This window comes from Bolinopsis microptera, chromosome 2 (genome assembly GCF_026151205.1).
Source record: "Bolinopsis microptera isolate Bmic1 chromosome 2, MBARI_Bmic_1.0, whole genome shotgun sequence".
NCBI classification, from domain to species: Eukaryota; Metazoa; Ctenophora; class Tentaculata; order Lobata; family Bolinopsidae; genus Bolinopsis; species Bolinopsis microptera.
Genome location: NC_087073.1, coordinates 4754013 through 4897660, shown reverse-complemented (window position 1 = coordinate 4897660; position 143648 = coordinate 4754013). Strand labels below are relative to the sequence as shown.

General features: G+C 38.3%; 12 protein-coding genes, 1 long non-coding RNA gene and 4 other non-coding genes across 21 annotated transcripts; 13 read left to right on the top strand and 4 right to left on the bottom strand.

Moving 5' to 3' along the window:
• The first annotated feature begins 10467 nt into the window (after nt 1–10467).
• Nucleotides 10468–14254, top strand: LOC134811225 (uncharacterized). The gene is made up of 6 exons (XM_063817993.1): nt 10468–10614; nt 10792–10902; nt 11080–11186; nt 11315–11469; nt 11803–11917; nt 12090–14254. The coding sequence occupies exons 4-6, from the start codon at nt 11381–11383 to the stop codon at nt 12288–12290; spliced, it is 405 nt and encodes a 134-aa protein (XP_063674063.1). The 5' UTR covers nt 10468–10614; nt 10792–10902; nt 11080–11186; nt 11315–11380; the 3' UTR covers nt 12291–14254.
• On the top strand, nt 12884–14143 carry LOC134811224 (CDP-diacylglycerol--glycerol-3-phosphate 3-phosphatidyltransferase, mitochondrial-like). The gene has a single exon (XM_063817992.1). It carries the CDS (start codon nt 12884–12886, stop codon nt 14141–14143), a length of 1260 nt encoding a protein of 419 aa, XP_063674062.1.
• Nucleotides 14255–24943: 10689 nt separating the features above from the next.
• Nucleotides 24944–27143, top strand: LOC134826660 (uncharacterized). The gene has a single exon (XM_063839124.1). The coding sequence runs from the start codon at nt 24973–24975 to the stop codon at nt 26881–26883; it is 1911 nt and encodes a 636-aa protein (XP_063695194.1). The 5' UTR covers nt 24944–24972; the 3' UTR covers nt 26884–27143.
• A 176-nt stretch (nt 27144–27319) lies between these two features.
• Nucleotides 27320–31808, top strand: LOC134811055 (uncharacterized). Its single transcript, XM_063817766.1, has 5 exons — nt 27320–27719; nt 27976–28131; nt 28415–28593; nt 28711–28835; nt 29015–31808. The coding sequence occupies exons 1-5, from the start codon at nt 27337–27339 to the stop codon at nt 30521–30523; spliced, it is 2352 nt and encodes a 783-aa protein (XP_063673836.1). The 5' UTR covers nt 27320–27336; the 3' UTR covers nt 30524–31808.
• On the top strand, nt 30908–31498 carry LOC134811056 (dTTP/UTP pyrophosphatase-like). The gene has a single exon (XM_063817767.1). It carries the CDS (start codon nt 30908–30910, stop codon nt 31496–31498), a length of 591 nt encoding a protein of 196 aa, XP_063673837.1.
• A 158-nt stretch (nt 31809–31966) lies between the features above and the next one.
• Nucleotides 31967–33064, top strand: LOC134811668 (dTTP/UTP pyrophosphatase-like). The gene has a single exon (XM_063818694.1). The coding sequence runs from the start codon at nt 31989–31991 to the stop codon at nt 32577–32579; it is 591 nt and encodes a 196-aa protein (XP_063674764.1). The 5' UTR covers nt 31967–31988; the 3' UTR covers nt 32580–33064.
• Nucleotides 33065–46285: 13221 nt separating this feature from the next.
• LOC134811296 (cilia- and flagella-associated protein 410-like) lies at nt 46286–48977 on the top strand. The gene is made up of 5 exons (XM_063818071.1): nt 46286–46434; nt 46645–46865; nt 47052–47104; nt 47470–47521; nt 48233–48977. Exons 1-5 carry the CDS (start codon nt 46289–46291, stop codon nt 48394–48396), a joined length of 636 nt encoding a protein of 211 aa, XP_063674141.1. The 5' UTR covers nt 46286–46288; the 3' UTR covers nt 48397–48977.
• On the top strand, nt 47684–47756 carry Trnav-aac (transfer RNA valine (anticodon AAC)). Its single transcript has one exon. It is a non-coding gene; the product is annotated as a tRNA-Val (tRNA).
• Trnav-aac (transfer RNA valine (anticodon AAC)) lies at nt 47889–47961 on the bottom strand. The gene has a single exon. It is a non-coding gene; the product is annotated as a tRNA-Val (tRNA).
• Trnav-aac (transfer RNA valine (anticodon AAC)) lies at nt 48126–48198 on the top strand. The gene has a single exon. It is a non-coding gene; the product is annotated as a tRNA-Val (tRNA).
• Nucleotides 48978–49063: 86 nt separating the features above from the next.
• Nucleotides 49064–58459, top strand: LOC134811295 (uncharacterized). The gene is made up of 6 exons (XM_063818070.1): nt 49064–49647; nt 50524–50709; nt 50872–50964; nt 51149–51304; nt 53264–53390; nt 57802–58459. Exons 1-6 carry the CDS (start codon nt 49156–49158, stop codon nt 57810–57812), a joined length of 1065 nt encoding a protein of 354 aa, XP_063674140.1. The 5' UTR covers nt 49064–49155; the 3' UTR covers nt 57813–58459.
• Nucleotides 49990–50062, top strand: Trnav-aac (transfer RNA valine (anticodon AAC)). The gene has a single exon. It is a non-coding gene; the product is annotated as a tRNA-Val (tRNA).
• On the bottom strand, nt 53981–55960 carry LOC134811957 (uncharacterized). The gene is made up of 6 exons (XM_063819124.1): nt 55902–55960; nt 55516–55624; nt 55278–55377; nt 54921–55158; nt 54431–54670; nt 53981–54189 (listed from the first exon to the last, which is right to left on the bottom strand). Exons 1-6 carry the CDS (start codon nt 55957–55959, stop codon nt 53981–53983), a joined length of 954 nt encoding a protein of 317 aa, XP_063675194.1. The 5' UTR covers nt 55960.
• Nucleotides 58460–74975: 16516 nt separating the features above from the next.
• Nucleotides 74976–86060, top strand: LOC134812018 (dynein, cytoplasmic 1, intermediate chain 2a-like). Its single transcript, XM_063819193.1, has 13 exons — nt 74976–75071; nt 77021–77087; nt 77453–77564; nt 77927–78048; nt 80243–80353; nt 80616–80775; nt 82148–82373; nt 83181–83327; nt 83547–83729; nt 83893–84099; nt 84345–84485; nt 84655–84780; nt 84940–86060. The coding sequence occupies exons 1-13, from the start codon at nt 74976–74978 to the stop codon at nt 85033–85035; spliced, it is 1794 nt and encodes a 597-aa protein (XP_063675263.1). The 3' UTR covers nt 85036–86060.
• Nucleotides 86061–88762: 2702 nt separating this feature from the next.
• On the top strand, nt 88763–124194 carry LOC134811437 (uncharacterized). 5 transcript variants are annotated; one of them, XM_063818269.1, is made up of 30 exons: nt 88763–88915; nt 89341–89589; nt 92484–92609; nt 93142–93397; nt 93574–93680; nt 93891–94017; nt 94153–94310; nt 95423–95545; nt 95742–95990; nt 99186–99290; nt 103500–103622; nt 103823–104071; nt 106361–106459; nt 107926–108048; nt 108250–108498; nt 108616–108714; nt 109375–109537; nt 109743–110002; nt 113986–114198; nt 114326–114483; nt 114637–114802; nt 115033–115231; nt 115770–115982; nt 116117–116308; nt 116572–116940; nt 117134–117281; nt 118446–118710; nt 119171–119301; nt 122646–122795; nt 122939–124194. In XM_063818269.1, exons 1-30 carry the CDS (start codon nt 88808–88810, stop codon nt 123063–123065), a joined length of 5304 nt encoding a protein of 1767 aa, XP_063674339.1. In that variant the 5' UTR covers nt 88763–88807; the 3' UTR covers nt 123066–124194. The 5 variants fall into 5 exon arrangements, with proteins under 5 accessions (XP_063674339.1, XP_063674338.1, XP_063674336.1 ...); XM_063818268.1 differs by lacking the exons at nt 103823–104071; nt 106361–106459; nt 107926–108048 and adding exons at nt 96166–96264; nt 96906–97028; nt 98759–99007; XM_063818266.1 differs by having other exon boundaries at nt 93562–93680.
• On the bottom strand, nt 119409–121074 carry LOC134811439 (cholesterol 24-hydroxylase-like). The gene has a single exon (XM_063818271.1). The coding sequence runs from the start codon at nt 120974–120976 to the stop codon at nt 119486–119488; it is 1491 nt and encodes a 496-aa protein (XP_063674341.1). The 5' UTR covers nt 120977–121074; the 3' UTR covers nt 119409–119485.
• A 7181-nt stretch (nt 124195–131375) lies between the features above and the next one.
• Nucleotides 131376–138079, bottom strand: LOC134811842 (uncharacterized). Its single transcript, XR_010159857.1, has 3 exons — nt 138052–138079; nt 137630–137690; nt 131376–131522 (listed from the first exon to the last, which is right to left on the bottom strand). It is a non-coding gene; the product is annotated as an uncharacterized LOC134811842 (long non-coding RNA).
• Nucleotides 138080–143648: the final 5569 nt, after the last annotated feature.

Here is a 143648-nt window from a genome sequence, read left to right as displayed (position 1 = left end):
ATTGGGTATTTCGTCACAAGTCATGCGACTTGATACATACCCAGAAAAGCTTACCGGCTGGCCGTGGTACTAGAGGTGGTTGTTTTTCGATGGCACGTGTGTCAGCGCGCGTGACGTAACGTTCACTGCATCAGCATGATCGCTCGCGTGAATTGCAATCTGGAGTCATGACAACGACATTACTTCGCAAAGTTTAAAAGCTGCGATCTTTTATTTAGCCCAAAATCAAACTTTTCGCGATAATTCAAAATCTACATTGTTTTGAATTTGGCTCCTGGGGAGCCTACTTTAGTTTTACGAGACGGACATTTTGTTGAAAACCTTACGTTTCTATCTCTTTTACTTCCGAAGTTAGGCCCCTAACGGTAAGGTTTCCTGGGCCCAGTTGACACGTAGCAAGGTATTTTCGTTCAAGACTGTAAAGAATCACAAAAGTAGCCGTATAATTCCTCCAAACTTAGATGACTTAGATGAACTGTGAACTAAAGTAAGCCGTTAAAATACAGCTTACACTTTTTACCTTATGATTGGGTCGTTGTTCTAAACAAAATTTGTCAAGAAGTGTGGCCCTCACCGGTCACTTAATGTCACTTAAGAGCTCAATTAAAGCGACCATGGTCTGACGACTGGCTGCAACAGGTGCATATAATCTGTTACACGAGATATCCTTGTGTTTGGCTTGTACTAGCTGTAATTGGGTATTTCGTCACAAGTCATGCGACTTGATACATACCCAGAAAAGCTTACCGGCTGGCCGTGGTACTAGAGGTGGTTGTTTTTCGATGGCACGTGTGTCAGCGCGCGTGACGTAACGTTCACTGCATCAGCATGATCGCTCGCGTGAATTGCAATCTGGAGTCATGACAACGACATTACTTCGCAAAGTTTAAAAGCTGCGATCTTTTATTTAGCCCAAAATCAAACTTTTCGCGATAATTCAAAATCTACATTGTTTTGAATTTGGCTCCTGGGGAGCCTACTTTAGTTTTACGAGACGGACATTTTGTTGAAAACCTTACGTTTCTATCTCTTTTACTTCCGAAGTTAGGCCCCTAACGGTAAGGTTTCCTGGGTTTACCGTTTTAAAAACTTGATTTTTGACAAAGTAATCACTTTTAAAATCGATTTTACACCATTAATAATTAATTTTAATCAAAATTTGAGGGCTTAATGAAGTTAGATAATTGTTTAAGCATTCTGAAAATCTACCGGAAAGTTTTTCTACCTTGCTCCTTGACGGATGTTACTCGTCTAAATTTCTTCGAAGTAGCGCGCGCCGCTTTCTTCTCGAAATGTTATGGCCCGATGGCAAGTGCTACGAAGTAGCGCGCGCCGGGCCAGATCATTAACAATGGTCAACCTTGCTCCTTCATAAAGATATTCGTCATTGAAGTTTGTGCTTTTTTGAAGAATTTTTTTATAAAAACGTCAATTTTGCGATTTAGTATTCTCTGGTGTTGGGCCATGCCTTGGGTTGTGGAGCTCAGTTCTGCTTCCTATAGGTATAAATTGTGCATTAGGCTAGTTTTAAAGTTGAAAATCGAAAAGTTGCACACGTGGGGACACGCCCAAATTGATAGAAAATTGCTAAAATCACTGAAAATTTCTGTTTTCGTCATTTTCTGTCAACTATAGAGTGCCGTTGTGATTACAGTTCTTTTTAAAATACTTTGAAACTTTGCATGCTTATCAAACTATATATAAAACAATAACATGCAAAAATTTACGGCGATTCAATATTGGATGCGCACGCAACGTCCGCTCAAAGTTTGCACGTGCGAAAAGTGAGAATTTCGCTCATTCGTGATTTCCAACAAATTCTGCTTTGCCACGACAGTTTAATGTCATTATATATGAATTTAATGCAAACTTGAATGAGTATAAAGTGGCATATTCAGTCAGTGATCGACTGATATGCTTACCTAAACACAAGAAAATGTTTTTAAAGGAAAAATTTCGAAATTGTTGAAACTTCTTCCTTATTGATGAAGATATCAGTTTATATTTTGTATTTCAACTATATAAAATTAAAGTACCCTGACATTATAATCAAAAATAGATGATATTTGACCAAAACCCATAATCATGGGTAGAGTGGACCGCTGCCAGTGTCTCTCTTTCCCAAACAAAAGGAAATGATATTAATTTGATTGACCGTTCTCAAATGCAAAATGATACCGAGAATGAAATCGGTCGCTCGCTTTTCCCATTCATTTACAATTGTAATACATTAAAAAGAACTACCCGAAGGCAGCTGTACTCGGCAATAAATTTTCAATAAACTTCAGCTAATTCAATAAGTAATAACTACCACCCTTACCCCGAAATACTAGGTATCGACCCGAACGCAACCCAAAGAGATTTTTACAGCATCTGATTGATGTAATCAATCGAAACTTATTAGTATTACAATTCGTAAGCCGTGAATGAATGGGAAAAGCGAGCGACCGATTTCATTCTCGGTATCATTTTGCATTTGAGAACGGTCAATCAAATTAATATCATTTCCTTTTGTTTGGAAAAGAGAGACACTGGCAGCGGTCCACTCTACCCATGATTATGGGTTTTGGTCAAATATATATTCAGGGATAGACGCTTTGCCAGTCAATTGTAGCCTGTATTTAATTGTCCATAGATTCAAAAATATAAAAGATACAGCCATTTCCGACCACAGGTCTTGAAAATAATTGTTTACACTTTAGTTTACATTGTATAAACAAATTATTTGACGTCATGAACACCCCTTGACACTTGATGACGTCATCAAGTTAACCGTTTTTAAAACTTGATTTTTGACAAAGTAATCACTTTTAAAAATGATTTTACACCATTAAAAAGTAATTGTATTCAAAATCTGAGGAAATTTTCACCTTAGATAATTGTTCAAGCATTCTGAAAATCTACCGGAAAGTTTTTCTAGCTTGCTCCTTCATAAAGATATTCGTCATTGAAGTTTGTGCTTTTTTGAAGAATTATTTTATAAAAACGTCAATTTTGCGATTTAGTATTCTCTGGTGTTGGGCCATGCCTTGGGTTGTGGAGCTCAGTTCTGCTTCTTATAGGTATAAATTGTGCATTAGGCTAGTTTTAAAGTTGAAAATCGAAAATTTGCACACGTGGGGACACGCCCAAATTGATAGAAAATTGCTAAAATCACTGAAAATTGCTGTTTTCGTCATTTTCTGTCAACTTTAGAGTGCCGTTGTGATTACAGTTCTTCTTGAAATACTTTGAAACTTTGCATGCTTATTAAACTATATATAAAACAATTACATGCAAAAATTTAGGGCGATTCAATATTGGATGCGCACGCAACGTCCGCTCAAAGTTTGCACGTGCGAAAGGTGAGAATTTTGCTCATTCGTGATTTCCAACAAATTCTGCTTTGCCACGACAGTTTAATGTCATTATATATGAATTTAATGCCAACTTGAATGAGTATTAAGTGGCATATTCAGTCAGTGATCGACCGATATGCTTACCTAAACACAAGGAAATGTTTTTAAAGGACAAATTTCGAAATCGTTGAAACTTCCTCCTTATTAATGAAGATATCAGTTTATATTTCGACTTTATAAAGTACCCTGACATTATAATCAAAAAGAGATGATATTTTACCAAAACCCATAATCATGGGTAGAGTGGACCGCTGCCAGTGTCTCTCTTTCCCAAACAAAAGGAAATGATATTAATTTGATTGACCGTTCTCAAATGCAAAATGATACCGAGAATGAAATCGGTCGCTCGCTTTTCCCATTCATTTACAATTGTAACAGATTAAGAAGAACTACCCAAAGGCAGCTGTACTCGGCAATAAAGATTCAATAAACTTCAGCTAATTCAATAAGTAATAACTACCACCCTTACCCCGAAATACTAGGTATCGACCCGAACGCAACCCAAAGAGATTTTTACAGCATCTGATTGATGTAATCAATCGAAACTTATTACAATTCGTAAGCCGTGAATGAATGGGAAAAGCGAGCGACCGATTTCATTCTCGGTATCATTTTGCATTTGAGAACGGTCAATCAAATTAATATCATTTCCTTTTGTTTGGGAAAGAGAGACACTGGCAGCGGTCCACTCTACCCATGATTATGGGTTTTGGTAAAATGACCGTATAAGGAAGTAAGTCTAATTTCTCGTTAGCGCTATAGTAATGGCTAGGGTTTCAGCAAATGCTAGGGTTAAGGTTTCGAATAGTCGTTCAGGACCAGCTAGCTAGAGAACGAGTTGAAAAAGTCACGTGACAGTTGTGTGTTTATAACCTAGTCCTACCAGGACGCGCGCCGAGTTGGACTCGTCGACGGTCCTGAATATGAATATAATTTGAATTATAATATTTGAAACAAATATTTTACGAGTATCTGCACCCGTTAATGTGACAGTCGAGTGTAAAGTGATTAATCATCATTCCTCTAAAAACAGCTTCCAATTGATTGACGATGTTAACCCATCAAGATCCAAGATCGTTGCTTTGCGAAGCAGAGCAACGATCGAAGATGGAAAAAATAAATGAAGCAAGAATGCTAGTTCGCGCGGCGCGTCTAAGCGGCGAAGTCCTCCAAGCTTCCAATTACAGACTTCGTGGGTGTCTATTTGCTTTCCCTTGTTGACTGTTGAACATTGAGTTCAAAGTTGGGGGTTACCCAATTGCCAATTATAGTTAATTGACAGTTGGTGCTAAAATATTAAATATTGTACTTTGAGAGCTCACCTAACCATGTTTGGAGGACTTCGCCGCTTCGACGCGCCGCGCGAACTAGCATTCTTGCTTCGCATCGAAGCTCTGCTTCGCAGAGCAACGATCTCGACGGATTGACATCGTCAATCAACTAACCATGTGTTTTCGCACCACTGCGGGCACGCTTGTTTCACAAATAAAAATAAAGTTGAAAGTACTTTTTACCCAGCAAACCCTACCGCCCGGGGAATATCTCCAAAAGTAAAATAGATAGAACCTTCCGGTTTTCAACAAAATGTCCGTCTCGTAAATTTAAAGGAGGCTCCCCAGGAGCACAATTGGGGACAACTTAGATTCTGAATTAAACCGAAAAGTTTGATTTTTGGCTAAATTAAAGATCGCAGCTTTTAAACTTTGCAAAGTCATGTATGATGTCGTTGTCATGACTACTAAACTAAATGCAACGTGTGAAAGGTAAACTCGATGTGACACGCGACGCCAAACGTGCTGTTGAAAATCTATCACCTCTAGCAAGCCCAGCAGGCGGTAAGGTTTTCTGGGTACATTTTACCTGTTACCGCCGCGCGGGAGGCGCGGCGGGCACGCGCGCCACTGTAAGCGCAAGGGCTCTGGATAGAGTTATTTTGTGAATTAATGTTTTTGTTTGGCTTCTGAAGATTGTCATTTTATGTTTTAGTTAGAACGTACGTGCATCCAACATGGACATCGTCGCGCCGCGCTCATCGTCAATGTTATGCTACTGCTAATGAAATGTAATTGCTTGCTCGCTATTTAACAAAATTGATCCTCTGCCTCACAAAGCAACGATCTGAAAGCGCTGGCATAACGTCGTCAACATATTATTTAAGCTTTATAAATTTAGAATTTGAACTTACTTTTAGCAATTACATGTATATGTAACATGACCATGAGTTTTCGCGTACTTCGGTAGGCGCGCGCTATATACTTTAAGCGTGAGGGCTTTGTCATACGTTTAGTTGCATGACCCGCCGCGCACAAGTGCAATTTGCAGCTCATATAATATTTTACCTGGGGACCTCAGGCTATTATGTTCATAATAGAGATTTGGCGGAATGACAGGCTGAGCGCCGCCCAGTAAATAATATTTAAATTCTATTTTTGTTTTTTAAGTTAATGTCATATCCAGTTAATTGTTACTATGTACTATTATCAGATATTTATAATTCAATATGTATTGATTCTTCTGTGGAAAAATAAAAATTGTATTTTACTTAAAATTATATTTTACTTATTCACGGATTAATACTATACATGGCACGCCAATCGCAATTTACCTGGGGACCCCAGGTAAGGCTATTATGTTCATAAACATAATAATATATAAAGATTCGGCGGAATGACAGGCTGAGCGCCGCCCAGTAAGCTTCGAATTGAACTCGTCTTGTCATACGTTGTATGACCCGCCTGTATCATAAGCACGATATAGTGAAACGACAATTATTAATTAAATGGGGGTCACGATGTGATACAAACTTAGCTACGGTGTTGGAACAAATATTTTACTAATATCACTCCAGAGGGGAGCTGAAACCAGGTTTTCGAGCTGCCATTTGTATTGATTCACGATGTCAATCCTTCTGCCTTCGCATCTCGCCGATCTGCATACAATCTGTGGTTGCGAGAAGAATTATTTGATGCGCATTATTGTTATGCGCATTATAATTTTTACTGCGCATCAAATAATAGTCTTCTTAGCTTTGTTAACTGCCAATGATTCATGAACTTCATCAATCAAGAATAAACTTGAATTCTGACAGTTAAGTCTGAGTTTGAAGTTGACTGTTTTATTTTTAAATAAGTTCAGTTATTGAAATTGAGTGATCAATAATAAATTGGAATTATGTTATTACGACAGTTGTAATTATTTAATAAATATATATTGTTTTACCAGTGTATAGTACAAGATTTGTGGAATGAACTTTGAGGTAAATTGGAATGTTTTGCTGAATCAATATTATATCATGTACTGCTGTTTTCAGGACAACAGACCAGTAAATGGACCTGTTCCAAACTTCAAAGACTGATAATTACAACGAATAACAAACTAATCACTTTAATAGCATATTGCTTATCTCTTTAGTCGATATTTTGGCTGCTACCTGCTCTATAACCTTAATGCAGCCTGGTCCTACTGTAAGGTCATCTCTTCTGCAATTCGTCATGTAAGTGCCAACTTAGAGTGCAGTGGCGTAACAAAGGGCCCCGCTGTGCGGGGGGGGGGGGGGGGGGGGGGGGGGGGGGGCATCCTAGGAGTGCGCAAAATCGACGTTTGAATGTGGGGCAATTTTGAAAAACTTAACTGAGGTACTAGCAAAACTGCACGTTTTGCTCTAGAAACACACTTTTTAGAGATTTTAAAGGCGTATCCTCTAAAATCACCTCATTTGTTCACTTTTAGGGAGGGGCACCAAAAGGGGAGGGAGCGTCAACAGGGGAGTGCATTTTCGGCGGGTGGCGCCAACAGGCGACGTTACGCCACTGCTAGAATGCTGCTATATAAGGTTGTTCTACTATTAAGTTGTAGGTTGATAACCTACCAGGACCCGCGCCTAGTTGGACTTGTCGACGGTCCTGAAACAAATATTTTACAAGTATCACCCGTTAACTATAAAGTTGCCTTTGGGTAAAAAAATTGGGTAATCTTTTGGCTCCTCAAATGTATTTTTACCGATTGATTTTCTGGCAAATGATATGAATGTGTCAAAGAGTATATATACATTATACAATAAATTTAGTCAAGTGATGCAATTGGCAGAGCACAATACAGAGGTATCAGGTAACGGAAATTGTCCACTGCTACCAATGCAATATTATATATGAAACATCAGCAATCAGTCAATATTATATAATACACATCTAGTCCATCATAGGGGCAGGGATGAGGTTGTAAGAGACTTCTGACAAAGATGTCTCATATTTTTTGTCCATTTTTTTGCCTCTGTAACCTCGTAGAGTGATGAGTGTTGTCCTTAACATGGCAAATCTTATTCTAGTCCTCACATGCCTTACCACATCGCAATATCTCTCTTTCATTTTCCTGGCTATGAGGTCTGCTACTCTGTTTACAAACAGCTTACACTCCTTGGGCATGCGTGCCTCCAGTTATGAGAAATACAGCAGGGGTGGAGGTGGCCTTCTCCACGTCCATTGTCTGGCAAATTGATTGATGAACTCAATTCAATTGATATACAGATCTTTTCTTCTTATTATTGGTCACTGTCGACCGTAAGCCTGCCTGTACTGCTGCTTTCACAACGCGTTTCTAGCTTCTGCTGCAGGAGAGAAAAATACTCCCAAGTTGTATGCCATATTCATTTTAATCATAGATATTGGCAACAGACTCCTGGTGCAACCACATCGGTTTAGGACGGAGAGACGAGACTTCCAGGTGCTGTCATGGCCTAATATTTGGGTAGGGTATGACAATTTATTTTTTACTAAGACACGCTAATTAACCAAATGTGAAAAAAGAAATATAGAATAAATGTTTAGTATTCTTTAACTATATACCTTGTTTTGGGTTTACATTGTGGGTTATCTTTGCTAAATCATTGATCTCGAAATGTATTCAGGAAATGTCCCTTTAGCTAAATGATGTCAGATCCCGACATGAATCAGGCTAAAAATTATCCTACAAACGACTCAGGTATTAGTAGTTCAACAACTACACGTCAAGATAGCCCTCATTCCAGTCAATTACCCACAAAACAAATAACTATCCTAAAAAGGCCTGAAAATAGATCAGATCTTTCGAAAAAAGATGAAAATAAAGCTGAGAGTAACTGCAACGCAGCAGCAGCAACTCCTATCGATAAATCTTGCGAATTGCCAAGTCCCACTGTGGTTCCAGATGGAGCAAAGCTATCTCAAACTGAGTCAGAGTCGAGAAATAACCTTATTTTAGATAGTAATACTATGGCTGATTGTGATGCAAAACACAAATTTGTAACCACAGTAGATGAGCCAAATAAACTGGGCAAATCCACAAATGAGATATCTAGTTTTGCATCTGAAAATGCCAACACAGCCTCTTCAATGGAATCACCATCAACCCAGAAGGACCACTTCAACATAGGGACAACGACATCAACAAATCATCCCATTAATACAGTGAATGAAAAACCTGAGTATACTGACAAGGAGTCTTTAATAAAAGAATCAAAAATTACTGATAAAGCTCTCTCCTCTGAGTCAGACAGTTGTAAAAGCTCAACAGATCCCCCAAAGAGGAAATTACCAGATTTGCCTGCAGATTTAGGGCCACTGAAAGTAAGATGTACTTCCATGTCACAGGAAGTTTTACAATTGCTTAGTCAAAAGATCAAGGAAGATTTAGTGAAAACTAAAGATGCAAAGGATGTAGCCCGTTCTCAGCAGCTAAGAGAGTTATCATGGAAAGTAACTGATATGATTGCTCTGGGTTCATCAGCTGTGAAAGTATTTGAGACGAAATCTGCATATCAAATGCAGAGAGAGCGTGAATTAAAGAAATACAAGAAGAAAAATCGTAAACGGAATCAACCCCCAATTGAAGATAATGACAATGGCAACAGAAATATAAGTGATAAATTTCACCAAAATGATCAGTGGAGACAAAATAGAGGTGGCCAAAGAGGTCGTAGGGGTAATAAACATTACAATAATAGATCAAATTGTCACAGTGCCAGTGATAAAAGTTGGAGAATGCCCAAGTTCAACGCAAAAGCAGCAGAGAAATTTGCCAATTCTTTTGTTAAAAAGATAATAAGCCAAGCAGTGAATCAATTCATAGCTGAGAAGGAGAAACTTCAGATAGACAAGGAAGTTTCTATGGCTATTGGACTTGTTAATTCTATCATAGGAAAATCGATTCAATCCTTGGTCGTTGAATCTGCTATGGCCAAGAATAATTTATCTCTTACTGAGGCTGAGTTGCTTTGTGACATGTGCGAAGAGAACATTTCTGATGAAGACTCGTTTTTAATGAATGTTGAAGAAAGTATCTCAATTAAGCAAGAGCCTGGGTTTGGCTGTTAAACCATTTTCTGCTTCTTATAATGTGACTCATTAATCTAGCTGAGATCGAGATCTGATCAATTTAATCTATTTCAATCAATGTGTGTCCTATAATTGATTTTTTTTGGTTTCAGTAAAATATTGAATCTTACAATTATTCACAATATTATATGTCTTATTTTTGAATAAATTAATATTGAGGCTTGTGTTAACTATATAGTTCAATTACTTTTAGACACAGTGAAACCCTGACTTTTCCCAAAAACAGAAAATAGCAAAGCAAAATGTTGTGTACGGTAAATTGTTGCTTGATTGTTAAGTCCCAGCAAGATAAAAGTTTACAGTGACCTGGTGTTCAATCAAATTGTAAATATTCTAATAAAAAGCAGTGAATTATACAAGCCTGACAAACCTGCAAAGGATAAAGATATTTTTAAATAATTCAGGGTTTGACTGTAGTTATCGTTAGAAGAAAACGTGGTTTACGACATTCTTTATTAATTTTAACTTTAATTGAAATACGTTAATGTATATCATTTTTAATCAAAATCCATGTTTCATTTCTTGCATCTTCTTTCAATGTTGAAAAATTGTACATGAGCTGCAAACAAAATTTATCTCATTTGCAAATTTGTTTTTAAATGTTCATTCAAACTAATAAATTAGAATAAAAATCACTGTTTTCATATCAATTTGTTGTTTTTATAGTCTATTTCATTGCCCTAACTTTGATAACATCTATCAGGATGGCATTAGTAAAGGACAGATCTGAGCTTGAGAGTAAAATGTTAGAAATTCAGCAGTGGCTTGCCACTCTGCCTGGTGACCTCCAGAACGAATTTTATGAGATAGATGAGTTTACTGTGGAGTACCTCTACCAACTTTGTCAGGTTTTAAGAAGTTAGCCTATTTGTAGATATGCGGTGTGTTGGATACAGTGACCAAATCTATAGCTGTGTTGTTACTTTTAATAATGATTTGATCAAGATTTATTTGCTCAACATCAGAATTTTTATTATATCATTACATGGTCTCATCTCATTAACCTTTTCTACTTATAACTCTAGTCGAGTAAAAAGAAGGACGAACACTTGGAACTAATGACAAAGACAACTCAGAAAAGGCAGAAGAATACTCCACTGAAAATGATCGTATCACCAAAGAGCTCGCAACTAACGGTTAGTTGCGTGTTGGGATATTGTGTATATATTCCTATGTTACGGGAAATGTGATATTTTGATATATTTGTCGCTTAGAGCATTGACAGTTAGAACGATAAATTATACATGGCATGTCATTTTACCTCTAGATATATTTTTCACAAGACCAAAAAACCTGAAAACTGAAACTTACAGGTGTTTCGGAGATTGATTTGAGTGGCGAGTGTCTGGAAACGTTATCAGAACTCGCTGACGTTGGTAACATTCTAGGGTTGAGCCAGCCTACTTTAGAGAACTATTTGGTAAGTTATAACTAACGTCTTGATATCTATTGTATGAAATGTTCTTCAGTAACACATCCAAATATTGTTATGTTATATCATATGTATATGAGAATTGAGAGTAGCAATGCTGAAGATATTCATTACAGATCAATCTATCGGATCACACGACCGAAGAGTTGGAACTAAAAGACAAGTTAAAAAAGCAAGAAGTAATGATGAAAACCTTGTCGGAGAAGCTGGAAAGTCTTGATCTCACTATTTCTAAATTGAATGCTGAATGCGAGGATGCAGCAAATAATAGGTACGTAATGCGAGGATGCAGCAAATAATAGGTACGTGTTTGCCTTATTTATTCTAAGTCGGGAGAATCTAAGTCGGTTAGATAGTAGATACGTGCGGCTGGCAATATTTTATTATATTCTTAGTATTGAAGCCTGAAGGTATGTAATAGTTTAATTGTATTAACTAGATTAAAACTATTGACAGTGGATTACGTTAATTAATTTTGACACAGAACAGTGATTGACTGATAAAATCCGTAAATCGCTGTCATGTTTCAACAAATTGAGGTCACCAGCCGCAGTCAACTGTTACACAAGTAACTTAATGTATCGTAAATTATAAAATGCACCAGGAGCGATGATATCGACCTGCCTGTCGAGATAGAGACAGCAAAAGCTCAAGCGCAGCATTACGTAGAGAGCACTAAAGAATTCAAGAAGTTGCTCAGTGCCAGTGGTATTAAGAAGGTACATATTTTAAACCATCATACATGTATTATTATATTATCATTTATTATAATATTATCATGTATTATAATATTATAATTTACGAAATAAAGTTGATCAAATATTGGTCCTATTTTTATTGACTGTATAGTGTATAAAGGTCCCCAACTAAACACTTCACATCTCTTTTCAGGAGTACACTCACGAGCACCTACAGAAGATGTCAGATAAAGTGTCAGCACTCTCCGCAGACATTGAGCAAACAAAGAAGAGGATAGCTGACTTCAAGGAGCTTCCTCCGAGCATTCCTCTGGCTCTGGAGAAGATAAGACTCATTAAAATAGAGATTGCAACTGTTGAGCAGGAGTTCCCTGAACTAGCTTGTGTTTCTTGAGGGATTGGGAGAGCTGCATTTTACTTGCAGACAGAATTAAGTAATTTGCGACAAAGAAACTGAAGTATTCACTTGTGTTGTTAAAACACCACTGCATATATATTGACATGATTTAAAGAGCAGTAATTATTGACGAACATATTTGAATCCTGTAATGGGCTGGTTTTAACTTTTTACTGAAAACGTGACAATTCATTGTAGTGATCTGTAAATAGTTTATCTAACATATTATTTGTAATCTGTTCAATTTATTAGTGCTACTAGTACATTTTATTATAGCATCGATAGGTGATTATACCCGATAGCATATTGAACTATTGAAATTGTTTATATTTGATGAACAATACTGTACTAATATTTACTTAACATATTATATTAGTATAATGAAACGCATTTTATTTAATATTATCCTTTTTTGTACTTCTAGCTCGGTTGCATAATTCCCAAGCTGTACTATAATTTACCCGGTGACTAAATCAACAAAATTAGGAACTGATTGAGTATAAATTTATAAGTTTTTAAATGTATAAACAGATTTTCGTAACTATGCTTTGTTTAGAAGTAATTATCTGTTTTTCATAGCTCAGCCACACATGATTGGACCTAAACGGCTGCTCAATGGGCTCTCAAGACAGATTAAAGTGTACGGAAGCAACGTTAACATCCTCAAAACACCCACAGAATTCCGGGACACCTTACTGAAACTTTCCTCAGAAGTGAAGGAAAGATCTAGAATATCTACACTCTACATAGGAACGGGAGATACTGAACACGGTGTCGTAAACAACCTTGTCAGCTCTGTCAAGAAACACGGCTGTGATGTGAGTTTGATGATTGACAGGTACCGGGGTACCCGAGACGGTGGGATTATACTGAAAGACTTGCGGAGGATGGGACTGGTTCACCTTTATCAGGCTCCTTATTGGAGCAGAGTCCGGTACAACAAACCCGGTATTATTGGGGAACTGCTGGGGGTACACCACATGAAGTATTACTTGTTTGATGACAATGTCATTATATCAGGAGCTAATATGAGTGATATTTATTTTGATAAACGACAAGACAGGTACTTTCTGATTAAATCCAAGCAGTTGGCTGACTATATTTGTTTTTTTCATAGTCTACATTCTACCTGTGCTAAAGTGTGGGATGTTGGTAATTACGGCAGGTCTCATTGGCTTGGTAAGGGGAATCTAAATATAGCCTCAACGACAGCAGGTAATTTCACTTGTAACACATCCATTGAGAAGGATACAACTCTAAGAGATTTAGGACCTTCAGACGGTGATACGTTTATCTACCCCATCTTTCAAATGCCTTGCTTCTCAGTCCACCAAATCGACGAAGCCTTGGACTTGTTATTGAATACAGCGGATTCAAATCAGAACTTTACTCTTTCTTCTGGCTACTTTAATCCTTCAAAACGGTTACTTGATTCTCTGAAACATACTAAAGCTCAAGTTGATATCATCATACCCTCTAACGAAGCGAATGGTTTTTATAAAGGAGCTTCTTTGAAAGGATTGGTACCCGACATGTATAATTTATCTGCTATGAGAACCCTTCAAAAGTGTCCCAATGTTAATATATTTCAGTATAGTAGAGATGATTGGTCTTACCATGCTAAGGGTTTGTGGTCCAACAATCTTACGATTTTGGGATCTTCTAATTTCAATCAACGGTCTTCAAGTAGAGACACAGAGTTCTCTGTTGCTATAGTTACTGATAATGATGAACTGAAGGACAGTTTACTTGCAGAAAGGGATAGTTTGAGGCTTCATTCTGGTGATCTTCAGAAATGTTATCGATCAATAAGCGCTGTGGGCTTCCCTATTATGTCTCAGTTTCTGTAGTTATTTATTTTTGAAAGTTATGTATACAATTAATATGATTCATGTTCATTTTTTATGTCGTGGTTTCAATACTCTTGTCGAAATCATTTAATGTGTCTCATTTCACCTCGATAGTATGAATATGCAATTACATTCATCTGGAAAATACTAATAATAACCTCCCCTGGCCACAACACATGTCATTCTGCTGTCTGCACACATGTTTGATGACACGAACACTTCAATAGGTAGTGAGTGAATTTTCTTTAGATGAGTATAAAATTTGAATACTGACATTTTAGTAAACAAACTCATTATCAGGTCAAGCATGTCAAATGAAGAATTTTCTGATTTTAGCTACAGCTCTGGACATCTTGATATCGCATTGGTAGTTTATGTAACAAAACGCCTGGAATGTGTCATCAGAAAATACTTCTGTGGTGATCTAGCAGTCAGTGCACGGATACCTCTTGGTCCTTGGACGTCTCATTAAGAATTACAGTAATATTAGATCTTGGAATAAAAATCTTGTGTGGAATTTAATGGTTTTAGTTGAAAAGAGAAATGATCTTGTTCACAAAATTGAGGTCGATAAGTTTGAAAAAAAGTCTGGTCGAAGAAATTTTGTTGAGTGCAGTAATCGGGTTCTTCAAGTTTTATCCAAAAAAGTTAAGAGGGAGTGGTTGGACAGAGATTTCCGACTTGAGACTGGTGGTTCAATCGTTGCGGATCCTGGCCACACTAGAATGGAAATCAAGAGACCTGGAGAATACTCCTCTGATTACGACATGTTAGACTATCACTGCTGGAATATGATTAAGAAGGACCTCAGTCTGCAGAAGTCTATTTCGGATGATGTGGACGGGTTGTTCGAAGGCTTGCTGCCAATACCGTTTGAAGAATATCTTTCTATTGTTCCCACAGACGAAGTTCCAGAAATAGAACATTTTTATATTTCTGGAACTTCGGCCAAAGTAATCATTCGGGTTTCCGAATGATTACGCTAGTGTAATTTTGATACAATAGCTATGTGTAAAACTGATAACGGGGGGGGGGGGGGGGGGGGGGGGTAAAAATGTTCTAAAAAATGATTACGTAATAACATGTGAACGACCCCTAAACAGTTGCTGCATTCATGTTTAGTGGACCAGAAGCTTGGATTACTCTACCTTACTCAGTGAGAGCATGATCAACTATGTAGAATGTTCAAAACTATACCGATAATTCTCAACCATCCTAGCCTTGCTTATGTCTTGAAAGTTGAATCTTTGAATATTTAAACATCATGAATTGTTATTTGTTTGAAAAGTTGAAAACTGCTCACTCTATTTTCAAATTATGAAGAAATTAGTTTTTTATTAATACCATTATATATATACAAATATTATATTTATCATTTGTTTCAATTAATTTTGCAATGGCATGTATGAGTTAGCAAAACCATTTCGAAAACTGTTATTTTATCACCAAATGTATTGACATCAAGAGTCAACCTGTACGTGTACTAAGAACTGAAGAAGACTATTTCCTCCTAAATGTTCCTCCTATTTCAAACTATAGTAAAACCGAGAGAAGTTTCAGCTACTGCGGACCCTCTGTTTGGAATCAGCTTCCTTATCAATTGAGAACACTAACCGATATCGTCTTATTTAAATGAAACTAAAAACTCATATCTTTGAAAACGTATAATTTGTATAAGTATCATGTATTACCTTTCTCATAAAATCCATACTTCATGAAGCTTCATAAAAATAAGTTCTTATGTACATGTTACTCATGAGTCGCTTTAGATGGTTTGAACTGAATCTTTGGGTTTTGAGTTCTTTATGGCTATAAAGCAATGTATAAATTCCTACTTATTATTATTATTATTATTATTTTTCTGACGTTAATGTTTAAGTTCGAAGACTATTATTTTTTGACGTTAATGTTGAAGTTCGAAAACTATGTATCATTTTTCTGACGTTGATGTTTATCTGATTTTTATTTAATTTCGCTTAAAATTTATTATTTTTTCACGAATATCTTTGATTTTACTTCATTATTTAAATACCTACTTAATTTAGATTCTTTACTATATAAATTTTGAAAATTGTAGTCCTGAATTCAGTTTATCGAAGTTTTTAATTTTCGTATTGTTTTATTTGACTTTAAGCGAATTTAAACACATTTATCTCAAATCAGCCCTTAAATTCCTCGAATAATGATTCTAAACATTATCTGAACTATCATTTTCATTCGCTTAGCTATATAATGTTTCCCGATAAATTTACTATAAACATGTTAGGCTAAGTGAAAAGAATATAAAAGGGTTTAAGGTATCAGGTATTGTTATATATCAGACCATATTATTATAGCCACTTGCTAAAACCTGGCCCTCTAATCATCAATCATAATATTATGGTCGTTTGATTTAATAACTCATTTGTAGCAGTGAAATATCCATGATTTCAGCATATTGAGCGTAAGTATGTGGATATATTCATTATTATACAGGGTGTGGTCAGGTAGTCATTTCTTTGCAAAAGATACATTCCCTTCCCCCATACGTACTAGCGTGAACTAGTGGATTATCTTATGAAACTGTTATAGTCTACCATGATATCAATTACTAAATATAAAGATTTAGAACTTCATTCTTTCTCAGGTCAAACATGTCAAATGAAACTGTCAGTAAAGAATTTTCTGCTTTTAACTTTCATTTGCAGCCTGGACATACTGATATGGCTCTAGCAGTTTACATAACAAAGCGCCTGGAATGTGTCATCAGAAAGTATTTCTGTTCTGACCAAGCACGCACGCTACGGATTCCTCTGGGGCACTTCATCAGAAAGTACAGTAATTTTGGGTCGAACGATGAAGACATAGTGTTCAAATTATTAAGTTTAGTTGAACAGCGAAATGATCTCGTGCATAATATTGAAGTGAACACGTTTGGTAGCAAACAGAGTCGCAAAAGTTTTGTAAACCTAAGTAATGAAATCTTAAATATTCTTAACGAAAAACGCCGGCTTCGTGAAGTGACATGGTACAAGCCGCTCACGTGTGGTGCACTTCAAGCGCATGGTGCATTTCAAGAGCAGAGTGCACTTCCTGTTCAATCCGCATCATCTTGTATACACAGTGCAAGTGTTCAAAATGACTACAGATTGGTCACTCAGTCAGGAGGCTCTTTTGTTCTATCAGCTGAATTCGAGATTAAGAAACCTGCTGAAAGCTCCTCTCTCTACGAATTATCAGACTTTCACTGCTGGAATATGATCAAGTTGAACCCAGCTCTGCAAAAGGCAATAACTGAAGATGTCGATGGTTTGTTTGAGGGTTTGCTGCCGGTGCCGTTTGAAGATTATCTTTCGATTGTTCCTCAATAATCGTAATACAAGTATTAGCAAATAGCAATTGATTTCTGCATTCTGGTCATGGTTACTATGACTACGTTTTCATAATATCTGGACTGTAATAAGTTGAATCTGAAATCATGATAATACAATTACTCAGAACCGTGCCAATATTTCTTAAACAACTAGTTAACTTGCATGAGTCCTTATTAACTGTTTGGGTATTTAATCCGGCAATATTTCATAACTACTCATTTTGTCTTCTCAATAAGTCTTTTATCTTTACCTTACTCGGGATTATTATAACCGGGATAAAGTGGTGGGTTTTGGAAGATTCCGCCATATTTTTCCCGGTCAAAAATTTTACCAGTCATAAAAAAACCCGCCGACTCAAATTATGGGGTTCCAAGGGGGTGGTGATCATCATATTTTACCCGAAGTCTCATATGTGCTAGAGAAGACTTTTGAAGCAGTGGGGGGGGGGGGGGGGCTCATGTTTTTTTGTCCGTTTTTGTCCGTTTGGCAGCTCTATTTTCAAAACGGACAAAAAATAAAGCGGACAAAAACGGACAAAAACGGACAAAAAATAACAAAAATGGAATAACATTTAGATGCTTCCTCCTCCTCATCCTCCTCCTCCTCCTCCTCCTCCTCCTCCTCCTCCTCCTCCTCCTCCTCCTCCTCCTCCTCCTCCTCCTCCTCCTCCTCCTCCTCCTCCTCCTTCTCTTCCACCTCCTCATGAGTCCTCCTCCTCTTCATCCTCCTCCTCTTCATCCTCCTCCTCAGTCTTCCTCCTCATCCTTCTCCTCAGTCCTCTTCAGTCCTCCTCCTCCTCAGTCCTCCCCAGTCCCCCTCCTCCTCCTCCTCCTATTCAGTCCTCCTCCTCATCCTCCTCAGTTCTCCTCAGTCCTCATCATTCTCAGTCCTCCTCCTGAGTCCTCCCACTGAGTCCTCCTCCTGAGTCCTCCTCCTGAGTCCTCCTCCTCTTCCTCCCCCTCCCTCTCAGTCATCCTCCTCAGCCATCCTCCTCAGCCATCCTCCTCAGTCCTCCTCCTCCTCCTCAGTCCTCGTCCCCCTCCTCAGTCCTCCTCCTCTTGGGTCCTCCTCCTCTTCATCCTCCTCCTCTTCCTCCTCAGTCCTCAGTCCTCCTCCTCAGTCCTCCTCCTCATCCTTCTCGTCAGTCGTCCTCCTCCTCAGTCCTCCCTAGTCCCCCTCCTTTTCCTATTCAGTCCTCCTCCTCCTCCTCAGTTCTCCTCCTTCTCATTCCTCCTTCTGAGTCCTCCTCGGACTCCTCTTTCTCCTGAGTCCTCCACCTGGGTCCTCCTCCTCCTCCTCCTCCTCCTCAGTCCTCCTCCTCCTCCCTCTCAGTTATCCTCCTCAGTCATCCTCCTCAGCCATCCTCATCAGCCATCCTCCTTCAGCCATCCTCCTCAGCCATCCTCCTCAGTCTTCCTGAGTCCTCCTGAGTCCTCCTCCTCCTCCTGAGTCCTCATCCTCCTCCTCAATCCTCCTCCTCCTGGGACCTGGGTCCTCCTCCTCCTCTTCATCCTCCTCCTCTTCCTCCTCAGTCCTCAGTCCTCTCCCTCAGGGGGGGGGGGGGGGGGCCAATGACTACTTTTGGGGACTTGGGGAATTACGTCAACGATTTTACCCCGAGTCCCCGGATGATTTTTAGTCCCCAAAAGTCTCCATTAGTCCCCATTTAGATGATTTTTAGTCCCCATTAGTCCCCAAAAGTCTCCATTAGTCCCCATTTAGATTTATCCTACTCTTATCTTGGACAAAACATCTCGATCGTATCGTTATTAAACTAACTTGAAAACCATAAATAACTGTCAAAAATTCTGGGGACTTATGGGGACAAATGGTGAATTACGTCAACGAGTTGACCTCTAGTCCCCATGATTTTTAGTCCCCATTAGTCCCCAAAAGTCTCCATTGGTAGTCATTAGCCCCCCCCCCTCCTTCTCATTCCTCCTTCTGAGTCCTCCTCCTCCTCTTTCTCCTGAGTCCTCCTCCTCCTCCTCCTCCCTCTCAGTCATTCTCCTCAGTCATTCTCCTCAGTCATCCTCCTCAGCCATCCTCCTCAGCTATCCTCCTCAGTACTCCTCAGTCCTCCTCCTTCTCAGTCCTCCTCAGTTCTCCTCCTCAGTCCTCCTCCTGAGTTCTCCTCCTCCTCCTCCTCCTCCTCCTAAGGGAGGGGGATCATGTTTTTTATCCGTTTTTTCCGTTCGGTACCCTATATTTTCAAAACGGACAAAAATAGAGCGGACAAAAACGGACAAAAAATAACAAAAATGGAAATAACATTTAGATGCTTCCTTTTCCTCCCCCTCCTCCTCCTCCTCCTCCTCCTCCTCCTCCTCCTCCTCTTCATCCTCCTCCTCCTCCTCCACCTCCTCCTCCTCCTCCTCCTCCTCCTCCTCCTCCTCCTCCTCATCCTTCTCCTCAGTCCTTCTCCTCCTCAGTCCTTCTCCTCTTCCTCCTCCTCAGTCTTCCTCCTCCTCCTCAGTCCTCTCCCCAGTCACCCTCCTCCTCATCCTCATCCTCCTTCTCATCCTCATCCTCCTCATCAGTCCTCCTTCTCCTTCTCAGCCCTCCTTCTCAGTCCTCCTCCTCTTCTTCCTGGTTCCTCCTCCTGGGTCCTCCTCCTCAGTCCTTCTCCTCTTCCTCCTCCTCAGTCTTCCTCCTCCTCCTCAGTCCTCTCCCCAGTCACCCTCCTCCTCATCCTCATCCTCCTTCTCATCCTCATCCTCCTCATCAGTCCTCCTTCTCCTTCTCAGCCCTCCTTCTCAGTCCTCCTCCTCCTCTTCTTCCTGGTTCCTCCTCCTGGGTCCTCCTTCTCCTCCTCAGTCCTCCTCCTCAGTCCTCCTCCTCTTCTTCCTCCTCCTGGGTCCTCCTGATCCTCCTCAGTCCTCTTCCTCCTTCTACTCCTCAGTCCTCCTCCTCAATCCTCCTCTTCCTCCTAAGTCCTCCCCTCCTCAGTCCTCCTCCTTCTCCTACTTCTTAGTCCTCCTCCTCATCATTCCTCTTCATCATTCCTCCTCCTCAGTCCTCCTTCTCCTCACCCTCCATCTCCCTTCTCCTCCTCATCCTCCTCATACACCTCCTCCCATATCCAAAAAATTTTTAATTTCCTACATTCTCAATTTTTTCGTTTTCTGTGGCCCACTTGCTTCGCTCGCATAAAAAGTCTTTGTATTCGCGCGTTTCAAAGATTTTTCATGGCGGATTCCAGATTCTCAATTTTACTTTTTTAGGGCCCGGAATGCTTTTTAATAGATAATCCTAGGTTACTTTTGGGGGCGAAGCCCCCGAAAATTTTGGAAATTTAAACTAGATTTGGCCTCCTGGAACGAATCTGACTATGGAGAACGATTTTAGCATACTATTTTCTGATTTCAATTTTTATTGGGATAAATTGTCTGGATTCTAGAATCCCTAAACACTTGGCTTAACTAAAGCACGAAATAGGAGACAGCATGAAGTATCAAGAGTTTATAATTTTGGCAAAAATGTTTTCTCATCTACTACCATCACTTTCTGCTTTCAAGCTATAAAATAATACAGGGTTAAGGGAATTTGGAGAAGGAAGCAAGTATGAGACTGAGGACATTTAAATAACGGTCCAGCAACTTTTAGTCTGCTCTTTCACTTAAATTCCTACTGAAATATGATCGAAAATTCTCAGAGTTGGCTCTCGAATTTCCTACTTTTTGTCAAAAATTTCCTACTTTTAAAAATTTCCTACATTCTTAGAATGCGAGAATGCGGGTTTTTGGATATGGGCTGACCTCCTTCTCCTCATCAGTCCTCCTCCTCACTCCTCAGTCCTTCCCCTCCTCTTCCTCCTCGTCCTTAGTCCTCTTTATTAGTCCTCATCAGTCCTCATCAGTCCACATCAGTCCTCCTCCTCCCCAGTCCTCCTCATGGGGCCTTTTCCTGGGTCCTCCTCCTGGGTCCTCCTCCTCTTGGGTCCTCCTCCTCTTGGGTCATCATCCTTCTCCTTAGTCCTCCTCCTCCTCAGTCCTCCTCCTCTTGAGTCCTTCTTCTCCTCCTCCTCCTATTCATTCCTCCTTCCCAGTTCTCCTTCTCAGTCTCACTCCTCCTCAGCCCCCTCCTCTTCATCCTCAGTCCCCCCTCCTCAGTCCCCCTCCTCCTCTTCCTCTCTTTCATCTCTCAATAATTTGTTCAATTTATAATTATTGTTGGTGATATTGTTTACATAATTTATTGTTAAGTTGTTATATACTAAAATGTTTTTAAACGCATTTGAGTCTGACTCAAAATGTGCTCAAGAATCTTTGTGTTTAACAAAGTTTTACTCTCCAGTAATAAAACTTTTCATCCCTTTTTATGTTATTAAAAAATGTGTAGACTATTCTTTGTACCTAATTGACGACTAAAAGTTTGAGAAAGGACCATGGTCATTAACCGGGCTACCCATTACTGCAGATAGCCTGTTACAAATTGTGGAGAAAATCTAAATAAAAAGTTACAATTTTTGTCCGTTTTTGTCCGTTTTTGTCCGTTTGGCAGCTATATTTTCAAAACGGACAAAAATTAACGGACAAAAACGGACAAAAACGGACAAAAAATAACATGATCCCCCCCCCATGGAGGGCTGTAACTTTATTGGCGGTTGCTACCATAATTTCGTTATAAAAATCACAATTTGGTTATAGAAATCAGATTTCAGGGTGGACCGTGATTCTCACTTTTCTTGCCCATGAAGTGAGTAAACTGTGCCACTATTTCATGGTCCACGGTGGATTGATTACTGGAGCAGTTGAAGATGCAAAGCCAAGACGTTCCCCAATACCAAGCGGTGGGCAGGAAATTAAGCTCCGGCTGACCTTCAGAGCAGTAGCCCCATTAGCGGACAAAATGAAAGTCTTGTTAAGACAACAATACAACTTCGAATTTGACGGTCAGCAGCAGGGGGATATCAATAATGATAATGGAGGGGACATTAGCGATAATGAGAATGAGAATACGCTTTAATGAAGATTTGACTTATTATTGCTATAGATTTATTTTCCTTTAAATACTAGACGTGTCTTTTTTTCTATTTCTGAGTAATATCAGTAACTGTAAATTGAAATAACTTCTTTAACAAGACGTAACAAAAACAGAAATGTCGGTTGAAAATTTGTTGACCTCTGAAAAAAAACTTGAAAGGTCGGCCACCGGTAAATACATGACCGGGATAATTTGGCGGGTTTTGGGAAATTCCGCCATATTTTTCCCGGTTATTAATTTTCCCAGTCATAAATTAACCCGCTATAATATTCCCGAGTAAGGTAGTTACTTTTTTAAAAGCGATTCCATAACTTTTCATCAATTTGATAATGGAATGTGCGAGTTAGTGAAACGATTTACATATTCGTAATGATATTATTTCATAATTGAATGCATGTACTTATGGTAGTTCGAGCGGATATGGCTGCTGGTAGGAGACCGGTCAAACGACCACATCCCCAGTAGGGTAATATTGTTATACTAAGAACTATTCTGGCCTCAATGATAATATAAATTGCCTATGGCACCTCACACCTGACCGGCGCCCCACCGGCAGCGGTATCCGCTCGAACTTCCTATAATACTTTAACATAGGAATTTGATGTAAATTTGGTTATAAAGACCTCGAATTTTGACGTATTTTTTCGAGGGATCACTCACAGTGTACTTTCTTGACAGATTTTTATTGAATTTAACAACACTGATTAGTGGGATTCTTTTATTTCGTATTTTATCTCGTATTTAACACCTAGGAGTTTTATGTAAATTCGGTTAAAGACCTCGTATTTTGACGTATTTTTATTCGAGAGGTCAAATACAGCATACTTTTTGACGGATTTTTATGAGAATTTAAATCATTGATTAGTGATAATCTTTAATATTAATCATTCAGAAATGTTAATAATAATAATATAAGTTTTTCATTCAGTTCTGGCCTCTTCAGTGATGTAACTTTAATCAACTTTTGGATATAGATACCAAATTTTTATATTGGTTGAAGATTGTTAAATGGGATGTTTCACGGCAAATTCTTCATATATATTATCTTTGTATCAGGTATGATTCAGGAGCGGAGTTTTTTTGGAAGAAGACTTCACTGTCATAGATTTAAATAAGAACTACACAGATATTGCACTGGCTGTTCACACATCAAAGCGTATAGAATACATCATTCGAAAGTACTTTTGCAACAGCAGAAGAGATAGCAAACGGAAGACACCCCTCGGATATCTTATAAAACAACAACTGAATTTTATAAAAAGTAGGCAGCCTCATATTTTGTTGAGTCTGCAGTCACTGGTGAAAAAAAGAAATGATCTTGTTCACAACTTCAGTGTAGACAGATTTGATAGCAGGGCAAGTCGAAAGGCATTCGTTGAATTGAGCAACATGGCCCTTGCTGGTCTCAAGGAAATTGCCCATTATTTTGGCCCAATTGATGGTCAGCATGAAATATTAATCTTCAATTCCCTCGGTAATAAAGTGATTGGAGATATTGTCATTAAAGATGAAGGTGGTTTTCATAATATGCAAGCTAGTGTTGAAGAAGACGGTATAAATATTGACAGACCTGAAAAGATAATAAAGAAACCTGGAAACAACGCCTCAGCAAAAGAATTGACGGCCTTTCACTGCTGGAATATGATCAAGATGGATTTAAGCTTGCAGGAATATATTTCTGAAGATGTTGATGGGCTGTTCGAGGGGTTACTGCCGATGAATCTGGAAGAGTATGTCTCCATGATCCCACGATAACCCTTTGGTACATGTTATCTGTTTTGTTATCTTTAAATTTGCAGTTTGCTTTATGATTGTTTCTATTTTAAAAACTGTATGATACTTTTGATTGAGTTTTCCAAATTATAATGTGTATGTTTTTAATTAATTAATTTTTTGATTGGACCCGATTATCATAGAATTATGTCAAGTTGACTGTTTATGCAGATCGCTTGCTCAGAGCTAAACTATTTAATTCATATTCATAATTCACTATGGTGCAACTGTCACTCGTATGAAATTAATTTTTTTAAAAATTACCTTAATAAAATTTACAGTAAGAAATGAATATGCATTGATCTAAAATAGGAAATTTACCTTTCAGACAGTTTAAATTTTTGCCCTCAACTATATTAGCCACTGAAATTAGGATTTCTTATTATAATCTAAAGCTCTAGAAGGGCTTTATACTTTATTTATAAGAAAGATTTGCAATCAGTTAGTTTTGCTCTCAGCAAGCGACATTTTTTGGAGTTGTGATTTATGAATTATATTAACTTTCTATTTTTGTTGTGATTAATGATATTCTTTTAATAGTGATCAAGAATTTCAATTGTGTTAAAACGGTACAACTCTCTAGACTCTAATATCCAATGATGTTTAAATATTAATTCAGAAATTTTAGGTTTTTCATTCAGTTCTGGCATCTTCAGTACATTTTAATTGATATTTTGATAATTACTTTAATTTATATGCTTTCAGGTAAGTGATGACATGGAAGAGTCATTTTTGCCTCTAGCAAAGATCTACATTTACAACCGTGAAACTGTAGAACCTTTGTGCGGGCAGCTAGAGAATCTCTCACTAGAACAAGACACAAGTTACTTTTGTACTGAAGTGTTGCTAACCAACGCTTACTTAATTGATACTGAACTTTGGGAGAAGTTTTGCAAACGTGAGGAGAGGCTTCTTTTGGAAGCAGCAGCTGAATCTCCAGATATTGTAGAGGAGGAAACCGTAGAAACAGATATTAAATCAGAAGAACTACTCATGACAGAGATGGGACTACCTAATAACTTTACCGGAAATATTAATGGCGGGAAGAAAAGAAAAAAGAAAAGGAGAAAGTCGAATAAGAAAGTTGACGATAATGCAGACCTTGACGTTTCTATGGACCAGCTGGTAGCTGGGGAAGGGATTCCTATTATGGATAATGATGCTAACATTGAGCAGATGACATGGGCGTCTTACTGGGAGACTCATGGACCAGATTTGATTTGGAGTAGCTGGCTCTCCGACCATCCTGAATATCGAAAGTTTAACAAACTTCACGAGGCTGAGCTAAAGGGCGGTGAGGATGCAGAAAATGAAAAAATCGAGAAGCTGCGATTAGAAGCTCAAAATATCTGGACAGACGAGAAGTTAAAAGAATGGGACAAGCATGTTTTAGATCAAGCTGATTTCTATTACAAGCAGTACAACAAGTGGAATTCTATCCTAAGCTCACCTGCTGGAGGTCTCGACAGTAAAGGGGAGAGTGATGTCCAGAAATCTGATATTGATGACGAAGTTAACGAAGCTGAAGTAGAAGAAGTTGAAGAAGACGATTTAGCAAAGGAGAATGATAAGTGTAATGACGAAGATGACAATATGGATAAAAGTTTGGTAAATTGCAGTACTCCGAAACCAAAACATGATTACAACGGAAAACTGACTTCTTCTCTGATTAAGAAGGGTTTTTCGCTCCATCCTGGTGAAAAACGGCCTTACAATTTCCAGTCTTGTTTTGTTGAAGATTACAATGCTCCTTTAAAAGTTCCCGTTCCTAAGAAGAAAAGGAAAAGGACGATAGAAAATAAACCAAAGTTGCACGTGTTCTTTGATAGTGACTGTGACGAGGATGATGTAAATGTAGATGAAAATCAAAAGTCATCCCTGGTTGATGAAAAACTCGAAGAAGTTAATGGCTACAATCATGAAGAGCTGCCAGAAGACAAAGTGTCTGATCCCGTCGTGGATGAAGACGTTAATGAAATATCTACCACCGATTCGACTAGCACTAAAAACCCTCTCGGACCTGCCTACAAAAAGTACTGGTCACAAAGATACAGGCTCTTTTCTCTTTTTGACGAAGGTATCAAAATGGACCTGGAATCCTGGCACAGTGTCACTCCAGAACGTATTGCACAGCACATAGCATACCGCATGACATGTGACGTGGTTATTGATGGGTTCTGTGGGGCAGGTGGTAATACTATCCAACTTGCCATGACTTGCCACCATGTCATTGCCATCGACATTGATCCTGTGAAGATAGAGCTGGCCAAGCACAATGCTGCAGTTTATGGTGTTGAAGATAGGATCGAGTTTATTGTTGGAGATTTCATGGAATTAGCCCCTACTTTGAAAGCAGATTGTGTGTTTCTCAGCCCTCCCTGGGGAGGACCTGAATACCTGAGACAAGATGTTTACTCTCTGCGTCACATGACCCCCCATGGTAAGGACATATTTGATGTCACATGTCAGATAACGGAGAATATTGCCTTGTTCTTACCTCGGAACGTTGACGCAGATGAAGTGATCTCTTTAGCACTGCCTGGTGCATCAGTCGAGATTGAGCAGAACTTTTTGAATAGGAGAGTGAAAACTGTTACTGCGTATTTTGGCGAACTTATCAGTGAATAAGATTTTATGTATGCTGTATTGGGCTGTCAAATTTTGACAATTATTTGAATTTTCCCCGAAAATCTGCTTTAACATTTTAATTTTATATTGAGCCGGCAATCTTGTTCATAAATTAAATTATTAGCCAGAAACGTTTAGATTCTTTTCGAAGAGTCACCTTCTCGATACATGTGTTCTATTTCTTTTACAATTTATAAGTTTTTGCCCGAACCCAGGATTTTACTGATATATATTCAAAGTTTGACGTTTCATTCTTTCATATTATAAAGTTTTGAAAACTCAGCAAAGTTGTAAAAGTTTCTCCGAAATAACGGAAGCCTAAAATTGTTCTTGGTTCAAAATTTCCAAACTTATTGTCATCTTCTAAGTTAGGCCATGATAATTGTGCAATTTATATATTAATATAAGACACATATTACCCTGAAGTAACATAACAAAGACTATATCATTAGGATGTACAGCACTCGACATGTCGCTAAATCTCTCTGCCAAAGATGTTCTAAAACTCTCACCCACCTCCGAACATTCCACTCCGTCTCAGAAGCTCGTAACTTTCACAGACAAATATCATCTTTAGATCCTCCTAACGCACAAACACGAGCAGAACTGACTTGGCTGGCATATCTCACCAGTTCAACAGACCTTAACATTCAAGAGACTATTAACAGTTTGCATGTTCATGGAGATAAAACAGCTGCCCTACAAATACTGTTGACACAGCCGTACCATCAGAGGAGCTGGGAGGAACTGAAAGAAGTTATAGGAGGGGTGATCAGGGAGGATCCTTCTGATAGCACTACTATTCTTACTGGGCTCATTACACAGTTCTCCTTGAGGTTGGCATATTTTATTTGTACCAGCTTTTATGGAATTTGATTCGACTGTAGGAAATGTGCTCTAGACATAGAGCACACATTAGAGCACACAAATGTGCTCTAATATTTAACATTAATATTTATATCGCCCAAGATAAATATTAATGAGCAATCTTAACCTTGACTGTTGCATTGATACTAGAAATAACAATTAAATCAATTAACAATAACAGGTTATATATAATATAACAATAATATAAACTTATAACATTTCCAGTGATATGCGCAACCAAAAGCGGCCGCCAGATCAGATAACAGAAATGCAAGAAAAGAAGCGAATACAACTGGAAAGTTTTCCTTTGTCCACTAATCTAGATAGAATAACTGTAGCTTACTACTGGATGAGAAATAATCGACTGGACTTAGCAAACAGGTTTGTATTACCATTAGGTTTATTGTTTGATAGATTATTAACAGTTCAACTACTACTGATACCGATTGTTGCTTCGGCAATTCAAATTTTTTTTTAAAGCGATAGTACTAAACTTGTCTTAGCAAATGAGTGTAAAATTGAAATTTGAGGCTGTAATCGGAAGATAATAACGACTTGAATTATACAAGCACAGTAAAGTAAGGTCTAAATCTACCTAATATTTGATTCACCTTAGCAAATTTGTGAATTTATGTCTAATCTAAATCTAACTGTACATTTTCAGCTGTTTCGAGGACATCACTCTAGTTGAAGAGCTAGACTGTTTCATTTTGTTGAAGGGTATTTCACTGTTACCCTTGAACGGCGCCTTCAACAAGAGGGTGGTGATAGATCTCATCAAATTCCCTGACATTCCAAAACTTGCTGCTAAATTAGCTCTCTTCCAACCAGCTAAATATGAAGGTATTTATGAAAATATCCGTTCATCTTTGTGCCATAATGTTAATTTTCAACTTTCTCGCACATTTATTCTAGTCAAATAAAACAATTTAAAAAATCAAACAATAGCACTCCTTTCAGTTATATCTGAGTTGCTGCTACGGAACAAAGACTGTGCTTCAGACCGTATCACTGAGTTTATTGAACATCTTTCTGGCATATGCGATTCTCCTGAGCAAATTCATGATATCATATGTCAATTGAAGGTAAGAATTAATAAACTATGATTAATAAAATTTACGGAAGCAAATTGTTATCTGTAAGTTTCGTCACAAATATAATTGCGAAGAAATTTCGCTCATTCTCACCAGTATGATAATACTCTAAATTTTAGCTTTTAACATCCAGTCTAAAATGACAATCTAACAGTAACAATATTCTCCAGTTACCCGAGGAGGAGATGGTACAAGTTTGTTTTAATCTCCACCAATCAGGAGCTGACCGCCTATTCTACACCGCATTTCTAACTCTCTCCAAGTCAGCTACACTCGACATTATCCCTCTCATATCTGGACAATCTTCCTCCTCCTCTCCTCAAACCCACATCGTCCACGCTATCTTAGCTTTCGTTCGACTCGGTATCAAGGACCTGATTCCGCTTCTCATCAACAAAGTTTCAGACCCCAGCTTTGCAAGTTTTATCAGGAACAACATCTCTAAAGATGGATGGATCATGGGAGTCTTGAATTTGAAGGATGTATCTTTTCAGTCAGCTGACTACAATGCTTTGATAACTCCACTATCAAGTAGCTGTATGGCACAACTTATAAAGAAATGTTGTGATGAAGGGACTCACCTAGATTTCATAAAACAGGCAATTGTAAACAGCTACGAATCTCAGACCCTGCACGAGGTGATGCTCTTCCTCCTGCAACAAGGTAGGAATCTATCTGCAGGTGACTATGTTGACGACTGTCTCATCCACACGTGTCCTTTCCTTTCGGGAGGTAAGATCCTGGCTCTGGTTAGACTCCTGGCAGATCACTCTATTGTTAACTCTTATCAACAGAAGTTCTGGATGATTGTGGCATACGACAAAAAGGAAGACTGCGAGGATCTTGCTGTTGATATTTTGAGGGAGCTTTACGGCGAACAAGACAATTCCGCGTATTTCTCTGTTCAAGATTTGAACAATTTGATTCAGTTGGTATCTTCAGAGCAGATCCGGAAAGAACTTCGTGGCAGAGCTGATAATATGGTATCAATAATAGAGGAATTCGAATTGTCGGTTTTGCAAAGGAAGAGTACCCCCAGACTTTTATTCGGTGGTGTTAATGGGACTATGTCTTTCCAACTACTAAAGGAGAACAACCTATTGTACAGAGTAGCTCAAACTTTTGGGGTTCACTCAGCAATAGCAACTTTGAAGACAGTGACTAAAGTTGGTAAGAATTGTAATGACTTGGTGGAGTTTATGAAACAAATTGAAGTGAACGAAGATCATGCCATGCTTAAATCATTACTCAAATATTACGGCTTTCTTCTGCCACCTCGGATGAAAATATACGGTGAAAAAAATCTACAAAAAGAACGTAAACTAAAGAAAGCATCTTACGACAGAGTGACTGAAATACAACTGTATTTGTATAGTTATTTAGCACACATGCCTTGTGATGAACATATCGTAACCATGTTAAAAGAAAGTCTCAATGACAATGAAATTGCCAATTTGTTAATGGTTCAACATGTTTTGAACCCCGTAAATCCAACTGAAGAGAATGACTCTGTGACAGCTCTGCTGAATTCGCCTCAATATTTTAAATGTCTTAATAAAAAAGATAGGAAACTTCTGTTGCACATTTCTTTGACAAATTCTGATGGAAGTCAAGTTGGACTACCAGTGGAGTCACAAGAAGAGGAGAACACTTCATTACATGAACAGAAAACAAGTTGATACGTCATTATAAGACCAGTTAATGCCGAGCAATCTATGTCCTTTAAATAGGCACCCTCTAGTCTGATTATACTTTTTGAATTATTGGTGCATTTTGGATTCCATTGACTTGTTGATTCCTTTTGCTACGTAGAGATGTGCTGAACTTTCTCTTGAAAGTTCAATTGTTTTATTGGTAATTGAACAATGAACAGTCACTTAAATTCTTCAAATTCTTAATATCTAATCTGGGGTGAAATGATTCTTTGACTGACAATTTAGAAATTTTCTACATTTGTCATAGGAATAATTGCGGTTTAAAACAAATTGTAATTAATAAATTGAGTAAATTGGTCTCGTTGAACACCGACTAAACCCTCTTTTTCTAATAAGATCCAGGAGAATATGACAGAGCACTCCTTATTCGGTAATTACAGGATAATCCTGGCCAGTACTTCACCACGACGTATAGAACTAATTAAACAGATTGGAATAAAAGCGGAAATAATCCCCTCTGACTTTGAAGAGAATCTCCCTAAATCTTCTTTCCCGACACCTGCAGATTATGTGATAGCCACTGCTGAAGGTAAAGCCTGCAAGGTTTTCAGTGAAAACACAGATGCTGTAGTTATTGGAGCCGATACAGTGGTTGTAATTGACAATAAGATCCTTGAGAAGCCGAGTGATGCGCAGTGTGCACACACCATGTTATCACGGTTAAGTGGGCGCATCCATCACCTGGTAACCGGAGTGTGTATCTGCTACCAGGACATCAAACACACATTCCACGTGCAGACGGAAGTTAAGTTAATTGATTTATCTCCTGATTTGATAGACTGGTATATTGGTACTGGGGAACCATTTGACAAGGCCGGAGGGTATGGAACTCGTGGAAAGGGCGCTATCTTAGTGGATAGGATAGCGGGATGTCCTTTCAGTATGATGGGATTACCACTTCAAAAGCTGCACAGTGAACTTTCACGTATCTTAGGTTGACTTGGAGAAATGTAGATTTTAATCAGATGCATGATTTTTAAATTATTATACCGAGGTATTCTTTTAGATTTATTATAATTTTGAAAAAGCATTTATCTAGTATATTGTTGTATGGGTATAATTGTATAATTGAGGTAGAACCTTTAGAATTAGGAAATAATTTTAAAGCTAATATTTATTATTTTTACAGTCTTTCTGTCTTTGATTAGCTAATTGATTTATTTCGTTTTCTACAGTAACCTAATAGTTTTAATCTAATGTAATATTATGTTTTCTCTCTATGAAGTATGAGATATTGTAGATCTTAGGTAAATCAGGGTTTTACTGAATTGACAATCTTTGGTTCAATTATTAACTTAGACTGAAAAAATTAGAATCTTTTCACAGTTGTCATAGATTTAAAACACAAATTGCAATAATTCGTTATTAAGCAAATTGCTCTCATTAAGCACCGACTGATGCATATAATTTATCTTATTAGATCAGGAAGATGGCAACAGATTCCTTATTTGGTAATTACAGGATAATCCTGGCTAGTGCCTCACCACGACGCAAGGAACTTCTACAACAGATCGGACTTAAAGCGGAAATAATCCCTTCTAAATTTGAGGAAAATCTCCCTAAATCCTCCTTCCCGACACCTGCAGATTATGTTATAGCCACAGCTAAAGGTAAAGCATGTGAGGTTTTCGGTAAGAACAAAGACGCTATAGTTATCGGAGCTGATACAGTGGTTGTTATTGACAATAAAATCCTTGAGAAGCCGAGTGATGCGCAGTGCGCGCACACCATGTTATCAGAGTTGAGTGGGCGTGTCCACCACGTGCTAACTGGAGTGTGTATCTGTTACCAGGACATCAAACACACATTCCACGTGCAGACGGAAGTACAGTTTACAGAGTTATCTCCTGACCTGATAGACTGGTATGTGGGTACAGAGGAACCGTTTGATAAGGCGGGAGGGTATGGAATACAAGGCAAGGGAGCTATCTTGGTGGATAGGATAGCAGGGTGTTATTTTAATGTTGTTGGATTACCACTTCAGAAACTGCACAGTGAACTTTCACACATCTTAGGTTGACTTTATAGCAATGTACTTATGTAGTTTTTAATGAGCTTTTAGAAATATTACGTTTAGGCAACTCTTTTACAGTTTTAGAAGATTAATTATATTTATAAAGTAGTTAAATACAGCATAGTAGTCATAAAAAAAGTCGTTATTTACGTATCGAAGAATTGTCAGAAGATATTTTGAAAATTCGTTTTTAGTCTTAGTCTGCATTAACCGCTTTTTGATTAGATTATTAAATGATATTATTTTTACAGTTACCTAATAGTTTTATTTGAATTTAATAACATGTTGTCTCTTTATGATAGTATTGGTTCTATAATCGGTATTCAATTCGTCTAAATTAATAAGGTTTAACCTGTACTAATTGTAACCGTTCAAACTTCAAGCGAAATATTTCATGTCTAATTACTTTAAATATTTAAAAATCTATAACGATTTGTTCTCATCGCATTGATTATATTCGATTATAAATGGCCTGCAACAGTGCACAACAAATTCATAACGTCATAACACTTATCTTAGTGATTAGGATATCAATTGTTTTCTTGATATCATATTTCAATTCTCGGTGATGTATTGAGTAGACTGTATCATGCCATTGACATTTGTTTGCATGTTCATGTTGTACTACTTCCATTCTATAATACCATGACCATCCAACTGATGATTTAATGATTTCAGCCGAAAATATTCTGTAGCATCTTAACCATTACACTTACTTTTATACCTGTGGAATCGTTACAACTTCACAATGGCCTCAGCTTTGCAGCTTGTGCTCAATTAAATGTCCATGTTTGTCCACACTCCACAGTCCACAGGTACATAGTCTCAACCCTGATTTTACAACATTGACACAATATAACTTAAATAAGTATTTCAATTTATTTTGCAGGTTTTGTAGCAATGGTAGATTAAGTCCCAATGAATTTTTGACTTCAATTGGAGAACTATTACAGGTGTATTAAAGGTTTTAAAGGTAGTGGGTAAAGTTACAATTAATATAATGTATTATGACTATCTAATTTTGCAGGTAGCGTAGCAATGGCAGCACCACAGGTGCAAGTCCCGAACGATTTTGGGCGACACCGCATCAACTCCAAAACCCGTGACAGTGACATGACACTTAACCTGAAAGGTGGGGGTGAAATTAAAGTCAATTCCCACATTCTATCTCTCAATAGTCCTGTGATTGAGCAACTCATTTCTACCCTCGAAATAACCAGTCTTGATGTTGATGACTTTGAAGAATTAGCAGTTAGGTGTTTTGTGGATTGTGTTTACTCAGGTGGTATTGACTTGTTAGGAATGAGGGTTTTTAGGGACGTTATTGGGATGGCTCATTTTTTTGAAGTTGAGTGGCTCGCAGGAAGATGTGAGGGCTACTTCACTGAATGTCTCGCAAAATCTGAAACTTCTGATTTTGACGAGATTTTAATTTTAGTAAAAGATGCATGGTTTGTTCATGAAATTTTAAAGAAAGATAGCATATGGACTTTAGTCATTGAGACTATTCGCTATCTCGGACTAAAGGAAAAGATTATAACACACTTCATTTTCTCCACAGAAGCTTTAGAAGCTGTTCCTACGACAACAATAGACAAGCTGGTATCTATTGCTGGTGTACATGGTAAAACGTGGTATATAGTTTTATTGCAGAATCTCAACAAATCTCAGGCCCTCTCAAGCAATGCCAAATATTTATTGCAAAAATTGGACTTGGCGAGGTGCATGAGCACCGACAAAGAATTTTACTGCGAGTTTTTTAGCCGACTTATCAGTTTGAATAGCCCTTCTATTGAAGATTTCAAGTTAATTTCGAAATTGCAGTACGACACAGTGCATTTTAATAAAGACTTACGTTTTCCTTACGTTTTTCCTGGTTTCGATTTCGATACAAAAAAATACGATGCTAACGTTTTATTCCGTCCTCTTGACTTGATTTTTGCTGAAAGCTTTGAAATCTTTCATACTAAAATGACAAATAAAGCAGTCGTCATAAGTTTGTATAATTATTTTGACCATTTTTTTACTTGGTTAGAGAGTCATCAAGCTAACGTTGAAAGTTGGTCAGAAAGCTGGACTAAATCAATATGTGAACTTGCTGAAAGTCGTCGCTGGAGTCCAGTCGCTGAAGAATACATACAATCTTGGGGACTGCCAGAACAGTTCTCCTGGAGGTTATTAAAAATAGAGTGTGTTCAATTCCACAAATGAGTGATAGTTGGAAATATGGTCTCTGTGGACTGAACGGTTTTGATGTCGTCCGTAACCAACATGAACGACATACTTTTCAGAGAAGAAGATGGACGAGTAAAAAGAATAATTTAATGTACGCCAGAGAATTTATAACAACTTCACCTGTTGCAGATCCGGAGGACCCAAATTGTATACAAGTCCGAGCCGTGCACAGAGGAAATTGGCATGTGAGTGTCAATCATGTTGGTTATAGACGAGACCAAACACATCATGTTGACGGATCTGAATTTAATAGTCCCAGCAAGATCAAGAGTAGAAAAATCGACGAAGCTACTGGACAAAGTGTCAGTGAGCCTTCCCGAGCATGGTCCGAAGATGAGATAATACCAGTTCCAAGGAAAGCATGTCTTCAAAAACTGGTTAAACGCCCAGATATTTTTGGTGGAGGTGACGTTTGGAAAATGCTTGGTCATAATGGTATTTTACTAACTGAAAAATCATATATTTCTTTAATTCGTTATGATTGAAAATATTTATCATTCAAGTATCTTCTTTTCCTACTTATTATTGTCACTTATTTGATGACCGCATATTAGAGAACAGAATTCTCCAGCCCATCAAGGAATTACAGTTCGAGATGGAGTAACCCATTTGAACTGTTTAAGATCTGATTTGGATAGCTTTTATTAAGATGGTAAATTACTTTTAAGTAATTTACTATAACTGCTCAGTGCTCAATACAACAATGTTTTTATTTTGCAAAAATTTGATAATTAATCTGATGACATTGTTTATTTGTATCATAGTGTAATTAATAATGCAGCTCTTTTTAGAGATAAATAAGCTTACAATGAAATAGGTTTCACAACTTTTCATTGAATTCAAATTGTTTGTATCATTTCAGTAAATTAAATTCATTTTCTTTTATTTCAAATAATGTAGTCAAACCTTAACATATCTTCGAATAAAAATATACGTCTTCACAGGCAACTGTTGCATTAGGAGTTCCGGTGAATCAGGTTTTTGCTGTATAGACATTTTCAACGATTTAATTGATAAGTCAATCTTGCTTGTTGGAGTCCATTACTATTTCTAACTTTTTTATTATACAGATATCGATAATTGACTTATATAATTAGGTCCGATCATTTTTTCTTCTTAAATGATCTAGCTTTGAGGGACTTTAAAATGTGAATTTCTAAAGTTATTAACAACTATTAAGTTTTTAACTTTTATTATAACTGCATGCGCGTCTTTAGTTTGATGTATACAGTGTCAAGTGTGTATATCTTATGTATGTCTTATCTTATGTATATTGTATATCTTTTGTATGTCTTATGTATGCGATGTCTTTCATTGTTTCCGTTCACGACGGGACAATTATCCAATTGTACACTATTTGACACACTTTTTGACTTTAGTTCCAAGTTAAAGTGGTGAGAAATTCAACAATATCATTGACCCATGATACCAATAATAAAGTAATCATTCAATAATTGTATGTCTTTGTTTAGTTAACCCTTTTTTCGGTAATTAATTGCAATGAAATAATCTTCTTCCATAGGTAACGAAGCAATGGCAGCCCCACTGGTGCAGGTACCGATGGATTTTGGACGACACCACATCGGATCTAGAACACACAGTAACATGACTCTCAACTTGAAGGGTGGTGGAGCAATGAAAGTCAGTTCACTCATCCTTTCTTTCAATAGTCCTGTGATTGAACAACTCGTTTCTACCCTGGAAATAACTAGTCTTGATGTTGATGATTTTGAGGAATTAGCAGTTAGGTGTTTTTTGGATTGTGTTTACTCTGGTGGTATTGATTTGTTAGGAATGAGGGTTTTTAGGGACGTTAATAAGATGGCTCATGTGTTTGAAGTAGAGTGGCTTGTGGGAAGATGTGAGGGCTACTTCACCCAGGGTTTATCAAGATACGAGAGTTTAGACCTAGATGAGATGCTCTTATTCGTGGATGAATCATGGTACATGAAAAAGGTCCTGAAAAAGGACAAGTTTTGGAATCTCATCAGAGAAATCGTTTACTACGTTGGACTGTTCGACATGGTCATTTTGAATTATACCGTAGATTTCAACACCATTCTATTATCGACACTGGATATGATCATTTCACTTGCTGGAAATCGCAATTCTTCTCTATTAAAGTTACTTCTGAAAAGTTTAACTGACTCTCAAACCCTTTCTAGCATTGCCAAATATTTGCTGCAAAGATTGGACTTAGTGCAGTGCATGCATACTGACAAGAACTTATATTTAGATTTGTTCAGTAACCTTAATGAATTAGAAGAATTGACACATGAAGATCTGAAGATGATATCAAAATTGCAAATGGAAACTTTGAGATTAAGTCAAGAATTTCAGGCAACTCACATTACTCAGGAATTACAAGAATTTGGAACTATTGGATCGTATCTGTTTCGCCCTCTTGAATCGATTGAAGCGGATAATTTTTATGATCTTCATGCTCATTTATCCAATAAAGCTTCGGTAAAGAATTTGTACATTTATTTAGACTACTTATTTACTTGGTTAGAAACTTATCAAGCTTATATTGATGCCTGGTCAGAAAGTTGGACGAGGTCAATCAGCCAATTAGCTGTAGCTCGTATCTGGAATGCTGTGTCTGGTGAATACATACAGTCGTGGGGACTCCCCGAGGAAATACTGGATCTTCTTCAAGATGATCTGTGCTCATGCCCCGAAATTGTTGACAATGAGAAAAATGGTAAATTGTGTAAACATGCCTTCGTTATAAGAGACATTGTCTTGAATCGTAAAGCAACCCATGTTTTCACAAAAGTTTTGGGAGAGAACGCAGAAAAAGAGCCCATTTATTCAACAACTAGCATAGAAACATTGCCTCTTGAAAATGATTTTAAATGCACGCAAATAAACTACCGTGTAAAAAAAGCCTGGGATGATGATGATGAAGAAATCGAAAATGCACAAAAATCGTGCCATGTTTGCGTCTCTGCGATTAAAAATCACAAGGTCAAAGATTTATCGTTCAGCTTTAACACTTTTCGCAGACCTTCCAAATTATCAAGAAGAGCAAGCTTTTGTGAATTGATTAAGTGCCCCGATCTGTCTGGTGATGGTAATTCTTGGACACTCCGTGGTCTCGAAGATAAAATAATAGCTGAAGATTCGTGGCTGGATCTTGTTTTGTATTCTTGATCAGAAATTGAAGGAACTGCTGAAAGGTTTAATTAGTTAGGTACTGATTTATTTGTATCTTTAGCATGTACCAGTTTCTTGAAAATTTAGACTTTTCTTCATTTTAACAGCAAACCATGCAAATCCTCAACTCCTATCAATGTTAATTTGGTTTCAATAAAGGAAAAATACATAGATAATATTATATGACATGAGGTCGTTTTAATCATCCCTGTTGTATTGATGTAAAGGCCAATATAAAATAAGGCCTTTCATATTGATTGATTTTGATAAAGTGCTGCAAATTTCAGATTTCAAGATTTTATCTCAGTTTCACGACTATTGCAGACCTCAACTTTAATTTAGTAGTTCGTGACTAATTTTCAATCTTTTTCGATGTTTTTACAGTTATTTATTGTATGATATAAAGATAGGATAATAGCTTTTTGAAGTCAGTTAGTACAAAAAGTACCAAATATGTAAATTGTAAATGATATATTATAATAGCAACTTAATGCACGCTTGATGATTGGCATGACAGTAAATGTACTTTAATGTAGATTGTAGATTTGATAATCTTTAGAACTTTTTATCTGGCAAAATAACGTTATTTTTGACTTAATGATGAAAAAACCGGGATTTTAAAAAAATATTGTACCAATTTTGTGACAATTATCTGCTCAGTCTTATCAGTTTTAATGACGATAATATACCATACAGGTACTCACACATTTTATCATATTATAGATAATATTATAGATAATGAATCAATCAAAGAAACAATAATATTGCAATAAAATATTCTTCTTCCGTAGGTAACGTAATTATGGCAGCCCCACTGGTGCAGGTCCCGATGGATTTTGGACGACACCACATCGGATCTAGAACCCACAGTAACATGACTCTCAACTTGAAGGGTGGTGGAGAGATGAAAGTCAGTTCACTCATCCTTTCTTTCAATAGTCCTGTGATTGAACAACTCGTTTCTACCCTGGAAATAACTAGTCTTGATGTTGATGACTTTGAAGAATTAGCAGTTAGGTGTTTTGTAGATTGTGTTTACTCTGGTGGTATTGACTTGTTAGGAATGAGAGTTTTTAGGGAAGTTAATAAGATGGCTCATGTGTTTGAAGTAGAATGGCTTGTGGGAAGATGTGAGGGTTACTTCACCCAGGGTTTATCAAGATACGAGAGTTTAGACCTAGATGAGATACTCTTATTCGTGGATGAATCATGGTACACGAAAAAGGTCCTGAAAAAGGACAAGTTTTGGAATCTCATCAGAGAAATCGTTTACTACGTTGGACTGTTCGACATGGTCATTTTGAATTATACCGTAGATTTCAACACCATTCTATTATCGACACTGGATATGATCATTTCACTTGCTGGAAATCGCAATTCTTCTCTATTAAAGTTACTTCTGAAAAGTTTAACTGACTCTCAAACCCTTTCTAGCAATGCCAAATATTTGCTGCAAAGATTGGACTTAGTGCAGTGCATGCATACTGACAAGAACTTATATTTAGATTTGTTCAGTAACCTTAATGAATTAGAAGAATTGACACATGAAGATCTGAAGATGATATCAAAATTGCAAATGGAAACTTTGAGATTAAGTCAAGAATTTCAGGCAACTCACATTACTCAGGAATTACAAGAATTTGGAACTATTGGATCGTATCTGTTTCGCCCTCTTGAATCGATTGAGGCGGATAATTTTTATGATCTTCATGTTCATTTATCCAATAAAGCTTCGGTAAAGAATTTGTACATTTATTTAGACTACTTATTTACTTGGTTAGAAACTTATCAAGCTTACATTGATGCCTGGTCAGAAAGTTGGACGAGGTCAATCAGCCAATTAGCTGTAGCTCGTATCTGGAATGCTGTGTCTGGTGAATACATACAGTCGTGGGGACTCCCCGAAGAAATACTGGATCTTCTTCAAGATGATCTGTGCTCATGCCCCGAGATTGTTGACAATGAGAAAAATGGTAAATTGTGTAAACATGCCTTCGTTATAAGAGACATAGTCTTGAGTCGTAAAGCAACCCATGTTTTCACAAAAGTTTTGGGAGAGAACGCAGAAAAAGAGCCAATTCATTCAACAACTAGCATAGAAACATTGCCTCTTGAAAATGATTTTAAATGCACGCAAATAAACTACCGTGTAAAAAAAGCCTGGGATGATGATCATGAAGAAATCGAAAATGCACAAAAATCGTGCCATGTGTGCGTCTCTGCGATTAAAAATCACAAGGTCAAAGATTTATCGTTTAGCTTTAACACTTTTCGCAGACCTTCCAAATTATCAAGAAGAGCAAGCTTTTGTGAATTGATTAAGTGCCCCGATCTGTCTGGTGATGGTAATTCTTGGACACTCCGTGGTCTCGAAGATAAAATAATAGCTGAAGATTCGTGGCTAGATCTTGTTTTGTATTCTTGATCAGAAATTGAAGGAACTGCTGAAAGGTTTACTTAGTTAGGTACTGATTTATTTGTATTTTTAGCATGTACCAGTTTCTTGAAACTTTAGACTTTTCTTAATGTTAACAGCAAACCATGCAATTCCTCAACTCATATCAGTGTTAATTTGGTTTCAATAAAGGAAAGATACATAGATAATATTATATGACATGAAGTCGTTTTATTCATCCCTGTTGTATTGATATGATGATGTGAAGGCCAATATAAAATAAGGCCTTTCATATTGATTGATTTTGATAAAGTGCTGCAAATTTCAGATTTTAAGATTTTATCTCAGTTTCACGACTATTGCAGAACTCAACTTTAATTTAGTAGTTCGTGACTTATTTTTAATCTTTTTCGATGTTTTTACAGTTATTTATTGTATGATATAAAGATAGAATAATAATAGATATCGTATATTAGCTTTTTGAAGTCAGTTAGTACAAAAAGTACCAAATATGTAAATTGTAAATGATATATTATAATAGCAACTTAATGCACGCTTGATGATTGGTATGACAGTAAATGTACTGATGTAGATTGTAGATTTGATAATTTTTAGAACTTTTTATCTGGCAAAATAACGTTATTTTTGACTTCATGATGAAAAAAACCGGGATTTAAAAAACATATTTTACCAATTTAGTGACAATTATCTGCTCAGTCTTACCAGTTTTAATGATGATAATATACCATGGTACAGGTTCCCACACATTTTATCATATTATAGATAACTAGAAAGCCCGTGGTAACAGGGACGAAGCTAGTAGTCTTTTTTGAAAGAAAGTTTTAATCGCATCAAAAAATATCCATCCCAACCGAAGATACAGCCGATTTAAATATAAAACACTTTAAACACAATGTATTTACCACAAAACCGATCAAAATGACGTTAAAACAATCTTTGCACGTGCATGTATGCATTAAAACTTTAAAACACCTTTGCTATGGAACCTTTTGGTTGTTACCTAAATTCCTATTTTTCATCTAATGTGCACGTGGGCGGTCGTACATACAACAAAAACAATTCTCTGAATTATAGTAGAGATATTATAGATAATGACGTCAATCAAAGAAAAAATAATATTGCAATGAAATAACCTTCTTCCTTAGGTAACGTTATTATGGCAGCACCACTGGTGCAGGTCCCGATGGATTTTGGACGACACCACATCGGCTCTAGAACCCACAGTAACATGACTCTCAATATGAAGGGTGGTGGAGAGATGAAAGTCAGTTCACTCATCCTTTCTTTCAATAGTCCTGTGATTGAGCAACTCATTTCTACCCTCGAAATAACTAGTCTTGATGTTGATGACTTTGAAGAATTAGCAGTTAGGTGTTTTGTAGATTGTGTTTACTCTGGTGGCATTGATTTGTTAGGAATGAGAGTTTTTAGGGAAGTTAATAAGATGGCTCATGTGTTTGAAGTTGAGTGGCTTGTGGGAAGATGTGAGGGCTACTTCACCCAGGGTTTATCAAGATACGAGAGTTTAGACCTAGATGAGATACTCTTATTCGTGGATGAATCATGGTACATGAAAAAGGTCCTGAAAAAGGACAAGTTTTGGAATCTCATCAGAGAAATCGTTTACTACGTTGGACTGTTCGACATGGTCATTTTGAATTATACCGTAGATTTCAACACCATTCTATTATCGACACTGGATATGATCATTTCACTAGCTGGGAATCGCAATTCTTCTCTATTAAAGTTACTTCTGAAAAGTTTAACTGACTCTCAAACCCTTTCTAGCAATGCCAAATATTTGCTGCAAAGATTGGACTTAGTGCAGTGCATGCATACTGACAAGACCTTATATTTAGATCTCTTCAGTAATCTTAATGAATTAGAAGAATTGACACATGAAGATCTGAAGATGATATCAAAATTGCAAATGGAAACTTTGAGATTAAGTCAAGAATTTCAGGCAACTCACATTACTCAGGAATTACAAGAATTTGGAACTATTGGATCGTATCTGTTTCGCCCTCTTGAATCGATTGAGGCGGATAATTTTTATGATCTTCATGCTCATTTATCCAATAAAGCTTCGGTAAAGAATTTATACATTTATTTAGACTACTTATTTACTTGGTTAGAAACTTATCAAGCTTACATTGATGCCTGGTCAGAAAGTTGGACGAGGTCAATCAGCCAATTAGCTGTAGCTCGTGTCTGGAATGCTGTGTCTGGTGAATACATACAGTCGTGGGGACTCCCCGAGGAAATACTGGATCTTCTTCAAGATGATCTGTGCTCATGCCCCGAGATTGTTGACAATGAGAAAAATGGTAAATTGTGTAAACATGCCTTCGTTATAAGAGACATAGTCTTGAGTCGTAAAGCAACCCATGTTTTCACAAAAGTTTTGGGACAGAACGCAGAAAAAGAGCCAATTTATTCAACAACTAGCATAGAAACATTGCCTCTTGAAAATGATTTTAAATGCACGCAAATAAACTACCGTGTAAAAGAAGCCTGGGATGATGATCATGAAGAAATCGAAAATGCACAAAAATCGTGCCATGTGTGTGTCTCTGCAATTAGGAATCATAAGGTCAAAGATTTATCGTTTAGCTTTAACACTTTTCGCAGACCTTCCAAATTATCAAGAAGAGCAAGCTTTTGTGAATTGATTAAGTGCCCCGATCTGTCTGGTGATGGTAATTCTTGGACACTCCGTGGTCTCGAAGATAAAATAATAGCTGAAGATTCGTGGCTGGATCTTGTTTTGTATTCTTGATCAGAAATTGAAGGAACTGCTGAAAGGTTTACTTAGTTAGGTACTGATTTATTTGTATTTTTAGCATGTACCAGTTTCTTGAAAATTTAGACTTTTCTTAATTTTAACAGCAAATCATGCAATTCCTCAACTCCTATCAATGTTAATTTGGTTTCAATAAAGGAAAAATACATAGATAATATTATATGACATGAAGTCGTTTAAATTATCCCTGTTGTATTGATGTAAAAGCCAATATAAAATAAGGCCTTTCATATTGGTTGATTTTGATAAAGTGCTGCAAATTTCAGATTTTAAGATTTTATCTCAGTTTCACGACTATTGCAGACCTCAACTTTAATTTAGTAGTTCGTGACTAATTTTTAATCTTTTTCGATGTTTTTACAGTTATTTATTGTATGATATAAAGATAGAATAATAATAGATATCGTATATTAGCTTTTTGAAGTCAGTTAGTACAAAAAGTACCAAATATATAAATTGTAAATGATATATTATAATAGCAACTTATTGCACGCTTGAAGATTGGCATGACAGTAAATGTAATTTATTAATGTAGATTGTAGATTTGATAATTTTTAGAACTTTTTATCTGGCAAAATAACTTTATTTTTGACTTAATGATGAAAAAACCGGGATTATTGAAAAAATGTTATACCAATTTTGTGACAATTATCTGCTCAGTCTTATCAGTTTTAATGACGATAATATACCATACAGGTACTCATACATTTTATCATATTATAGATAATATTATAGATAATGAATCAATCAAAGAAACAATAATATTGCAATTAAATAATCTTCTTCCGTAGGTAACGTAATTATGGCAGCACCACTGGTGCAGGTCCCGATGGATTTTGGACGACACCACATCGGCTCTAGAACCCACAGTAACATGACTCTCAACATGAAGGGTGGTGGAGAGATGAAAGTCAGTTCACTCATTCTTTCTTTCAATAGTCCTGTGATTGAGCAACTCATTTCTACCCTGGAAATAACTAGTCTGGACGTTGATGATTTTGAAGAATTAGCAGTTAGGTGTTTTGTAGATTGTGTTTACTCTGGTGGTATTGACTTGTTAGGAATGAGGGTTTTTAGGGACGTTCATAAGATGGCTTATGTGTTTGAAGTAGAGTGGCTTGTGGGAAGATGTGAGGGCTACTTCACCCAGGGTTTATCAAGATACGAGAGTTTAGACCTAGATGAGATGCTCTTATTCGTGGATGAATCATGGTATTTTAAAAAAGGCTTAAATAAGGACAAGTTTTGGATTCTCATCAGAGAAATCGTTTACTACGTTGGACTGTTCGACAAGGTAATTTTGAATTATACCGTAGATTTCAACACCATTCTACTCTCGACACTGGATATGATCATTTCACTTGCTGGCAATCGTAATTCGACTCTATTAAGGTTACTTCTGAAAAGTTTAACTGACTCTCAAACCATTTCTAGCAATGCCAAATATTTGCTGCAAAGATTGGACTTAGTGCAGTGCATGCATACTGACAAGAACTTATATTTAGATTTGTTCAGTAACCTTAATGAATTAGAAGAATTGACACATGAAGATCTGAAGATGATATCAAAGTTGCAAATGGACACTTTGAGATCAAGCCAAGAATTTCAGGTGGCTCAAATTAGTCAGGGTAGCCAGGAATTACAAGAATTTGGCACTATTGGATCATATCTGTTTCGCCCTCTTGAATCGATTGAGGCCGATAACTTTTTTGATCTTCATGCTCAATTATCCAATAAAGCATCGGTAAAGAATTTGTACATCTATATTGATTACCTCTTCACTTGGTTAGAGACTTATCAAGTTTACATTGATGCCTGGTCAGAAAGTTGGACGAGGTCAATCAGCCAATTAGCTGTAGCTCGTGTCTGGAATGCTGTGTCTGGTGAATACATACAATCGTGGGGACTCCCCGAGGAAATACTGGATCTTCTTCAAGATAGTCTGTGTTCTTGCCCCGAGATAGTTGACAAAGAGAAACATTTTAACTCTGGTGACTATTCCTTCAGTATAAAGAATATAACCTTGAGTTGTAAAGGAAGTCACATTTTCTCGAAACGTATCGGAAGGAACCCTAAAAAGCGGCCTGTTTATTCAACAACTAGCATCGAAACTTTGCCCCTGGAAAAAGATTTTAAATGCACACAAATAAACTACGGCGTAAAAAGAGCCTGGGATAATTACCTTGATGAACAAATTGAAAATGCGCGGAAATTGTACCACTTGAGTATCTCTGCTATTCAGGATCATGAGATCAAAGCATCATTAGAAAAACCCACAACATCATCTGATATTCCAATTCTAACTTATAGTGTTGTTACCACTTATCGAGAAAAGCAAGCATTTCTGAATTGGTAAAGCGTCCGAATTTGTCTGGCGATGACGATTCTTGGATAATACGTGGTCACGAGGACAAAATAATAACACAAAATTCCAGGCTAAAAATTATTTTGTATTCTTAAATTTTTAAGAACATGTCATATCAATTTGACTTGAGTAAAAAAGAGACACGTCGATGATAGATGACAAGAGAAATCTTTTATTACCTCTGTTGATGTATAAGGCAATATAAACTACCTTTTCGGACGTTATTTGAACGGACATTATTTTGAACGGACATTATTTGGACGGACATTAAAATGAATGATAGGGCCTCCAGCGTCCAATTAATGTCCGTTAAAATTAAGTCGTTTTTAAACTTGTTCACTCTTTTTAAAGTTATTTTTGATATTGTATTAGCTTCTATTTTTTGTGATTTCTTATTTTTTATAGTGTGATTTCTTAATTTTTTATAGTGTGATTATTCTTTAAATATGTATTATACTAAATTCTTTGAAAATTTTGTGCTCAGTCTGATCAGTTTTAATGAGATGTAGGTCCCCAATTGTTCTATTATGAAGATGATGTCAATCGAAGTAAAATGTGGCACCACGATCATGACAAGCGAAAAATTTTCCTCTCAAGTATTTCCATGATGATTTCGATTAAGATTACAGTGACTTCATTAATCTGAGCAAAGCTCTTATCACTCAAGTATTTCCCATTGCTTCAACCCTAACTCTTATATCACAAACTAACAACTCTACTAATTATAATATCTAGAGATGTGTGTTTTAACAGAAGAACTTGTACTGTCCCGATGTAGAGCAACTTCTCTGGACACTATAAAACACATTAATTGCTGGGGAATGGGACTGAGTGATATCTCCATTGTCCAGTATATGACTAACTTAGAAGTTGCTACTTTCAGGTGATCCTTATATCCTTACTGAAAACTCATCCCATTTGATTTTATTTTAATCGCTGTTTAACTACTTGGTTTGTTCATGCTGAGTCCTTCTAGAAATGTCTCTGACTGTTCATTATGCCCCATTTATTGTGTTGATAATCCCAACACTTACAATACCACTCATGAAGTTAGGTCATGAAATGTATTTAACTGAATCTTATTCCCCTTCAGTGTGAACAAGATTAGTACCCTCAAATTCCTCTCGTTCTGCCCTAAACTCACCGAACTGTACATCCGAAAGAATGACTTACAATCTCTCGACGAGTTAAAGTGCTTGCAACAACTTCCTAACTTACGGATATTGTGGTTAACAGAAAACCCGCTCTGTACTGACAATTATCGTCAGTTGGTACTGGATTTGTTGCCAGGCATTGTTAAGCTAGATAATGTTGGTAAGTGCCAGTTTGTTGCTTTCTTGATTGTAAGATTGTAACCCATTTTTCTTTGATATCGTTCTGCCAACGTGGTCGGTTTAATGATTGCAACGATATTGGAGCTAATTTAGTCACTGATTTAGAACAACAACCAACTCCATTGTCGATCTTGTTCAACGTTCTAATGAAAACCTTAAATTCTAGCGATTTCCCCTAATCTCAACAGTCAAGCTTCCCTGGAGCAGAGGAGAAAGAAGGTGAGGGTCATAAGTCGTATCAAGTGCTTTCATACTAATTTATTTCTACCAGTATTCACTATGATATGATAAAGATAAGAGAGCTTTGTCGAGATTTTCCCACGCGTTAGGTCAACCGCCATACTGCCCGCGCGGACGCCGAACAGCATTTTTCTTGCCACATACGTTTTTATCATTAAATTTGCGACCAGATTGTCCCCGCGCTTCTGAGGCGCTCTGCACCGTTGGCTTCGGTTGACTGTCACATTCGACTTTTGAAATTTTAATTTTCTTAACATGAACCTGTATCAAGTATGGATAGTTTACAATCCGTTGTTACTTTCAGATAGATGCATGTCAATTACTTAATGATACATTCTCTTCAGAAATCGCAAAGACCGAAATCTGCTGCCTCCGTGGATTCCTCTTTTAGTGATGGTAAGATCGTGCCGGAAATTTGCCGTTTGATTTTCAGCTGGATGCTATGTTATCAATTGGAATTGGATTACCAAATAATCTTGAAGTCTACTTAGGTTCACAAAAATACAGTCAATAAATTTGCATGAAATTTTGGAATGAGCAAATTGTTATTTGTATGTCGGTTCGGTGGTGTAGTGGTTATCACATCTGCTTAACACGCAGAAGGTCCCGGGTTCAAAACCCGGTCGAACCTCGAAATTTTGTTTGTCTTGCTGTGACCTTTTGCAATTAAGTTGCAGCATTGATGTTAATTTTAGATCTTCTACTCCACAAAAAAAACTAATCAAACAACCAAACGCGTTTGGATTATTTATACAAAATTACGAGGTTCGACCGGGTTTTGAACCCGGGACCTTCTGCGTGTTAAGCAGATGTGATAACCACTACACCACCGAACCGACATCCAATGCTCGTTTATTTTCTGACAAATCTGCCGGGATTGTCAAAACATTCAGTATTAATTTCTAATGTAAATGTACTCATTCATATCATTTATGAATATATACTGAATGTTTTGTCAGTTCCGGCGATTTTTGGAGAAACTAAACAAAGTTTCGATGTCGGTTCGGTGGTGTAGTGGTTATCACATCTGCTTAACACGCAGAAGGTCCCGGGTTCAAAACCCGGTCGAACCTCGAAATTTTGTTAATTAAACATCCTTTATTTCAGCTGAGTCCATTATAAGAAAATCGGTGGAGACCCCCATTATTAACGCTATAACGGCTCTTCTACCGAGTCTAGATGTGGAGGGCTTGTACGTGGTACGGGGTGTCATTGACAGGAAGATTCGGAACGCAGAACGATCGGAACCAGATTCAGTTTCCGCCAGTTAAATGACAAGGAACAGTGAAGCAGGCTTTAGTGAGGAATAAGGCATCAGATATTAGATAGTTCCAGATAACCTTCATATTTTTAATTCAGATATTAGTTTCAGTTTTGTTCTCTCTAATAGTTAAAAATAACTGTGTGTAAAGTGTAATGTTGGTTGTGTCACATGTCTGTGAGGGGATCTTTAAAATTTAAAATTTAAATTCTGCAGTGCAGTAGTAGCTCGTGACCAAATTCATCTCTGTAACGAAAGTTTTGATGTTAGCTTTGATCAATTCAAATTTATTGTACATTCCAGCCTACTGTCCGTAATCATTAAACCTTTAAAAAATGAAAAATAGTATAAAATCAGAATTAAGTGTCAGATGATACTTAGGAAGTTTATATTTCAGCATATTTCAGACTATTGTATTATATTGCAGTTTATATTCACCATATTATAATATATGTATATTGTTAACACATTTTATGATTTAAGCAAACAAATAAATGTATTATCATATTTTATAATAACATTAAATAATTATCATATTTGACCACAGATCCTATTGTACAAAGATGTATAGTGTATACATGAAAGTTTGATAAAATTAGTTACCGAGTTTCATTTTACTGTACACCCATCCAAATTTGTAATCATCTATACCAATTAGTTAGCTGGTTCTACTCTTCAAACACGTGAATTGTTTTTACTTGACAGTTGGCACCCGTAACCAACTCCACTGTTTCTACCTAACCCTTCACTTCCCATTACAGCCAGGAAAATGTCCCGCATAACCCTTCTCCTCCGACTACGAGCTAGATTGGTGGAGAGATGTGTGCACCACACCTCCAGTACCTCCCTCACTTCCAGGCTACTTCACACCACCCCTGCTGTGTTCAAAGTGTCAGGGCCACAAAGGAAAAGGTTCGCTGAGGAGCTGCAACAACAGATGAAGAGGGATGAACTGTTAGGGAGCGGGAAAGGGAAACTGGACTTTGATAAGGTTCCAATGGAGGAGCAAGATATGAGGTCACGTGATGAGGGTACAGTTGAGGAGGAGGAACAATCTCAACCACTAGAACTGTCTGCTCTAGTAGAACTAGATCTGAGCGAGTCTGACCTCAGTCACTCTGAATCTGAAGCTCAGATACATAGTGAATCAGCGGTCAGCTCTGTGGAGGAACATTCTGACGGAGTCCCAGTTAACATCATGGGAGATCTGGAGTCCCTCTTCTCGGATGTTGCTCCTCCCGAACCTGTGGTACCCGAACAGGTCAGTCAGTGGTAGATAAGATTCTAGAGATTTGTAACTCTGCTAGTTTACCTTAAAAGATTTCAGCTTATTTTGTATACTGAACGGGAGAGGAGGAGGATTAGTAATTGTAAGACCTGATTTGAGCAGAAATGGGTATAATCTTTCTTCTCAAATTTAAATCATTGTTATACAACTTGACATCACGATTTATGTTACATACTGTATTACGAGTCGTATTATATTGTGAGTCTCTTCCATTGTATAAGATGGTACTTGTGATTAAATGTGTACAAAAAATGCAAAGATTGCGAATTTGCATGTGATTTCTCGACAGGGGAAATATTTTTATAGATGTCGGTCGGTTTGGTGGTGTAGTGGTTATCACATCTGCTTAACACGCAGAAGGTCCCGGGTTCAAAACCCGGTCGAACCTCGATCTTTTGCTGGCTACCCTTTAATCGTCCATCTACATATTAATATTATAAAGTGACAAACATCTTCCAGGATAAATTCCCATGCTAGAAACGGTTCGCTTATTCCTAATTTAATACTCTGGTTATGTTGAATTTATATTTTGCAAATATTCGAGATGTCTGGTTTTTACGAAGACCAAGCATTTAAGCCTGAAAGTTAACCAATTTTTTTGAAACTTTGACGATTTAAGAATTTGGGAATTGCAGTTCTCTAGTTTGAAAATTATACGTTAAATAATTAAATAGTAAATGAACTTCAAGATTATAAAATCTTCGGCGTATTAGGCGATCAACGGAATAAAATGAAACTGTCACTAAATATTCGTGCAGGCCGATACCCATTAAACCTCCAATAGTCCAATGTTCACGACTGAGAAGCCTGAAAGTTCTGTAAAATTATAACGTGGCTCTACTTTCGCAGGAAGGGGTCGTGGAGTCTCTAGGAAGTGAGGTGGATTACAATATCTACTACAACACAGTAGAGGGTGACAGGCAGGTGATGGAGGAGAAAGCGCTAGGTTTACGGGACCTGGACAGCGGCATTCCTCTTGACCACGTGGTACAGTTCGTCAGGGATTACAAGTGCTTCGATACTGAAGTCATCCAGGTATTACATTTGAAACACCCTGTACATCTCACCAGTATATCCTCGCTTCGACATTTCAGTCCACTTAAAATAAATAATCGTTAAATATTTACACCGTGTTTTAAGTAGATTATATAATAATAACAATAACACCCAGCCCAGCCCCTAAATAACATGTTTCAGGCAAGGAAGGGAATGTATGTGGAGCACGTGATCATAACATCAGTACACAATACGAAGCACCTGAAGGATGCATCAAGATCCTTCTTCAAGATGGTTTGTTACTATGGTTACTCAGTACTCACTTATATTATTGGGAAATATGTAGGGTTAAATTATCACCCGAATTCGCTCTGAAAACTGAATCTACTTGATACTAACTAGCAGCAACCCGTCTAACCCTAAAGTGGTGTCAAGAGACAGCAATATTTATTTATTTTTTCAAAAATAACCCTAACAGTGTCGTGACGACTACGACATGGCCATGAACCAGCACAATGAGAAAGATAACACCGGACACACGTGGAAAGCATATGATGTGGGCCACACCATGCTCCACTTCTTTCTACCCGTTCAGCGCGCTAAGTTTAACTTGGAGTCTTTCTGGCTGGGACAGGTTAGTCTGAGGTTTACAATTTAATAGATTTACGTTTTTTACATACAAGAAAAAAGTACAGTTACCAATTTGTTCAAGTGTCCTAAAAACTTGTCCTCCATGCCAGCAGCTACTAGGAGTACCTCTAAATGCTCCTGACCTTCAGAGGAATTAAGAAATTATCTAAACGGGCTATACTTCTAGAGTGTAATAAATTACATGTTCTGGTTCAAGAAAGCACGATTACGCAAATGAGGCTTGATTTAGGGTCCTATGTTCTGTGTGTGCCATGTTGAGTTTCCCTGCTGCTGATTTGCGGCTTTCGTACCTTTGTGTTAGGGAGGCGATAAGAGATGACAAACGACACTCATTTTGAACCAAACCCCAGAAATGATCGGGTTTTAGGAAGCATTTTCATAATCCTCTTCACTCTGGGAACTATAGGGAATATTCTAGCTTTTCTCTACTTCTGGCCCAACCGACGCAAATCACTGCCCGACAAACTCTACATCACCATTGTCTCCCTGGATGCTGTGACTTGTGCCACAACGATCCCCGTGTTAGTGTCCCTGTTCCACGGACGAGATGCTGTGTTGTTCTCAAGTTTATTAACCTGCGGGTCATGGACTGTCATTGCTAACTTCTCCCTACGTATGTCTATGTTTCTGGTTGTTATATTGAGTGTTACCAGAAGTGTAGCCATTGTCTGGCCCCATATCAGTAAGAATATCCGGACATCCAGAGTTGTGATTGTGACTGCAGGATATGCTGCTTGGTTACTGGTAAGTGAAGGTATTTTTCTGGTTTTGGGATGGCTCCTACCTCGATACCGAACGGACATATCAAGTTGCAACTACATTTACTCAGAAGAAATGCCAGTTTGGGCTCAAGTGTTTGATTCAATCTCAGTTCAAATCCAAATATTCGTACCCTCAGTTATAGTTCTTGTCAGCTTCCTCGCTGGAACTTTAACTCTTTTAAGAAAGAGACATTCCCTCTTGTCGAGCAAGGACATTGACAAGAAAAAAAGGTCTAGATTTCGCCAGGTTTCCAACACGATCTCCATCTTCAGCGCCCTCTTCCTCGTCTGCAACATCCCAGTCTTCGTCGAGTACTCGATACGAGTCCTCAGTTACTACATCCCATCGTTTAATAACAAAGTGGGTAGTGTTATATACGTGAGGCTGGCTGGTTACGGAGAGTTGCTCCTAACCTATCTTCCTGTCATCCTAAATGCTGCTCTGAACCCTTGTTTGTACATGTTGAGGATGCCCCGGTACCAGGTGGAGGTGTTACGCTGGAACCACAGTTTTGTGATACTGGCAAGTACTGCGGTAAGGCGTGCTAGGTCAAGTTTGTAGTTCCATGTTTCTGAGATCAGGAGTGGGTCAAGGATGAGCAGCGAGATAGCTGTAGATGAGACAGAAGTCAAATTGCAAATGCGCTAAGCAAGGTCGCAAAAATAGTGAAAATTTCTGTCATGACGCCGCCGCTGCCCTTTTCGCCAAGACACTGCGAATTTTCAGATTCAAAAGATATAATAGTAAAAACAACTATCTATTTGGTCATCCTGTTAATATTTTTGCTTCTATTGTATGACTGTGAATATATGTCTTCTAAATGGCCTTCAGAGTATGCACTGGTGTCCTCGTTGGGAATATATAAAATCAGAATCTTGCTAATAACCGTATGTCCCCTACTTTCTTTACTATCCACGCTGCATAAAAGCAGGCGACAATAGTATTTAAATTATCAGTGATGATGTTGATTTTATTGAGTTATTTTGTATTATCTGATCTACGGTAAACTGTTCTTCACTGTGCTCAATGATCAATCCTACTTAATCTAAATTTAACGTTGTTGTTGAGCTGGAATCCGATGGTCAACTTTTCCCGAAACTTTCCCCTAACATAATGTAAGCTTTAATAAGTTGTAAAGTTCATATTAGCGTTTCTCCAGTACAAGTTGCTCATATCCCAGGACGCTGAGTACGAAGACGCAGAGCAGGAAGAGGACCGCTACACGTCAGACCTTTTAGAGGGACTCTTTCCTGATGAGGACTTCACCAGACTTGGCAAACCTTTCGAGCTTATCAGGGACAGCAGAGGTTAGAAACTTCATTTTGACACTTTTTACACCATCCTCCACAGCACCATTCACTCTGATTTCACCGGCAACCTTCCCCAGGGTTGCCACACCCCAGAGGTAGGCAGAGCATCTCAATGCTCTCCTCTCGTGGGCTATCTTGGTGAAGGTGAGAAACTTGGTTATATAAAGTTGTGATGTCATCATGCAGCACTGAGAAGTGAGAGGACTTCTTGGGCTTTCACTTTTCACTATATTTTGCGTATTTGTAAGACTTAAGTCTTAAAACAGCTTGGATGTTTGGTTAAGCTTGGGTGTTTAGATAAGATGAACATATTATCAATGTATTCATCTATATCAATCATAATATCTCACAATATGTTAAAATATGCAAATATCTTGACGACAGATGAATTGAGAGTTGTGAAACAATCTATACATACATACAAAGACGATTCTTTGAATTATAAGTATAAGAGAAGATATTAAGATAATATAAATCTTAGCTCTTTTATTGTATGTAATTTGCAAAATGCAATAATTGTCCCAACCCAGCCCCATGGGAAGGAACAATTATTGCATATCTCAAATGTTAGGACTTAAGTCAATCAGTCAGTTAGTTGATTTGTACCTAATTTCATTCACTAAGTTCTTGCTATCCCTACCTATTTTAGAGCAAGATGAGGAACCAGCAGCACTGAATTTCCCTGCTTCGCATTCAGAACACTCAGCTTTTCGTCCCATTTTTGCGTTGAAAGTTCCTGGCGGACATTCTTTGCATTGTTCTGTTTCAGAATCCATATAATTCCCAGGAGTACACTCTGAAAATACAGAGTTTAACATAATCACTGTTAACCTTGCACTTTTTGTATTTAAAGAAAAAAGATGTTTCATTCGAATTATATTATTTTATCACCTGTACTTTAAATGTGATAATTTTATTGCTATTTTTGCTGTTAACAATTTGTTATCATTCACAGTTTTGGAGACAAACTTGCGCCGATTAGGTCTAAGATTATTCTCAAAAGTCAGCAACAGCTTTTAAAATATTACTACGTGTACCGGTGGTTTTTCTGCAAAAAGCGTAGTCTTCGTAATTTTGGGATTTACTAGGCATCGCTATTTTGTTGAGATTACAGAGTTTTGCAGTGTTGCTATGTTCAAAAGAGAGACAGAGAGGCAGAGCGTCACATCTGTTAGCACATTCCTCTCTCAAACCGATCACCAACATACTTCCCAGTTCTGCTGTGCCCCAGCCTTTAATATCCCCCACTTCTAGGGAGTATCCTACAGGACAAACGTCTGAAATTTGGATGAGTGAAGTGTCTAAAAATCAATCACATGCCCGGGAGGTCGGGAATAGAGCCTTATAGCCGTATAGCACTTTGTGTTTTATATCTCCACCGCACCGGTTTGAGATTGTGGGGATTCTTGACAACGCAAGTAGCTTTTTACAAACGACTAAAAAATAAATGTAAGTCTACAGGTAGGTCCGAGGTCGAAATATATATTGTTTGCCAGTAAACTGTAAGGACTAAGGCTTCTAGCTCACCTATTTCTCGATAGACTTTAACCTCTGCAAGTTGTAGAACTTCGCTGCCTCCCTGAATCTGAACGCTCGATCCTTCTTCTTCCAGATTGGCGAGTATATAGATATTTGTTCCTGCCACGTATTGAATAGTGCCGACTTTAACCGCTTCCTCGTAGTCTCCTCCGGTCATACCGACACCAACCCAAACCGTCACTCCTTCGATTTTATGGGCATATTCCGGTTTCACTCTGTTGTATACCTTATTTGAACGTTTTGTTTTATTGTTAGATCATAATTCATTCGGTGCGATTTTTTGAAGGGCTATGACGTAGATTTGATATGAATTAAGTATAAAACGGATTTGGTTGTATATTTTACCTTAATTTCACGAATAACGATGATTCTTGGAAGTGTAAGAAGCCACCACGCAGCTTTTCCTGCTGTGGCCGTTCTACTGAAGTCCCAAGCTGGCGCGTCTCTAAAAAAGCATCATGAAATGACATGAAATATATACGCTGTTATAGGAATTAGGACACGACATATAATACTAAAGAAGTCAGTAGGTGACATCAAAACAAATTTCGATGATTTTTAAGTACTAATATTAACAGCTTACAGTCCATTTGAGATTCCATCAATTGCTCTTGAAGCTAAGAACTTGGTAGACCAAACTTGGTAGCTATCGATTTGCTCTGCAGTACCTTCACGAGCGATGTTCTTCAGATCTAAAAGGAGTAATCTGTGTTTTAAGTTTTCTTCAATTTACAGTTTGAATTTCCATTAGATAGATACGAATGGTAAAATAGCACATTTTCTATCAGTATGATTTACCAATCTTCTATTATTGATTTATCAAAGGATAGGGGTACAATGTTTAACACTTTTTATACACTACTTAAGGTTCGTTAGTCATGTCCTGGTCAGGAGTTCCTTTCATATACTAATACTAATAGAACTATTTGTTAAATCATCACAGCATCCCAAACTCCCATTAAAACTTACCACAGAGAGACTGTTCCATAAAAAGAAGAACCAATAATCGGGACATTAACTTCGTCATTGTGCCTGGATAAGAAACGATTTTGAATTGAACAGTTCATTAAATTAAAGAGACAGATTTTGGCCATTTTAATCCCCCACCCCCAAATGTCTGTTGTGTTGGAATTAAAAACTCTCTCCCCTAATATGTGAACGATTCCGGGGACGATCCCTAACAACTATAAATTAAAACACAGTACTCAGTCGGATGGTAAGAAATTATATAATATAGTGTTCCTGCTGTAACAGGTATAATATAAGTATAACGGCTAAGAAGTGTTCCTCAGTATAGAAAATAAAGGCTATAAACCCTTCTTAATATTATTTACTGGTTATTAATAACACAAACCAACAGGAAACTAGAAAATCTGAGAGAGCTAGGCAGAGAAAACAATAGGAGAGCGACAATCTCTGGATTTGCCGTTCTCCTTTTAGCTTTCAGTGGTTTACAAATGTCCCATTGTTAATCGCAGCTTAATCGTTGGTTAACCGAGAGAATCCTTGCGCGTGAGGCACATTATAGCTCATACACTTGTAATGAGGCAGGAGAGACTGAGAGAGAAATATATGTAGTTGTACGAGGTACGAGCCCGTAGAAGCGTAGAGCATGTCTCTCATTATAAAATGAGATGCTTACCTGCTGTGTTTTGTCGTACTCTGCTCTTCGCTCAAGTTCGATCAGTTAAGGTTAGGATTGCCTCGATCTTTCGGTTTCAGCCCTAGGTCAAGAGCTGTAGAACCGAAGGATCAAAATATATGTTGCTTGTTGCTTGCATTCTAACCTATAAAACATCGATTTTGAGGGATAAGGAAGTGTTTATAGGTTCTGAAACCTAGCTAAATCGATTTTTCGTGCAATTTTAGGTTAGAAACGGTCATCAAAATGAGTTAATAAGAAGGTCGATTTCTCGGTTATTTTTGAGCTTTCGTTCAGAAAATAATTCGGGGTCCTCAAAGGGGGGTAACAAGAAGGCGTTACATGTGTTACAAGCCTTCTATAATACAAAATATGTAACACCTCCTCAGCCTCCTGAACATGTGTTCCACCTAAAATGTAAACAAACAATGATCACCTCCTCAGCCTCCTGAACATGTGTTCCCTATTAATGTAAACAAACAATGATCACCTCCCCGCCAGTATCCACATCTATTGTTCCTGCTGAAATTATCACCCTGTCACAAAGTGGGTAATGGTGTTAAGGTCCCACTCGTATGTATATTCATTGCAGCTTGAGCTGCTCTCTGTCCATCTCTCAGAAGATAAGCACCTCACATGTCAAGTACTACCTGGCTATTGTAGTTTTATCGAGAGTGTGTGAGGCACGAAGAGAGAGAAATGCATTGTATTTGTCTGAGAGGGCTTGCTCGTGTTAAGGAACCCACCTTATTACGTTAATAGTACTACCAAGGTAGCCAGTAGCCACAAAGCGGGTGTCTGTTAGGGTCACCTTCGCATAGAAATTCGTTGCAGCGTGAGCCCCACTGCGCTGCCAGATTACACGTAGGCAGAAAGAGAAGAGATTTCAATGGGCAATATAAAGCAGCAGCTGTATATTAAAGAGTATGGCAAGTGAACTTTGCGGCGTTACATTTACACTTGCACCGCCTCCGCACTTTAATCCTCGACTATTAGGCTCTGAAAGTAGGAATTCAGTTATAATGGATGAGGAACGGTGCCTTTTTCAGGGCTCGGAAAATGTGGTCGTGGAGCTAATTTATGATGATTTAGTTTACGTCCGAAATATTTTTTCCAATGTTAATTACCAATATTAATAACTTTACCAATAATTAGGTCAATAATCTGACCAAATTCCAAACGTATCTTAGTTGTAGCTGACATTCTCTGACTTGTTTACCATTTCAGATGTTAAGTAGTGTATCGTTTGTGATAAGACGATGAAAGATTGGATCACCTTGAGCCACTATCTGCCTTCAAACCAGTCACCAGACTACAGTTGGCATGACTAGAATTAGAGACCAGAGAGATAGAGAGAGAAAACTGGACTCCTAGGTGAGCCTCAACAAATTACAGACATGCTCCGGGTTCCTTTCTAATGCAGTCAAAACTAGGAAGGAACAAATAAGGATAGAATGTTTGTGTCAACAGGATATCAATCAATTGTTTGTGGTCGACTTTATTGTGAAATGAATTATTGTTCATTTAGTTTGTAACATGACTAAAGAGTTTTCAAAAAGATGTATTTTAGTTTTTCGAAAAGTATATTTCAACACAAAATGGGTAACAAGCGAATAAACTGCAATCAATAATTTAATAGTATATGTATAACTATAACTCTAGCCATTACGTGTGTCCACTGTCCACAAGCCACATTCTTGAGTTAATTTTCAGCAGAAGCCGAACTGTCCTCAACTCTTTGACACGTGTCATATTTGAACCTACAAATTGTAGGTTAACTGCCAACAAGCCACTAAAGCGACTGGTATCATTTTCAAAGTTTGACAATAGCATATTTGAAGAGCTTCGGAGTAATAAAATTTGTGAAAAAATATGTGTTTCTAGAGCAAAACGTGCGTATAGCTTAGCAAAATAACGTCAGCGGGTACCTATGTTATATTTATAAAATTATAACGTCACTGCAATCCCTAACACGTTTGTCCTTTTCTTTGCTTTCTGTTTATCTTCTTCATTCGCAGTACTCCGGGTAAGCTGGGATATTTGTTCTCTGGGTAGTTACCATTATATTATTGGGTGGTCTGAATGGTGTCAGAAGCTTACAACGACTCTCCACTTTATCCAGATTATCAGTACCACCTTCTTGTAAAGCTGACTGTAAAATACAGGATTCAAGAAGCTGTATATCGGGATCATTACTAGTGCGAACACCTCAAACACCATAGGCGCAGGTTATCCTAGCAAACCTTACTGGCTGGCCGTGTTACTACTACTAGAGGTGGTCTAATTTAAACAGACGGTTTGAGCTCGCACGTGACATTAAGTTATTTGCACGCGTGGCACATTCCAATGTTCAAGCAGCTAGCACGTGACACAATTCAGCCAATCAGAGTACAGAAATCCGCAAAGTTAAAGTTGCAAACTTTTGATCAGCCTTGATACATGTTTTGTATGCCTTCGGCGGCGCGCGCTTCGCGCGAGAAAAGTGGCATGCAACGTATGTCAAGATCAGCCCAAAATGAGACTTTTCTGGAGATTTTGAGATAACTCAAAATCTACAATTTCCCTAATTTTCCTCCTGGGGAGGAAACGTTACTTTTACAAAACGAACATTTAAAAACCGGAAGTCGCTATCTCTTTTACTTTTGAAGTTAAGCCCCAGCCAGTAAGATTTCCTGGGAACAAGTACTTAAATGTAACTAGACTGTGCTAAACTTGTCAAGAATATGTAACTTGATCGAACCTTATAGGTCGAACGGGACATAACATGTCCAAAAGCTATGTTTTAGGTGTTCTATTTAACTATTTGTAGCTATACTAGTGGTCTCCTGAACTCGTATATGAATTTTCATCCAGATTATACTAAAAATGACTGAGTTATGAGCCAAAACCTATATGTCCATATTTGGGCATGTGATAAATTTTGGCCAATAAATTGGTCAAATATCAATATGTTTTTGAATGAGACTAACGTTATAAATATATGAAAGGTAAGCCTAAACTACATATTCTCTGTGAGTTATAGCTTTATATCATGGACATGAAATTATGTCGGACCGACCTACCTTAGTACACAATATTTATACATCACAATATTTATACGAATTCCGATTTTTCGTATAAAATTTATGTCGTATAAAATTTATGGGTTATAAATTTTGTGTCGTATAAATTTTCCATTCTCAAGCCGTATGTTGATCAAGTTATCAAGAAACTAGGACTCCTAGAAAATCAAAAGGCACTCTTAATATGGGATGATTTCCGTGGTCATACTGCATCTAAAGTACAGAACCTATTGCCATCATTGAATATAGTTGCTAGTGATGTACCTAAGAACCTCACCCATTTGCTTTCTCCTCTTGATCTGACGGTAAACCGTACATTGAAACGAATCGAGCAAGATGACAGTGCAGAATATATCAGTGCTGAGATTATTAGATGTCTTCAGATTTCTCCGCGAATAGATGACATTAAAGTTAACACAGGAAAGCCTATTCTACGAAATTTGCACGCAAAGACTATCACGAAAGCGTTTGCTTACTTTCAGGGACCAGAAGGCAAACAAAACATTCTGCAAGGGTGGAAAGCTGCAGGAATTTGGAAAGCAGTAAAATCATTAAGAGACGCACAGAACATAATGGACACTAATGGCTTAGTGGATCCGTTTTCTCGTCTTACACTGATTGATTAATTTCTATATTTCTATTCTCTAGTCACTAAACGGATTTTTTTCTGTTCTTTGGGAGATTGATGCAATCGTATAAAATTAATGCCGATTAAAAAATATCCGTACAAAACTCGTGACGTACAAATATTCTGTACTAAGGTAATTACATGTTCGTGACAGCAGACAGTGACACTGCACTGACTAGACAGTAAATGTATTATTGCGCTCCCACTATAAATCGCTCGCCCAAATTTTAAGAAAATTCTTGTGAAAAGGCCCTGAAGGTACTATAGATAAAATCTGTCCCGGTGTATTTTTGGACGCTGATTCCGAATCACCCCTCATATCATGCCTTATCATGACGTAAGGCAAAAATGCTTCCCTGGAAATTTATGGGCAAAAAACTGTTTTGGTCACGTGACACGCTAGTAAAACACGAATTTGATTATTTAGGCCTTTAGGGGTTGAATTTGGTTGTTTAGGGTTGTGGTTAGGGTTATGGGTAGCTTTGGGTTTATGGTTACTGTTACTGTTAGGGTTAGGGGTCGTTCACATATTACGTAATCAATATTTTGGCAATTTTTACCCTCCCCCCCTCTAGTAATCAACCGTAATCAAGACCGAACCCCCCCCCCCCCCCCTATAATTATATTACGTAATCAAGGTTTAAGTTTAACCCCCCCCCCCCCCCCCCCCCCCCCCCCGTAATCAAGCCATTGTTAAGCCATTTATTTATTAAAAGGCTATCACACCGGATTAATGAATGAAATAATCGCAAAGCACTTACTCGCGCTCAGCCTGTCATTCCGCCGAATCTCTATTCTATGTTTATGAACATTATAGCCTGAGGTCCCCATGTAAGTAAGAGCCGTATTATTGTATAATTTAAGTTAATTGACGATGTCAATTTATCGTAGCTCGGCGAGGCCCATGAGTAGTGCATCTCGCCGATCTAGAGGTTGCGAGAAGAATAATTGAGTGGCCGGCGCGGCCCAGTAATGCATCGCACTACAAGTTTTCTGTTTTCAGTAACTACACATTTGATGTTTGATTAACAATGAATACATTTACTAGGCCGCGCTCAGCCTGTCATTCCGCCGAATCTCTATTCTATATGTTTATTGTTTATGAACGTGCACATAAATAGCCTGAGGTCCCCAGGTAATGAATACATTTGAGTTGGTTTTATTTGTACTTTTAAAAGTAGCTGGAAATCCGGACGTCCGGGGGAATAGAGGGGGATGGTTTTGATAATTCGGACACAGGCCCTTAATTGACGATGTCGGATGTCAATTCTTCGCAGCTCGGCCTGTCATTCCGCCTAATCTCTATATGTTTATGAACATGATAGCCTGAGGTCCCCAGGTAAAGCTCGGCGAGGCCCAGTAGCGCATTTTGTTAATTGACGATGTCAATTCATCTCAGCTCGGCGCGGCACAATAGCGCATCTCGCCGATCTAGAGCTGTAAGAAGCCTCATTGAGTGCGTGGCGCGGCACAGTAACGCATCGCGCTCGCTCTCACTAAATCGCTCGCCCAAACTTTTTTCATTTAACTGTTAATGCGTATTTTCGCATTGGATAAATTGCAAAATTGGTTTTGCTATCAGGAGTGCTGCGCTGGTTCTATATCCTCAGTAGTTTGCTTCAAGGTCAGTTAACGTTATTCAGTTATTCTATACTTCATATTTGACTACACTATTTACTCGATTATAAGTCTGTGATTCATGATTAAAGGTATAGCATGTTAATTTCGAGTGATTAAAACTTAAAGTTCATCGCCAATGGTCAATTTGTGCTTTCGTTAACAATTTCAGGTTTACTGCCGAGTTTTTTTTGGGTTGACCATTTTGGGGAAATCTACCGGATCAGGATATCTCCATCCATTCGTTTCCCACTAAAGCTTCATCAAAAACAAGGTACATATACGTACACTTAGAACACCTTCACCATTCAACTCTACTCCAGCTTCTATCAATCACGATTTTTCACTATCACTGTTTCATACATCTTTCAGCAGTGCAACTTCATTATAAGCAGCTGTTTCTGGTTTCGATTGTTAATCATATTTTTGAGGTTTGAAGTGTCGTTTTTTCCATGAATTTGCTGGTATGTAAAATTAGGTGGCTTACGTAATAATATCGATTGACAGCAATGTAAATAATGTAAATGTTAGTGAACACTCAAATTATTTGTTGTCACTCCTTATTTATGGTTGTTCTTGTCTCAGTGATTTTATGTAGTCGCAATTTATTTAAGCTGACTATCAAAACCTTCCCCGCAGCTTGTTTTAACATAATATCATTTGAAATCATAATTGGACAGTGGTCTCCCAAAGAGAGTGCTCCTAAAATACCCAAACTCAGACGCCTAACATCACTGCACCAGCAATATGAGTTATCATGTAGAAAGGAAACCGATCTCACTGCTCAATTCCCATTATATTAAAAGATTTTATATTTAGATCTTCTAAAATCTGGAGCACGTCATAGCGCCAAAACTCAAGCTTCTTGACTACTCCTATAAAGATAGCCTCGCTCAAAGATAAAACATCCGATAACTCGCTACAATTACAAATAATATACTACAAACAATGTATATGGACACGTTCATTTGAGTTTGAGGATATTGGTAAACGAAAATGATAGCGTTTTCGACGATAGTGGCTTAATTCTGACATATATTAACCTAGCACGTTCAGAAGTTCTGAACATTAGCCACGTAACCCATACTCCCATATGCACTGCTCAGATAGAAAATCTATTGTTGTTAGGCACTATAATGTATTCACTATAATGGTTCAAATGTCACATTTTGTGTGACTTAGTTAACTGCAGTTGTCTAATTATCATTCCTTGGTCTGAAATATAGTAGATTAGGTCAATCTAACAATTATGATACAACATTGGTTAAAGGGCACGGATCAATGAAACAAGAAATTCAATGAAACAAGAAATTTAATTTTAGCACATTTTTACAGAATAAAAAGATGTAAAACAATTCATAAAATATAATGCCCATTTGGTGTATGACTTTTTGTCCTTGACTGCTAGTTTGGTTTTGGAAGGACAGGTAACTAACGGGGCAAGGAATGCGCGTGCCTGGAAGCTTTTGCACACACCGAAACGCTAGTTCAGTTAAGTTTATAGAGACAAGGCTCAGATTAGGACTAGAAGAAAAATTGTAAGCAGACATTAGGGGTTCTGTTTATAGTTGTTATTATAGGTTGCAGTCTTGTTGTGACAAAAAGTCTACACTAAAACATTCTTTAGTTTATATTGTGTAGTTCAAGGATATAAAATGCAGCTTCAAGCTTTCAAGGTGGATATTGGAGAGCTGGCGAAAGATTATGGCCTTTGTATCAATGGTTATAATAAGCTATAAATATCTTAAACTATACAGTGCTAATTAAGATTTCTTTAAACTTCATCCTCAAATTAGATATTAAAAATTCAAAAGTAAATATACAATAATTTTATTAAAACTTTCTCACACCTCACACATACTTTACTCACAGGACAAGACTTGGAAAACAGTAGCCTAGGGTAATTTTAATTGAGATGTGTGTGACCAGCCAGTTATAATGTTTGGGAAATAAGATTTGCGCAGTCAAAATCTTTGACAGTCCAATCAAGCAGGGCGTGAACTGATTATGTTGATTCGTTAATAGCGCACGTTTTAGCTTACCTCGCAAGCACATTACACTAGTAGTAAAGTCAGTCATTCTGAATTTTGGGGTTAAATGTTAAAATTTTTGGTTGATCTAGTGTTGTGATTGTCAGGTGGGTCTGCCTGACAGATAAGAAGGCAGGGTTTCCTCGAGGAACATGTGGAACCCTCATGTAAGGATATTGGAGCACGGAATTTCATTATCTTGTAGAGCTCGAGGTAACTGTGGTATGTATAGAGATTTTGTATAGCTAGAATATTATTATGCTTAAATATCGGTTTGGTGTGCTCTTTTATGAAAACTTTTTGGTCAAGTTTCTGGTGTCCTATAGGCCTAGTACGTGCACAAGTCTTAAACTTATCAAGGTATGCCAGCCTGTCACCAAATAGTACTCTGAGATCCAGTACTTCTGAGCAGTAAATAATGAGCTTATACGTTGTTTCGCTGCCCCACCCCATACAGATATACAGTAGGAAAGATGTGATTCGAACAGGGCCGGTATAACATAATTGTTGGTGTAGAAATTCTGGAAGGGAGCAGCGAAGTCTACATAAAGTGGATGTGGAATGATTTAGAGTTCGCTTAAGTGCTTTGATGTGATCTTCCCATGATAGGTTCTCGTCAATTATAACACCCAGAAATTTTGCGGATGAAACCTTTTTGATTGGAAAGTCGTCTATATAGTTAATACAACTTCAGGGTGTGATAAAGTCTCTAACTTAGAACCTGCCATGGTGGGTTTGAAGTGTATGTAGCAGCACTTGGACATGTTTATATGTAACTTATTCGCTCTCATATAAGACTTTAATGATGACAAAAGCTCATTTACATCGAACGGTTACAAGGCAATATTTGGGTAACTTTGTCACACTCAGAATACCATACCTCTATTCTACTGTGAGGTGTCCTCAAAAACCTTTTAACTCATTATTTGATGGTTGATCTACCAATCATAGCCCTAAAATATTTTGTTTCGAATAGTTAGCTAATACAGGCACTTGGTTATTGGGAAATGAGGATAATTCTGTCGCACAATATATGGAATTTTAAATTTTGGGCGAATTATTTATATCTGATTTTGGTTTGAAAGGCGGGAAAACTTTATCATATGATGACAATGTAGTTGATGCAAGTTAAGATCAATTGATGTTTACATTGTCACAAAAAATGATACGAAATCGTAAATAGGTTAAAAACAATGATTATAGAATGAAATAGTCTCTTATAATAACTCTTATAATAACTGATGCGATGTGACAAAGTAAACATGTCTTGCCCCTATATTGCCTATATAAATCAATCCAAACTACGAAAAATATCTGTTAGTCTGATGACGATTACCTAAGTCTGATAATAACTGATGTGACAAAGTAAACATGTTTTGCCCTATTTTGAAGATCTATAACTCTATTAGAATTCAGCATTCTTTCAGAAACGATTGGTAGAATATTGTCTAGAACATCAGAGCTCAAGTTTAACAATTTTAGATTGATTTGTCAAAGACACTGAAAATGTAACAAAATTAACTTTCCTGCCCCAACAATATCAAGATAGTGTGTTAAAATTGACATATGATGCTTTATTGCCTATATTAATCGATACAAACTACGAACAAGATCTGTTAATCTGATGACAATTACCTAAGTCTGATAATAACTGATGTGACAAAGTAAACATGTCTTGCCCTATTTTGAAGATCTATAACTCTATTAGAATTCAGCATTCTTTCAGAAACGATTGGTAGAATATTGTCGAGAACATCAGAGCTCAAGTTTAACAATTTTAGGTTAAATTTGTCAAAGCCATAAAAATGTGACAAAATTAACTTTTCCTGCCCCAACAATATCAAGATAGTGTGTTAAAATTGACATATGATGCTTTATTGCCTATATTAATCGATCCAAACTACAAAAAAAGATCTGTTAATCTGATGACGATTACCTAACTCTTATAATAACTGATGTGACAAAGTAAACATGTCTTGCCCCTATTTTGAAGATCTATAACTCTATTAGAATTCAACATTCTTTCAGAAACGATTGGTAGAATATTATCCAGAACATCAGAGCTCAAGTTTAACAATTTTAGATTAATTTGTCAAAGACGCTGAAAATGTGACAAAATTAACTTTCCCTGCCCCAACAATATCAAGATAGTGTGTTAAAATTGGCATAGGATGCTTTATTGCCTATATTAATCGATCCAAACTACGAACAAGATCTGTTAATCTGATGACGATAAACGATTACCTAACTCTTATAATAATTACTGATGTGACAAAGTAAACATGTCTTGCCCCAATTTTGAAGAGCTATACCTCTATTAGAATACTATGTAACTTTATCATCAATGAACTAGTTATTTTGCCAGCAAGGAGCTAACAGAGTTATAATACTTTTTTGTGACGAAATAACCCTATTTTTGACCATGTTGCGGTAGTTTAATTGTGAAACTGTTAACATATTACCACCCGATAATGATTTATGTGACTGGTGCGTGGTACTAGCAGTGTTGTTTGATCCATCTATAAATATTAGCTTGCTCACTGTGACCACGGGTTTTCTAATAGTACATAATATAAGGGGTTTAAGCTGGTATATCATTATTTGTTCAATTTCACACATGTTCAGATATCATCAAGATTATGCGACAAAGTAAACTTGTTTGTGCCTTCTGTGTTTTAATTCCTTACGACTATTATGATATAATAACAATTCCTAGCACTTCTAGGCCATCAAATAAACCTACGCTACTCAGCATTGCTTATCAGGGCCAGGGTGCCCTAAACATTCTTCACATGTTTTCTTAAACCGTTTCAGTCACCGGCTACACCACCCAGTCTAAGTACCTTCTCTGTTCTAGCCATACCAGGTTCCTAGCCATACCAGCGTTCCTTACGCTCAGTACTAGCACATAACTGGTAGTCCCATAACGAGCACAATCGCCCCTACTTAACAACACTCGTCGACACTCCCTGTACTTGTATTTTGGACATTTACTTTACTATCAATTAATTGAGTATTAAATAACAATCAGATTAATCAATAACTAATTACCCACATTTCCAGGTCACCGTCAGTCCGAGTGTCCATTGTGATTGCCTGAACTTCAGGTCTTACCCAGAATTACCGTGCAAACATTTATTGGCGGTTATTCGTGAGTCGAACGTTGAATGGACCGATCTTCCGCTTTCATTCAGGTAAGAAACGGATCTTGCTTCATTTAAGTAATTATGAATAACCTATTTCAGCGTAAAACTAGTCGTTTGATCATTGCATCCTCTTGTATCTGATAAGAACGCTATGCCTATTTTGATACGGATTCTATAACAATTAATTTCATTGAGACTGTATCTCAGGCACAATCCTCACCTATGCACGGATCCTGGTGCTAGCTGTTCGACTCAAGAAGTTAGTCTTCCACTAACAGTACACGACAGTCTTCCACAAGACCAGAGCCCGAAGAAAACAGATAAAAACACTGAGGGAGACCTAAATGCAACATTCGGAAAGCTTGCAGATCTTAGGAGCATGATCTATAAGTTCGTTTTCATTACGCTATAGTTTAGATATCTTGTATTAAGTTGAAAAGGTGTTATTCGAGTGTTATAAAAAATGTCGATGGTTAGGCTCCTAAATTGAAAGGACAGATAGGTAGATAGGGTAAAAGGTAGAAGTATTGGGTGACCTAGAATAACATCTGGAAATCCAAACTTTCAAGAAACCTTAAAATAATATTGTTCAAAGCGGCTTGCAAATCATTACTAGTGTGCGAATCACAAACCTGATGAACAATACCGTGACACAAACAACAAAATTTACGACTATCTGTATATTTACTCATAATTTTTTCAGTGTTGCTCCTAAAAATAGACGTGAGATGAGAGACCTTGTCTCAAGTGTTATTGATGGGATGCTTCTTCCACGGTAAGTAAAATAAACTAAATAACAAAAGTAGATAGATAAAGTGAATATTTAACAAGTTAACACTTTAACACAAAGGTTAATTGATAAAATTAACAATCACCATGTAAACATGCGAGGTCATGAAAGCCCTGTACAACCCCCTCCTTCATGAAGAGCTAGCTAAAGTGTTCAACGAGTCTTTCGAGAAAAACATTCACATTGAAGCAATAGGAGCAGGCATCCTTACACCACTGGCTAAGCCTGGTAAAACTCGCGGCCCAGTTAAGTCGATATGACCATCGACCCTGCTGAATGTTTCTAGAAAGATCCTGTCACTGATAGTGCTAAACAGAATAGAGAGAGCTGTGGACAACTTCACCGGACCGTTCCAAGCTGCCTACAAAGCTGGCAGGAGCTGTGCCGACCTAGTTTGGGCACAGAGCATGCTCATATATCTGTAGTAATGAAGAAGGAGTTTGAATGGAACAAAGTGAGTATTGACATGTCAGCTGCCTTCAATACCATCCGCAGAGGTACAACAATCAGACTACTAGAAGCTGCAGGATGCTCCAGAGACGACCTGAGGCTTGTACAATACCTCATGGCTAACACCACTCTAGTAGTCAGAGTGTGTTCTACTGACTCAGAGATGTTCTCTTTCAACATAGGAGCCTCCCAAGGAGACAGCACAGCTGGTAAATTGTTTACCCTCAATCTAGCTGGAGCTGTAGTGCACATAAGAGCAGTCCTCCCCTCAAGACCCGACCCTCCGATAGACGATAACCACATGCCTCTTGAGTCCGGCTATTCAGACGATGTAAAGAAGATTGGTGAAGATATGGAGGAGTTACAGGATATCTTTCAGATCTCCAAGAATATTCCCAGTGAATGGAGTCTCTTTGTCAATGACACAAAGACAAAGTTTACCAGAGTGTATTTAGAAGAAGTTGGTGCCTGCGACGAGTGGGATAATGAGCTAAGAGGAAAAGAGGAGTGGAGAAACGAGACGCTTCTTGGTACTAAGCTTTGATCAGAGCAGGATGTTACTAATAGAATAAATAAAGCTAACACCGCCTTCTGGTCATTTGACAAGCTGTGGTGCCAGGGATCAGAGAGGAGTCAGATAACTGAGAAGAGAAAGATCAAACTCTACGACTCACTAGTAGTATCAGTGCTCCTGTACAACTGCTGCTGCTGGGCCGTACCTCAGCATGTTCTAGAGTCTGTAGATGTTTTTCAGAGGAAGCACCTCAAGCGCATCCTACACATCTATTGGCCTAGCTCAATATCTAACAAGGCCCTCTACGCTCGTACCCAGACCAGGCCCCTTTCCGAGAGAGTGGAAAAGGCACGGTGGACAATGCTAGGTCATGTTCTACGCAGTGACAACGACACGCCTGCCTACCAGTCTCTGTTATTTGCTGCACTAGGATGTCAAACGCTAAAGGGACGAGTGGGTAGACATAGGACTAATTTGTATGATATTATTGTGAAAAAGGACCTATTTAAGAGACAAATTTATTTGAAAAACGAAGATGATTTTACCAACTTAGTGAACTTAGCAAGAGATAGAGTAGGATGGAGGAGTTTATTTACTTTGAGACATATTGAACGAATGAGTCTTCGTAAGCGTAAATAGGCCAGCACTTTGCTGAGCCTCTTTAGGTGCTCTTTTGTTTATAGATGTTATTATATATGTAAACATGTAAACGAACAATTTATGAATTTGTGAAAAGGTGAAATTGTGAAAATCAGTTCTTTACGTGTCAACTGTCATGTGATACAGTTTCTATGTGAAGCTGAAAAATATTATTTGTATTTTATAGCTGGACAATGACCGTTGCTAATGACCGCTGCTAATGTTATGTATATTAGGGATCGCCCATTTGAAAGTTAGGTCAAAATTTCGATTTGCCAGCACTGTCTGGCGATCACTCAGATCGTTATACAGCAGATCTACTAAACTATAATTAACGAATTCCATGTTTAGGAACCTTAATGTTTACATTAAGGTTCATTCATTTTTCCAATTTCTACACAAATGCGAGCAAATATACATTGTATATGTTACTATCTTGCTGTTCAAATATGTGTATTGCAATGAACATATATTTTTTCGACGATGTATCAAAACATTTAACATCCAGGCTTTCGGAGATGACAAAGATTGACATGACGGTAACAGCAACTCGGGACGATTTGTCATTGTTGTCAACGACTTCTCGGGCAGAAAAGCGGACGGACTTCGCAGATTCGCTCCCAAAGCGAGCAAAAAAAAGCGAAAGAAGTTTCCCGAAAGGAAACTGAATTATGGTTTCGGATGAGACTCTGATTTCGAGAATGATGTATGATTTGGTCGAATTTTATCAATTTAAATCTGATTTTTGTTTTATTTTATTGCATCATTTATTGCTTCATTAATTTTTTCTTTTTTACAAAACAAGTTGTTTTCATTTTAATACAGTATAATGAATGAAACCATCTCCTCTTGATTCTCTGTTCTACGTAACACTTATTATGAGTCTCCGATCGCTTAAAAGAGGAAAAATGTATCTGTTCATTGTTCAAGTAGGTCATTAAATGGATTAGTTTCTTACCCAAATATTATATTCAGAAAAACAGCAAGCGAGCATTATTGGGATTGTTGTTAAAGCAACCTCAAACAAATTGATAGATTATTAATACACAAATGCTGTATGCTATTGAGAGTACACTTACAGCGAACCACGCTGATAGTATGCTATAATTTCAAATAATACTGGGTATAGTGAACTGTATTTCCCAATAATACTGGAGATAAGTGTACTGTATTTTCAAATAATACTGGAGATAAGTGTACTGTACTTTCCATTAATACTGAAGATTAGCGTACTGTATTTTCCAATAATACTGGAGATAAGTGTACTGTATTTTCCAATAATACTGGAGATAAGTGTACTGTATTTTCCAATATTACTGGAGATAAGTGTACTGTATTTTCCAATATTACTAGAGATAAGTGTACTGTATTTTTCATTAATTCTGGGGATAAGTGTACTGTATTTTCCATTAATACTGGAGATAAGTGTACTATATTTTCCAATAATACTGGAGATAAGTGAACTGTATTTTCCAATAATACTAGAGATAAGTGTACTGTATTTTCCAAGAATACTGGTGATAAGTGTACTGTATTTTCCAATAATACTGGAGATAAATGTACTGTATTTTCCAATAATACTAGAGATAAGTGTACTGTATTTTCCAATAATACTGGAGATAAGTGTACTGTATTTCCAATAATACTGGGGATAAGTGTACTGTATTTTCCAATAATACTGGAGATAAATGTACTGTATTTTCAAATAATACTGGAGATAAGTGTACTGTATTTCCAATAAAATTGGAGATAAGTGTACTGTATTTTCCATTAATACTGGGGATAATTGTACTGTATTTTCCAATAATACTGTATTTTCCAATAGTACTGGAGATAAGTGAACTGTATTTTCCAATAATACTGGAGATAAGTGTACTGTATTTTCCAATAATACTGGGGATAAGTGTACTGTATTTTCCAATAATACTAGAGATAGGTGTACTGTATTTTCCAATAATACTGGAGATAAGTGTACTGTATTTTCCATTAATACTAGAGATAAGTGTACTGTATTTTCAAATAATACGGGAGATAACTGTACTGTATTTTCCATTAATTATATTGTAGGTTAGTGTACTGTATTTTCAAATAATACTGGAGATAAGTGTACTGTATTTCCAATAATACTGGAGATAAGTGTACTGTATTTTCCAATAATACTAGAGATAAGTGTACTGTATTTTCCATTAATACTAGAGATAAGCTTGTACTGTATTTTCCAATAATACTGGGGATAAGTGTACTGTATTTTTCAATAATACTAGAGATAAGTGTACTGTATTTTCCATTAATATTGGAGATAAATGTACTGTATTTTCCAATAATACTAGAGATAATTGTACTGTATTTTCCAATAATACTGTATTTTCCAATAGTACTGGAGATAAGTGAACTGTATTTTCCAATAATACTAGAGATAGTGTACAGTTTTTTCCAATAATACTAGAGATAAGTGTACTGTATTTTCCAATAATACTAGAGATAAGTGTACTGTATTTTCCAATAATACTGGGGATAAGTGTACTGTATTTTCCAATAATACTAAAGATAAATGTACTGTATTTTCAAATAATACTGGAGATAAGTGTACTGTATTTCCAATAAAACTGGAGATAAGTGTACTGTATTTCCCAATAATACTTGAGATAAGTGTACTGTATTTTCCATTAATACTGGGAATAATTGTACTGTATTTTCCATTAATACTGGAGATAAGTGTACTGTATTTTCCAATAATACTAGAGATAAGTGTACTGTATTTTCCAATAATATTGGAGATATAAAGTGAATTGTATTTTCCAATGTGGAAAGCATATTTGAAGTCTATTATTTTGCTTTCCCAATTATATATTAGCAATAAGGAAGTGCTACTACTAAAATGACAACGAACCACTCTGACTACTGATAAAAAGAGTTTTGATGTCTGTATAGACTTATCAGGTGGCCTTTTTAATGATCCAAGATGGCAATATCTGGTCTCTGAAAACCACAAATATTGACTTATCCGCGGGCGCGGAACGTTTTGAGTGAACTTTGCTAGTAGGCAGACCATGTGGTTCGCCGGTGCTAAATTATCACAGATAACTAACGCGCATTTAGGAGACGCGCAAAAGTTGAAATTGTTGGTACGGTTTGGGCGAGCGATTTAGAAAGAGCCCATCGCGCTACAACGCATTTTGCCGATCTAACGAAGTGGTACTTTGTACTTGCGAGCAGCATTATTGGACGCACGGCGCGGCCCACTAACGCATATATCGCGCTACAAGACCAAATACACACCGGGGCCTTATTAATCATATTTTAAGACGATAAATTGTAAATTTCGATCAATTTATATTTATTTGGTCCGGTCTCCAATTATTGAACTCCGGATGCTGGTTGTCTCAAAACTGTTGACTGTTATATGCAATATTAGGCGGTGCACGATAATATGAAAATAAAATAAAAAATAAACTTGCTCGGATTTTCAAAATTTTTGTACCATCGTTTTCTTATAGAGACTGTGACAATTTTCACAGTACCAAATTAATTATAACTTTTTGGAATGATTAGTGAGTTTCTCCTAGGTGCCATATTTGATGGTGCGCGGCTTTTGGAGCAAAATTAGGTGTAAAAGTCGCGTAATTTGACGAAATTCGCTGATTTTTGTCGTATTATTCTGTCATATCTTCGGTTCCTGAACATGAATCATGCTAAAAATTTGTCAGAACCTTCCAATCATACTTAACTACCGAACTTACTGGGCCGCGCTCAGCCTGTCATTCCGCCGAATCTCTATTAGCCTGAGGTCCCCAGGTAACTACCGAACCTAATTTAGTTGGGAGAGATTGACCTTGAAAAAGAGGTATAAAAATGACAAAATAGGTATAAATTCGTTGATAACTCAAATTCTGACCATCAATACAATTGTTAAACGGGAAGTATTATAACTTTTCGATTGTTTCCAAAATAATGTGCTGGCCGAAATAAGAGCTAAAAAACCATTCAATGGTCAGCGCGCGCGTCTTACTGTCGATGGTGCACTGCCTAGCAATTTGACTGAATTGTCAAGCCGTGATCATTATCAATTATTAAACGAAAAAGAAACATGATTTATAATTTATAAACAATCAACTAAATTATCGCGTCGCTTAAATCTAAATAAGTATTAAAACAAAAACTTGTAGGGCGATGCACTACTGGGTTGCGCCGCGCATCAAATAATTCTTCTCGCAACCACTTCGGTAGATCGGTGAAATGCACCACTGTGCCTCACCGAGCTGCGAAGGATTGACATCGTGAATCAAAACAAAAATCATCATGTGCCGTTAAGCAGCCGTTAAGCGTCCCAGACGCTGCTCACTGGGAGTGGGACCACTGAGCAAATCGGCGAAAATTGGTTCGGAAAAGCCATTATTGGCATTCAAGTCCTTGATCTTGCCGATGGTGAATGCACTGGGCCTTTTGAGCTGCTGTCCATCAGCTTCTGTCGACTGAAATTGCTATTAATCCAAGTTGAAGCAATCAGCCGATGCGCGGCTTTTATGGTTATGAACATAATAGTCTGAGGTCCCCAGGTAATGTAATGTATAATCCAATGACACATTTAACTTGATGACCTACAGAGAGAGACTGGATAACTTGAAGCTTACGACCTTGCTTGAACGTAGGGTCCGTGGGGATCTCATTGAGATGTTCAAGATCCAGGAAGGCTTTGTGCTTTTGTGGATTATGGGTCTGATTTATTTGGTCGTACTGGTAAGACTGTCTCTGCTAGGTCGAAGCCACACAGATTTACCACGAATGAGACTGACTTCTTTGCCCAAAGGGTCTTGCGCTACTGGAACAGTCTACCACCACTTGTGAAAACTAGTGAGTCGGTTACTGGATTCAAAAGTGGATTAGATGCCTTTCGGCTTGATGGATATCAGGCTAATAAGCTTGGCTACTACTGGGAACTGTCATATGACATCTTTGATAGGATAGATGAGTCTGTGTCTAATAGGAATAGTTATATAAGTTATATGAAAGAGAATCGAATGATAGCTAAGAGGAAGAAGGTTAATATCAAAGGTATTTAATTGAATTTTTTTAAATAATTGTAATTATTATATGGTTTTAAACGTAAATTGTTCATTTTCTGTGAATGTCTTGTTGAGATGCCCAGAGAGGCATTATTTGTAAATTATAATTATAAATTATTATGTTATGTTATGTTGTGATAATTGAAGTGCTTTCCCAAAATTTCAAGTTGGTTATTCACAATTTAACCGAGTTAAGTTATTCAAAATTTCTGGGTATTTAAGTGCCGGGATTATATTATGGTGATGATGAAAATCTAATTAATATAGGCTACAATGAGCATTTTAGTAACAAAGAGCATGATAGATATGAAAATAGAAAAATTAATCCCTAAAAAAGTTTTCTCCAAAAAATACTTTTTAACAAGATCAAATAAAGCAATTGTTTGCCATTTCATTGTATCTTCCATTAGATCAGAACTAACAAAATGATTTGTATTTAACTTTTATTTATTTTTGATTAGTATGGCTGATAATGACGTGAAGTCCAAGCTAGAAGCTAAAAAGAAGAGGCTCGAAGAGTTAAAGAAAGCTCGAATCAATCGCCAAAAGCCTACTCCGGTCAGCCAAATTTGTTTTAATTGTGATTACTTACTGTAGTTCTTGGAGTAAATATTAAAAGCTAGATACTGTAAGACCTCTTGTCATGTAAGCTCTGATGAATCACATTTCTTGCAAAAGCTGGTCAAACATAGCTACAGATCAAAGACTTCCCTTTAAGGCCAGAGGGGGGGGGGGGGGGTAAGGGGTCAAAAACATCGACCAAAATATTATTTTCTAAATCAATATAATTTTTGATGACAAAAACATTGCTGCTATTTACATATTTGTAGCTGCTTAACTTATTTTAATAATTGAGGTTAACCGATTTTCACAAAATTGACTATACAACATTGAGGTTAATAAAATTGAGGTTAATATTTTATTACACTCCATAATTTTTTGTTATTTCGGTCAGCAAATGATAACTCTAAATTTTAGGTTCATAATTGTCAGAAAAAGTAATATCCAAACGTGATTAAATGAGGTTAACCTCTTTTTTTAGATATAGCGAGAATAGATCAAATGATAGAGCTATTATTTTCATCGTTAGTTTACGGTAAACACATTTCTAAATAGATGACGTGTTGATTGACTTTCTTTTATCTTGGTTAAATGAAAAAATGAGGTTAACCATCAAATTTTGGTACCGTAGGGAATATAACATACGATTCTTACTTATGTAATGTACCACAATATCGCAGTGAGGTATCTATTGGTATCACAATGCCTACAACTATAATCACGTGACAAAGGTGATTTGAACTGACCATATTTTAGTAGAAGATTTTATCCGTAAATGGCTAAAAAATGAGGTTAACCTCTCATTTTTTGAATATCTGACCAGTCAAATACATGTTAACCTCAAAAACTTAATCGTTACACTGTGGAAATGTTTTACTACATTATATATAATAACATATTAATAAACCAATCCCAGTGTTATATGGTCTAAAGCGAGGTTAACAACCAATTTTTTACTACCTTTAAGCAGTAAGTGTTTACAGGAAGTCTTGGTTAACCTCATTTTTTACAATACAAGGACATTAAATACTGAAAGTGGCTAAAATCATTTAGGGGATTGCTAGGTCTGATCAAGCAAACGTTGTTAAGTGTATAGAAAGTCTTAACTAACGAACTGTGATACATTCCAGTGAATATTCAAAATTTTGAAAACACTAAGTTGCATCTATCTCAAAACACATTTTGTGACTTTCAGTTCCTTAGTTGAGAAAACCAGCCACCCCCTGATATTGAGATTTGGTACAGTGGTTCCTTGGACAAATATCTAGACATTAGATGCAGCGATTTTTTTAATTTGACTCGGTTCTCGAATTATGAGGTTAACCAGCTAAATTTTCCGAATTTTTGACATGGTTAACCTCATAATTCGATAACCGAGGCAAATAAAAAAAATCGCTGCATCATAAATGAGGATAATTGTCCAAGGAACCACTGTACCAAACCTCAAGATCAGGGAGTGGCCGGTTTTCTCAACTAAGGATTCGAAAGGTCAAAAAAGTTACAGCCGTTTAAAGATCCAGTTTAACATGTAATTACAGGTAAACCTCAAAATTTAGCGCGCGATATCTCAGGAACGCAAGGTCAGATTTTGATCCGGTTTTTTTCTTCTTGTTTGTCTCCAGCAGCTATTATCAAATATGTGAAAACTAGAAAAGTGCCATTTACCCCCCCCTCTGGCCTTAACTGTAGCCATGTTTGGTCAGTTTTTGCTAGACACGTGATTTATCAGAGCTCACTTAAAAATCGTCTACAGGGGTTCACACTGTGAACTTAACAGTATCATTTTCATTAATCAAGGCAGAGCGGAGCACCACCAAGCTCTAGATAATTATAACCAGATTGCATGGTTAAAATTGTCTAAACAATTTGCTTAGATCAAAATATCAACTGTAAGAAAATAACATAGACATTTTTGTTTAATCTATCATTGACATTTTTAATCTCAGACCCCAGTGAAGGAAGTTGCAGCAACACAACACATCAATGTCGACTCTTTGATATCTGACATCCCAGGTTTTTTTAAACCTTATTTTTTGTCGCTTTAATGGTAATTGATACAAATCAATATTCGATATTTTACACTGACATGTATACATTGTGAATGTTATCTAGCGATGCTCTACTAGATAACCAACATTACTGTGATTTACGATTAATTAAAAGTCTATGGTAAACAGAGCTAACTGATATCTTTATGCCCCTTAAAGGTTGGGAAGTGGCAATCTTAGGCATTTTCACTGAAAATCAGATTCTAAACTCATGATATTTGAGGTGAATGTAACAATTGAAACATAAATTAGTATAAATCTCTCAGTCTGCAATTCTAGGATTTAATGAGTAAAATAAAATTCCCTTGATGATGGTATTTACCATTACAGATCCAAGGGTTGCCAACAACTCCAACAGCCCAGTAGCCAATGATAACAAAGAAACTGCGTTATCACCGCAGCCAAATGCTACAGCAAATGCTGCTAATAATAATAACGTCAGGTAACAGTTGTGGGTCAAGAGGTCTTGTTTTTATGTTAAAAGACTTAAAACTATTAAACTTCTATTTTTACATCCAAACTGCGTTATGATCAATGAGTATATCCTTGTATCCCAGCTATTTTACTGATTTAAATTTATTTTAAGGATGTTAAGTGTTCTGATCCTTCTGCTATTTCATCGTGATAGCACATTACATAACGTATTATCTCCCTCTACTCCCTCTACTCAGTGTGAACTGCAGCTCCCTCAGTGTGAACTGCAGCTCTTTGATCATTGTTTTTGTGAAGATTTGAACTTGAAGCACGAGTTTTGAGTTTTGTAGCACTTCTTTAGAACTAAACGGTGATAACTAGTATTTTCAGATACCGATTACCAAAGTTATCTCAAACTAAAGTAAAGAATGTGGATATCCAACCTGCTGAACATATAGAGTATCCGAAGTGCACCCAAACTGATGAATCACATTTACAGCAAATAATTAAAGGTTCGTGATTTATTGCCTCAATATTAGGGTAACATATTGTGTAATGTGTTTGATAGATTGTGTAACACGATTCGGACTCATATTCTTAATTAAAAACAGTACAGGGACCACTTTAATTTTGAAACATTTGGTCTCTGTGTCCCACGCTTACGCAATCCTCATATATTTTACTGTGTAGATCAGTAATTTTGAAATTAAGACATTACGATAAAATTCAAATAAGTAATAACGATTTATACATAATACACGTATATACACAAACATGTCGGTATTTTAGGATACGCTGTGCACAGCGCGTGTACATTGTACAATACACCTGGTCCCACCTAATTACTAATTAATCTTGGTTACTTTTGGTCCAACATGTGGAATGTATGGAATGTGTTTTGTTATTAACACCCAAACGTATCCTGCACCATCCGGTCCTTCTAATTATAATTATCATCCCCTTTATTATCTATCAATTATATCTTTATTGGATACAAGACTTGTGGACTTAGTGGAGTATAGTTCTTACTAAACTGCGGAAACCTTTCAAACCTAAAGGCTAAATCTAATTAACTATTCTGACTTCTGAGATAGGGCTGAGCGCTGAAACAATGCGAACCCAATTTGTGCTCAATTGTAATGAATACAGCAGCTGTTACATTGATTATGCACGTTGTAACAGTAATATGAAACAGCCTGTAACACCAAATGTCCTGTAACAAGTTAGACACAGTAGCTTATGTAATGACGGTATATTGTTTGGGTTACAAGTCCTATTAAAACAGGGACCATTACAACACTGGGATTGTATTTCAGTATTATGATTTGTAATCAATACTAATAATCCCAAAATGTGTGTCTGTCTGTCTGTGTGTGTGTGTGTGGGAAATTTCCAAACGGTTTAATCAAGAAAACAGTAAGAGTTATGGGACTGGTTTTTCCGGTATAGTTTCGACAAAACTCTGACGAAGCCAATGTGCAAATTTTTAAAAAATCGGCCGGTGGTAAAACTGGTTTAATTGATGGTTTTGTACTACAAATGTGATATTAAAGTGACTCACTTTTTGTCCCTCTCTCACACTCTCTCTCACTCTCTCTCTCCCCATTTACAGCTCCCCTAATTACTGTTTTTTACACAATTGATGGGCGCTCAGAATTAAATTTACTCTAATGCGGTCGGTTTCAACTGAGCGAGTTTATACTTTTGCTCAATTTCAACTTTTGCACTGTTTATACTTTTGCAATTCAACTGCGATAGTGAAGTCCCGGCCGTAGGCACGGGTTACACTAGTCACTACTATAATACTATAATACACACACTACTATAATATACCTACTACACGCGTTGCTAAAATCATCACGCTTTCACCCTGCAGAGTCAGTCTTATGTCATCTCCTGACCACTATACTATACACATACCCAAATGTATGAAATGGTTGCTATCTTGCCAGTGTATTATATAGTGTACACCGTGCACAGGGGTATCATCTTTACCACGTTTACCAAGTAGTAAGAAGTGTATACTAGTAACGAGTGTGTATACTAGAGGTGTAATATGTGTTGTTATCTTCTTATCTTCAGGTCTGCTCAACTCATATTATCCACTCCAGATGTGATAGACGGAATAATATTGAATTTAAATTTGGAATAATATTGAATTTAAATTTGATAAAAACAGGAATAGTTTTGATTAGAACATGAAATTGCGATAGAAATCGTAAATTCATATTGTGTGGGAAAACATGCCCCAAACAAAGTTCAGTGTACACTGTACATACATATAAAATCTCTCTCTCATCTTCCCCTCGACATAAAAGTAGTTGATGGAAAAATCACTCGTGCCGAAATAAGTTCTGCATATTAGTATTTGTGAATTTTAAAAGGCATAAATCACATATTATGTAAGCTAATATTGAAACTTCCCGTGTCAACTGTCTTTACAATACCACTCACAATTATCTTCATAACATGACACTGTGTGTAGTGTGTACGAATTGTAATAAGTATTAATATTTAGGTACAATCTGATGTATCTTATGAAGTACAATCTATGTATTGTATCTATGTATTGTATTTATGTATTGTATCTATGTATACAATCTATGTATTGTATTGATATGATTAATTAGTTAAAAAAGAATAATTTATATAAGTAATGGAGTCATCCTGAAAAACATATGTTAATATTAACCCCGCTTAATACAGAGAAAGAGGAGCAGTTGCGGACAGAGGAAGAAGAGCGTAAGAAGAAAGAAGATGAGTTGGAGAAGATAAACGACGCAGTTACTGATGAAAACAAAGAGAAGGAAGAGGAAGGTTTGTTCACAGTTCACTTTGTGTTCTTTGTTGTTTCTAAATAATATTTATAATACGTAGCACAATGTACAGTTTGCAGTGTACAGCTGTACATTTAAACTGTGGTGCATGATTTAAGACATGATTTGGGGCATCACATTGTTCTTACCTTAACATTCCAAATGTTACAGAAGTACAGAAGAAGTTAGTGTAGCCGTTATATATGTCATACCTGAGTGATTGTTAAAATACCATCCCTGGCCCTCACCTCACCCTGTTTCAGAAGTAGTGTTACAAGAACTGTCCGACGAGCAGAAACAGCAAATTATGACGTCACAGGACTTCAGATCTTTCTTTGACAGCGCAGCTCGTATCGTTGAGAAGGCGCTTTGTGAAGAGATAGATGTGGGGTTCCTGTACAGTGGAGAGGGCCTTTTAGACAGGTGACTCCTGAAACTATCTTCTTCAGTTCTACTATCTTGAACTCATTAAGATATTGTTATGATCCTGTTTAAAAGAGCCTGTTGATAAGCTTCTTAAAGAGGTTACGCATAATAACCTCTGCAAACTGCACTATAGGCCACGATGTATCTTCAGAACATGTAATCTAACTGATTCAAATAGACGAGTTTGTTGCAACCCTGGTTGGGATTTATTCTATCTAATTTTCTACAACTAAATTAAATCAGAAATCTCCCTTAGCTCAAACCACCCATCCGCCATATTCTTTGAACTGTACTAATTCACAGTAATTCTTCTGCAAAGCTGAAGTACTATATATACAAATGATAAGAACACAGTACAGTAGTACATTAGTACAGTGCTTTACAGGGTGACACTTTATCTGACAGTGTATACACATGTGTCACAGTACACCACTATACACTTCCACACATACACCCTCTAATCTTATACACACTCCGTCACCATGGCAACAACCATCTTAACGACATTTTTACCCACTACTCTCCCTCGACAACTAATGTCATCTGCCAATTCTCCGCACATACTCTGACCGTGTATGCAACCAATAAGATTACTTTACTAGCCCCGCTATTGATTCTCCTGTATGAATTATAATAATATGCTATTATTAGATGCTATTATAGGGCATGTTGGGATAGTGTAACATCGCACCATGATGCACTATATAAATATGGTGAAAGGGTTTTGCAATCATGTAACTGTTGTGTCACGTGGTGTGGTATACAAGATGGTGCCAACACACGTGGGCACTATTGTGCACGTGGGCAGTATTGTGCACTGATGTGTGCAAAACGGACTTCTTGTACTTGGTTACAAGCTCACGCGTGTATTACCGTGCCGTCATTACGGTATATACTCTAAACTAAGATAATCATTTAACCATTAAGTCATAAGTCGTTAAGTCATGAGTTGTTATGTGGAGCACTCAAAGTATTCATATCTATAGCACATACTATAGTTCATTCAGTATTGGTTTGTGAGGTAGCCAATTAGGATCCTTTCTTATATTTAAAGCGGGTTCGTAAGTGAATCAACCGATCTGTTCTCGAATTATTATGGCTAAAGATGGACGATTCGATTTCGAACCTTAAAGAAGTCCATCTGTTGATAATAGCTGCTATTCCACGCACAAATAGATATAGATATACATATAATAGAAACGCTTTTAAACCCGAAATAGGTTTTTATTTCAAAACTGAACGTTACCAAGGGCTGTATTTTCTCACTGCTCGAACATTGACATTGCAAGTACTTATAATTATTAATTGTGATGGTTCTATATCACATGTATAGCTAGAAAGTTTCGCTTAACCTCCTCTTTTTTCTTAGTGGAGATAATGCGGATGAACTGCTCCGACAAAACCGAGTATTCGAGGACGAGCGTTGGACGCGCAACCGTAGCGTCACTTCTTTCGACTTCAACTCTAAGTACCCTGAACTAATTCTAGTTAGTTACAACAACAACGAAGAGGCCCCAAATGAGCCGGAGGGCGTGGTCCTGGTGTGGAACAAAAAGTTCTCTAAAACCTCTCCTGAATACATCTTCCATTGCCAGGTATATTAGGATTGTGGTTAGTGGTTTTATTGAGCCCGCTTAAATCTGAAACGAAATAATCAAAACATATACATTTCTCAGTAATGAATCTCTTGATAAACACGGTGTTTGAACAATCTTCACAAAACCCAGTGTCAAGTTTTCATACATAATACATTGTGTAAATATTTAGCATATCAACACGCTACTTGTCTTCTTAACATGCATTACGCATACCTATTGAACTTTTGTATTAGAGAAATGGCGAATATCCGTCACTTTTCTTGAATAAGGTCCGGCTGAATATTCAAATTACAATTTCTGAACCGCAATAATTTTTTGAAGAGAAGTTACATTCCCTTTAATTTGATTTTGCAAGTACATATTATGACACATTTGACGTACACAAACATTGGCCTGGCCCATTGCTTGTGCTGCTGCGGCCTTGCCGATGGAATTTGTAGCTAATTTTGGGCATAATGGTTACGCGCGAAGACAAACTAAGAACGAAAGTGCGACGCGCACAAACGTTCGCATTTTACCATTTCTGATTTCACGCGCGACATCTGAGGTCACTTAAGAAGTCATGAAGTGAAGCCCCAAATCCGTTGAAAAGTAGATGTGAGTTGTGACCCATCCTTTAATATCATACTGGAACGGTCGTTTATAATTCGTTGAAAACATAATGAATGTTGCGAAATTATTACACTGGAACGGGTGTTATTTTACCTTGAGGTCACGTACATCCACCCAAATCCGTCATTAACTTGGATGAAACATGTATTAAATATGAGACAGTGTCCCTTATAACACCATTCAATATTTCAGTCTCCCGTGATGGCAGCGTGTTTCGCCCGATTCCAACCCCATCTCATTCTCGGTGGAACTTACAGTGGCCAGATTGTGGCATGGGACATGAGGGCCGGAAAACGGACGCCTATCCAACGCTCACCCTTATCTGCATCCGCTCACACGGTAAATCATAGTTAACACGCATAATGTCATAATATTACAATATTATGCGGTTACATGTATGTGTTCGGGTGATGTTGGTCGCTTGTACTCAAAGTGTCAAGTTTCTGGAATGTATACATGCAGATTAAGGCACCATGTGTTAAACTTGTAGTATGCTTAGTATCGCACTGTCTGGTATACTAAAAAACATCTTAGTGCTAACATCACCCAACTTCACAGCATCCAGTCTACTGTTTACAAGTGGTGGGCACACAAAACGCACACAATTTGATATCAATAGCAACTGATGGTAAACTCTGTTCCTGGAGTTTGGATATGTTGTCCCAACCCCAAGATACGCTAGAGTTGCAGCAGAAAACTAAGACGGTGGCCGTTACCACCATGTCATTTGCTCTGGGCGAGGTGAGAATTGTTTTATAATTAAATGATATCAGGAACAATATCAGTGGTTATTATCCTGTAACGGTCAAATTCACTGCAGCTATCAGTCACAAAATCAAGTACGCTCATTCTCTTGTTATTACTCTTACCACCGATGATCGTGTAATTACTTAAATATTCTCAGGTTAACAGTTTCCTAGTTGGAAGTGAGGAAGGGACCCTGTACTCTTCCTCCCGGCACGGGAACAAAGCTGGGATAAACGAGGCTTTTGAGGGCCATCACGGGCCCGTTACCGGCCTGGACTATAACAAGGCTGTAGGTCAGGGAGATTTCTCTCACCTTTTCATATCATCTTCCACTGATTGGACTGTAAAGCTCTGGAACAACAAGGTTAGTTTCTCGACGGAAGTTGCAAAGCAATGGTAGCTCAACGGGGCTTTGTAGTCATTTTATCTGAAGGTTTATAGAATTCTTTCGTCTCAGAATTTTGGAAAAGAATTATGACAACATTTCTACTCTTTCTTGTACAGTAAAACCCCGATTTACTGCGGAGTTCGGGGGAAATAAAACATCTGGTATATCTGGGACTTCACGATACAATAACAAAAATGTTCAAAGATATTACTGTCTTTCAGCTCAGTAAACCATTATACTCGTTCGAGAACGCCAACGATTACGTGTTCGACGTAAAATGGTCCCCGATCCATCCTGCTGTCTTTGCCTCGGTGGACGCCATGGGCAAAGTGGACATTTGGAACATCAATACTGACACTGAGGTTCACATTTCTATACATATTTAATGTAGATGCAGTTAGATGTAGGTAGTATAGTTTAATTAAGTTAGTATAGTTCAACTAAGTTCACATCAATTGTCACAAAGCATTGTAAATAGAAAACCCCAGGAATATCTAATAAACAAATGTCTAATAAACGCTATGTTTCCAGGTGCCAGTGGTTTCCCTGCAAACAAACACTCGCACTGCGCTAAATCGTATGCAGTGGTCCTCCAACGGGAAGGAGCTTCACATAGGCGACTGTGATGGAAAAGTCTACATGTATGAGTTAAAGGAGGTGAGAAGTGTTTAAGAATTAAAGAGCGAGTTCTCTAGAATACTGTCCACCACAATTTGTTTGGGTGATTTCCGACGGTCAGAGTGCTAATTATGAGGTTGTAGGTATTATTCATACTGCTATTTATTATGGTAATTTTAATTCCATAATAATTTTCAGAAATTGGCCGTGCCACACAACGAAGAGTGGAAGAGACTAAACGACACCTTGAACGAGATGCAGCAGCGAGTAACAGAAGTCCCCTTAGCTGTATAGACAGACACAAGGATATGGTATCTTGTATATATTTTGTAGAGATGTGAAGTAGGTTGCATGGATTGCAAACTATCTACGCGAGGCGTCTACTCGAAGGTCTTTCTGTTTTGGGAAGTGTTACTTTACCTTCAGTCGTTGCTCGATCGATTTGTTAAAAAATCAGACTGTACGTACAACATTTGGTACTTGGGCTACCATCGGAAAATGATTATTCCTTGCCCCCTGAAAGTTTGTTGGTTCCAGCTCGTGGTGGAGAATTTTGTTTGTATTTGTTTCCTCTGTCAAATACTGCTTTTAGTTTTCTTGATCGCTTCGGGATTTTGACCTTTTAGTAACCGGGATTACAGTTTATTACACATAGGGAATTTTCTATTTACGGAGCTTTTTTGATTAAAAGCCACTATTTTTAGCTTTTGTTAATACTATGGTGATTATTAACTGTATGTGACTATTTAATAATGCAATTTTCAAACGTAACGTGACAATCAAAATACCCTTTTTGTGAAAACATTGATAAATATTAAGTGTGTGTACTCTCTGCGGGGTTTTACGTTTTAACAAATTTCTCTTGATTGCTGTTTTGACCCTCCAAAACACACCAATGAGTCATCAACTTCTGTAAGCTTTTATTCCATCTACTTCCTTTATGCTTTAGCAAAATTATGTTAGGCTGCAACCTGCGCAACAAGTTTACCTGCATATTGCAAAACTTAATAATCGCATTCAAGGTGCGGTCGTTCTTGGATCTCGGTTATTTAAACTGTACGCAATAGTTAATTTATGAAGAGGCATTGAAACATCTTACAATGTTGATTATATTTGTACAATTGGAACACGATACGCTTCTTTCACTTCTCTTTTTTACTCTATTAGGGATTGTTTAATGTTTACACACATCATGTATAACCAATATTACATGAACCAGATGTTGGCCGAAATTATGTGAAGAAATTACAATCATCCGCCTCCTAATATGTTGGTTTAACGTAATATGTAAACAATCCTTTATAAAAATTGATATTACCGAAAATTCTGTGTAAAGTGACCAAATATATTATTGAAATCGAATTTAAATTTTGACCGGACGCGGAGGTAGACGAAATAATTTCCATTTATGATTTAGTCTTACAATGCGCCATGCACTGACTTGTCCTTTGTTGTAGGTTTACAACCTACCAGGACGCGCGCCGAGTTGGAACAGATATTTTACGAGTATCACCCGTTAAGTTCTTTGCTTTCTTTTTCGAAACGTCCTCATAATCTTTGTCCATTGTTAATGGACTAGCCCGGAGCGCGCTACTTCGTAGCACTTGCTTCGGTGCTCGGCCTCGGGCCATTTCCGAGAAGAAAGCGGCGCGCGCTACTCACAGGGGGAGCTGAAACCAGGTAATATGCAGGTTTTCGATCAAACATTGCAATTGCCATGCCATTTGTAGTCAACTAGGTCGCCAACAGTTGTTTTCGACCAGTGAAATCGTTGTAGGTTTACAACCTATCAGGACGCGCGCCGAATTGGACTCGTCGACGGTCAATATATGAAACAAATATTTTAAGAGTATCACCCCTTAATGAAATCGCTGCATTATTAAAAACAAGCTTCACATTATACTGCATACGAATATATGTAATTCAATTATACATCGCATAATGGCTTACTTAAGGACCCCAGGCTATTATGTTCATAAATAAAGATTTGGCGGAATGACAGGCTGAGCGCCGCCCAGTAAGTACAGATAATGTAAATAAAGCGGGTATATAAGGTACGTGATCAATAACGGTGTGTTCAAAGTACTTTCCATTGAAATCCGCTGTATCTTTGGTTTTGACCATTGTTAATGATCTGGCCCGGCGCGCGCTACTTCGTAGCTCTTGCCATCGGGCAACGTTTCGAGAAGAAAGCGGCGCGCGCTACTTCGAAGAAACTTAGACGAGTAACATCCGTCAACTTTGGTTCGGACTGTACTTTGGATGAAAATTTTTTGATGCAATAAAAGCTGACTATCAAATAATACTATTAGCTTCCTCCCTGTGATCGCAGGCTTTTTAATATTACACAATATGTACATCTAGTCAATGTTTAACGGGTGATACTCGTAAAATATCTGTTCCATATATTGGACCGTCGACGAGTCCAACTCGGCGCGCGTCCTGGTAGGTTGTAAACCTACAAGTCAATGTTAACCTCAAAAACTTAATCGTTACACTTGGCAAATGTTTCATTACATGTATAACAATATAATAATAATATATTGATAAACCAATCCCAGTGTAATATGGTCTATAGCGAGGTTAAACAATCATATTTTTACTAACACCACAACATATCATGATAGTTAACCTCATTTTTAGACAAATTATGGTTTAAGATATTGATCTTTTTTAAGATATTGATCTCAATAAATATCTTCTCACCTTAAGGCAAAAATTGTATGGAGACGCTACTAAATACGGAAAACAATGCACAATTTGAGATTTTGGCAGTGAAATAAACAATAAAAACACTAAAAAACTCGTTTTACTCGAAACTGTTTTTTTTCATAGAAAACTCCTTAACGGTAAAAGACTGGCCACACCCAGAAGCTGAAACTTGGCACAGATGTTCCTTGGGTTGTTGTGCAAAAACGTAGTACTATTAACTATTAACTATAAACTATTAACTTGCTCATTGGCCTTTTGAAGAAGCCAACTTTTCATGGTAATTCATATTTTGGTCTTGATTGTTTTCAATTATTGCCAGAGTTGCACCTAACAAGCAAGCGAGACCAATTGAATGTTAACAAAGCCAGCTCCAGGGTCCTTGGCATACAGTTGTCTAGACGACGGGTATCTAGCCACAGTTGGCCAGTCAGCAAATTACCCCTGGCATTACGTTCCTCCTGTACAGTGTACAGTCTATTGTGAGTCGCTCAGTTTTTGACAAATAGTTGGCTTAAAAAGTGCCATTCTGCAGCAAAACGTTGCCTCTGACCTTACTTTTCTGTACAGTCTAACTTAGACAGTACAGAAAATATTGTAGCTACAGGTCATTATCCTGGACTATAATGACCTGCTAACTTTTAATTCCCAGGATATGCTCATACAATCATTTTGTCTGGAGAACTAGTGTAAATATGGAGCGGTCCTTTAGAACTGTATTTTCAATTTTCTTCATTATCTTGTCGTTATGAACTGGAGCCATGAGTCGAGCCATGAAGTACTTCAATTGGCAAAAGACGTGTGGTCTGGCTTTAATTAGCTTCACATCTTAAGACTCATTAACAAATTATCAATTCAAATTTGAAGCTTTTTTGACTTTGTATGCAGCGTACCAGACTTTGAACTAATGTGAACAGAAAGTTTTGAAGTCTTGAACTATTTTTACTGAGAAGCTGAATCACTGTACTGTATGAATGTTTCAGCAGTATATTATGCATCCAAAACATATCCTTGCGTTTGAAATAGATCAAAGAATTCTCAGAAAAATTGTAAGTTAATTTAAACCCCACAACCAACCTGCTAGTTGCATGCTAGCAAATAGTTCCTGATGGGATCACTGATCGGCCGGCGAAATCACTGATTAAATGCCGAGATAGCGTATCCCCCAGATCTTAATCCATGCTGAATTTCTCAGATTCAAAAATAATTTTTGATACATTTTTGAGTATTCCCGGCAAAAATACTCAAAAATACTCAAAAATACTCATGATCCCCCCCCCCCTGTTAAAATAATAATAATTCATGACTTCATAGCAATGGACTGACTACTCACTGAAATGATAGATATAATGGTGAGATGAAACAGAAAGTCCAGCTTACCCTCTCCTGCACTGGTTTGAGAGATGCTGATTTCTTTTCTAAGTCTGACCCTCTTGTCACTATATTTGATGAATTCAACAATGAGGTAAGTTCAACATGATTTCAAGTCAAATCTAATTTTTGCTGCTATTTCGTAATCAAATATCAATTTGGTAATTAATGATTAATTTTCATCCTGTGCCAATTTAAATAATTAAATATTTAACATTAATTACACGCTTCGACATTAAAATATTACCAACAAAGATGTACATTTAAGTCATTCAAGCAAGACTTAGTGTGGAAATATCAAGATTATGCACTTTTTTATCAGTTCAGACATTATGGACAAATATTAGGAATATTATCAAATGCTAGCGCTATTATATGTGGAAATAAAATGTCTTTAAAATTTAAGGCATTTAAACAATAAATTTAGGAAAATAACCCAAATAAACGTTACATTAGTAAGCATTTTCATCCTAAAATTAATCCTGCTTATCATGACTTTTGAAAAGATAACACTCTCAGTTGGGACGCACAGAATGTATTGACAATGAGTTGAATCCTGTTTTTAAAGAAAAGATTACTCTTGATTACGACCCTTATGAAGAACAAAAGTTAATCATCAAAGTTTGGGACATTGATGACTACGAAAATGACATTACCAAAGCAGATTTTTTGGGTGAAATCGCATGCACACTTGAAGAGCTAGTAGATTCCGGAGCAAAGTTTTCCAAAGCTCTCAGATACGAAGGCACTGACTACGGAAAGATCTTCGTAAGCATTTTCAGTTTATTTTTGTTGAAACAAGAAATGAGGCTGTTCAATTTTCCAAATCACAGCGTTCAATATAACATGTTCCAACTTGAACTATGCAAATTCTAATGAGCCATTTTTTGTCCTGTTTAGCGCTGAACAGTGCACATACAAGAAAGTGATTCAATCATTTGAAAAAAAGAAGAGATTTTTAAGCCATGATAGCCCACGATAGCATACCATCTCAGTTACACTGTCAACAATTCACCTGCAACAACGGCATGATGCTATGCGACTGATAACAGTCGTAAATACAAAATTTTGAAATAGCTAGCTAGCTTGAGCCTAGCTATGCGCCTGTTTCCACTCTTACAACTCAGAAAGTGCATTAATATGATAATTTTAACTTTACAATCCTAAAGGCAATTATAACTGTGCTCAGCTATGCTTGTTCAATAGCTATATTTTAATAATTTTTAATAGTTTCAACAATATCTAATATTGTGTAAGTTTTTGACTTAGAATAGATTTTACCGAATAGATTTTTTTTAAATGGCGCTTTGCCAGAGCCCAGACTTCTCGGGTGGTTCTGCCGATAACTGTTCTCCTTGTACCTAGTATTTACACACAAGGACTACTGTTAAGGACTACTGTTAACCGCATTTGTGGAAAGTTACTCCTATATTTAAGAAAGGAAACGAAGAGGATGTAGGAAACTACAGACCTGTCTCTACTCTGCCCATATTTGGTAAGATATTTGAAAAAGTGATATACAGCCGTATATATAGTTTCGCTGTGTCACAAAATATCCTTGATGAAAACCAATTTGGCTTCCGCAAGTCCCATTCTACTAGCAATGCTGTTAACTACTCTGTTAGAATTATTGAAGAGAGCATAAAAAAACGAAACCATGTTCTAGGAATATTTATAGATTTGAGTAAAGCATTTGATACAATCGACCATAGTACACTCCTAACAAAACTAGATAGGTATGGAATAAGAGGCAATGCAAACTGTCTCATTAAAAGCTACTTATCAAATAGAACACAGTACACAGAAGTCCTTAATGAAAAATCCGAAAACCTTATCATTAAATATGGTGTTCCACAAGGCTCTGTTTTGGGACCGCTCCTTTTTCTTCTATACATGTAAATGATATTGCCAATTCCTCAGAATTAGGAACTTTCATACTATTTGCCGACGACACCAACATTTTTATTAATGGCAAAACTGTAGAAGAAGCTTATGAGAAAGGCAACAAATTGCTTAGCTGTATAAAAAAGTATATGATCCTTAACAAACTACACATCAACATGTCAAAGTGCTGTTATATGCATTTTAAACCAAAGGCTAGTAAACCAGTAGAATTTCCAGATTCGCTTCAACTCCATATTGATGGCTTTCCAATTAAAAAAACCAAAGCAACAAAGTTTCTTGGAGTTGTTATTGACGAACAGCTTTCCTGGGGGCCTCATATAACAGCACTTAAACGAAAGTTAAACTATGCCTCTGCCACCTTAAATAGAATTAGGGACTCTGTACCGAAGGAACTCCATAAAGACCTCTACCACACACTATTTGAATCCCACCTTACATATTGTATCTCAGTTTGGGGTGATGCAGCACTCTTTAGGACAGCAAGTATCTGGCTGTCTCAGAAGCACTGCATACGGGTCCTCTTTGGTGATAAAGAGGCATACCTAAACAAGTTCCTAACATGTGCAAGAACAAGAGAGTTTGACAACCAGGCACTTGACCATACATTCTTCCAACTAGAGCACTGTAAACCACTTTTCAAGCAACAAAACATCCTGGCTTTCAAAAATTTATATACATATCACACTTTTATGGAAGTTTTTAAAATACTGAAATTAAGGTGCCCAGCATCACTGCAACAGCATTATCAGCCATCTTCTAGAAAGGAAACCACTCTCATTTCACAACTCCCATCTAATGACTTCATATCAAGATCCACAAAAATTTGGAGCACAATTGCACCTAAACTTAAGCTTTTTGACTACTCCTACAAGATTAGCCTTGCTAAAAGTCGCCTGAAAAAGGCTTATAATGATTCAGCATGGACTTCAAGCGATTATGACATAATGCAGCTGTCATTTGAAAACAATCCCCTTCAACAAATTTAATCCAGTGTTCTCGGCCCACAGGTTCCTCCTATTAAAAAATTTTTGATTTTGGTAAATGTGTGCTGACTCCACCACCTATGTATTTAACCTAATATTTAGTGTATTACAGGTAGACATTGACTTAGGTAGGTATTTTTCTCTTAAGGTAGATATTAAGAATTTGGTAAATTTCTTAATTGTATGACTATTTCCATTATTGAGACGTTTTAAATATTTGATTTAAGAGGTTTTTTTTATAGGACTGGTTCACAGTGTGAACAGATTCCAGATTTATATATTTTTAAAGTGATATTTAATAAATGATTAAAAGAACCAATTTTAAAGTTGCCATAGTAAAGCCTTTAGGTCCAAAAATATACCCATTATGCTCACTTAAAAACAACTCTAAATCAGTAGGCTGTCACTCTATTAATGCACCACACCGCTTCCTCCACTGCACTAAAAGTTATACAATAAATTCTACAATCCTAATTTTGTATCGTGATGGAGACCGGTGTCCATACAAAACATTTACTAGGTTGCCGTTTGGTGTGAGCAATAGCGAACAGCACGCACACTCCTTTGCCCCGTCAACCTATATCTAATCTATTTAAAGAGTGACAACCATACTACACATTGAATTAGGATTCCTTTAAATATCAAATTGATTTATTGTAAACTTGTTTACTCTGTAATAAATGGCATAAAATTGAATTTTTGTTTAACTGAATTTTTGTTTAACTGATTTGTGTATCTTATGTGCTTCAAGTTGTTAATTCCTTGACTTTTCAGATAAAAACTGAAAAGCTTAATCCACCTCCTCAAAAAGCTGCTAAGAAAGGCAAGAAGGGGAAGAAAGGGAAGAAAGGGGAGAAAGGGGAAGAAATAACTGCTTCTCAAAAGAAAAATTCCAAAGAGGTTACAATTTTTTTAATTACTACTACTTTCCTTCTGTAAAGACTCCACACCAATCCTTCAACATTCACTCAATCAGATTGTCTCTTATTGGTGGCCATTCCTGGATCAATCAACTGTGTTATCACATCTATTAGAGCTAAAAAATGATGCTCTCTGTACGAACACACTCATTTCAAGAATATTTGGTTTATCATGGTACAGAACTTGAAGTTAAACTTCGAAATCTGGACGGTTTTTTACATCATCATCATTGTCATTTTCATCGTTTTGATTTCTTTTGTGTCCAACCTTTTGCTCTGATCCGTATGTTTTGTAAATTGATAGTATCAAATGACCGATGTTGCAGTTTCTATTGGATAAGATAGCAAGATAAAGCTGTTCAACTTACCAATACTGCTAAATTGCAGTCACCATAATAATATTATGAGTCGAAATTTTATAAACCCCTCTTTTAAAGTGCCACTACTATAAATTAAGTTTCCTAGGTACGTTATGAGTCATAAAAACCATCCACAATTAGATCTATTTTTAGATCAAAAATGATACCTGGATAAAAAGTGAGGTGACAGAAGTAAAAAGTGAGATGGCAGAAGTGGACGATACGTTTAAATCCGTTAAGTCGGAAGAGGATGAAACTAGGGATGAAGAAATAGAGGAATCTTTAGCGATGGGTCCTTCAGATACGATGATGACGCAAGGTTTTATACCCAGTGCAGAGAGGTACACTCCAACTGACGAACAGGAGTCCAAGTTTACTCCCGTTGAGCACCCCATCCGTCAAGCTGCAGGTACAGTTCAGAAATCAGTTGTGAGACTGAGGAATCTAAGTAGTAACAAGGGGGGGGGGGGTCACATTTCCTCATATAATAGCTTACTAACTCTATTTTTTACATGAGTAGATTGGTAGTAATTGGTAATACCGCTTTTCTTTGTATTGATGTTATTGTTTCAGAAAATATTACAGGAAGTGGAGGCTATCTCTCAGACCCCGGCATAAACGACTCAGACGAGCAATTCAAATCAGCTAACGGGTCTAACTCTAAACCATTCCACTTCATTCCCACGAAGAGCGTGAGTTCATTGTCATAATTTCCACTTCCCTTTAAATCTTCTTGCATTTTCTCATTGTCAGTTGCAAACCTTATAGTTCTCGTAGTAGAGCAGATGTTTTCTCGGCGCAATAAGGTTACCAAAGTGGTGGTTAAACTTCAAATCGACGCTCCTCGATTGTCCCACAATCCCCACTTGCCCCACAAAGCTCACTTGCCCCAAAATTCCCAGAGTTTATACGACATGTCCCTAACTCCCCTCGACGAAATTTCCTGCATCACCCCTCACTCAACAGAACCGAACACTCTGAAGCAGCAACGTGAATCTGATACTTTCAGTCATCTGACTGGGGAATACCGTTAGTGACCTTATTTTCATCTTTTTTCACTTTATTTTCGCTTTATTTCACTTTATTTCACTTTATTTTCGCTTTGTTTTCTTTAACTCTACCTGATATCTTTCTTGTTGTAGACTTACTGCCACCATAACATAGTGATACAAGAAGAAGATACCTACGAAGAGCTGAAGACAGGCTACAAACCTGTCTACCCCAGTTTATCAGGAGCAGGACTCATGAACACTGGAACTGCCATGACTCCAGCGAATCATAAGGCTACTGTCAGCACTGCTACCTCGCCCATTTGGAGAAATGTATGTACCGTACCGTGATCAAAAATAATTACTCACTACTCAATATTCATTCTTTTAAGTACTTATTGTTTTCAATGAGTAGGGGTGCGGTGTGGGTTAGCATGGGGGTTCTCGGAATTTCGAGAACTCCTAAAGATTCCCTGCACCTTCATTACACTTTTCAGCTGAAGTTGGCTTGGCATGATGGGATCTTTGCTAACTTACTTGCTAATTTACTCTGTTTTTTTGCTCACGAAGCATGTAATGACATGAGACTAACCATCGCCATGTCTCCAGGATTTGCTAAATGGCATGAACATCATCAAACCTCATGAAATTGTCGGAAATTTTTGGAACATATAGCGTCAAGCGTATGGTCTACCATCATTTAAGTACACAAAATGATCATTATAATTACCCTCAGTAATGCGATTTCACACTTTGGGTTCATGCGTTTCCTGGTACTTTCGATGTAGAGTAAATCCACAAATTCTAACTTCAAAAACAACTTTTAAATATTCTGCATGCAGAAAACTGTAATTATAGCATGAAATATTGAATGTAGCTGAGGATTTTGCTTCACGAGTGATGGACTGATACCGAAAAGGCAGTTGTAATGCCTGTATAGCTGTATAATACTGATCATGTAAAGAAGGAGGTATACACATATTTTGCTACTAATAGTGCACTCTACGATCTGGTAAACAAGGCTTATTTTGTTTATTGTTTAGCTATGCACCATTGGGGTCCTAGGGTGATGAAAGAGGGAATGAACAAGCGAGGGATTGAAGGAGTGAGGGAATTAGAGGGAGGGAGTGAGAGATTAAAAGAGAGATGGAATTAGAGGGAAAGAATGAGGGATTGAAGGAGTGAGGGAGTTAGAGGGAGGGAGTGAGAAATTGAAAGAGAGATGGAATTAGAGGGAAAGAATGAGGGATTGAAGAAGTGAGGGAGTTAGAGGGAAGGATTTGAGGAATGAGGATGTGCTTTGTTATGCAAAGAGAATGCTGCATATCGTTACACCTCAAGAGTTTTAAAACTATGTCTCAACTCTGCATGAAGAAAACTAAATTGCATGGACTGCGTACTTGCAAGGAGGTAAGAATCTATAAATAAACTAACCTGTAATTTAGGGCCAGGTCCCCAGCAATAAACAGACTGTCCAACTAACCATATCCTGCACTGGTCTGAGAGATGCTGATTTATTCTCTAAATCTGATCCTCTTGTCACGGTATTCGACGAATTCAACAACGAGGTATGTTTGAAAATCATTACATTTCAAATAATATGTAGTGCTAGTTTTTACCTATATTTTTAACTATATTGTTAGTTTATCAGAACTGTTATTTTTAAACGAAATCTTCCTCCCTGGCAAATGTAGAAAAAAATACATCCATTATAATGATAAAGCCCTTCCCTCACTATAGACATTGAACACATGAAACCTTCAGCTAGGTCGCACAGAATGTATTGACAATGAGTTAAACCCTACTTTCAAAGAAAAGATCTTTCTCGACTACGTCCCCTCTGAAGAACAAAATTTAATCATCAAAGTTTGGGACATAGATGACTACGAAAATGACATAAGCAAAGCAGATTTCTTGGGTGAAATAGCATGCACACTTGGGGAGTTGGTAGATTCTGGGTCCAAGTTTTATAAAGCTCTCAGATATAAAGGCTCTGACTATGGAAAGATTTTTGTAAGTATTATCAGTGTCTTATCAGTTATGTTTGCTTCATTACTTACCACTATTTTCAGTTATGATGTAGGTGCTCAGAAACTTATTGCGACTTTACTGACTTGACAAAACTAGGCATCGACTGTACCTTATTTGTACATCTTTAAAGGTTATAGTTGGCTACCTTAATTTTCAGATAGAAACTAGGAAACTTAGTCCACCTCCACCACAAGCCAGTAAGAAAGATCGGACGAGAAAGAAAGTTCCTCCTTCTGATAAGAAAAGCTCCATCAAGGTAACAGTTATTTCGTTGTTATCTTCTAAAGACTGGACCCCAATAGTTTATTAATACATAATTTCCCTCATTTAGCTGATTCGAGGCAGTGAGATATTGAGGGGTGAGGGTCCGGAGGGGGTAAGATAATGAGGAGGTGAGAAAGTAAGGGGACAGGGGTGACGAAGTGGGGAGTAAGGGGTGACAAGTTGAGGGGTGATGGAGTGGGGGGTGATGGAGTAAGGGGTGACGGAGTGGGAGTGAGGGGTGTCAGAGTGAGGAGTGACGGAGTGAGGGGTGATTGAGTGAGGGGTGACGGAGTGAGGGGTGTCAGAGTGAGGGTTGACGGAGTGGGGGTGATGGAGTGAGGGGTGTCGACTGTCGGAGTGGGGGTGATAGAGGCAGGGGTGACGGAGTGGGGGTGAGGGTTGAGATATTAATGGGATGAGATAGTGAGAGAACAAGGGACTAAGGGAGTGAACTATTGGGGAAGTTGGTTGTTGAGGATGTGTTACAAAAGTACAAAGAGAATGATGCATTATATCGTTACACCTCGAGAGTTTTAAAACTATGTCTCAACTCTGCATGAAGAAAACTAAATTGCATGGACTGCGTACTTGCAAGGAGGTAAGAATCTATAAATAAACTAACCTGTAATTTAGGGCCAGGTCCCCAGCAATAAACAGACTGTCCAACTAACCATATCCTGCACTGGTCTGAGAGATGCTGATTTATTCTCTAAATCTGATCCTCTTGTCACGGTATTCGACGAATTCAACAACGAGGTATGTTTGAAAATCATTACATTTCAAATAATATGTAGTGCTAGTTTTTACCTATATTTGTAACTATATTGTTAGTTTATCAGAACTGCTATTTTTTAACGAAATCTGCATCCCTGGCAAATGTACAAAAGAATACATTCACTATAATGATAAAGCCCCTCCCTCACTATGGACATTGAACACATGAAACCTTCAGCTAGGTCGCACAGAATGTATTGACAATGAGTTAAACCCTACTTTCAATGAAAAGATCTTTCTCGACTACGTCCCCTCTGAAGAACAAAATTTAATCATCAAAGTTTGGGACATAGATGACTACGAAAATGACATAAGCAAAGCAGATTTCTTGGGTGAAATAGCATGCACGCTTGGGGAGTTGGTAAATTCTGGGTCCAAGTTTTATAAAGCTCTCAGATATAAAGGCTCTGACTATGGAAAGATTTTTGTAAGCATTATCACTGTCTTATCAGTTATGTTTGCTTCGTTAGTTACCACTATTTTCAGTTATGATGTAGGTGCTCAGACACATGTTGCGAATTTATTGACTTGACAAAACTAAGCATCGACTGTACCTTATTTGTACACCTTTAAAGGTTATAGTTGGCTACCTTAATTTTCAGATAGAAACTAGGAAACTTAGTCCACCTCCACCACAAGCCAGTAAGAAAGATCGGACGAGAAAGAAAGTTCCTCCTTCTGATAAGAAAAGCTCCATCAAGGTAACAGTTATTTCGTTGTTATCTTCTAAAGACTGGACCCCAATAGTTTATTAATACATAATTTCCCTCATTTAGCTGATTCGAGGCAGTGGGATATTGAGGGGTGAGGGCCCGGAGGGGGTAAGATAATGAGGAGGTGAGAAAGTAAGGGGACAGGGGTGACGAAGTGGGGAGTAAGGGGTGACATGTTGAGGGGTGAGGGGTGACGGAGTGAGGGGTGATGGAGTGAGGGGTGATGGAGTGAGGGGTGATGGAGTGGGGGTCGAGTGACGGGGTAAGGGGTGACGGAGTGGGGGTGACGGAGTGAGGGATGACGGAGTGAGGGGTGATGGAGTGAGGGGTGTCGGAGTGGGGGTGATTGAGTGAGGGGTGATGGAGTGGGGGTCGAGTGACGGGGTAAGGGGTGACGGAGTGAGGGATGACGGAGTGAGGGGTGATTCAGTGAGGGGTGACGGAGTGGGGGTGAGGGTTGAGATATTAATGGGATGAGATAGTGAGGGAACAAGGGAGTGAACTATTGAGGAAATTGGTTGTTTAGGATGTGTTACATAAGTACAAAGAGAATGCTGCATATCCTTACACCTCAAGAGTTTTAAAACTATGTCTCAACTCTGCATGACGAAAACTAAATTGCATGGACTGCGTACTTGCAAGGAGGTAAGAACCTAGAAATAAACTTACCTGTAACTTAGGGCCAGGTCCCCAGCAATAAACAGACTGTCCAACTAACCATATCCTGTACTGGTCTGAGAGATGCTGATTTATTCTCTAAATCTGATCCTCTTGTCACGGTATTCGACGAATTCAACAACGAGGTATGTTTGAAAATCATTACATTTCAAATAATATGTAGTGCTAGTTTTTACCTATATTTGTAACTATATTGTTAGTTTATCAGAACTGCTATTTTTTAACGAAATCTGCATCCCTGGCAAATGTACAAAAGAATACATTCACTATAATGATAAAGCCCCTCCCTCACTATGGACATTGAACACATGAAACCTTCAGCTAGGTCGCACAGAATGTATTGACAATGAGTTAAACCCTACTTTCAATGAAAAGATCTTTCTCGACTACGTCCCCTCTGAAGAACAAAATTTAATCATCAAAGTTTGGGACATAGATGACTACGAAAATGACATAAGCAAAGCAGATTTCTTGGGTGAAACAGCATGCACGCTTGGGGAGTTGGTAGATTCTGGGTCCAAGTTTTATAAAGCTCTCAGATATAAAGGCTCTGACTATGGAAAGATTTTTGTAAGCATTATCACTGTCTTATCAGTTATGTTTTATTCGTTAGTTACCACTATTTTCAGTTATGATGTAGGTGCTCAGACACATGTTGCGAATTTATTGACAGTTTGACAAAACTAGGCATGGACTGTACCTTATTTGTACACCTTTAAAGGTTATAGTTGGCTACCTTAATTTTCAGATAGAAACTAGGAAACTTAGTCCACCTCCACCACAAGCCAGTAAGAAAGATCGGACGAGAAAGAAAGTTCCTCCTTCTGTCTCTGATAAGAAAAGCTCCATCAAGGTTACAGTTATTTCGTTGTTATCTTCTAAAGACTGGACGGGGTAAGATAATAAGGAGTGAGAGAGTAAGGGGTGACGGAGTGAGGGGTGACGGAGTGAGGGGTGACGGAGTGAGGGGTGTCGGAGTGAGGAGTGACGGAGTGAGGGGTGACGGAGTGAGGGGTGACGGAGTGAGGGGTGACGGAGTGAGGGGTGACGGAGTGAGGGGTGACGGAGTGAGGGGTGACGGAGTGAGGGGTGTCGGAGTGAGGAGTGTCGGAGTGGGGGACAGAGTGAGGGGGGACGGAGTGAGGGGTGACGGAGTGGGAGTGATGGAGTGAGGGTAGCGGAGTGGGGGGAAGTTGGTTGTTGAGGATGTGTTACAAAAGTACAAAGAGAATGCTGCATATCGTTACACCTCAAGAGTTTTAAAACTATGTCTCAACTCTGCATGAAGAAAACTAAATTGCATGGACTGCGTACTTGCAAGGAGGTAAGAATCTAGAAATAAACTTACCTGTAACTTAGGGCCAGGTCCCCAGCAATAAACAGACTGTCCAACTAACCATATCCTGTACTGGTCTGAGAGATGCTGATTTATTCTCTAAATCTGATCCTCTTGTCACGGTATTCGACGAATTCAACAACGAGGTATGTTTGAAAATCATTATATTTTAAATACGTAATATGTAGTGCTAGTTTTTACCTATATTTGTAACTAAATTGTTAGTTTATCAGAACTGCTATTTTTAAACGAAATCTTCCTCCCTGGCAAATGTAGAAAAGAATAATCAACTATAATGATAAAGCCCCCCCTTTGCTATGGACATTGAACACATAAAACCTTCAGCTAGGTCGCACAGAATGTATTGACAATGAGTTAAACCCTACTTTCAAAGAAAAGATCTTTCTCGACTACGTCCCCTCTGAAGAACAAAATTTAATCATCAAAGTTTGGGACATAGATGACTACGAAAATGACATAAGCAAAGCAGATTTCTTGGGTGAAATAGCATGCACACTTGGGGAGTTGGTAGATTCTGGGTCCAAGTTTTATAAATCACTCAGATATAAAGGCTCTGACTATGGAAAGATTTTTGTAAGCATTATCACTGTCTTATCAGTTATGTTTGCTTCGTTAGTTACCACTATTTTCAGTTTATATGATGCAGGTGCTCAGACACATGTTGCGAATTTATTGACTTGACAAAACTAGGCATCGACTGTACCTTATTTGTACACCTTTAAAGGTTATAGTTTGCTACCTTAATTTTCAGATAGAAACTAGGAAACTTAGTCCACCTCCAACACAAGCCAGTAAGAAAGATCGGACGAGAAAGAAAGGTTCCTCCATCTGATAGAAAAGCTCCATCAAGGTTACAGTTATTTCGTTGTTATCTTCTAAAGACTGACGGGCAATAGTTTATTAATACTTTCCCTCATTTAGGGCTGATTCGAGGCAGTGATATATTGAGGGGAGAGGGCCCGGAGGGGGTAAGATAATGAGGAGATGAGAGAGTAAGGGCTAGGGGTGACGAAAGTGGGGAGTAAGGGGGTGACAGTTGAGGGGTGTCGAGTGTGGAGTGACGGAGTGAGGGGTGACGGAGTGAGGAGTGTCAGAGTGGGGGTGACGGAGTGAGGGGGGTGTCGAAGTGGGGGTGACGGAGAGGTGGGGGTGACGAAGTGGGGGTGATGGAGTGAGGGGTGTCGGAGTGAGGAGTGACGGTAGTGAGGGGTGATGGAGTGAGGGGAGATGGAGTGAGGGGGGGACGGAGTGGGGGGGTGTCGGAGTGAGGGGTGACGGAGTGAGGGGGTGATGGAGTGAGGGGTGACGAAGTGGGGGTGATGGAATGAGGGGGTGTCGGAGTGAGGAGTGAGGGGTGATGTAGTGAGGGGAGATGGAGTGAGGGGGTGACGGAGTGGGGGTGTCGGAGTGAGGGGTGTCGGAGTGAGGAGTGATGGGAGTTAGGGGTGTCGGAGTGAGGAGTGAGAGAGTAAGGGGTGACGGAGTGAGGGGTGACGGAGTGAGGGGTGGGTCGGAGTGAGGAGTGACGGAGTGAGGGGTGACGGAGTGAGGGGTGACGGAGTGAGGGGTGACGGAGTGAGGGGTGACGGAGTGAGGGGGGTGACGGAGTGGAGGGGGTGACGGAGTGAGGGGTGTCGGAGTGAGGAGTGTCGGAGTGGGGGCAAGGTAACAGTGCGATTCGGTGTGAGGCGGAGTGGGAGGGTCGGTGAGGTAGCGGAGGGGGGGAAGATTATGAGGAGATGACAAAAGTACAAGGAAGTGCAATCGAATAAGAGTTTAAGCTGCCAACTTGAGAGAAACAAATGTGAGATGCGATGAGGGGTAGAACTAGAAATTCGAAGTTAGGGCCGAGGCCAGATACAATGGCCTCTACCTGGTTGGGGTGAGAGTGTGATTTTTTATCGATCCTGCAGGTTCGAGATTCAACGAGGATGATGTAATATTTTAAACGGATGATGAGTTGTCTAATGTAATGGATTGTGGTTACAGAGTATTTAGAAATGTCTCTGAGGGTAGAAGAAATGGGGATGAATATAAGAAAAGCCCCGCTGAGAGGAGTGTGAAACTAGATTAGATGGTCGAAGATGTTGACATGGGGGTTAACTCTTTCAAAGAAAATGAGGTTTGGATTAGCCTTGAGAATAGGGATCTCAAGTTGGGAAGACATAGATGACTACGAAAATGACATAAGCAAAGCAGATTTCTTGGTGAAATAGCATGCACACTTGGGGAGTTGGTAGATTCTGGGTCCAAGTTTTATAAAGCACTCAGATATAAAGGCTCTGACTATGGAAAGATTTTTGTAAGCATTATCACTGTCTTATCAGTTATGTTTGCTTCGTTAGTTACCACTATTTTCAGTTTATATGATGCAGGTGCTCAGACACATGTGCGAATTTATTGACTTGACAAAACTAGGCATCGACTGTACCTTATTTGTACAACCTTTAAAGGTTATAGTTTGCTACCTTTAATTTTCAGATAGAAACTAGGAAACTTAGTCCACCTCCAACACAAGCCAGTAAGAAAGATCGGACGAGAAAGAAAGTTCCTCCATCTGATAAGAAAAGCTCCATCAAGGTTACAGTTATTTCGTTGTTATCTTCTAAAGACTGGACGGCAATAGTTTATTAATACATTTCCCTCATTTAGCTGATTCGAGGCAGTGGGATATTGAGGGGTGAGGGCCCGGAGGGGGTAAGATAATGAGGAGATGAGAGAGTAAGGCTAGGGGTGACGAAGTGGGGAGTAAGGGGTGACAAGTTGAGGGGTGTCGGAGTGTGGAGTGACGGAGTGAGGGGTGACGGAGTGAGGAGTGTCAGAGTGGGGGTGACGGAGTGAGGGGTGTCGAAGTGGGGGTGACGGAGTGTGGGGTGACGAAGTGGGGGTGATGGAGTGAGGGGTGTCGGAGTGAGGAGTGACGGAGTGAGGGGTGATGGAGTGAGGGGAGATGGAGTGAGGGGTGACGGAGTGGGGGGTGTCGGAGTGAGGGGTGACGGAGTGAGGGGTGATGGAGTGAGGGGTGACGAAGTGGGGGTGATGGAATGAGGGGTGTCGGAGTGAGGAGTGAGGGGTGATGGAGTGAGGGGAGATGGAGTGAGGGGTGACGGAGTGGGGGTGTCGGAGTGAGGGGTGTCGGAGTGAGGAGTGATGGGATGTTAGGGGTGTCGGAGTGAGGAGTGAGAGAGTAAGGGGTGACGGAGTGAGGGGTGACGGAGTGAGGGGTGATGGAGTGAGGGGTGTCGGAGTGAGGAGTGAGGGGTGACGGAGTGAGGGGTGACGGAGTGGGGGTGACGGGTGATGGAGTAAGGGTTGTCGGAGTGAGGAGTGATGGAGTGAGGGGTGTCGGAGTGAGGAGCGAGAGAGTAAGGGGTGACGGAGTGAGGGGTGACGGAGTGAGGGGTGATGGAGTGAGGGGTGATGGAGTGAGGGGTGTCGGAGTGAGGGGTGACGGAGTGAGGGGTGACGGAGTGGGGGGTGTCGGAGTGAGGGGTGACGGAGTGGGGGTGATCGAGTGAGGGTAGCGGAGTGGGGGGAAGTTGGTTGTTGAGGATGTGTTACAAAATTACAAAGAAAATGCTGCAAATCGTTACACCTCAAGAGTTTAAAAACTATGTCTCAACTCTGCATGAAGAAAACTAAATTGCATGGACTGCGTACTTGCAAGGAGGTAAGAATCTAGAAATAAACTTACCTGTAACTTAGGGCCAGGTCCCCAGCAATAAACAGACTGTCCAACTAACCATATCCTGTACTGGTCTGAGAGATGCTGATTTATTCTCTAAATCTGATCCTCTTGTCACGGTATTCGACGAATTCAACAACGAGGTATGTTTGAACAAAATTATATTTCAAATACGTAATATGTAGTGCTAGTTTTTACCTATATTTGTAACTATATTGTTAGTTTATCAGAACTGCTATTTTTAAACAAAATCTTCCTCCCTGGCAAATGTAGAAAAGAATACATTCACTATAATGATAAAGCCCTTCCCTCACTATGGACATTGAACACATGAAACCTTCAGCTAGGTCGCACAGAATGTATTGACAATGAGTTAAACCCTACTTTCAAAGAAAAGATCTTTCTCGACTACGTCCCCTCTGAAGAACAAAATTTAATCATCAAAGTGTGGGACATAGATGACTACGAAAATGACATAAGCAAAGCAGATTTCTTGGGTGAAATAGCATGCACACTTGGGGAGTTGGTAGATTCTGGGTCCAAGTTTTATAAAGCTCTCAGATATAAAGGCTCTGACTATGGAAAGATTTTTGTAAGCATTATCAGTGTCTTATCAGTTATATATTATATGCTTCGTTAGTTACCACTATTTTCAGTTATGATGTAGGTGCTCAGAAACTTATTGCGAATTTATTGACTTGACAAAACTAGGCATCGACTGTACCTTATTTGTACACCTTTAAAGGTTATAGTTTGCTACCTTAATTTTCAGATAGAAACTAGGAACCTTAGTCCACCTCCACCACAAGCCAGTAAGAAAGATCGGACGAGAAAGAAAGTTCCTCCTTCTGATAAGAAAAGCTCCATCAAGGTAACAGTTATTTCGTTGTTATCTTCTAAAGACTGGACCCCAATAGTTTTCCCTCATTTAGCTGATTCGAGGCAGTGAGATAGTGAGGGGTGAGGGCCCGGAGGGGGTAAGATAATGAGGAAGTGAGAGAGTAAGGGGACAGGGGTGACGAAGTGGGGAGTAAGGGGTGACAAGTTGAGGGGTGATGGGGTGGGGGGTGATCGAGTGGGGGTCGAGTGACGGGGTAAGGGGTGACGGAGTGGGGGTGACAGATAGGAACCGACCGGAACGGCTTTTTTGCTGCCGGACCGGACCGGATCTCAATAAAAAAGCCGGACTCAGGCTCTTATTTAAAGGTTTAAAGGCTCGCCGGATTTTACCGGATTTCAAACAGTTGCTGCACGATAATTTCGAATATAGTATCTAGATATATATATTATACTTTACCATGTCGGTAAACTTAGGAACAGCAAAAGCCAGAAATGAACTTACGCCGAGACCCCCTGACGAGCTGGTGCCTATGCGCCGCGCACGTGCAACAAATATAGCAATACTCATACTGCGACAATGAGCTCAGACTTGGAGTCTCCAACCTCTGCACAGCGGCTTCAAACTATCTGACGTTTGTGAACATTTTGCGCGAGTATCTAAATTAATCTGCTGAAACTTACTGTCTCGTCTAAACTGCTGTAGGGCGACAGTCAGCCGGGGATCGATAAAAATAGGAATGAGTTTAAAATCCGGTTCTGGCTAAAATCAGCATTAAAACCGGACCGGATCAAAAACGGCCGGATACCGGACCGGACCGGACCGGACCGGATTTCCGGTCGGTTCTTAGTGACAGAGTGGGGGTGACAGAGTGAGGAGTGACTGAGTGAGTGGTGACGGAGTGAGGAGTGTCAGAGTGAGGAGTGTTAGAGTGAGGAGTGACGGAGTGAGGGATGACGGAGTGAGGGGTGACGGAATGAGGGGTGTCGGAGTGAGGGGTGTCGGAGTGGGGGTGTCGGAGTGGGGGGTGTCGGAGTGGGGGTGATAGAGTGAGGGGTGACGGAGTGGTGGTGAGGGTTGAGATATTAATGGGATGAGATAGTGAGGGAACAAGGGAGTGAACTATTGAGGAAATTGGTTGTCGAGGATGTGTTACAAACGTACAAAGAGAATGCTGCATATCCTTACACCTCAAGAGTTTAAAAACTATGTCTCAACTCTGCATGAAGAAAATTAAATTGCATGGACTGCGTACTTGCAAGGAGGTAAGAATCTAGAAATAAACTTACCTGTAACTTAGGGCCAGGTCCCCAGCAATAAACAGACTGTCCAACTAACCATATCCTGCACTGGTCTGAGAGATGCTGATTTATTCTCTAAATCTGATCCTCTTGTCACGGTATTCGACGAATTCAACAACGAGGTATGTTTGAAAATCATTACATTTCAAATAATATGCAGTGCTAGTTTTTACTCATATTTGTAACTATCAAGTTAGTTTATCAGAACTGCTATTTTTAAACGAAATCTTCCTCCCTGGCAAATGTAGAAAATAATACATCCACTATAATGATAAAGCCCCTCCCTCACTATGGACATTGAACACATAAAACCTTCAGCTAGGTCGCACAGAATGTATTGACAATGAGTTAAACCCTACTTTCAAAGAAAAGATCTTTCTCGACTACGTCCCCTCTGAAGAACAAAATTTAATCATCAAAGTGTGGGACATAGATGACTACGAAAATGACATAAGCAAAGCAGATTTCTTGGGTGAAATAGCATGCACACTTGGGGAGTTGGTAGATTCTGGGTCCAAGTTTTATAAAGCTCTCAGATATAAAGGCTCTGACTATGGAGAGATTTTTGTAAGCATTATCAGTGTCTTATCAGTTATATTTGCTTCATTACTTACCACTATTTTCAGTTATGATGTAGGTGCTCAGACACATGTTGCGACTTTACTGACTTGACTAAACTAGGCATGGACTGTACCTTATTTGTACACCTTTAAAGGTTATAGTTGGCTACCTTAATTTTCAGATAGAAACTAGGAAACTTAGTCCACCTCCACCACAAGCCAGTAAGAAAGATCGGACGAGAAAGAAAGTTCCTCCTTCTGATAAGAAAAGCTCCATCAAGGTAACAGTTATATCGTTGTTATCTTCTAAAGACTGGACCCCAATAGTTTATTAATATATTTCCCTCATTTAGCTGATTCGAGGCAGTGGGATATTGAGGGGTGAGGGCCCGGAGGGGGTAAGATAATGAGGAGGTGAGAGAGTAAGGGGACAGGGGTGACGAAGTGGGGAGTAAGGGGTGACAAGTTGAGGGGTGATGGAGTGGGGGGTGATGGAGTGGGGGTCGAGTGACGGGGTAAGGGGTGACGGAGTGGGGGTGACAGATAGGAACCGACCGGAACGGCTTTTTTGCTGCCGGACCGGACCGGATCTCAATAAAAAAGCCGGACCGGATACCGGATTCGGGCTCTTATTTAAAGGCTCGCCGGATTTTACCGGATTTCAAACAGTTGCTGCACGATAATTTCGAATATAGTATCTAGATATATAATATTATACCATGTCGTTAAACTTAGGAACAGCAAAAGCCAAAAATGAACTTACGCCGAGACCCCCTGACGAGCTGGCGCCTGTGTGCGCACGTGCAACAAATATAGCAATACTCATACTGCGACAATGAGCTCAGACTTGGAGTCTCCAACCTCTGCACAGTGGCTTCAGACTGTCTGTCGTTTGTGAACATTTTGCGTGAGTATCTAAATTAATCTGCTGAGACTTAGTGTCTCGTCTAAACTGCTGTAGGGCGACAGTCAGCCGGGGATCGCTAAGAGGGATGATATTTTGATAGTAAAATAGTAGTAAAGTTATAAAAAATATAAGTTCACTCGATAAAAATAGGAATGAGTTTAAAATCTGGTTCTGGCTAAAATCAGCATTAAAACCGGACCGGATCAAAAACGGCCGGATACCGGACCGGACCGGACCGGACCGGACCGGATTTCCGGTCGGTTCTTAGTGACAGAGTGGGGGTGACAGAGTGGGGGTGACGGAGTGATGGGTGACGGAGTGTGGAGTGACTGAGTGAGGGGTGACGGAGTGTAGGAGTGAGGGGTGACGGAGTGAGGGGTGTTAGAGTGTAGGACTTAGGAGTGAGGGGTGTTAGAGTGAGGGGTGACGGAATGAGGGGTGACGGAGTGTAGGAGTGAGGGGTGACGGAGTGTAGGAGTGAGGGGTGTTAGAGTGAGGGGTGACGGAATGAGGGGTGACGGAGTGTAGGAGTGAGGGGTGACGGAGTGAGGGATGACGGAGTGAGGGGTGTCGGAGTGGGGGTGATAGAGTGAGGGGTGACGGAGTGGTGGTGAGGGTTGAGATATTAATGGGATGAGATAGTGAGGGAACAAGGGAGTGAACTATTGAGGAAATTGGTTGTTGAGGATGTGTTACAAAAGTACAAAGAGAATGCTGCATATCCTTACACCTCAAGAGTTTTAAAAATATGTCTCAACTCTGCATGAAGAAAACTAAATTGCATGGACTGCGTACTTGCAAAGAGGTAAGAACCTAGAAATAAACTTACCTGTAACTTAGGGCCAGGTCCCCAGCAATAAACAGACTGTCCAACTAACCATATCCTGCACTGGTCTGAGAGATGCTGATTTATTCTCTAAATCTGATCCTCTTGTCACGGTATTCGACGAATTCAACAACGAGGTATGTTTGAAAATCATTACATTTCAAATAATATGTAGTGCTAGAGTAGTTTTTACCTATATTTGTAACTATATTGTTAGTTTATCAGAACTGCTATTTTTTAACGAAATCTGCATCCCTGGCAAATTTAGAAAAGAATACATCCACTATAATGATAAAGCCCCTTCCTCACTATGGACATTGAACACATAAAACCTTCAGCTAGGTCGCACAGAATGTATTGACAATGAGTTAAACCCTACTTTCAAAGAAAAGATCTTTCTCGACTACATCCCCTCTGAAGAACAAAATTTAATCATCAAAGTGTGGGACATAGATGACTACGAAAATGACATAAGCAAAGCAGATTTCTTGGGTGAAATAGCATGCACACTTGGGGAGTTGGTAGATTCTGGGTCCAAGTTTTATAAAGCTCTCAGATATAAAGGCTCTGACTATGGAAAGATTTTGGTAAGCATTATCTTGGTATTTCTGTTGATCACTTGCTCTGTACTTAGCTATAACAGTTAACGACTGAACATTATTCGAACCCATCCAGGGCTTTAAATTTAATTCATACTCTTTCAGATTAAAACGAGGAAACTTTACCCACCTCCACCAAAAGCTGGTAAAACAGACCGTAAGAGATCGAAAGTTGCTACTTCCCATAAGAAGCACTATAAAGAGGTTACTGAAGACTCCTCGCCAATCCTTTCTCTCACTTTGCTCATCCGACTTTCTTATCCTGCTCCTAAATTACTACAAGAGAGCTCAGCTTGATATAAATGAGGCTTACTTTACAAAGTATCTGTTTAAAATGGAAATAGTAGTAAAAATGGACCCAAAGTGTGAAATCTAACAAATTTGGCAAAATAAAAGGTTACCTATCAAAACGGCTAGTGATATTGTGAGAAATCAACGAGGAAATCAGAAAAACTTAATACTTTCTTTAGAATATTTTTTGGTAGAGAGTGAGGATGTTCTCGAATTTCGCCTATTATTATAAAGCAATGGTAGTTATGAGCTCTTGTTTGCCTTCCTAGCTAAATTGTAACTCAATAATCAAGATAACACCAGGTTATATTATAATGTATATTTGTTGATAATGGGGATCGAAGCTCGGTTAAATTGTTGTTGTTATAATTCATTATAAATGTACGTTTTTTTGGATAATCCAATAATCCAATACTGCAACTGATTAGGAAAAATTGTCATTTAACTAAAGCAAATTCTCAAATTCAATGATAAGATCTGGATGAGAACTGAGGAAAGGAATGGAGGTTTTGAATAAAATTAAAATGTGAAATAACAAAAATAGCACTCGTATCCTCACAAATCCCTTTTCAGAACTCTCCGAGCCATCAAAACCGTAAGCAATCCCCAATCAACAACAACAACATGAACAACAACAACATGAACAACTACCGAACACCAAGTCACGTGTCGTCACGAGATGAGATGAGATCTCCTCCAGCTCACCCTCCTTCTATCAGCAGTGCACCTTCCTCAGGTTCGTGAGTTACATGGATAAATAGACTAATATAGATTCTAAACTTGGTATAATACATTAATGATTTTAGTAAGTAATGTAGCATTTCACATCAACGAAATTCAAAATTTCAAAGGTTGAACCTGATATAATTTCAGAGTTGCGTTGAACCTGATATAATTTCAGAGTTGCGTTGGTGTAAAGGTTGAACCTGATATAATTTCAGAGTTGCGTTGGTGTAAGTACTCCTCAAAAGATAGCAGTGTATGGGATGGAAGTGACACGGAACTAGAGAAAACAGAGTTCTACAGTTTCACAGACACTAACAGACAAGTAGCAGCCTCGCCTAGCAGACGGCCGCCTATACTTGAGGACTTTGAGAAGACTTGGGAGAACGTCCTGATTGAAGGAAATAGCCCGGATTGGAGTGCTGTGGACAGTCAGCAGTGGCGGACTTGGTTCGAGTTTTATAAGGCTACTAGAAAGGTAACTGGAGGCTTACTTGTACGTTTAGATTAGTTTTCAAATCCCCATAAATTAATGTAGGTTTTTTCTTATTGTTTTTGTTAAACATACTCTCAGTTAACATTATTGATCAACAGTGATGAAACTATCCGTGTTCTTCATTTGACTTCTCCTTACATTGGTGTAACCGTATACACTATATATTGTACATTATATTATACAGCTTAGCCTACATATTGTAGGTCTACCAGAACATACACTGGGAATATTCCGGAATATTACCAGGAAATTAAATATGATATATTACATATTGCACCATATTAATTAACCCACCACATTACTTGACCCATCAACCCTTGTTACTTCCTACATTCTACAACATTCTTCTGAGATTTTGCACACTAAAATTATAGAGGGGGTTACAAGAATAAAATGTTCAGTTTTAAGCTAGTTGCTAATTAAAACAAATTATAGATATCAAGATTAGTGATCAATCGAAAATAAAAGTAGAATTTTGCTCATCAGAATTTTCCCCAAAGATATCAACCAAGTTGCAGACCTTATCAAAAGCTGTAAAATGTCTGTTCTTATTCGGAAATCAGTACTTCTGTAGACCTTGATTCTCTTCTTGTATCTCAATTCTCAAGTAGGCATATCTTTGTAATCGCGCATGCATTTGTTTGAGAAATTTCAATGACCTGTTTAGTTTTTATCCTCTCCTGCTGTGCAACAATCCCCGCCATCTGCATCATAAAGTGATGACATCGTATAACTTGCCAGGAATATGTACTGTTCGTCATAAAAGTTCCTATAATAATGTATGTTGACCAGAACTTGATTGTACTTGGCAACAAGATGAAAGTTAGGGCTGTAGCACCCAACAATATCTCCTAGGAATATGAGGATGGTGTGGTGGAGCCTGGCACTACTAGAGAGTGGAGACGCCAGGAATACAGTAGGTCCCACTTTTGGTGGTATCCATAACTACCCTGTTTATCCTCTCCTGCTGTGTAATTATCCCCACTTAACACGTTTCACAGACACTTTCGTAGGGCACGTAGAATGTATATGTGGCTCCAATGTTGTATGTTAACCACACTATAATGTTCTGTTTATCCTCTCCTGCTATGTAGCCATCCCCACCATCGTTGAGCTGTGAGTGCAAGTACCTTTTGTCAGTTCTTGGACATTCTCTAGTACCACGAGATGCCACCAACTGTGCAATTTTCTTCATATCAGAATGATTCTAACAATCATTATCCATATAATGTCTTGTTTATCCTCTCCTGCTATACAATAATCCACACCATCGTAGAGCAAACCATAAAGTAGACGTAGATATCGTCATTTTCACAGAATGTGCGAGTGCAGGTACCTGTAAACAGCTGTGTTAACATATTGTTATGAAAATGCACTGTTCGTCATAACAGTTCCTGTCTGTTGACTGGAGTACTTAGTTGAACAAGAAGAAAGTTGGGGCTGTGAACTATACCTTCGTTGGAAAGTGAAGATGAAGTATAGTGGTCTACACTGTCATGTTTATCCTCTTCTGCTGTGTGTCAATCTCTTTTACTGACTGGAAATAAAAGTTAATATATATTATATATTATATATTACACACGGATGGCTCTTTAAATGGCTAGTGTATTACTTTCTTTTATTGTAAGTTCATAACATGCGACAAACTGCACATTTCTGTATTTGAATGAAATAACACTAAAATACAAGCAGATCACTAATACTACTGCTCATTTAGATACTAATTCCTTACCCATTCCTTACATACCATGAGGACAGCAAAGCTGGTGTTGTATATCTGACAAAATGTTTATCCTCTGGTGCTGTGTAATCACCCACACCACCACTATTAAGCAATGCTATAACGGGTAAACGTGGATAGTTCACTCTTGTCGCTATCATCTGCGAGTTTGACTCTAGCCCACAAAGGAATACATTTTCACAGACTTGTCGAGTGTCGACCATAATAATAGGTCCTGTTTATCCTCTTCTTCTATGTAATTATCCGCACCGTCATTCAGCAATGATGTAGGTACACATTCAGGTAGTTCTTGTTTATGTGATCTGTGAAATTACAATCGCCCAATTTTTTTTCTTCGTAAAAGCTTCTGCAGTCAAGTTTACTGCCCGCTCTTTCGCAACATTGTGATGTTCATCCCCACAAGAAGACATTTCGACAGAAGCTGTCGTAGGGCGAGTTTGCATCCCGGCCAGACATTCTTTTTGTCATCTCCTGCTATGAAGCCTATTTTGGGCATCGTGTTGATTGCTCTCTACCAACAATCAACATTGTGGAATCTGGCCTGTAATACCAACAATGTCTCCTAGGAATGTAACGATGAAGTTTAGTGAGCGACACTGTTACTGGGGGTGGACGCCAGGAATACAGTAGGTCCCACATTTGCCGTTATTATAACTACCCTGTTTATCCTCTCCTGCTGTGTAATTATCCCCACTTAACAGCTGTTCAAGCCATTACTTCAAATAGGAAGGCATTTTCACAAATACTGTTATAAAGCCCCCAATTTAGCATCCTGGCCATATTCCCTGTTTATCCTCTCCTGCTATGAAACCACTGCAGAGTACTCCTTATCTTTGTGATCACCCACATATGAATCTGGTTCTAGGCTTCATGATGAGGGAATCCAGACACGTATCACGTGTCTGGATTAACATGCCATGAAAACGTATTGCTCTACATAGAAGCTCCTGCGATCATGTCAGAGGACTGTTCTGGTAAAACTAAAATGATAGAAATTGGGCGTGTTATTACCCCAATATCAAAAGCTTCATTTTAATGTGAATGCCCTGTTTATCCTCTCCTGCTATACAATCATCCACGCCATCTGGCCATCATTAAACAACTCTTTGGAAAGACGTAGACTGTAGAGGTGATCATTTGTATACAATCTGCGAGTTTATAAACTTTACTTTGGATACCTTGAAGTGATCCTTTCACTCCAACGGTACCATGACAACGGTACCATGACGGGGGGATACAACGGTCATTAATGTCAGTATTATAGAATTTTGCTGAAATATACATATACATTAATGCACATTAATGCCCATTTATGCCCATTAATGCACATTAATGACCGTTGTATGCCCCCCACCATGACACATTATGACACACTAGAATAATTTATTAAAGGTTTGATAAACTGAATGTGAATATAGTAATGTTTTTTAAATCGAGAAAAACCTGAAAATAAAATCGGCAACTCAAAATACACATAGCAACCGACTGGTCAACAGATAAGTTAGTACAGCTAGATGCAATGCCTAGCTCGACCTTTCTGTCACTGTGACCACTGACCAGTTGGTATTATTTATATAGTGTGCTCCGTATCATAGAAAAGAAACTTTTACCCTCCTCTGACTACTATAAAAGAAGCTCATTCCCCGAGCTGATGGTATTCATTGTCGACGAGAAGTTTTAACAATGTCCTGATTTTTTGGTAAGATTGGATCGCGATAGTATTACAATTAGCTTTTAAAGATCTCGAGCAAGTTGCTTTGTTATTTGCGTAAATACTTGCTGCTAATTTTATCTACAAGCCTTTAAAGCTCTTCAATCACCAACTTGCAATCATCTTACCTATCAAAGAGCAAGATTTATTGTGAAGGGCACACTATTCATGAGGTGTAATAGCCTTAGGGAAAAATGCAGGTCAGTATTTATATCTTCTGTTGACTACTACTGGTACTATATAATAGTACAGACTAGAAGTATGTTGACTACTGGTATGGGCAATTCCACGTGTGAAGGTTCCACTTGGTGAAAATGAAAAATGGCAACTAATTTTTGTGAAAAAAAGGTTCTCTAGACTCTAAACCTTACTGGACAACCACATTTTTTGTTTGATATTGCTGGTATGTACAACAGTACAACAGCCAAACTATGTTGCTCCATCTCTGTTTCGGATTTGTCAAGGCTCTGTTTACATTTATCTTCCCTTCCCTTATCTTTGTATCTCTGTCAGGTTAAGAAGTTGAGCTGGCTCCTGGTAGGTACCATGATGGGTACAAGAGAATGTGTACAGAGAGGATGCTATGTGAACTCAGCTAACAGTACAGTCCACCTCCCTGACTCTACTACTGAGGTGTTTGTTGAGGATAAGAGTATTCTCCACCAACCTCCACCTCTCCGCTTCAACAAGACTGATATCAACGTTATCAACGTCGACCCCATACAGGTTCTAATCACCAGATTTCATTCAGAATCAGATTGTTATATTATTCTCTTATTATTAGGTTTTAACAGTAAAAGTTGCTACAGTAGTCAAGATCAAGTTTAATTTAAACATTTCTAAAACTCGGCAGGTTTGTCTCCACTTGCAGAAGAGTGGTTACAGGCCAGGTCTGTTCGTACCCGCAAACCCGCACCAGCCAGGTGGAGAGTGGCGGACGGGCGGGATAGGGCCCTTAGAGGAGTTCATCAGGAGGTCTTCTTACTACACATGTGTAGATCATGTAGACGGGTGGGTTATTACTTTATCATCATCAATATACATTATATTACTTTTATTAGTTGTATTTCTTTATATGCTGTGAATTAGGTTTAGATTGGACGGAATCAAGCATATTTTAATCTAATTAAATAATAAAATGTAATAACATGGGTTCCTTTTCAGACCGATGAAAGGAGAGAGAAGGACGGGAAGTATGGGGTTGTTAGGGCCTACAGAGTGTCAAGTCAACACCAACGTCACCGTCTTCAGAGAGTCCCAACAGAGAAACTACCTCTTCCTGGATCAAACTCAACTTGTAGACGTCTTCTCTGTTTCACCTCTTCCTAAGGTATGCACAATATCAATACTTATTTAGAATATATAATATGACTCAACACCTCCCTGCTACCAGAGTACAATAGGACATGCTTTTGCGCTAATTGTTTTTTGTACCTCAATCTCTTGTCTTTCGTGTACTTGTTCATTACTATCAATTTTATATTTGTTCATGGGACTTGAAAGTTGAATTCCAGCTCTTTCAATATAAATAAATAAACTGTTATGATATTATGACCTTAGTTAAAGAGACAGAAAGAGAACCTAAACCTGACAAATGAAGAAGTACACCTCCTAAAAAGGAAGCTGAGTATCCTACTGTGCACGGCGGCGACACACGGTGCTGACTGTCTGGTTATCACGCCCCATCTGACTGAGGGACGCCGTGTTCCTCACCGACATGTCGCACAAGTGGTGCAGAGTGTTGTTACCAAATATAGTGGTACGTACCTAGCTCCTAGACTTGTTAATATAGTGGTACGTACCTAGCTCCTAGACTTGTTAATGCTGTAAAGGTGGTGCAGAGTGTTATTACCAAATATAGTGGTACGTACCTAGCTCCTAGACTTGTTAATACCAAATATAGTGGTACGTACCTAGCTCCTAGACTTGTTAATGCTGTAAAGGGTACGTACCTAGCTCCTAGACTTGTGTGGTACGTACCTAGCTCCTAGACTTGTGTGGTACGTACCTAGCTCCTAGACTTGTGTGGTACGTACCTAGCTCCTAGACTTGTTAATGCTGTAAAGGTTTTATCAGGTAGCTTAGTCTTGCTCATTGGCCTTGTATTATTATTTGTTTATCCCGGTTTGGCAATGGTAAATGTGAAGCCGGTGTGGGAATTGTCAGTAATGACCGGTAATGATTTAAAGCATGATAAGTATTTTAATTTGTAAGTCAGGATAGTAGTTTTCTTTTGAAAACACATCAAGTTACATTAGCTGAAACTGAAGGTAACGTGTTATCGTAACGTTTCCCAGGGTTGTTGAAACGTGTTATAGTAGCGATTGAGCGAGATGTTATATTCCACGACATCTCCAAGGACATCCTGTCAGTGTACCACAAACAATTCCCAGAGGGTGAGATATCCCTGCCCTTACTTCCACCACTCTCTAGCTCCCAGGAGATTGTGTTGTGGCATTGGATGGGGGATAATGATAACTGGTGTCCTTACGATCCCAAACAGAACGAAGGTTTCTGAACATATTATTTCAATTTTATTTACTAAAATATTGTATCATTATTTTGGCTTTTTGGTGCCTTTTATAATCAACGTATCGTATTGATGTTTATTTCTGGTATTGTTTTTAGCAATCGCTGTATTCAGTGATTGATGCTATTTACCTGCGGGGAGAGAGTAAGATGAGTCTAAAAGCTGCAGACTCCTCCCACCCCGGTTACACAGTCGACTTTAACCGGTACACCGTCAAATCTCTTTCCTCTGGATCCAGTAGGAAGATTGGAAGATTTAAACTTGTCTATGATAGAATAGTTAAGAAATCTGCCTCGAGACCTGTTGGTAAGTTACTTTTTGTCCAGATCGTCTATTGTATTATTGGAACATTCCAGTCAATTTAATATTGAATAAACCTGTTTTTCCTCCGAATCAAGAATCAACTCAGATGAACAAAAATGTATTATTATATCTGAAAATGTACTACCGGTATAATTAGTATTAGAAATACATTTAGGTGATTTTCAAATTTGCTTCAATCCTGTCTTGTGCCATCTTCAGTTAACTTACTAATTGGTCACTGTAACATTAAGTAAACTGCATTGCAGGTAACTGGGTATCAGCTGTAGAAGAGACCAACAAGATGTTCCAAACAGCAGGAGACGAGACCCTCCAACTGAGCCAGCCTAGCCCTGTCTGGCAGTGGCTTACTAACGACAACACCTGGAACCACTACCTTCCAGAACAATCCAACAAGTTAGAATCTGCTTACTTACAGCACGGCACAGCGTGCGTTATCCTGCATATCAACAGTATAAAGTACAGTGTAAACACCAAGTCCAGGATCCAGACGAACACAAGTACAGGGAAACAGAGGAAAGTTCAGCGGAGTGTAAAGAGTGTGTCGCCTCCCCCTCGTACTTCTACCCCCACACCTCCTAGTGTAAAAACTAGACCTTCTTTCATTAAACCCATAGGTACGTTACTTCTCCTCGCATTGTATAATATTTATATACCTAGATAATGCGTGATCAATTTATTGATATTAAACACCCGGTAATTATGATAATTGCCTGATTAGGATAATTGCCTGATTAGGATATCTGGTTGATTCCAAACTATCCTGGATTCTTTAATTTAGGATCTGAGTATGAAAGTTAAATTTTTCAGGCCTCTGGGAGCATCAAGGTGCAGATAAGAGTTGGTTACCATTCGACACAAGCACGAGCGAACTGATGGAAATGGCCTTCTCGGAGAGCAAACCTAGGCTGACTGTCGTATTTAACAACCAGGCTTACTGGATTTACTTTGATCCCTAGTAAGCAGATTCAGTTTTCATACATGATTCATATCAAATGGTACACACTACACGTACTCAAATTCGACACGCACTTTAATTTCACATGTACTGTAGTTAAACAAACCCGAAGGTTCTGTCGAACTAAAGTGCGCCACCTGGACTCAAGTTCGACACGTACTAAAGTTCGACGAGAGAACTTCGACTGTCGAACTAGAGTTTTGAAATCTCCGATCTCAAGCAACGATCCTTTACGAAGTTACGAGCTTGAAATCTATTCGTTTGTTTGTTTTCCACTTGTTTCATGCTGTTCAACTATGTGTGAAGGTAATCTCTATAATCCATATCTATGAACATTTAATTGACCTCAGACTCAATTGTTAGTTAGCAGAATTGTAGACTGAGCGGAGAGATACCTCGTACTCTGTTTTATAGATCTAGAGTAAGCTATATAAATATCTACCATATACCACACTTTATATTAATTATTATCACAAACGACTAGTAACCGAGTACCGGTCTAGAGATTTGGCTGCTGAATCGGAAACAGTCGGATATCAATATATTTTCCTGTTAGCTAGACCAGAACCGAGTGGCAAACAGGAGAATTAAAACTATACTAAAAGGTTTTGAAATTTCTAACCGCTGGTTGCTAGATGTCAGAAAATTGTTTTATCTGCCATTGAACCCTGTTATCCTATGATGAGGACCCGGCAATAGCCGTTGGATCACAGGCAGAAACTATTTGTCGAACTAGAATACGCTACCTGGACTCTAGTTCGACACGTACCGAATTGCGACAGGGGTGATTTCTGGCGAACTTAAGTTGTCGAACTATAGTGCGTGTTGAACTAAGTACGTGAATCATATCAAATTACTTGTAAATTGGTATCGTTTACTATTAATGTAAAGTTTAAAAAGTACTGTGCCAATTGTAACTTATTTAAATAATCAACCATTAGTCTTTTAATAAGTTTTGGATTTAGATAAATTTGATGTATTGGGTCCATTGGTCCAAGTAATTGCGGACATAGTTTACCGTGTTTGGGCCCATCTTATTTTACAGATGGGGGCAATATTTTGAACGATTCTATTTTATATTAATTTATTGCTGTACTCTGTAAAATTTGAAAAGTATTTAGTAAACCAGTTTCGTTAGCAAATAATTACAATTCCCTTGTTCAGTTTCGTGCTGGTAGACCCAAATATCAACGAAGAATACGCAATACGCCGAGTCGAGAACAAGGACAAGGACATAAAGCCAGTCAATCTATTCCAACAACCAGTAACCCCAACCATGCCAGCCAAAAAGCCAGTAACCCCGATGTCCAATTCCACTATGATAGAGCACGTGGTACAAAATCCCGCGGAGATAGCAGAACCCAACGCTCTGTTTACAACTGCTACTGAATTTACTGGAGATGATGTTAAGTCAGTTGCTCCTAAGATGGTAATACTTTATAGTCTAGGAATCTCACAGATTAGGCCGAATTACTTACCATGTCATGTCAGCTAAATTCATTTTTCGCGCGCATTTTTCAAGCACTCCAGCATTAAAAGTATAATATTGTGTGGCGCACACGTACGTTTCTATCTCGATTGTTTGAAATGGGAGTGACTCCAGTTTGTGGAATGTGGAATAGTTTTACATCATCAGCATGGAAATTGGAAACTGTATTAACAAATAACAATGATGGGGCAAGTCTAGGCATGTTGGAAGTACTTGCTTTGTGCTGCAACAATGTATCATGAAAATAAGTGCAAAAATATGAGGGGGTTTTTTAATGGCCTCGTCGCTCCCGACAAATTAAAAAACCATTTTTGTAAATATGCAACTAAACGTTCGTCTAGATTGATATGACATTTACAATTTAAGGTAAAACATATCTGGTACACTTTTCTTACTTCAGGCAGTGCCGAAGCGAGCTGATCGACAGCGAAGTACGTCCGCAGAAAGTGTCAAGTACGATTCAAATCAGAACAAAATGGTTAAGACCTTTTTGAGACACCCTGGAGTTCAAGCGAACAATATCAATTCCTCGTAAGTTAATCAGTTTGATATTTTCAATATTGTCTTGAAATAATTTCGCAAATTCATTACCATGTTCATCATTCATCTTCCAGTGCTGTTCACATTTCACACCAACTGCTGATAACTCTCAGTCCAATATGAGCTTTATAACCTGTATCACATATCATGCTACACGTGCTTCCAACAGTTTAACTCACTCCACTATTCCCACAAAAACACCCTTCTTTGGTCGAGCCAGGAGAAGAGTGTGAATCTCTAGTTTCTTCTCCTCTGGGTACGGATCAAACAGAGTTAGGTCTCGGAGTAACCGTGCTAGAACAATCTTAGCTTCCATCATTGCGAAATGTTTTCCTATACACACTCTAGGTCCAGCGTTGAAAGGCATGTAAGTGAAAGGTCGGATATCCTTACCGGGGTCAAATCTGCTCGGATCAAACTTATCTGCTTCCGGCCAGATACTCTCCGTATGATGGATTGCCTCAATAGAAACTAGGATCCTGGATTGTGGAGGTAAGACAATTTCATCAACTGTGACAGGCTTATCTGGACTGATTCTGAACGAGATTCTTGAAGGAGCATGTAACCTTAACACTTCTTTAATACACTGCTCTAGGTAAACAAGATCGTTCAAATCGTCAAACTCCAGTTCTTCCTTGTCTCCAAATGCCACATTCACCTCATCCACCAACCTCCTGGCCATTTCTTTATCCTTGAGCATGTACCAAAGTAAGGTTGACATAGTGATGGCTGTAGTCTCCATGCCTGCTATCAAGAACACAAAGAAATCGTCCACAACGTCCTGGATGGTGAGCTTGTCTGAGAACTGGTTAGCTCTGATGATGTAGGACAAGATGTCATTTGTCGTGTCAGTCCCTGCTGTTATGGAATCAAATCGGTCCTGCAGACGCTCAGTCATCAGGCCCCGCAGATACTCTGCTTTTTCGAACAGCAGCTTTTTCTCCGCTTTAAAAGTTCCTGGTATCCAAAAGGTGAAGTTGAATATTTTCATTGCTCCCACCCTGAATATGTCCGCTACAGCCTGGTTTATTGGCGAGTCTTCAGTTGTGATGATGTCGTCTGTCTCATTGAAACCACAGCTCCAGATTACCTCCAAAGCTGTTCTCTCCAAAATTGGCAGAATGTCAATGTTTTTCTTATCAGGTAGACTATCTAGGTAATTGCTTACTTTGCTGGCTTTTTCATTCATTTTGTCCATTAATATCCTAAGAAACTTTTTGTGGAAAGCAGGATCCATCGTCCTGCGCTTGTGGTACCACACTTCGCTACCCTTTTCCAACAAAATACCCTTCGGTCCTAATATTCTCACTCCGTTAACATAGTCCAGTGCCGGCGGTGGTTTTAGGAACGTTTTGTGATCGCTCAAAATCTTTGAGTAGAACGGTTCTCTAACAGAATATATCATAGGAGACTTAATTCCAGGGCTGAAAATAACGATAGTGTCTGCGCTTAGGTCCGCTCTGAATGATTCCACGATCGCTGTCAAGTCGAAGCCCAACAATTTTGCTTTTTGTACAATGAAGGGGCCATGTCCGATGATCCATTTTGGAGAAGCAGGGATTGGTATGGAAGGAATGTGGGAATACTTTCGCCGGTGAAAGTAGGTCAGAATGTGAAACACTATCACAAATAGGATTAGAGCTATCGGTATTGCTGCTAAGATCATCCTTTGTCTGTGAATGAAATGGAATTAGAGCCGATATATTCAAATATTCGAGTTTGAATAATAAGGAATAATATTTCTACGATCGCAAATCCCAAAACAGATCTCATGCTCATTATCTCAGTTATCTGTTATCAAATTGTCATAGAGGTATATCGAGCCAAAACAAAAGAAAACAGTACGGCATTGTACACAAGAACTTGCCAGGAACTGTAAACGTTGAAACTGAAACCTGATACTCAGAAATGTGTGAGAGCACCTGTAAGTGGCCAAGTCACGTCCAGGCTATAAATTGATCAGTTTCAAGATATGATGAAAGTTAGTTTCGACTTTCTTCGATGTTTGGATACAGAACTTTCACGTATATTAAACGAAACTACAGCCACCGCTCAGCAAGTAAATCTACTCAGGTGCAGAGAAACTATCCAATTATTCCATATTGGGAGTCTGTACACTGTTGGCTTGTGGCCATGATATTCAATTATGATAGCTGATACTAAGACTGCTGTATTAAATTAGTGTCATCTTGCTCTTGAAGGAAAGTAGAATTGCTCGATATTAAACCTTTAAACAAAGAATTTAGATCCTAAAATCTAACTTGTTAGTTGATACTAACGAATTGTCACGATCTCTCAGAGAATCGTATCTAGATCAGAGAAGCACGTTTTCTGGATGTAACAACGACACAAAATGTGTCAGATATTCATAAATTAATCTAACATAAATTAATCTAACATAGTGCGTAACGGCCGAAGAACTAAGAACTAAGAGTAAGACGCATTATATTCACAACGAGACCACATCATGATTCCATACAAGGAAACAAGGCAGTAGTCTACTGCACAGGCCACAGCTCTAACACTATGTAGTTTACTCTCTTACAGCACATACCGGTACTTAGGGCCTATGATAATTTCATTACATGCGTTATGCACATTAGAATCGACTTCCTACAGCACCGCACGGCTCATTTTTAATGCCACTTTCCTCGCCAGAGCGGACAAAATCCGACGCGACAATGAATCTTGGTTGAAGGAGTGGGCTTGTGGGATGATAGTAAGAGCTCAATGGTTAGGGTCATAGTCAGTCTATGGTTTTCACCATTGCGATATTTCAACATCTATAGCTTAAATTATGGGAAAAATACACGAAGACGATAGCCTTGCCTGCCCTGAGAATATTTCGCAAAAAGCTAACATAATGTCCCTAAGGCTATTCATGTGCCCAAGTTGCCGGATGATTTTGCGAAACGCTTACATTTTAAAGGAGAGGGTAAAAGTGTAATCCCTGAACTAAACTAAACAAAGCCGTGTGTAGGAGCTTTAGAACGATCCCTGTAATTCCACAGTGAGGATTGTGAAGCACTGAAGTGTGCGATTGTTAGAGGAGACTAATTACCCTGTCCTTTAGAGCCATGTTTCTCTATTATAGTGCCATGTGTACCCGTACTCTGGTACTACTCTGTAGCATTAATATACAAATATATGCAGTGTTAATAAGCTCACTAGTGACTTGTCTCTCATAATGAGGACTAGTTACAAATATACAATACAAAATCACGCTCCATTTTCCCACATCTCCATACCTCATCCCACAGATTCATGCCCGTCATCCAGCGCACCGTATCCCTGGCAACCACTTTATCACGTGATGACACCGTGTCCTCTAACAGTCTGGTACGTGACCCTGCCAAGGAGTTTAGTTGGGAGTGGGAGGATAAGAGGACGGGATTGTGGCATTCTCTTCCTGAGTTTATATCCTGTTTCCTGGAACCAGCTAGCAAGACTCAGTCTCATGGAGGCGTTAGGACCTCTAAACTTACGTGAGTATAATACTTCAGATGATCATCAGATGATCAAACTAAAGTCTTGTCTTATTTCTCCTTCGTCAATACTTTCGATGATAAAAACTTATGAGACACTACTTATGGGGCACCTTTTTTTAAATTAATTGTTCTCATTGCAGGGACGGTACCCAGCAAATATTGGTACGAGCTGACTTCAATTCTAACTGCATTACTGGGCATCTTCCTGGGAGACCGGACATTGTGACCAGATTGAGGCGGGTAGAGGTGTGCTCCAGATATAGTTAGGAAAATGATGGGTTTGCCCGAATTAATGTCCTCTACTTAAAGGTCAATCACACCTATTGCTCCTTCGTCAATACTTTCGTTGATAAAAACTTGTGAGACACTACTAATGGGGCATCTAACACCTGGTCGGCACGAGGCTCTCCATGCTTACCTGAACTCTGGACTAGATATTCGGATATAATGATTACAAATCATGTAATTCAACGCTACAGACAAATTGTCTGTTTGGTTTTTTGAAGAAAACGCCGCGGGGGTTAAGCAAACCCGTTATTATGATTTGCAGTTGACACTTCACTAACTCAGTGCCTGTGAAATATGAAATATCCCGCTCTAATCATATATCTCTGCAGCTGGTCCCGCTAAACTGTCGTATAATAATATAATAGTAATACTGCAGCTGATAATATGGTTGAGTGAAGGAAGATCGGCGCCACCAAAACGGCCCCAATCCGCTAAATCGCTGTTAAATTTGCGAGCTAGTTGACTGTGTCAAATCTATTTGTATGGAGATTTCATAGGTTGAATTGATAGTTACATTTTATAATTAGTGATTAAGTATAGATCTATAGTCTGCGAAGAGGGATTCACTTTTAAAGGTTGTAATCAATATTTATAATGTCGCAATCTGTTTTTACTAAGTTTGCAATTGTGTTTGATATATCAGAATTTGTATGGAACCGTATTCAGAATTATTTCAGAAGTTAGAGAAATATTTATCTATTAGTTGTTCGATCTGTACTTAGAGTCATGGACATTGTTGTAATGAAAGTTGCAAAAATATAAATAAAATTGGCGGTACTGTTTATCATTATGATTATTATCATTGGTCGTGGCCCGTGGGTCACATGTTCACGATATGATTACCTGGGAGCACCATGTACAACAAGAGGTCCAAATAATGAGCTTTTTTTCTTTCATTACAGATTGTGGTTTACATAGCTATAGTTTGGTTTTGGATCATGGTTAATCGCCTCGAGCATGACTGACGGGGTACTTTATCCGCTTTTTCTTGTCAGAAACGGGTTCTGGAAAAACAAACTCCTTCAGCTCCTACTCAGCAAACACTTTGTCGTAATCATTATACTGTAAGTCATATTACTGGTAATGCTTAATAATAATATGATGCTTCATATGATAGTAGTGATTTATAGCGACAAATGTCAATACAATTGATAACTAATACCATTGGCGCCGTTGGATCGCTATTTTTAATTTCCTCAAATTTCCACTGTACGAGTGTGGCAGTCTCGCCGTGATTTTACAGATTATATACTTAGTGGTGATTCATTGTGCGACAGCGACGTTCCCTAGTAGGGGTTATTTGGTCATTGGTGACTCAAATATTTCTCGACCCAAAGAAATTGCTCCACGAGCCTGTTCAAGCATTCAATAGTCGGTTAGGTAGTCATTTAAAAATAAAGGTTCGTTTAATAATTTATCTACAACATTTCAAATATCGCCTAGCAGTCGATATCCACAAATGTGTACACCAAAGTTATTCTTAAAAGGCAATGAAATTGCTAACAAACTACTAAATATGGTATGGAATGATAGATTAAATTATTATAACAGTTTTTGAAATTTATGAGCATTTAAAAAAATGCAACTCCGGCCTTCTCACTCTTCAGATTATTCCTACGGTTTGGTGCAATATACTAGCACTCATTATGTGCATTCCTCCAGCCACACTCCTTGTATGCTGCTCATGCTTTACAGTATAGTTCACTCTGAATATGAATAATCTTCAAATGCGTAGGACTGTCAATGTCATTTAATTAAAGGATATAATAGAACAATGCGATATTGTATAGAATTATTCATATATATTATTTATTCATCAGTAATGTTTGACATTGGTAAACCGGATATTAGTCAGTACTCAACGGTTTCCTAACCTCATACTCTCATATCTATTAGTGTTAACTTATTAAGTGACAATTTGGCTGCTTTTTCGATAAATCGCCAGGGGAGTATTTTAATCCCATCACCCATGTCATGTGGGGTGATTCAGAATCAGCGTTCATAATTATAAACGTATACTGTATAGAAGTTGGTTTTAACCCTTATACATTATATTATAGAAAAACCTCGAAGTTCGAGTGTAGAGTTATTTAAATGGATATTAGTCAATACTCAGTACTCAATGGTTTCCTACTCAAGTGACAAGTGCTTTAACAAGGTGTAGATACGTACACTAAATATTCAAATCTTAAAAAATTGCCTGCTTTCGTTGTATGACTACTTTACAATTATAATATGCAAGTGCAACAGACTGAAGTGATTGTTTCCTCTGCTAGATGCTTATTGGCTGTAGATGGCAGTGACATCGGTATCTTGTATGATAATATAGGAGGTGTCTTTGTAATCATGATTATGATTGGCTGGAAGGCAATCACGTGATTAATCAGAGTAGGTAAACAAATCAGAAAGTGGACAGGTCTAATACTGAATTGGAGCTCGCTTAGGCATAATTAATTATCAGCTTATCTGTTATCTTTATGATTGCTTCATACCTCTTATTTTGGCGATAACAGCACGTTATGTTCTTCCAATTAAGTTTACCGTTACGCAACGCGGTTATTTTACGATAAAGCTTTCATCCAAAAAGAAAGCGACGTTGTAGTTGTACTTGTAGAGACCATGAGAGACTACTGTAATTTACTAATTATTAGTTCTTTCTTCTCTCGGCGCACTTGTAGCAAATGGATTGGTAAAAATATTGGCTTTTTAAATTGTCACATGCAATTTCACTAAATGATAATGATTAATCTACACTCGACTGTCATGTGACCTTTTTAACGCGTCCTCTAGCGGGGGGAGGGAGGATCGCGCGCTTAGTACTAGTATATAAATATAATACTAGTAGTGTACGTGACTGTTGACGTTGGGGTGGTGCCGTGGTGGGTCATATTTTCAATTCCAAAACACAGTTAGTAATTTTGTACTAAGTGGTTTGACACACGCTGCAACCCCTTTTGAGCGCGCGCGGCCGGCCGGCGTGCACGCTTCGCGTGCACGAGAGGTATACAATGTGTAGCAATAAGTGGTGGGTCTGCTGCTCATTTCCCAGAAAAATAGTTAGTACATGGAACTAAGAGGGGGGGTGTCCAACCCCAAAAAACCCATTCTACCTCAAATTTCCATTATGGGAATTGGTTTTTTTGTAACTTTTTATATAATTCGACTGCATTACTAATAGTAGGGCCATAGTACTAGTAGGTAACTTGCCCATTTCCCAAAAACAGTTAGTAAATGGTACTTAATGGTGGGTCTTACTGTTTTTGGGTAAATTAGACCTAAGACTCTTAGGTCTAATTTACCCAAAAACAGTAAGTAAATAAGGCCGGGTATTACTATTATTTATTAAACAGAATGTGATTGATCTTTTGTATCATTTTAAAAAGTGGCCTTTGTTGACTTTTCCACTTAGCACTTGAGAAGGTGCAGTGTTTAATTTATTTAAAAATGTATTTCAACTAATGGTTCTTGGTGATGATGTGTCATGTAGTACAAAAATGTTTCAGTACATACCATCACCACCAATATAATGACCGGACCTTTTGAAAGCTGTTGTGTCCATTTTTTTTTTTTTTTTTTTTCATGTTGGGGCACCCACTTTACCTCCCTATTGGGAGGCTACGTCCGTCAGTTAGTGACTAACGTCTATTGGGGTTCCTCTGGTTGTAGGTGTCAGTAGGTTTGGGTCACTTGGCATGGGCTAGTGATCCCGCCCCTCCAGAGGATAAAGCCTGGTGAGCGACGTTTCCCGTAAGGGAAACTGTCATAATGCTCGTTCACGGGAGAACACCACCCATGCCTGGATGTTCTCCCGGGTACTCGATAGAACAGGCTGCCCCCTGTCATTCTAGTGGGCTGACAGGAACCTACCAGGCATGCCTGAGCCTCCGATGGAATTCACCCATATCTTTGTTGTTTGTGTGTTATATCTTTGTCTTTGCGCGGCTCAATTTCCGCGCTATACTAAAGTGCTGATTCACGAATTTACATGCGATATTTGAATTTTGAGTAGACCCTTTTTTGTCGCAATTTGGCAATTTCTTTGTTCACGTAATTATTGCTAATTTTACGTTTGCTGGTAATAATCTAAGTGCTATATCTCCAATAGCTGGCAGTTTGTCTGATTGTTAGATCCCCTCTAACTGGTAGCGGCCCTAAGGCTGGCAGTTTGTCTGATTGTTAGATCCCCTCTAACTGGTAGCGGCCCTAAGGCGGCATGTGAGTGAATGAGTGAGTAATAAAGTGAGGTGTAGGAGAAGTGGGGAAGAGAACATGAATATGAAAGTATGGTACACTGTTGCCAGCTGACTCACCAGCAACAATGCAAGTCCAAGAAGAAAGAAGGAGAGACACTGTCCGTTATCAATATCTGGGTGTGCCACCACCGACAGTGCTCCCACTTCTGTGGGGCCGAGGGTGTTGGCTCCAAGAACCAGCCGTGAGCGAACAGCGCCTGACCCCCTCTATGGTTAACTTTAGAATAACAGGACTATGCTTTTCTCCAGGCCAATCCGTTCAGTAACCAGCTGACCCAGCACCACCTCTGATGGAAGATGTGGTTCGGATTGGACTTCGACTTCGCTAGGATTTGTCAGTTTTTCTGTAGACACTAATGCTCCCTCGAGGAAAGACATGAGCCCCGGCGAAGCTGACCAAAAACGTGGCAGGGATTCTCACCCTACCTGTTGTGTCCATGCGAGTCGTATACACTGAAACAGTGCAGCTTTATATCCACCAGCCGGACCAGCGGGCTCTTTTTGCTACAGCGGCCGGCACGCGCAGCCTGCTTGACGGATGTTACTCGTCTAAATTTCTTCGAAGTAGCGCGCGCCCCAGCAAACCCTACCATCTGGGGTATATCTCCAAAAGTAAAATAGATAGAACCTTCCGGTTTTCAACAAAATTTCCGTCTCGTGAATTTACAGTTGGCTCCCCAGGAGCCAAATTGGGGACAACGTAGATTCTGAATTAAACCGAAATGTTTGATTTTGGGCTAAAAAAATGATCACAGCTTTTAAACTTTGCAAAGAAATGTCGTTGTCATGACTACTAGGCTCAATGCAGCGTGCGAAAGGTAAACTTGACGTGACGCGCGACGCCATACGTGCTGTTGAAAATCTATCACCTCTAGCAAGCCCAGCAGGCGGTAAGGTTTTCTGGGTAGGCAAGAGAGCTGCATGAGAGTTCATATAAGTTCAGCTGCAAAAGAAAGCAGAAGTAAGGGGGGGGAGGAATGGAAGGGGGGGGGGGGGGGGGGGGGGTTGCAGGGAGGTAGGGGATGTTTTGCGATATAAGACTTATAATTTCGGCGGAATATGTATGAAGTTTTAAAAGTCGATTTTGAGGGCGAAGATTGCGTTTTTACCTACCCATCCAGGAGTCCCCTTTCTTGTTGGCGAAATTCTCTACTTTCTTTTGATATTTTAAAATTGAGATTTGACTTGATTGGTGGAGAGTTATGGTTCGTCAAAGTGAACGTTTTAAAATGAAAGTGCAAATTCTTTTGAACGCGCGTAGGTTATAGGCCCAGCAAACCCTACCATCTGGGGTATATCTCCAAAAGTAAAATAGATAGAACCTTCCGGTTTTCAACAAAATTTCCGTCTCGTGAATTTACAGTTGGCTCCCCAGGAGCCAAATTGGGGACAACGTAGATTCTGAATTAAACCGAAATGTTTGATTTTGGGCTAAAAAAATGATCACAGCTTTTAAACTTTGCAAAGAAATGTCGTTGTCATGACTACTAGGCTCAATGCAGCGTGCGAAAGGTAAACTTGACGTGACGCGCGACGCCATACGTGCTGTTGAAAATCTATCACCTCTAGCAAGCCCAGCAGGCGGTAAGGTTTTCTGGGGCCGCTTTCTTCTCGACGGCAAGTGCACGACGGCAAGTGCTACGAAGTAGCGCGCGCCGGGCCAGACCATTAACAATGGTCAAGCAGCCTGCTACTAAAAAGGCCCAGCATTTTTCAGCCCGCTAGCATTGTATAATCTGTATTTAATTAAGCATAGATATCTCAAGTTCAACTGTTAGTTTAATTGTTTACATTCAATATCGGATAATAGTACCGTGATTTCTCAACAGTTAGTACCTCAATGCTCAAAAGCCCGCAAAAGGGGTGTATGTCGTATTCTTAATTTGTAATTAAATTATTATCCGAAAAAAAAAACCAGTTACAGTTATAGTACCGCGAAGGGGGTGGGTGGGTCTTTTGAAAAATTCCAAAATTACACTAGTCGACGTCACGTACAGAACTTAGGACCTGATTCCTTATGGCTATGCGGTGAAATCACGTGATCGATACAGTTTTGCCGATATCTCGCTAGGGGAGCATTAATTAAATTTAACCCAATGTCATGTGGGATGATTAGGAATCAGCGTTCGAAAATACATCGAATCAGGTAAGTTTCATGTCAACTGTCAGGGGCTCTACAGTCAGATCGACTGTAGACTTAGAGTTAGAGAGATTTGGCATTTAGCACGCTCGTTCACTAACAGTAACACGTAAACCAATATTAATCGAATTTTTACTACATTTACATTTACAATGTCAATACTAGTCTACTTTTTGATATTATAGTGCCACCAGTTAAATGTTTAAAATAAGCAATATTAATTTGAGGCTCATATAATCATATAATTATATATTCAAAATATCTCACATCATTTTCTCATTCTCAAGATAACGTTACAAATGAACAAAACTCAATTTAATCCAGCGAAAGCAGTATTAATGACATTCTCACTTTTCAGAACTAAGTGCCTAATATAATTAAGATAGAACATCTAAACAGTTTTATTCCTGTTCCATATGGCATATGATCGAGGATAGTCAGGTCTACAAAACCTGACCAAGTTTAGCTCAATCCAGTACTGCGCGTTCGAGATATGAGGTTAAATATACCAAAAATAGAGGTTTTCTGGTGTGACATCATTGTAAATTATTTGGAGTATAACCTCAATATCTCACAAACTATACATTTGTGGTCTTTCTGAGTTACACTATCTGTTTCCTTTGGCAATTTCGGTTCAGAGTCAATTAAGTTTTTACCTGAGGACCCCAGGCTATTATGTTCATTAACATATAATAATGACGAATAAAATAACGAATAAAGATTTGGCGGAATGACCCTGCGGTTTCTTTGCGTTCGCGACTATACCCATTTGTGATTCCACTGTGTGGACGCAGGTATGACAAATCATATATCTTCGTAAAGTACATCCTCTGACTAGGAGATCACAAGTTTAATCAGTTCTGGAGACTGTTCCTGGACAGAGTTATGACGGTTTAAAGCTTCCGCGCCGCGCAATAGCCCCAAAATGGCTAAAAATATACATCGTAGTAGAATAACTTTGCGTAGGGAATGCGCGAGCACGACAATATGATAGTTAATATTGATTTTCGGCATCCGGCACGATAGCCTAGTTGGCTAAGAGGGCGATTGACCGTGCTAGCTGAGGGTTCGAATCCCGGTCTGACCTTTATTTAGTTTGAACTGAAACAAGTTGTTTACTATTTTCATCAAAAAGCTTCTCTAGTGACAGTGTTAGGTTAATATTGATTAGTTAATTATATTAAAAGTTTTACTCTAGGATGAAATTCATAATTAGAAATGGCAAAGCAGCTATACGCAAAGCATCATTATACTACAATTTAATAGAAATAACAATGTCTGTCTCTGATTATTTTTAAATACAAGTAACAGACGTGAGCAGTATTGCATATGCATCGATTAGTATTCAGTTCGGAGTCGTCGCTATCAGCTATAGCATAGATTTTAAATTGCTGCTATAGCTGCAGATATGAGCAGTTTTTATCAGTCTGATTTGGTCCGTTTTGGGCTGGGCCCAGTTTGCCAAGGATTCTGTTTCTATCTGTTGTAAAACTTGGTGTGCCTTTAAGTGCCTCTCTCAACGACAATCCCTCTTTAGCAGTTACTAATACTTGATAGCTATATTAATTCTGCCTGTCATGGTGGGAAAGGAAGGTCAAGACTGCTTGTTTTATAACTTTTTGTTGGGACTATTGACATGTAGTGTTTGGAATAGGAGGGTAACGAAGGAGCACTTTTTAGTTGTCCAGTGGGCATGACTGTCCACATCTGAAACAGATTTTAATGAAAGGAACTAAATAATAATACGGTTGAGTAAAATCAAATCTGAGACTTGAGTGGCGAGTGCAGTAGGGAAAGAAAATCTATAAGTGCATCTCAAACTGCCAAACTTACTGTTGAAAAATACTGTTTGACTACACTTCAATCCACCAGCCTCTCATCATTTTCAATGTGTGAAGCAGCTGGCGTGAGTTTCGTGAAAATCTTTCATAATCCCAGCCTCCAGGAGTTGCTTTTATTTTGGGTCCTCTTAGAGCTTTAGAGGTTATCGATATTCCAGATTATGTCTGCTTTGTTGTCTGTACTTCCGGGGGTTGTATAAACCTGAGAAATTGAACAGTTCAATACCAGAGAGAATGCTGAAGACTTCGAAAGTTCTGCCAATATGTTTATTTTCTATACATAAATCCGAATTTGTCTCTTTAGTGGCGATTTTAGACAAAATTAACCTTCTTTCGGACTAAAATTTGAAACTGAATTGAAGTTTAAACGATTACATCTAGAATGATATTAATGAATTAGTAAATTTATCATCTGAAGTCAAGTTATGGTCGATTTTGGAAGCTTGGATACGCTAAAATTATTAATTACATCAATATGATATCAATTATTGCGCGCGGCTCGGTTATATTGCGCGTGGTTGCTAGGCGCCAGCGGAAGAATTGCTTACAATTTTTTTTCCGTTCGGCAGAAAGACAATTGTGACTGACAAACATGTAGAAAACTCTCCCAGAACTTCTAGTATATTCTTTAGGGCGGGAAATACATCGTATGCAAGGTCCGTGATTATCCCGCCAAATCCGAATTTCTTCCTAAATACCACAAAGGCACGTTCACAATTTTTGCGCGTTATAAACCGCTTCATTTTAGGTCGTTCTATAGTTAATCTCACTACTTCAAAAATATTTGCTATAAATTCTGATATTTTTATGGAAGGGAGACGGGGTAGACCACTGACCATGTTTAAACTTATTAGATGTTATTAGAAAAGACTTGACTAGTAGAAATCTTGATATTAGACTTAAGAATTTGACTGATTTCGAAGACCTTAGATTTTTAGCTTTAGATAGGGAGGAGTGGAAGAAGTTAGAAGATGGTTGATGTTTTTGTTTTCTTTTTTATGCGTTTGATATCTATAAGGTGCCTAGGATGCTCTTTTAAAGAGATATTTCGTACTTTGAAAGATTTACTACTACTACTTCAAAAGGGTAAAACTGGTTAGAGAAGAACTCAACCTTTGGTTTCTTCACAAGTAGAAGCACTAAGAAAACACCCAAGTTGTCCATGATAGAGACAAGAATCAAAATTTCAAACTAAACAGGCTGACTGAGCTTAAGAGGTTTATTTACATTTGTATACCTATGGAACTGTAGAACTGTTGAAATCCAAAGAAGGTTATTGACATTGTTCTCTTGAGGGTGCTGGCATTTTACCTTATAATCATTCTGGAGACGGGAACGAGCATGTTACTGTTAACAAGAGTCAAAAATACCGAGGGCACTCATTTGAATTCCGTAAGTGTTCTAGGCGTGAAACATTGTCTTCAGAATAAGGAATCTGTTGCTCCAAGTTATCAACAGGATAAGAAAACGGTTCACTGAATTACTTTAAATGCTTTACTGTTTCGAGGAGAATTGGTATTTGGTGCACTACTGTTCTCAGGAGAAGGAAACCACCTTTCTACTACTGACGTATAAATATAAAAAAAGATGAAAAATATTATAACAACAGAACCTTCTAGAAATATAATTTACATACATTGCAGGATACGTGGCCCTACAAGTATACCTAGTATATAGTGGTGTTATGAAACAATTCAAAGATATTACCATTGTCCACTCTCAGTTTTTAAACAGTTTTAAACGAAGATATATTATTTAACATAAAAATTTAAAATAGTTCTGTCTGTTAATTGATATACACATCCTGAAATAGGGGCGGTTAAATTGTGAGCTTTAATTCGAGGGTCAACATAAAATCATGGCAAATGGTATCTTACAAGCAATGGCAATATAACCGGGCTTTTTTAAAGTAATGGCTAGGGTACTAAGTAGCTAGGGTACTAAGTAGCTAGGGTACTAAGTAGCTAGGGTACTAAGTAGCTAGGGTATCTAGTGGCTAGGGTACTAAGTAGCTAGGGTACTAAGTAGCTAGGGTGCTAAGTAGCTAGGGTACTAAGTAGCTAGGGTGCTAAGTAGCTAGGGTAATAAGTAGCTAGGGTACTAAGTAGCTAGGGTACTAAGTAGCTAGGGTAATAAGTAGCTAGGGTGCTAAGTAGCTAGGGTACTAAGTAGCTAGGGTAATAAGTAGCTAGGGTACTAAGTAGCTAGGGTAATAAGTAGCTAGGGTAATAAGTAGCTAGGGTGCTAAGTAGCTAGGGTGCTAAGTAGCTAGGGTAATAAGTAGCTAGGGTACTAAGTAGCTAGGGTAATAAGTAGCTAGGGTACTAAGTAGCTAGGGTAATAAGTAGCTAGGGTGCTAAGTAGCTAGGGTACTAAGTAGCTAGGGTAATAAGTAGCTAGGGTACTAAGTAGCTAGGGTAATAAGTAGCTAGGGTAATAAGTAGCTAGGGTGCTAAGTAGCTAGGGTAATAAGTAGCTAGGGTACTAAGTAGCTAGAGTAATAAGTAGCTAGGGTACTAAGTAGCTAGGGTAATAAGTAGCTAGGGTAATAAGTAGCTAGGGTACTAAGTAGCTAGGGTACTAAGTAGCTAGGGTAATAAGTAGCTAGGGTAATAAGTAGCTAGGGTACTAAGTAGCTAGGGTACTAAGTAGCTAGGGTACTAAGTAGCTAGGGTACTAAGTAGCTAGGGTGCTAAGTAGCTAGGGTACTAAGTAGCTAAGGAACTAAGTAACTAACTAACTTGGTAACTAGTAGCTAGGGTACTAAGTAGCTAGGGTACTAAGTAGCTAGGGTACTAAGTAGCTAGGGTACTAAGTAGCTAGGGTACTAAGTAGCTAGAGTAATAAGAAGCTAGGGTATCAAGTAGCTAGGGTGCTAAGTAGCTAGGGTACTAAGTAGCTAAGGAACTAAGTAACTAACTAACTTGGTAACTAGTAGCTAGGGTACTAAGTAGCTAGGGTACTAAGTAGCTAGGGTACTAAGTAGCTAGGGTACTAAGTAGCTAGGGTACTAAGTAGCTAGGGTACTAAGTAGCTAGAGTAATAAGTAGCTAGGGTATCAAGTAGCTAGGGTGCTAAGTAGCTAGGGTACTAAGTAGCTAGGGTATCAAGTGGCTAGGGTAATAAGTAGCTAGGGTACTAAGTAGCTAGGGTACTAAGTAGCTAGGGTACTAAGTAGCTAGGGTACTAAGTAGCTAGGGTATCAAGTGGCTAAGGTACTAAGTAGCTAGGGTACTAAGTAGCTAGGGTACTAAGTAGCTAGGGTACTAAGTAGCTAGGGTACTAAGTAGCTAGGGTATCAAGTGGCTAGGGTACTAAGTAGCTAGGGTACTAAGTAGCTAGGGTACTAAGTAGCTAGGGTACTAAGTGGCTAAGGTACTAAGAGCTGCAACAATTAAGCAAATGTGTTCAGGATAAACTAAGGACTTCATCCCTCAATTATATATAAAGGCTGTAGTCATGTGCAGTTAATACTAACAAATAAGCAATAGGTGTGTGTGTACTGTGTACTGTGTGTGTGGCATGTGTATGAACCAAAACAGTGTTTGACAATTCAGTCAAACACTGCACTGTACAAAATAATAGTTCATCTGAATGTTAACAGGTACATTTATACAATATATCATTTTATCAACAATGATTGTAAACACAGGTACTGTTATGTAGTTATATCAAACATTACAATATTCTACCAATTACATGCCTGCATAAGTACATATAAGTATTATATTACATAAATAATTATATATCGCAACCTTTAAAAGTGTCGCATATCTTTTAAATCTAATACTCTACTAACTAGGTAAGATAACTTCTGGCATTCTGGTTTACTTGAAAACCACCAGTCAAGAACAGCAGAAAAGGTGTTAAAGTAATCAAATACATTCCCATGTGATGTACCTGTCATTGTAAATTAGCCACAGCAAGTAATCTATCCAGGGAACTTCCAAACAGGAAAAAACATATTTTGTACATTTTTGTACATGTACAATGTACATTTGGCAAAAATCTGGTGGCCACGTACAAAAATGTAGTTGGACCCCCCCCCCCCCCCCCCCCCCCCCTTGATTATTTTGATGAACTGTTGTTCAAAGATACTAAAGACAAAGTAAAGTGCACAACCACAATACAAGTTAAACCTTGTAGATGTAAGATTGCCAACAAGGACGAACCTGGGAAAACAACTAAACACTGGGCACTGGGCAGTGCCTTAACTTTAAGACAATGAAGACCTAAATCTTACTTACTACATTCTATTGACATATGTCATATTATATATAGTAAGATAGTACACAAATACGTTTACAGCATGAGCTAGGCGAAGCAGAAAGATTAGATAATAGCTGATTTTACATTTTCCCGAGTATAGCTTTTGACTAGTATCTCGTACAATTACCAACAAGCAGAGGGTACCATTCAGAGGTTACTACAATTATAACGTGCTGGTGCAGTGGCAGCTGGGTAAAGATGGCATGGAGGTAGAAGAAAGTAACTACTAGAAACATCTACTAGAAAGTAGACGTAGATTCTGCTACATGGATTGGAGTTCACTTGCCATAATAGCCAAACAGTACTATAGAGAGCACAACAAGCTATAATGAGATGGTTAGATAAATTTGAGGATTGCTGCACTATATAGGAACAGGACTATATAGTGACAAGCACTTTATAGTGACATGTGAGACGGCTGCAAATTTACAATATTTTGTACATCCATTCAGACTTATCAAACAATGATCTACATTCTACATATAAATGATAGAATAATATCTCTCTGGATCATTATTAACCACCATTTTACAGCACTTCATTATTATCAGTACAAATGAATAATGAAGCTCGTATCTTGACATGTGAGTATACAGATAGATAAACCACCTAAATAGCCATATTTTAATAAATAAATAAATAAATTCTAACATTTATTACACGCTTCGACATTAAAATATACCCAACAAAGATGTACATTTAAGTCATTCAAGCGATGATTAAGCTCTGAAATTCAACTCAGTACGTCAGAATAATTGTTAAGGGAGGATACTAGATACGTATCAAATGTAGATACGTGGTTTCATATATGTGGGTAATTGCACGTTTCAAACCAATTTAACCGCTGTTTTCAGCACATATATGGTATCTTAACCACATATTTGGTACATGAATTACAATAAATTGAATAAAATATGTGACTAATTGTTAACAAATGGTCGGTTTTGATCAATATTAACCACCAATTATCGACACCTTAGAACTTACAGTAATAATCAATTATGAAGCTGATATGAATATGGTATAGCTATAGCAATCAAATAAACCACTAAAACAGCCACTTCCGTACGCCATAATAATTGATACCAGGCTATATTAGGCTCAAAATTGAGTTTGTCAGTTTAAGATGCATTTAAAATGATCTGATAGGAAAACTGGTTCCCTACAAAATGCAAAAAAACCAAAATTAAAAATTCCTTATGTTAATGGTTTAACCGCTACGCGGCCGCGAAATTTGCGATTTTTCGCAAACCAATTTTTTGGCTTTTTGGCAGCGAAAAATAGCTCTTACTCTATGTCTGTTACACAAATGAGATAATATAATAAGTTGACTCCTTTCATATCTCCAAACAACTCTCAAATCTTAATTTATTTGAAAAAACCTTAATAGGCTATCTATAATTTAGCTGATTTTTGACATGAACCTGAGTTTTTGCCCCATTTTTAGGCAAATTTTTGGCCTTCCAGCCCAAATATAGTTGTGTTGCCGGCATTTGCCGCCCTATTCCATAACTCCATCTAAAAGCCTAGAGTATTCCCTACAATATACAAAAAAATCATCTTGGGCATTTTTTTTTAATTGCAGATTTTTTACCAATTTATCGGCTAAAGCTATGTTATTTGGGGCTTGTGCCCACTGTGCAGGTGCAAGCTTAAGTATGATGGGGTATAATAGGCTATTTCAAATGGTAAAATATGATTCCATATGTGTTTAATACACGTTTTCGCACATTAACAGCTGTTTTTAGCACATTAGTGTTATCTTAACCAATTGTTAACCACCAAAAATAAACCATTTATCTGCATATATTGTAAAATTCATGGCATTACCACTAAAGATTAACCACTGACAGAGATCACAAGGTTCACTGTCAAAATTTAAGGCAAGTCTGGACAAGTTAGCCAATGTCCACTAAGTTTCCCCGGATTTGCTGCTATTGCTGTGTTGTTTCCAGTTACCAAAAATAACTAACTTTCGACATAACATACACTGCTAATGAACTGTATAGTTGCAATTTCAAAAAATTACTAAGTACTAACCTACAACAACAGGTAAGTCACATGAAGGAGTGTTCCAAGGCAAAACCTGTCGGTATTCATTCTGAAAAAATGTCCATTAGTATTGCAGATCAGCTGGATCAATGAAGCTATCATAAGTTCTCATTGACTCTGTTAAAGCGCTCTGTTCTTAAAAGTTTAATTTATTGACATTTCCCTGATGCCAACATTTTCCAAGAATTTAAGTTTGTAAAGACTATATTGGATTAAATACAGAATTACAGATAGCTATAGATTATGTTTATGTTAAATTACAAATTAACCAATATTTATGATATCATGTGCCAACTTTAAGTAAGGTTTAAAAGCAAATTTTTATGAAAGTAGTAACAGAGCTTTTCATAGATCGAAGTATAAACGAACTTACGAATTATAATTATAAGTTATAAGTGATTAGTAAATACCTCATGATTATCAAATAATCTGAAGAGTAAAGGTTATCTGCTGATGCATGTTATCTGCTGATGAATGCCAAGGTTGTCTTTCACCGTGTGAAGTGCCGGTCTGGTGTTCATTCTAATTGAAGATTTATTGGTTTTACAGTAAATTAAAAGCACTTAAGTTTTCTTGCCACATTGATCTTTATTAAATGTAGTTAACAAGGGCATGAATGAATTTGAATCCTAAAATAGAGTTGATCCTGTAAATTAAATCAAAACCAAACGGTTCTCAACTTTTCATAACCAGCTGCACACATACAAGGTCTGAAGATAATAAAATTACAGAACAGAGCCATTTGTACACGTTAGTAGAATTACAACTTTATTGCAATGAGTAACAGTCTTTCGACAGACTATTACTCTGTTTTACAAATGAAATATAAATTAAAATCCGTTTTATCTGGATTTTAGTCATTGAACATTAATGAGCAAAAACGATCAAAATAGGAAAGCTGCAAAGACTTTAAATTTGACATTCCAAACTGACCAAACACATGAAGTTCCTGGCAATAGTTTAAATTTGCACCATCTAAAGTCATTCCAAAGGCCCTGTAGCAATACTTGAAAATTTTCATAAAACCGATATTAAACTAACGTTTTGACTTGTCAAGTCAATAGAAATAATTATTGAAAAACAACAAACGCAGTTAAAATGAATTTAATCAAATTTTTGTTTGACAAAACAGGTTTTAAATTCGTTGCTACTATACAGCAGGCAGCACACTTTTGTAAATTCCAAGCCGAAGTTATGCGGAGGATATTCCAAGATTGCAGATTGTAAAATCAAGCAAAACACGCGCACATCTTAAAATAAAAAACCAATCTTCGACTAAAATTTAACGAATGATACTTGCAGTTAATATAATATCGAATCATTATTTCACAAAAGTTATATATTATTCAATACTAATTATTAAAAAAATGAATTGGGTATAATTTATGGTATTTAAAAGGTTGTTATAATGACAAAATGCCGTACAAATCGGCGCGTGGCTTTGTGTTTTCAGTTTACAGTTTAGTGATTTGTAACCTAAATATGATTGCAGAAAAAACATTTGTTACTTCCTTTTTGATGCAAAACCAGAATTATATATTTATATAATTCTAATGTATAATGTAAGAATGATACTTGTGTCATATATTTAAAACCATATTACTACCATATTTATCAACACACAACATTGAATTGAACGCGTATTTGTCAATAACAAATAACAAAAACTATTATTATTCATCAATTTAAAACATAAATTGGCTCATTATACAAAAAAATCTTACAACACAATATAATATTAAATTTTAAGTGTTCAGTGTTGACACATAATTGATCGCTATGCTATTCATATTTCGCGCGGCGCAAGTGACCGTCCGTTAAACACACTCGATGCTTATAATGTATGCGTCTAATGCATCATTAATGGAAGGCGCGCCGGTGAAATTTTTGCGCGCGAATTTACGATTTAAACGAAAAGAAACTGCAGGGGACAGGCTGAGCGCGGCCCAGTAATTAAGTTTGAAACAAAATCTCAGTGTATGTGAAAGGACTGAGGATATCAAGTTTGTAAAAGCGCGCGCGCGCGCACACACACCTCATATCTTCCACATTTAATGATTTTTTATAGAAATTCTTTCACCATCCTGTAGCACTCATGTGCTGAGTAGGATAGCATTCAAATCATGTCTTTAAAAGCTTTAGATAGATACTGAGGGAGAAAATTCATGTTTGTAAAAGCGCGCGCGCGCGCATGGCCCAGACTATATCAATGGACGGCCACAGGAGGATAAAAGTACTTTCATACACACCAGCATGCTTATTGATGGCTTAAAATGAAGCTAAGACATACTCCTATCAGATCCGCTATAAGTTAGATACCATAATAATCATTAAATGTGTCTAAAATAAGGAAGCTTTGACAAGTGCGAGTGGTTTTGGCAAATTTTGTTATAAAATGCAAAATGGGCCCTGAGATCATATTTTTCTCATTAAAATCACATATATCACGAATATTTATGTGTGTTGGGTGTATCCTCATTGGTATCAACCATTTCAATCATCTAGAGCAGCTTTCCTGATTCTTTATCTCATGAAAATGGGCAAAAAAGCTCATAAATAGTCCAAAATCGGTCATTTTCGCCGATTTAATAACCTCATTCCTGGCACCCAGAACACTTTGGGTACTCAAAACATGATTTTTCGGATACCCCAGACCCCTAAATAGCACATGGAGCCAGAAAGAACAGCATGTAGGGACTTCTAAATTTCCATGGTTGAGAACTCAATGTCACACTAATCGTTCATTAATCCTGCTTTCACTGAATCGTGAGATTGAGAATTAATCACAAATACATTATCACTAATAGTAATATTTTATATTCATGATATTAATCGGAACCTCCCAGAAAATTGTAAAGTGTGAATGGGTCAGGGTACCATTGTCATTTTCCCGACCTTTGGCTTTATATTAGGTTGGGCCAAGGCCAAGCCAAGAGATCATTCCAGTCGACTATAAATTACTTTGTCATACGTTGTATGACCCGCCGCGCACGAAGTGCGCGGCTCCCCCTGTATCGTCAGGATGATAGTGAAACGACCGTGGGGGTCGCAACGTGATACAAAAATTACTCGCTGGTGGCATGAAATTTTATGCATGCCTGATATCACTTGTCTTTTGAAATTTTGGACCATTGCGTTGACCAACTGAGACGTACTGGCAGTGGTTGTCCCCTCTACTTCTCTGCCGTTTTCTGACAAAAGTGCTTAAGTAACACAATAATACAAGGTTCATTTTGTGCAAATTGACTTTAAAGATTTCAATTCTGTAATTGCTCTGGGCTAGCTACTGTCCAATTTAAACTGCACCCACTATGTTTCTAAGGTACTTTGTCGACTTTTGAGACTTCTGACAAGGTTTCATCATCCTAACTTCTCGGAAAGTGCCTCAAAATCACAAATTATAGTTTGAATTTCTTAGAAAAGTGCTTAAGTACAGTCACATCGGCAAATACTACATGTTCTGATGAAAATGACCCGTTCAAACCATTGGTCATCGAAAGTAAAACGAAAAATTAGCCTAAAACTGCTGTGATGAAACATTGGTTGTAAATAGGGGACACGCTGAAATAGAAAATTTGAAAATTTCGTTTTCTGAGAAAAGTGCTTAAGTACAGCCACATCAGCAAAAGCTCCATGTTCTGATGAAAATGACCCGTTCAAACCATTACTCATCGAAAGTAAAACGAAAAATTAGCCTAAAACTGCTGTGATGAAACATTGGTTGTAAATAGGGGACACGCTGAAATAGAAAATTTGAAAATTTCGTTTTCTGATAAAAGTGCTTAAGTACAGCCACATTAGTGGGAACTTTATCTGCGATCATTCTGACCTAAAATTTTACGACAAATTGATTGGTTTGTTTGTTTGGGTCCGGACGGTGCCGGTGGTTCTAATGACCATTTACTAAAATACATAAATACAAAATACAATATAGTATAAATATTATAATCAGAAGTTTTATAAATCCTATCCGTCCAAGTTAAACTTGAAGGGCGCTACACGCACGACGAAAACTCCCTTTAATGTGAGCTGAAGTAGACTACTGTTGAAGTAGACTACTGTTGAACTATCCTGGGAACCCCAACTAGATAACATAAAAAGTAAACCAGAACTACAAGTATAGCTATAATTAAACGTATTATGAAGTTTATTCCAGAAACAGAGTACCATAAGCTGTATGACTCCTTATTCAAGTCTCATATGAGCTACTGTATCAGTAGCTGGGGTGGTGTCACACCTTATAGACTATCTAAACTGTTCTCCATCCAAAAAAGATGTGTACGCCTTCTATTTGGAAGCAAACCAAGCTTTGACCGGGCAGAGTATTATGAAACATGTGCACGTGCAAGACCATACAGTGAACACATCGCAAAAAGGAGCTTTGCTTTGGAAAACACTAAGCCAATATTCAATACCGAGAAAATCATGTCAATCCACAACCTGTACACCCAACATATATCCACTGAACTGTTTAAAATCTTGAAACTGCATCAACCTATCTCTCTGACAAGTTTATTCCAAACAAGTTCCAGAGCATGTAGCCAAACTATGCGGGTCCCCCGACACAAACTTGAAATTTCTAAACACAATTTTGTCTTCAAAGGTACGACTATATGGAACAGTTTGGTTGATAAAATATTCGACAAATGCACTCCTAATGAAAACAATGTCATGGTCCCTGGCTCTATTAAATTTTCCGACCTTTCCTCCCCCATCTCAATTATCAAGAGCCGTATCAAAAAGCTCTTACTTGAAACCCAGCAATTGCTCGCAGGTTTCTCGATTTAGCGAGAATCTGATTAACAATTGTTGCACTTGCCGCAGTCACTTTAACTGGTCTCACAGCCTTGCCAGGTTTGAGCATTCCGACTCTACTAGCTTCGATTCTAGGTTTCTCTCCGATTGCTGAGAACACTTAGTGGTTTAAAAACACGAAAACACTCCCTTCTCCCCAGCGGATTAAAAAATAGTCGGAATTCTACCAGCATTCTTTTTGTCTGAGAAATGGAGTGAAATGAAAGGAAACCTCGTCATGATTTGTTTTCCATTCCATTTCTACAGACCCACGCTGGAAACTTACAACTTTAACATCTTTAGTTTTTTAGTTGCTTTTTCCGTAGGACCTTAGCCACGATTCAAAGTCTGTGCAGATCATGCTTATCGCAGTACCCACCTGTTCAACTGCCTGAACAAAGTCCTTATAATCATGAAGTTGACCTGATTGTTTGATGGACAACTCCGCTTTATGGTGGAATGAGTCTGCACTCATAAAGGTGTGCACTGGCTCTAGATACTTGACCGTTATCTTGTCCAGGTCAACATCTGGGCTGTTGATAATTGAACATAGGGCAGTAAATAAAGTCCAACACTTGTTTTGAGCAGAACAATTGTCTGCCCAAAAAATGATCTCCCTGCTACCACCAATCTTGCCAATTACTGGCAAAATGTTTTATTGCCCTTATCCAAGTCGAGGACACATTCTCATCTTTCCTTCCTGCGATTGACTCATTCCAAAGAATCGCTAAAGGAGCTCCGTCTGACCCCAGCCTCGCGAAGGTCTCGTTAAATGTGACAAGGCGTCTTGTAAAAATCGCCTCCTTGTACTCCGGCATGTGTGGTAGTAAAAGAACTTTCTACATATCAACAGAGAAGGAGCAGTGAAGCAAATCGCTTCTATCTCTTTGGTAATGTTCCCTTTCCTGTCGATAATCCCGCCAGTCTCAACTTATAAGAGAATAAAAAATGTTAAAGCAAATTATGACGTATATTTTGAAACGTTCTGCATTGACAAATCGGCAATTTTGATGGCGAAGCTAGCGTTTCTGAAGTTTATGACCATCACCAATCGATCCGCCGTGAAAATTTAGATTTGTTAGTACCGATTATATTGTTTCAGTTGGCAGAATCAACATTTAATTAAACGTATAATGGCACTTAAGCACTTTTGTGAGAAAACGAGCCCGTTTTCACAAAAGTGCTTAAGTGACATAAATTGTTTTTTCCCAGG

Excerpts from the sequence above, each read along its gene's own strand:
- LOC134811439 (XM_063818271.1), bottom strand. The coding sequence starts at position 120,976 with ATGATCTTAGCAGCAATACCGATAGCTCTAATCCTATTTGTGATAGTG.
- LOC134826660 (XM_063839124.1), top strand. The coding sequence starts at position 24,973 with ATGGAAGAGTCATTTTTGCCTCTAGCAAAGATCTACATTTACAACCGT.
- LOC134811225 (XM_063817993.1), top strand. The coding sequence starts at position 11,381 with ATGATGAAAACCTTGTCGGAGAAGCTGGAAAGTCTTGATCTCACTATT. Across the intron at positions 11,470-11,802 it reads GAGGATGCAGCAAATAATAG|GAGCGATGATATCGACCTGC; the intron begins GTACGTAATGCG and ends AAAATGCACCAG. Across the intron at positions 11,918-12,089 it reads GTGCCAGTGGTATTAAGAAG|GAGTACACTCACGAGCACCT; the intron begins GTACATATTTTA and ends ATCTCTTTTCAG.
- LOC134811055 (XM_063817766.1), top strand. The coding sequence starts at position 27,337 with ATGTACAGCACTCGACATGTCGCTAAATCTCTCTGCCAAAGATGTTCT. Across the intron at positions 28,132-28,414 it reads CGACTGGACTTAGCAAACAG|CTGTTTCGAGGACATCACTC; the intron begins GTTTGTATTACC and ends GTACATTTTCAG. Across the intron at positions 28,836-29,014 it reads ATATCATATGTCAATTGAAG|TTACCCGAGGAGGAGATGGT; the intron begins GTAAGAATTAAT and ends AATATTCTCCAG.
- LOC134811668 (XM_063818694.1), top strand. The coding sequence starts at position 31,989 with ATGGCAACAGATTCCTTATTTGGTAATTACAGGATAATCCTGGCTAGT.
- LOC134811056 (XM_063817767.1), top strand. The coding sequence starts at position 30,908 with ATGACAGAGCACTCCTTATTCGGTAATTACAGGATAATCCTGGCCAGT.
- LOC134811224 (XM_063817992.1), top strand. The coding sequence starts at position 12,884 with ATGATTGGACCTAAACGGCTGCTCAATGGGCTCTCAAGACAGATTAAA.
- LOC134812018 (XM_063819193.1), top strand. The coding sequence starts at position 74,976 with ATGGCTGATAATGACGTGAAGTCCAAGCTAGAAGCTAAAAAGAAGAGG. Across the intron at positions 80,776-82,147 it reads GGAGAGGGCCTTTTAGACAG|TGGAGATAATGCGGATGAAC; the intron begins GTGACTCCTGAA and ends CTTTTTTCTTAG. Across the intron at positions 84,100-84,344 it reads TAAAGCTCTGGAACAACAAG|CTCAGTAAACCATTATACTC; the intron begins GTTAGTTTCTCG and ends ACTGTCTTTCAG.
- LOC134811296 (XM_063818071.1), top strand. The coding sequence starts at position 46,289 with ATGTGTGTTTTAACAGAAGAACTTGTACTGTCCCGATGTAGAGCAACT. Across the intron at positions 46,866-47,051 it reads TGTTAAGCTAGATAATGTTG|CGATTTCCCCTAATCTCAAC; the intron begins GTAAGTGCCAGT and ends CTTAAATTCTAG. Across the intron at positions 47,522-48,232 it reads GGATTCCTCTTTTAGTGATG|CTGAGTCCATTATAAGAAAA; the intron begins GTAAGATCGTGC and ends CCTTTATTTCAG.
- LOC134811295 (XM_063818070.1), top strand. The coding sequence starts at position 49,156 with ATGTCCCGCATAACCCTTCTCCTCCGACTACGAGCTAGATTGGTGGAG. Across the intron at positions 49,648-50,523 it reads AACCTGTGGTACCCGAACAG|GAAGGGGTCGTGGAGTCTCT; the intron begins GTCAGTCAGTGG and ends CTACTTTCGCAG. Across the intron at positions 50,965-51,148 it reads CAAGATCCTTCTTCAAGATG|TGTCGTGACGACTACGACAT; the intron begins GTTTGTTACTAT and ends TAACCCTAACAG.
- LOC134811957 (XM_063819124.1), bottom strand. The coding sequence starts at position 55,959 with ATGACGAAGTTAATGTCCCGATTATTGGTTCTTCTTTTTATGGAACAG. Across the intron at positions 55,159-55,277 it reads TCGTTATTCGTGAAATTAAG|GTATACAACAGAGTGAAACC; the intron begins GTAAAATATACA and ends CGTTCAAATAAG. Across the intron at positions 54,671-54,920 it reads TAAAGTCTATCGAGAAATAG|ACGTTTGTCCTGTAGGATAC; the intron begins GTGAGCTAGAAG and ends TCCAAATTTCAG.
- LOC134811437 (XM_063818266.1), top strand. The coding sequence starts at position 88,808 with ATGAAACAGAAAGTCCAGCTTACCCTCTCCTGCACTGGTTTGAGAGAT. Across the intron at positions 108,049-108,249 it reads TCGACGAATTCAACAACGAG|CTAGGTCGCACAGAATGTAT; the intron begins GTATGTTTGAAA and ends TAAAACCTTCAG. Across the intron at positions 115,983-116,116 it reads CGATCCCAAACAGAACGAAG|TGATTGATGCTATTTACCTG; the intron begins GTTTCTGAACAT and ends CGCTGTATTCAG.